The following is a 117087-nucleotide window of genomic DNA, read 5'->3' on the forward strand; positions in this document are numbered from 1 at the left end:
GAATCAATTTGGAACCAGTTTAATTTGAATTGGTTCATCAATAATTCAACTTTGAGAGTTATAAATGATTTCAATTTGAGAGGATACTCTTCGATTTAGTTAATCGATTCGAATCGATTTTAATTTAAAAATACTAACTTAACCCAAAGACTCTCAAAGCCCTAAAATCTATTTCAAAACTGTATGAGTTTATGGCTCCTTTGTTTAGGTGACTCTTCTTCCTTTTCTTATTCTTTTATTTTCTTATAATTTCTATTCATTAATAATTCCTTTGTTGACTTGCATCATTACATATCCTCATAAAAAAATTATTACATGTGAAGTCGATTTTTCTCTATTGTATCTTTTAATAAAAAAATATAAAATCACTTATATAAGTTTAATTATTTAAAATATTTAGAATTACATTTGTGGTTATATATATATATATATATATATATATATGATGGGAAATTAAAGGCTTTAACACTAACTTTGTAACCATTTTTAAAATTTTTTAGAATAAAAATCAAATAAATGAAGAAATTAAATTTAATGAGTTTATTTGTTACATAATTTTGTTTTATTTTTCTATTTAAATTGGTGTCAATAAAATGTTAAATAATTTTCTTTTTTTTTGTTATTTATTACTCTCTTCTTTTGTCGATATGTCAAAAATTTTCATTCGATATTTGTCACGAGCGATCGAAGAGTAGTCGAGTAGTCAATAAAATTTTCTTACAAAACTATTTCTAGGGTGTGCCTCATGTTTGATGTTTATATTAGGATTAGTAAAAGGATTAAGAGAATTGAGAATAATATTTATTTACATAGCTTTAGATGTGATCACGTGAACTCTCAAATCCACAAGTAATCAAATTTGATTGGAACATAATCTTTTTCTGTTAATCGTTTAGAATTTCACTTCTATCTTCATTTTCTAATTTCTTTTTATTTTAAAATTTGATTTGATTTTATTTTTTTATAAAAAATAATTGATAAAAAAATATGATTATTGATGTTCAAATCAATCAAACTTGAATCAAACTTAAACGAATTAATATGGAACCGATTTAATTTGAACCGGTTCATTAATAATTCAACTTTGAGAGTTATAAATGATTTTGAGTGGATACTTTACTTCGATTTAGTTAATCGATCCGGATCGTTTTTAATTTAAAAATACTAACTTAACCCAAAGACTCTGAAAGCCCTAAAATCTATTCCAAAACTTCATGAGTTTATTGCTCCTCATGTGACTCTTCCTCCTTTTCTTATTCTTTTATTTTCTTATAATTTCTCTTCATTAATAATTCCTTTGTTGACTTGCATCATTACATATCCTCATGAAAAAAATAATTACATGTGAAATCGATTTTTCTCTATTTTATCTTTTAATAAAAAATATAAAATCACTTGTATAAGTTCAATTATTTAAAATATCTAGAATTACATTTGTGGTTATATATATATATATATATATATATATATATATATATATATATATATATATATATATATATATGATGGGAAATCAAAGGCTTTAACACTAACTTTGTAACCATTTTTAAATTTTTTAAGAATAAAAATCAAATAAACAAAGAAATTAAATGTAATGAGTCTTTTTGTTACATTGTTTTGTTTTATTTTTCTATTTAAATTGGTGTCACTAAAATGTTAAATAATTTTCTTTTTCTTTGGTTATTTATTACTCTCTTTTTTTGTTTATATGTCAAAATTTTCATTTGATATTTGTCACGAGCGATCGAAGAGTAGTCGAGTAGTCAATAAATTTTTCTTGTAAAACTATTTCTAGAGTGTGCCTCATGTTTGATGTTTATATTAGAATTAGTAAAAGAATTAAGAGAATTTTGAATAATATTAGAGTAATTTTCGGAGTGCGATCATACAGATTCTAGTTCAGGTAAAATGTTAAAGCTACTATAATTAACGATACATTAAATATCAATTATAACTTTAACCCTTTTAAGACATATAGAACATATCTAATGATTAATGGATACCTTTAAATCCAGTTTTATTACTTAGAAAACTATGAACGTTCTTTTATTTCTCCAAGATTTCAGTAATGACCACCCCACATATTCTTAAAATAGATGCTTATGTCGTTGACATAGTAAAAAAGAATAAAATTATTAAATAAAATTTAAATATATGGATATGAATATTTTAGTCTTAGAGCTGAGAATTTAAAACCTCATCCCATATCAATATTAACTTTAATTTAACTAGTAAAGGTATTAACAGAAATATTGCATAATAACTAAAACATAAAAAAAAATAGTTTAATATTTTTTTATATAATTAAACATTTGATGCAATAGAAGTATGTTTATTTTTAAAAAAAAATTATATTTCTTCGAAAGCTAAATACAAGGTAAAATGTGTTAATCAATTAGTATATTTTTTATAAAATATGTTAAACAATTAGTATTATGATATCCCTCTCTAAAAATATGACAAAAATGTAATATTGAAAATAGATTACAGGATTAAGATAGATCTATAAAATTTATAGAGTGCTAGGGAGGAGGATTATCCTCTTTGTTGAGGAGTTTAATAACAAATTCTACATAAATATTATTATAAATATTGATTCATCAAAATTAATTAGATTATATGGTCCTATCTAATTAGATAAGATATATTATGGATATGATTGGATTCTAATTATGATTATCGATTAATAAAAAAATCTAATTATGACAGAATTTTTTAGAATATAATATTAATACGAGGGACTCTCATAATTACTTATCTTAAACCTTTTGCTTTCGTCTATAAATGGATATAACTTCATAGGGACTCAATATGGATAATTAGATATACAAATATGGAGATAAGAGGAGATGCAGATATGTGATATTATTGAGAGATTATAAATATTTTTTCATCTCCCCTTAGTCACATAAATCAATCATTAAGATATTATATATATTCTCTCATCTCTTCTTTATCTTTAATCCATTAGTTCTCCTTACATATCAATAGAAAGGAAGTTCAAGTATGATAGGATTTCTTATGATAAAACATTGATAGAAAGAATTCTTCTAATTATTCATCTTAGACTCTTTGTTCTCCTCTATAAAAAGATAAGACATCATAAAGATTCAAAACAGATAATTAAATGTGTCGATATACAGATAAAAGGGGACATAGATGCGTAATATTATTAAGATATTATATATCTTCTCTTATCTCTCTTTAGTCACATGAACCAATCATTAGGATATTATAAATATTCATTTTATTCATAATCTTATAGTGATCCTGTGAAAGATAGATAGAAAGAAAAGAGAAAGTCTAATTATCCTTACATATCAACATTGCTAGTCTGCCCACAGATAAAATAAAAGCTTTTTGAATGATATCAAAAGACACACCTCATAAATTTGATTTATTGATTAATTTTATTTTAGATTTTAATATTAAAATTTTTTGTATAATTGAAACATAAGGATAATTGTAAACAATTGACCATAAGAATTTATTGTATCAACATGAACCAATAAGAAGTAATTAGAGGATACAAGGAACTTCCTGTTTCTTCGTTGTTACACCAGGGGACATGATAAACCAACCACGATGCTTATTTAGCAACTACAACTACTAAAGAGGTCCCCTTATAAATATTGAATGGGCTACAATTTGAGAGCTGGCATAACTATAACAGTGAACATACATCATCTTTTATGCTTTTATTTTTTTTGATTTTACAATGAGACCATCATCATTGCTACAGTTGATCCTTTTCCTTGAAGTGAAACCTTCATTCCTTGATGCCTGCAAACTCTTTGAGCTTCCTGGCCTATCTTGCTCGCTGGATTTGATTGGAGTGCCTGTTCTTAGCTGTTGCTGTCTCTTTTGCTTTCTCTCATATGCCTTCTTTGCTCTTTCAGGAGATAGCAAACCATGTTCCATCATCCTATACGCAAAGGCGATGAATGCAAGTAATAAATTAAACGATAACTTTAGATTTGTAGGGATCACAACTCATATTCTTAAATTGAAGACACGAACTGAAGCTGACTGCCATGATTTCAGAAGCATTTACACACTATGATTGTCGGAAAAACAAACAAGCTAAAGGAGTCTGAGAATCAGTTGATTTGTTTTTAGCATTTTATGCACTATAAAAGCAACACAGAGTGTTATGAAAATCAGAAGCCTTCTTAACCAAAGTCATATTAGTTCGATGAATAAATAAACAGAACTTTTCATTTACTTTTGCACAGGAAGTGTATTTTTGTGGCAATATCCAATTTATCAACTATTTCAAATTTTTAGAGTTGGTGACATATGCCATTTCATCCACAAGGAAACAAAAAATGAAAAATATTCAATAGTCCTTTCAAATGACCGATTGATGCCTTTCTCATATAAGATCAATGAAATATTTAAAAAACTAACCAAACTTTTACAAATTTTACTTGTAATGACAGTTGGAACATCCAAATTACTTTATCCAATGTAATAAACAAAGATCTGCTACTTCATCAATTACTAGTGTGATACTTTCAAATCTGTCTTAAATGGAGGAGGACTATCTAAAGGCATTATTTGCAATATCCTGTAAGTCCTACTTCAAGAGTAAATAAAAAGTATCATGGATTTTTATAACATCCAGCAAATTAACAAAATCAATCCTTCAAAACGTTGTCAAAAACCAAGAACAGAAAAGCAAAGAAAATTAACCCAACTATAGTTAACGTTCTTCTAACTGAAAAAAAAAAAAAGTGACTGTAGTATGGAATTGGAAAAGAACTCACCAAAATTCTGCCATTTCGCTTGACCGAATTTGCTTTGATAAGGATTCATAGAATATCCTCAGAGGTTCCCTCTGACAAAGAACAAACAACCACAGGATGTGAAACCATCTAATGACCTCCACCACACTACAACAAGTTGGTCTAATATGAGCATCTTTTCACTAGTTAGATACCTCTTCGGGGATGTCATACTTCTGACCAGGCAAAGCATAGACTTTCTTCTCAGCTTTCCGTCTGGTTGTCTTCGTGACAGTTTTCGATGAACTTGTTACTTTTTTCCCCTTCACAAGTATCCCAAAATCAATTTCACAAGAACAATTAAATAACATGGTTTACAAAAAGAATCAAATTACAACTCGAAGACATGGATCGAAGGAAGTCATTCATATGTCCATGCTCTAACTGTAAGAGGAAACCAAATCTAGGAAAATGATTGAGACCCTCCAAAAACCAATCTAATCCGCCCATAACGAACATGCAATCCCATAAACCAAAGTTATCCATTTTAGATTGGATTGTCGAAAGGAAAAGGGGATAAAGGCCACAAAAAAATGAAAAGAAAAGCTCGTTATAAATCAAGCTTTTGTCACCTCCTAAATTCTGCAGGTGAGTAAGAGAAAGAAAAGCAACAAATCAAAGATCACGTTTTGAAGCCGCAAATCGGCTTTGATTGAAACGAAGGGACCGGCAGACCAAAAACTCGTGTGTTGATTACCATCTCAATCTAACAAGAAACCATAAATCGTGCTAATTCTCCGAACAAATTGGAATCTCCTTACCTCCAGCTTAGAAACAACGTTGACGGGTTTCTGCTTGACGACCGAGATCGATTTACCAGGTCCATCCACCTTCTTCTTCACGTCCGGCACGGCGGCCCCTTTCTCCTTCCCGCCTCTCCCCTTTATCGCCCCCGACGAAGACATAGCGACCAATCCGACGCCCGCTCTTCAAAGAACTAAAATTGTTGTATTACCAGAGAAGTAGACGAGAGATTGCAGACAGAAGAGATAGAAAGAGCCACCCCTTCTCTTTCTCCCTTGGCTTTTTGGGACAGTTGTGAATGGGGAATGATCAACCCAACTTATAGTCCTAATTTGACTCAAACTTCTAATATCCAATCCTAATCAATTTTAAAATTACAATTCTAACAGAAAAAACACAGGATCTTGCGGTCGGAGCGCTCTACTTGCCGCCGCCTCGGAGGAGAAGGCAAGTCGAGCAGCCAAAGGAGATGGGGCGGGCCGTGGTTGATTGCGCCATGGGTGGTGACGGGAGCTTTGCCAGCCCCAATTGTACTACCGGAGGGCACTTTGGCCATTTTGCGCTTCTTTCACTGACTCTAAATACGTTCCGCATAGAAATTAGTATGAGGAAGTCAGATCCGCCGTCCATTAGCTCACTGAGGCATACGAACGGCCGGATGAGAACAGAGTGGTTAGGCCCGCTTGTTTGGGCTTAAGCCCAAGTAATGAACGGGCCACAACAGAGATTCACATGGCGGAGATTTTGACGTCGTCATCCCTATTACTAAATACGGATCTCTCATCTTGTTTTGATTGGACGGAGGCGAATGTTTCGATTGCTTTTGTTTGAGGACATGTAACATGGTGTTGTCTAATCTCAACGTTGCATGGTTAGGTTTGGGTCCACGCTGCTCCCACGTCGAGATGACAAAGCTCGTAGTTTAGCAGGCAGGAATGAATCTACAGCACGCATGCAGTCTAAATTCCAATTATATTGACATGATAACTCTTTACATGAAGAAGGATCCTAGAATGCGAGAACTGCGGTAACTATAATATTATAATAAGCTCTCCTTCCCATGGGGCTCCGGCTTTTTTTGACACAGTCACTGACACAACCACCCTCCCTCCCGTCATATCTCTGTCAACCCGCGTACGTCCCTCTCCCTGCTCTCTCTGTCACCCCACGCCATCGGCTCTCTGACACGCTGCCTGTGAAGGCCTACTTTTGCACCCACCAATCGGTATCCGAGAAAGCACCGGCCCCGCTCCGGGGAGCAGTCCTCTTCATGGGCGTCCGATGGCTGTGTCAGTCGGGAGGTCGAGACGGCCGCTCTCCTGCAGCGCGCGCAGCAGTTGCGCCCCCTTCCGTCTACCCCGCGCGCTGCACTCACCCTGCATCGCCGCCACCACCGCCCTCCCCACCTCCGGCGGTGCCTCCCCCGCCGCCGCCCCGCCGTAGATCGCAGCCATCACACCGATGGCGCACTCCCTCCCCCTCCCCGCCATCCCCTCCACCGCCCCCGCCAGCGCCGCCGCGGCCGCGGCGTGTGCCCGCACCCCCGCCGCCCCATCCGCCACAGTGCACAGCAGCTCCAGCGCCGCCAGCGCCCGCTCCGCTGTCGCGCCCGCAGGCCCAGACGCCGCCACCGCCTCCAGCGCCGCAGACGCTGCCCCGGCCTCCACTGCGGCCCGCCGGTTGTGCTCCGCGAGGAGTAGCGCGAGGAGCACTTTGGCCGCCGGCCGCGCCGAGGCTGGCTCCCGCAGGGCGGCCACCACGCCGGCCATCACCGGCGGAGGACAGGGTATCGGCGTGGGAGAGGAGTCCGGTGCGAGGGACCTCTCTAACAGGCGCAGGGCCGGGAGGCTGGCGCCGGAGGCGAACTGGAGCTCTGCGGCACGGAACGCCTCCGCGAGGTTAAAGGAGGCGGCGTGGGAAGGGTCAAGGGCCTGCGGCCCCCGCTCCGGCTCAGGCGTCGGTTGCTGTTGGTGGTGGTGCTGCAGGGGGAATCTCCACTGGGTGAAGCTCTGGGAAGTAGACGAGGAGGAGGAGGAGGAGGAGGAGGTGGACGGAGGAGGGCGTTCGGGCTCGGTCGGCCGGGGTGGGTCGGGGGCTGCGGACGGCTGGGGCGGAGGAGGGGGCGGAGGCGAGGCGGAGGGCGGCGGGGGCGTAGCCGAAGGAGGCGGCGGGGAAGCGGAGGCCAAGAAGGTGGCGGCGGAGGGGGGAGGAGTGGTGGGGCTGAGGGCGGACTGGGTGCAGTTGCGGAAGATGCCGCAGGAGAAGAGGGGCCGCGGTGGTGTCTTCAGCTTCGCATGGGGGCTCTGGTGGCTGCTCCGGCTCATGGCGGCGGCGAGTGGCACAACCGTGAAAGGGAGCGCACTCCGACAGCGGAGAAGAGCTTAGAGAAGCTACCGAAACAAGAGCGATGGGAGAAGCTTATATCCTCTCCGCGACACGGATGGAGGGCGTTGATGGTGGGTACTTGCGGTGCGAGTCCCATACACCATCGTTGCTCTGTGGGTAAAAGAACCGTCAGAGTGGGCCAGCCCAGTATCTAGCGCGGGACTGGATGAGATAGCGGGGCCCTTCCCACCGAGAGCCGGCACGTGTTGGTGGGGCAGCGGAGAACGTGGATGAGTCGGGGTGCCCCTGAGATCGATGATTGGTGGTGCACGTGGGGATGGGGCCGACGTCCGTGACGTGGCTATCGGTGGTTGGGCGGGTTCGGTACCGCGCCCGCGATGTGGGCTTGCGTGTCAGGATAAAGCACGCCATCGAGACCGTTCGGCGCGCCGAAAGTTCGTCCAGATTCGCGCTTTGATGGGCCGAACTAAATGGGTTTGGGCTTATTACACGATTCGTAATGGGCAAAAAGAGATTTCATCCTAAAAATAAAGAGTACGATGGGATGGTCATCGATCGTGATCCATCAAATTAATGCATTTCTCGTGACAAAGTATCATCACATATCCATGCTGTTAGAACCATAATTAAATGTAATTAAGCATCTAATTAAGTTGATCATACATGCCAAAAGATAAAACTGCCCTCTCTGAGTAACAAATGATGTGACAGTCAGATGATAACAATGTGATAAATAAATACATCATGTTGATGTGACAATCAATGATAATGATGCAATGCTGGACCAATAATTACTCATACGATGCTGCATCATGGTCATGTCAGCATGATGTGACAGCCACAATAATTTATTAACCTGGACGTGGAAGGTAAACACTCAGTGAAGAACTGGGAGAGAGCAAGGCAAAAGCCTGACACTTTTAGGTAATTGCCCAAGCTTTCATCAGAGTGCACTGAGCAGGAATCCAAAGAACACGTACATGGGTCCATCTTGTTCGCTACATTTGCTGGTCTCACGACACCGAAGCTTTTCTCCTAGTAGCAAACTCACCAAAGAGGCCATTGTTAATGGATCAGAAAGAAAATTCATTGTAAAAAATAAATAAATTTAGCCCCTTAGAATGACTAAATAAAATTTCTCACATGCGATACATCTCATGCTGATCAGCTTGCAGTTTTTAGGAAGACATAGATGCTGTAGTCATATAAAAATGATGGAGAACAACATAATGAGATGATGACCGCTAGTGGAGAAGGGAACAATGCAATATTTTGAATGCATGCTGTATATTATCTTTCACACTGTATAATGCTATTGACATGACTTCTCTGTTTCGGAAACATTGCATGTTAGCTCATAATTAACAATGGTACTTACTACACATGGACAAATATAATATTATAATTTGAACATTAGATCAAGGACAGGATATTAAAAGTTGCCACCATGCTGGATAGGCACACAAAATGTTATGGTAGCAGTAAATATCAGAGATCATATCGAGGAAACCATCAAGAAACCCTGGATAGATGAACATCAAAGACAAGCACAACATCATATCACATGTTTAATCCAGTCTATTTTGTTTCATCTGAGGAAGACTAATGATGGATGAATAGACAGCCCCAAACTTGAGGTCTGTTCTACAACAGTTTGGTGTTTCAGATAGCTGGTAGTTGTCATTGATGTACCACATGTCAGGTATGCCTTGCAATTGATGCTTTCTTATATGAAAAGGAAAAAGGATGGAGACTGACTCAATTGAAAGGTTTACTATCGGAAAGATACAGGTAAAGTGCCAATGATAGCACCATGCCATTGAACAAGAACTATGTTGCAAGAATTTCAGTCCACATGCAATAGAATGTGTCATATAGATAAAATCCATCTCAAAAGAACACTTTTTTATTTCAGGAAGTACCATGCGGCCATAAGGTTATAATGCACCAAGCTGATCTTCCAAGATGTTGCTAGTTCCAGCCAGCTCTGACACTTCATCGTGGCCCTTGGTGCTGGGAATGGGATCAATCATGCATGAAAATAAGATCATACTAGCAGAAATTGCAAGAGATCACCCTGTAGTTTTTTGACTAGAGATCTAAAATTCAATGAATTTATGTCTATAGATGCAAATAAAAGCTTCAATGAATCTAAAGTTCTTAATATATATAGCACATGGTCATAAGAACATGGAGATCAATGTTATTTCATAGTATCTATGACCAGCTGATGGGTTATGATAATTTTGAGTTGAATCTATAATATTCAAGCAGCTAGGATACAACAATATCCAAGATCAGAAAAGTAATTAGTTCACTGGTGATGCATATACTATAAAAGCGTAGATTGTTCTCAATTCTTGGTAAAAGTTAAACTATGCTTTCTTCAAGTACATGAAAGGAGAGAACTCATCTGCAGTTTGTGTGTATCAGACGATGGATTTCAATACCTGACCATATATTTGTCAAAAACAAATTCATGATAACAACGTGCATCAAGAAAGGAGAATAAAGGACCTACTACTAATCAGTACCAAGGACAAATACCATACTTAAGCTGAGAGATGGAATTATAATTGACATGCTTGTTAATTACTCATCTGAGGATCAAGGCTGAAGTGAATAGGATTACTAGTCATATTAAAACATACCAAATTCCAGATCTGAAATCTTCATGATCCTCGGCCATCTGCAATGATTATTAAACATTCTGCAAAGGCATAAAACATATAAACACAGTGATCAAATTAGGGTTTACTAACTCTATTATGGATGATTAGTACATCAGAGGTCATGCTGTGGCATGGTTGATGTGTAAAGAGTAAGATCTACAACATAATGCTACCGTTCATCCATACAGGAAATGGTCCCATCCATCAATGTAAACACTCAAGTCCTTGGTTGGCAAAAAGGAACTCATTTCCTACTATCAGAAAATGTAATAATGAAGAAAATAAAGAAATGATGATCATCTTCGTTTAATAACTTAATGGTGATTAATGCCTGCCTTCACAAGGGCTTATATTTTTATTAGGTACACCAAGGCTGACAATTTTAACATTCACCATCTCACTCACTAATTATGGTACTCAAACTGCGAAAAGAAGGGAAAAGGGGACAAACATAACACATAAAAGTAATTTTTGTGATCACTCCATCTTGATCATAACTAGGGGAGTTTGTAGATTTGCATAATGTCATACTCACTCTGAAGGTATATTGATGATGAGCATCCAATACCCATCTCTTGTCTTCATAAGTACATACTCAGACCCTTGATAAAGATCCATCATCCAACCCTAGCTTCGCCCTTCTCTGTAGTCTCTATGTTGTTCCAACTGAAATTCATTGGCCTGACAGCAAGAAATACAGACACAAGCAAATCTCTCGTTGTACAACAATAATCCAAGAAGCTTAGATGGTAATGAATCATTCAACTGGGAACTCTTGTGAGGTAAGAACTTTGGCACTCATGATTATACCATGAATTCCCGTGCATCTATATAATTGCACAAGTTTACATTCTGAATGTCTGATTGTGCTGGAAGGCATGTTGTACAGTAGACTATAAAAGGCTACTTTGTCTTTTCTTCCTAATGTCTGTTATGATTTTCTTTTTCCTTTTACTATGCATGCTTATGTCGTTGTGCATGCATTGGCACATCACATGCTGATAGAAAATACTATTCCAAGAACTAATTGCCACTGGGGGCATGACATGGTAAAATAATACGTGGGTCAGAATAGCTTAATATTTGATAACGGACACCTAAAATCAAGAATATACAATATTACTTGAGTAGACACAATATGGATCTGATAACAATGAGAACTTATTTAGGTTTGCCATCAACAGAATTAAATGTAAAGAGAAACATAATGAAAAGATTGTCCATCTCTGTTGCAAAACTACATATATAAGAAGTTGTATATGACGGCAAGGCTCCAAAAGAAGAAAAATACCCAAACTATTCAGTCAGCTCAACATCAATACATTAAAGTATCCCATAAAACCCACTAGAACAGAAACAAAGAAACAAAGTTATGTGAAAAGCACCTTAACTAACTTTGGTATAATAAAATAACGAACACAGTAACGATATCTGCAACAGTATTAGGCACTTGTAATCATGACTTATCATAAAGCGCCCGCTATAGCACTTTAATTAAAATTGCTAATATCTCCCTTCTAATCCAAGAGATCAGTTTCTAAGGCTTCACAACTCTAGAGCACATACCAGTTATATAGCATGTACCACTGATCTCAAATTCTTTAAAGCAAACAAAGAATTGAAGCTACCAAGTCATGTAATTATTTGCAAGCAATAGAGAAGACCGAAAAAGTTGTTTCAATGCATTGGAAAATGACATAGCTCACCCATAGTAAATCAGGTAAACATCTTCTCGGGTACTGAAGAATGCTCCTTAATGCTGGAACAGTTTTTAGATAACTTTTCTAAGGTATGGCTCTCCATCCATGCTAAGCTTAACAACAAGGCATTTGATAGTACACCCCGATCGTCGAATTATGCCAAAAACTAAAGACCATGAGATAAATCCTGATATAATATAGAAACACGAAACATGAAAATGCTCAAAGTCTTAAATGCTAACTTTTAACTGATCTGCAGTCTTATAAACTTCATTTGTCTTTGTTACCTTGGAACCAAATTCCTGTCGACACCAAATGAGCAATAAGCAATTCCACGGTTAGCATTGATATGTAGTTCATCCACAAATTTCAAGAGCTTCCTGGAGAATCAACCACAGGGCGATCAAACACTTATACGAATTAAGACTTAAGTCATGACCTAAAGCGAAAATGAAAATTTCGGTTTCCCAAGCCTCATCGAGTACAGCAGGCAAATCACTAAAATCAGAATCTTTAGCAGCTTCAGCGTGTGCCCTTGTGCCGAGAACAAAACCCTACCTTTGCCTAATTCCACCTCAGATCACGGTCCCTCTAGCGGAGTCCCACTTCGGGGTCTCATTAACGGCGTCGGAGAACCCGCTCCTCGGTCTCCTCGGGATTGAGGGGCTTCGTCGGCGGAGGAGAGCTTCCGGGAGTCGTCCGAAGAGATCCGATCGCTTCGCAGAGGAACCGCGATCGTCGCAAGTACTTTTGCCTCGCCATTGAGCAAACTTATCGATCGATGACAGATTAGTTCATCATTGTTTGCATGTTGCCACGTGGACAAAAATATTGTCGCAAGTTTGATCGGATCAGACACCATCTTCTTTAGTTCTATAGTTTGAACACAAGCGTTGCTATCGGAAGCATCACTATCGGTATATCCACGAGTTCCAATTATGTTGAGAAGATAGCAAATATGCCGGTCCAGCAGCGGCACTAACATCCGTCGGATCAAGATCGGAAGGGCCAGATCGACTCCAGCAACAGTCTCCAATCGTCTCGGCCCGGCCCGGCCCGGCCCGGCCCCACCCGTCCCTCGTCAGGTCAACTGCACGAACTTATCCACTTCAACAGTATCCCCCGCGGGGGCTTTCATTATCCGTCAGATCTCCATCGGACGGTGGATTGGAGCAATCCTGATATGTCACGCTCCCCGCCCCTCATACCTGCTCTCGGTCCCGCGACGAGGCCGTCGTTTCGCAGGAGCGGACCGCGCCTCCACCTCCTCCCTTTGGCTCGTCCCGTGCCTCGACTCCCGCGGAAACGCCGTCATCACCCCACCGGGAGGGTGTCGTGTAGCGAGATATCTTGCGTTCGAAGAGGATTGAAGCACAGCATCTCGTCTCCCTTCGAAACCCGATCCGGTGATCTCCGGAACCTTCTTTCGTGGCGTTCTCTTGCTTCTGGGGTTTTGGATTCCGAGGTGGTTTCTTGTTGTTGTGGTATTGTGGTGGATCTCAGCCCGAGCAGAAAAGTTCCCGTTTTGGAGCGTCCCTGGTGTGATCCGATGGGTTTTTTTCCCTTACCGATATCTTTCGACTTTGAAGTGATGGGTTTCGGTAGCTTCTGTTGCAAATCTCATCTCTTTGTCCTCGATGTGGAAGATGTGGTTGTCTTTGTCCTTGAAAGCTGAGATATTGGAGCATATGAATTCTTTTAGAGATTCCATTTCGTTAGTTTTTTCTTGCTTTGGGTTGAAAAAGAAATAAAGAAGGAACAAAAGGTAATCGACTTTTAGTTTTGGTTTGATGGGAAGTTCTTGAATCGAAGTGAAGCTGATTAGTCCTGGTTGACGAGAATAAACAAGGCTTTTTGGTTTGCTATTCGTTGCTTTTTCATACACTCAAGTTGATTGTTCAATGGAGTTGCAATTTGATCGGGTGATTCGTTAACATTACTTGGTCGACATTGTAAATGGCATCATTCAGAAGAAATGTACCTGGGGTGCGGCGGGGTGGAGCTGTGCATATTGGCGAAGAATCAATAGATGCCGATGCCTTCACCAAATTATCTCATTCTGAGACCTATTTGGCTACAAGAAGATTGCTAAAGTCATTCTTGAATTCACTGGTGAACAGGATTCAGGATGGTTTCGCTGGTCTTTTGCTGCGACCATCTTCTCGGTTTGTGGACAGGTCCAAGGCAAAGGGGTTACGCTGGAAGAAAGTTCTTTTGCATATCTTCATCTTTTTCATGATTGGGATATTCATCGGTTTCACCCCGTTTCAGTCTGTGGATGTTTCCAAGAATTTTTCTTCTCGACATCAATTGTTCTCCTTTAAAGACGATCTAGCAGCTTTAGATACTCATAGGAAAATCTATATGATGCAAAAGGAGGTTCAGAAAACTGCTAAGGCAGACAGAAAAAAGAATGAGTCGCATGATACAATGGATGCATTACCTGCAGCTCTGAGTGTGGAGTTAGAATCCCACAAGCTTCTAATTATTGTTACTCCAACTTATGTTCGGCCATTTCAACCCTATCATCTAAACCGCCTGGCGCACACATTAAGTAATGTACCACCTCCTCTGCTCTGGTTAGTCGTGGAGACATTCACAAGGTCTAGTGAAACTGCTAAGATCTTGAGAGGATCTGGGGTCATGTACAGACATCTTGTGTGCAAACAGAATGTCACATATATAAAGGATACTAGTCTGAATATAGCTCTTTCTCACATCGAAGAACACCGTCTTGATGGTATTGTACACTTTGCAGATGATAATGGGATATATTCCATCCATCTCTTTGATCAAATGAGACAAATCAGGTACTTGCTCTTAAATTGCTTATAAATCTGCATCCTTTAATGCTAGTAGACATGATGAGTTTCTCAAGTTACCAATTAATATTTTCTGCAGCAAGATCATATTATATATATATATATATATATATATATATATATATATATATACTGTGTCTATTTAAGAATTATCAAATTTGAATGACAGCATATCCATTTTGTATGACCGTCACAAGTTTGCAATTCTGATTAAATATTCAATTTGTTTCTGTGTTGATGCCTTTCTTGTTCAATGCTTTGTTTTTCTTGCTGTTGAAAGGAACAAATCATTAAAAAAATGTTGGATCGTTCACAATTTCAGTTTTACAACAGACACACTACTTGGTTACTTGCAATGGTAATTTGCTTGGATGCATAAGGCAGAGAGCCAAGCTGATATACGACCATGCAGAAACCGAGACAGAGTGAGAGATGAGAGACTATGAATAAGCCCTATACAGTGAGAATTATTTAGAAAAATAAGGTTATAGTGATCCAAAATCATCACGCCTACTAGTAATATTGTTCAGAATATCTTAACCATCTTCCATGATCTAAGCTTTCATTGTAGCTTCTACCTCTGGTTTATATCATCGTTGGTGTGATCCTTAATTTGTGACCTGCAGGCGATTTGGCACATGGCCTGTTGCCATTGTCACTGGTACTGGCAAGCAAGTTTCAATAGAAGGACCAGTTTGCAATGGCAGCCAAGTCATTGGATGGCACAGGAATCTGAGCAAGATATCTCAAAGACTCCACACTACCATGGCAACCTTTGCATTTAACAGTACTGTACTATGGGAACCCAATAGATGGCTCCGCTTGAATCCTGAACCTAGACGAAAACATGATCTAATAGAGGAAGATTCCGAGGTTGGTTCGCTAACTTTTTTTTTCTAGACATTATATGTATTCGTGGAACAAGTTTCCATGTATTTTCTTCTGTACGAAACTCTATACTTTGACATTAGAAGTACTGCACACAACTTGTAGCCATAGTTACTTGTATGGAAAATGATAAATTGATATCATTCGCTTGGCACATCTCTTTATCTTTGTTTAGTTTGTCACAAGCATAGATGATCATAGAAAGAGACCAATGTGCATTTATGTTTTCAGGAGACTGCATTCATTGAAGAACTGTTTGAAGATGAAAGCCAAATGGAAGGTTTAGCAAATAATTGCTCTTTGATCATGGTTTGGCACCTTCGAGTAGAAGCTTCTGAAACGAGATATCCCAAGGGCTGGCTGATGCAGAAGAACTTAGATGTTGTCATTCCTCTTGCATGACAGATGGTTGAATCACCCCATCAAATGTAAAAAAACTTCTTTTCTTTCTTTATTGGATGCTTCATATCTTCTCTTTAAATCAAAATCTTCATTTCTGCTTCATATTTTTGTCATGTAAATGGATGCTTAGACTTCTCTGAGATGGTTACTGAATAGAACTTGTTTCATATCCTGGGAAATCCAAATTTAGCTGCAGCGGCTGCTTCTGCTGACATAACCAAGTTTTGATTGCTTCAACCATGAAACAAGGCTCGGTCTCTTTGATGTGGATGTTTCTTATCATACTTGGTTGTGTCAACATTGTGTCATCACCAATGCTACTTTACAGCTTAGCAATTCTCTAATTTTCATGGAGATGCTGAATTATGTAAAATTATGAATTCATAGAACCAACAACAAATACTGAATGCAAGGTGATTTGGCACTACTTGTTTGCATCCACAAAGAAAAATAATTTTTTCTCTCTATACAAATATTCTTATACGCATCTCATGTAAATTTGAAAAAAGAAATAATTTATTTTTTTCATTCTCTCTAGTAATCTACATTTACTCTGCTACAAGTGTGTCAAACAGTTTCACTAAATCATAATTTACAAGATTTTTTTTTGAAGTTTTATTATTCTTTAAATTTCTTGTCCTCCTAACACACCACATGGAAAAAAAAAAAAAAAACTTGCAGCTACAATAAAAATATAAAACTATATATTTTCTTTTCCTAATGATGTCATTTATTTGATTAGAAGTTGAAGAGCCAAATCTACTATTCTTCGGAGAAATATTATAATAATCCATAAGTTATCTTCATGATAATTGGGTTGATTTATAGGGGTAAATGGATATAAAATTTTCAAACAAACTTAAAACATCTTAAATCAATGATTCGCTCAAGTTAATAATTTAATATTTTAATAAAAATTCAACACATTTATTTTCGTATTTGAATCTGATGACCCCTATGTAAGATCGATGGCCTCAAATGGACGATCGACATGCTCTCTTATTAACGACAACTGAAAAATCTCTAAGACTAATCGTATCCAAAATCCGAACCGTTTATCACCTACCAAAATCTTATTTCAGATAAATCCATCCCGACACATATTGAACAGCCAAGATTAGTCTCCATAAACCATATCCAGACCTGCGGGCCGTCCGATCTCCAAATCGGGTCCATCCTACGGTGGAGATGAGGTTTAACGTCGCCAAGCACGAACTGCGACGCACACGTCTTATTTAAACGTCACCGAATCCCCGAGATCACGACGCCTATGAATTTTAGCCGTCGGATCAGTTAACGAGTTGTAAACCGTCAGATGTGATCATTTTTCTCTTTTAATAAATTAGTATTCTTTTATCTTTTCGGAAGATTTCTTTCTTAGTTTTAGATGCATAGTTTTGAGACAGGTCTCTTCTTTGTCCCCAGCAAGCAAAGGTCACCGAAGAAAAAGACACGACCAATATACGAAACTAAAGATGCAACGCTTAGAAAGAAGCATTGCAACTGCAAGCACTCAAGATGTTAGAAGCTGTAGGCCAAATGGCATTACAGCTCACCTGTCATAGTTAATGATATTTGTTGTTATTATTCACATAACAACAAATAGCAGAACAATGGGTGCTACCAAATACATAGAATTGGAAAGACTCATCTTTGTTCGATCCCATAATAAAAATTCTTAGAATTAATAATCTCAAGCTGCACCTGATCTCAAGAGACTCTTGAATTTCTCATTTGTAGCGACTAACGCGGCCGCAATTCCAGGTTCATTAGCAGAATGACCGGCATCTGGAATTACCTGTTTTGGCGAAAAGAAAACAAACAAAAAGAGAGACAATAGCATCTTTAGTCCATGCTTATTCAAGACCAAGGGGTGTAAGCATTACTGTATCATCATCAAATAATGGAGTTAAAAAAAGAGGCCATTAACAGTACAAACTAGTTATAAAGATGCCAGAGGGATTTGATCTGAAATTTCAGCTTTTGCTAAAACTTATGTCAAATTTATGCAGTGCACATATGAAAGAGCTAGTTTATGTCCAATTTATGCCGAGTTTCAAACCTAAACAAGGCATGGCGTCGAACGTCACTGTGCTTGCAGCAGAGCAGCATGAGTTGAATTACCCAAACAGAGAGGGAGGGGTACATAAGCATGAGTAGGAAAGAGGTGTTTTTCCATAAAAGTGCTTTTGAAGCCAAAGCAATGAGGAACTTATTGAAAGGCATGAGGAATAACTAATCAGACAATTATGGGACACAAAACGACCATTTTAATAGGAGTTGGTGCAGATAGATGGACAATGAACTTGTGATCAAGAGCCACTACGTTCTCGAAAGTTAAAAGGTTGCCCAAGAATTCTGTATACGATAGAAGTTGGTAAAGGTACAACAGCATTCAACTTAGAAATGTTACCATGTACGCAATCAAACTCCCAACCGAAACTTCAACAGGATTTCCTCGACCATGAATCTATATTCTCTACCATCTCACAGAGTTGAGTTATCGCTTGTAAGCCACAGATCTAGACATCTTTCAATTAATTCTGTTGTCGCAGCTAACATGCAAATGCTATAGCCTTATATCTTGTAGAAAATGATATCATAAAAAGACACCAGAAGAATCATAAGCTTGCCGATGAACAAGGATATTCTTAACATTTACTGAAAAGACTAGACATAACACAGAAAAAAATGCTTAAACAACTCAAAAAAGTCAATGAATATAAAAAAACTGATATAATTAAAATACTCTACATCCTCAAACCTGAAGCCATCTCATTCTTGTCATAAATTTATATTGTAAAATTGGAGGGAAAAAGAATATCATCAATAAGAATATTGAAAAAGAGTTTTGTCTGACCTTGAATTCTGCTTCAGGCCATGCTTTATGAAGATCCCAAGCTGACATCATTGGGCAGCAAACATCATACCTTCCCTGTACAAAGTTATTGACATATTAAACTTGTCTCAATGTAGCAAAGCACTAAATCTCCTGGCAAAATAAAGCTATAGCAATCTTATGAATTTTATCGGCTAGTACATGAAGGAATATAATTTCAGAACATGGCCTACTTGTATTGGCTGGCATATTCACCAATTTATAGGAGTTTCACTATAAACCCAATAAATAGCAAAACATATGCCCCTATGAAGTTTTATTCAGTTTAAATAAACAAAACTGCCCAAGGTTTAGCTTATGTTAACTTGAGGCCCAGATTTTAAATTAAATCCACCATTCAGATTAGATTTCTTCCTTCCATGTAGCCTGACGACGGTGCTCTACTGCTCAAACCCTTGCTGCCGGAGGATAGTAGACCACAGCATCGAGATAAAAGCATTCTGGATACTACATACTTTATCCTAGTTCTCATCTCACTTATTTTCTTTTTGGTTACTCAAATGCCACTAGCGCATGCAATTACAAAGGTCATCCAGATTGGTAATGAACTATCCTTGTATGTTGGTAAAATATGAGAAGAAAGAGATAGAGAGAGATATATTAGAAAATCCAATGCCATGAGATTGCAGGTGAGTACCAAACACACCATGCATTCAACACCAAAGCACCTATGACAAGAAAAAGTAACACAAAAATAATGCAAGTTGATACTGACAAAAAAATAATGAGCGAGTTTTAGGAAACTCATATATGTGCTTCATTACATTTTACTTTAAAGGAAGTAATACTTTTGAAGTACAAAGATTAGAACACTGAAACTGAAATTTCTACTTTAAAAAGTGTGAGATAGTAAACTGACACTGCCTAACAAGTACATAGCCATTTGTAAATCCAAAAGTATTCAAACATAGAGGTTAATTAACAAGATAAATTTGCAACTACCAATGAGGACCGACTTTTCTTTTCAAGGCAAATGAGCAATAACTTCTTTAAACTCATAAATTGATTAACACAATCTAACAATAGTGTATGCGGCAAAAAGAGGTTAGTGTGCTTCCTCATTTTAGCTGGTTAAAGAGGCAGCAACATACCTGTACAATGACTGTCTTTATATGCCGGATCTTATCCACGTTATCTAATAATTGTGAACTAGAGGGCAAAAATCCCTTGTTTACAAAGTAGTGGTTCTCAATTCGTGCAAATGCCTGCAGAAAACAGAAAAAAAGAAAAATATATCCCCTCATGTCAAACTGACAAAAGTGTTGGTACTAAAAGAACTATGATGGAAACTTGTGCAAACTAAATAATACATGTTGAAAACCAATGCTCAATCAAACACTACACAGATACAAAATTTTCAGTGTGGCTCAAAACTTGGCGTATGACCTATCTGTTATTACATTATACAAAGATCATCAGCAAGCAAGAAACTGCATCAGCACAATAATTCATTGGACCAAGAATAGGGCAAAGAATATTAAAAAAAAACTAATTTATTGTTTGCTTAGCAGATATCTGCTAGAGAAAAAAAAGGAGAAAAATTTAGGTGTTTACAAGCACATCATGGTGGCTTGGCTTCACTATGATTGGATTTCTCTGACATGATAAAATAAATAAAAGGCTTTCCCGTGGAATACTTTAATTGTTGATCAATTCAATTAAAAGGTCATTCTGTGCACTATTACATAGATCTTAAACCTTTCTGATAAATTGGCAATCAAGCTATGAATAGATTGTATGAACCTCAACAGACCACAATATTTGGTCAAAGTACCAAGACTGAACCAAATGATATGGGTTTAGCTCCCACCTTTGTAATATGGTTACCCATTTTGGAACTAAATTTCCAATGATTTAGAAGTTTAGATTGATTTATGCCAGAAGAAACATGCTGGTACATAATACTATATTAGACATGATAACCATGTAGTAGTGATTATTTTAAGTGTAGTAAGAAATAAAGACATGACTTGCCAATGAAAAATTATCGTCTTCGCCTCTTTTGATATGCTCTTCATTTTGCATAAGATGAGCAGTCATCAATTCCCATGTAGTCCAAATTTTGGCAGCGCTATTCTGAAAAGAAATACATCAACCGGTCCATGTGACAAGCATATAATACGCATAACCAACAGTTACAGAGTCAAGCACATCACCTCTTCCCATCTGAATAGAGATTATAGCAAATATGCAGGATCAAAAGCACAGAATCATTTATTTACAACTATGTGGCTCAAATTGCAAATAGAATTAAGATGCTCAAGAGACATCAAAGAAATTTCAAGATAGAAGTATCTAGAAATGTCTTATAAAGGATCAATTTATTTATTGAGATCTAAAAGGCCAACTGGAAGATCATGAGTATCAAAAACCTGTATACATTCACTGAATCATCAAGTTTTCCAGAAAAAGATTTAATCATTTGCTGTCAGAAAAATTTTGTTGGTCAAAAAACAGATATATTTATGTTGTGCTTTGTGCAGATTAACAGGAAGATGCTAAATCAGGTCCTGCAACAACAACAAAGCCGTAAATCAGGTACTGCACCTCCCCGTTTTAAACTCATAAGTTGTAACCGCTGGTATCAGTCAACTACAGCTTATTTCACATAAAATGCAAGGTTATCTACTAGTTCACCGCTCAATTTTCAGTTAGTTGTAAGATCAGAATAGCAAAAGTCAAGTGTCAGCTCTAGCATATATCGTCTGTGGCTCCTGCCCACTGCCAAGCCCTCGGAATAGTGTAGTCCATGTTTCCAGCCTACTACTAACTAGTTGTCTTGATCATCATAATTTAATTAGATGAACCATTTCAGTTTTACAAATATTAAAATATTAAGTATTTTTATTTTATAATGTCTTTTGATTTGAAAGTAAGATTTGAATGTAGACTTTTTACCTAAGGTTGCAACTTGAGTAACTTGAATCAGAGGCTAGAGACAGTTGAACTATAGCCTGACCAGTTTAGATGAGGTTGAAAAACTCTAGCAGAAACCTAGTTGGTATGTATGTCTGATACAAATTGCACACCTGTGTTCTCCGTCAATTGGTTCACAAAAGGATCATAATGTAAAATATATACCTATATCATATATGCAAATATGCTTCAAAAATTTCATTGATAACCATGTCAAATTAAATAGTTTTGTGACTTTTATTCTAAGTTAATGTGCATAAATTTTATTAGTTTCATGTATTCAATAATCACAAGATACATGAGCAGGCATAAGCAACCCCCTGATATTAAAAATAGGCTCATACACTTGTCTGCAATTATTAAAGTACAACCCAAAAAAGAACAATTATCTGCCACAAATCATGGGCACGCAAGAAGTCATAAAAACAACAGTAACGGATCGAATGAGCAGATAGTGGTGCTGAAAGCTACTAAAAAAAAAAAAAACTCTACCTGTACATCAATGTCATCAGAGTTCAGCCTCTTGTTATAAGCAACAATGAAATTGTCCCTTTCATTTTCTGGGATGAAATCCCTAAATGGCTCCCATGCTGAAAATCCAGATGCACAATATCAGCATGATTTCATGCAATGTAGTTATATATGCTTGTAGATCAACAATTATGAAGCTTCAGGTTCCTGTTAATGATGCTAACTAGACAAAAGCTATTTCTGCAATAAAATTGTATTCTTAGTGAAGAATGCAGAAGGCTTGAAGCAATTCCCAGATGTTTCCATCGTAATAAGTGATAAAGTGATGCACCATGGAAGCCCAAGTTCAAACATAAAACCACAATGTTACACTTCGATAGCAGGTATGTAACTCTCTTGGGCTTTAATTAGCGTTGAATCACTGGAAAATTACTGATACATCTCTCCTACAATTGAATTTGTAGGTATAGAGGAGGACTTGCAAGATATAGATTGGATCAGTTTCTCATCTAATCTGACTTCACCTGGCTGGATGTGAATAATAGACACAAGCTTTGAAATTCAGTGAGTTCAGTTTGTTGACATTCTCGGTTTAAAATCCAGCTTCAACCAAAACAGTGTCCATATAGCAATTGGGCTAGAACCTTGTAACCACTGGGCTGGCCTTTGTTATGCAACAAATAATCTTCAACCCATACAGCAAGATAAGGCAAGCAATGCACACGGTGAAAATGAGCAAATGTCAAGCCAGAATTTATCAGGGGCCAAAGAATTTTTTGTCAGGCATATCCAGATTGCACAGCATCAGGCTCAAGCTAGATCATTTCAAGTGAGTTAACTCCACATTGACTGACAAATGCCAATGTGATTGTGCTTTTCAGCTCATTACTTGGCACACAAATATGAAAGTCAAGAAATAGTCTAAAGTTAAGTTATTTGTCCTAAGGAAGGCCTACTTTCAAAGACATTTGTCAGAGAGGTGCAAACACAGGCATCAAAGATTTCTATGGTAGTAAATTTCATGAGATGCAAAAAAAACTGTAGGTAACATTTTGCCATATCAAACATCTGAATAGTCGAACTATCTGATCAGGTAAGCATCTCATTCGACAAAAATTCCTAGATATTTATCAAAGATAACCAAAGATCGAAAGAGGGTTATTGCATATGAGTAACAGCCCTACATCCATAAAAACAACTTAAGTGTCATAGGGTGTTATAGTAGAAAACAAGGGAGATGTTACACTATCAATATAGTAGCAAGAAGTTCAATCCCTTAGAATCATTATCAGCAATTTATTCTTTTTGGTTCAGAAGAGATCGCAAAGTCAGGGGGCATGTTAATTGAAAATTTTAATATAAGGTATAATCAAAGAAAACAGTTGGAAAAATAAAGCAAAAGATTAGCAACAACAGTGTCATGAACTCACGATATTAAAAATTAAAATACAATTAATTCAAATTTTCCAGTGAAATAAATATTTCTGATAGCTCAGGAGTAGTCAAACAATAATATACATATATATATAAAGTGAATCATCATACCATCTGGGAATATGGCAGCTGCACCACCTTCATAAAACCAATCAAGCTCCTTCTTCCTTAGTAAAAAGATGCCTCTAAGAATGATACCGGTAACCTTAGCCACCAAAGACAGAATGTCAGCATGTGTAAGCAAAGAACTCTTCCAAGACAACAATTATTCAATAATCCACCTTGTCAGGATGAGATTGACTGTATGCAAGGGCCAATGTGCTTCCCCATGACCCACCAAAAACCTGAACTCAGATCAAAAAGAAAGGTTGAAGTGTTATACCACAATAACGAAAAAGAAAACTCAACTAAAAACTTCACCTGCCATTCTGGTATCTCTAGATGTTCCCTTAGTTTCTCAATGTCATCAACCAAATCCCATGTTGTGTTCTCCTCTAAGCAGGCATGAGGTGTACTTTTGCCTGCACCTCGCTGAAAAGTAATGTAGTTTAAGAATAAATGAACTTCTGAAAATGTATAGATAAAAGATGCCAAAACTATTAGATGAGAAATTACACCTGGTCAAACAAAATGATCCTATAAAATTCTGGGTCAAAGAAACATCTATTGCTGGCTGATGTACCAGCACCTGGTCCCCCATGAAGAAATACGACAGGCTGTGAAAAATTACGAAAATGGTTAAGAATATTAAAAAGATATCATGGGTTTACAGGAGTAGCTTTGTTCTTTGAACTTCATATAATTTCTACTAATAGCTGTGAAGTCAATAAATCTGAAATAAATCCACTCTTGCCTAAAGATATGTGTAGCAAAAAGAAAAATCGCACATCAAAATAAGAGTCACCTAGAGTTCACCATAAGCACATGTTCCAAAAGCATTCTCTTTGAACATCGAAAGGGGAAACAGCAAATCTCTCATAATACATATAAATGACTACTTGTCTAGCATGATTATCAAATTTACATGATGATAATGCTAAGTGCTATTGACTGAATTTCATTCATTAAAAAAGGTGGCACAGTGCATGGGTCATGACTGCATTTCACTTATTACATATGAAAAATAATTGCAGAGATAGGAACTTACATGCCCATTTGGATTTCCTGACTGCTCCCAGTACAATGTATGAATATCTGAGACCTTCAAGAACCCTGAACTATATGGTTCTATATGAGGGTAAAGATTACTATTATACTCCTGTGATTCTTTCAGAGATTCCATATATGAATATTGTTGAAGAGTAGAAGAAGAATTATTTTCAGCACAACTAAGCGACCTGTAAGTTCCTGCATTCCATCATCAATGTTCCATAGATCATGAGAAGAAGGCAGTTTGATGATTACTTATATAATGGCCGGCGGCCGCTTATTCATATAATGAGTTTGAACATTTGGAAACAAATAATTGGATGCACAATTTGTATACCACCAAGTTTTATACTTTAGCTACTTCACATATCAATATTCATGACATGCAATTAAAAAAGTCAAGAACAGTTAAGTACAACAAAATGGATATGCAAAATGTTGATCACTTAACACTACAGAAGTTGAGAACTAGTAGTTCATTGATGCCTCATTCAGTAAGATAAAATCGTTGCTTCCGTTTAAACAACTGAGGGTGAAAACCGAACAGGAAACAGAAGAAATTCTGCATAAGAATAAATTACTTCTGCTCTCATTGGTTTTTTTCTTTTGTTTCCACGTTTTTTTATTCAAGTTCGCAACTGTTAACTTATTGAACTGAAAAGACTACACAAGATCATGGCAACGATATGTGAAGAAAACTCCATTAAAGAATACAGTAACACATAATTTCCACTTTATTATCCAAAAATAAAAAAAGAGATCAAATCGTTAATAACGTCATCTTCCACTTCATCTCCAAAATGAACACATAATCATCATTGTTGAAAATACTTTTCATGACAAGAGATAATAAAACGCAACCCTAGTTCTCCTAAGAATTTCCACTTTGTTGTCCCTCAAATTCAAGTGCGCTACTGCCAGGTGAACCATCTTTGTTCTTCCGAGAAGCATCCTCAGATAATACATCTGACAACTACTTCACTCGATCCCTTTATGTCGTCGCACAACCCAACATCGCACGAGAATAACACAAAACCCACCCTAGACTAAGGAATCTAGCGTTAGACGACGCGATCGAGAGGGTACCTGCTAGATCGGGCAAGTATAGATCTCCGAAAGAAGAACAAAGGGGACGGCGTACCTGGTGGCCGGTGGTTACCGCGAAGGGGAAGGTGGAGACGAGGAGGGAGGGGAGGAACGAAGGAACGTGAGTTGGTGGCGAGGAATTTAGTGATGGAACCGGAGAATGGAATTGGAAGGGTCGTAAACATCAAGCCCGGACTGACGATAGGATTTTGTTAGACGAGGAATCTGCTGCCAGCCAGGCTTTTGGGTTGGAGTAAACGGAAACCAATAACGCGCACAAGTCTCTCTCTATCCTCTACGGGGCGAATTCTCGGAAAAGGTTGCTCCATTGTCTTTTATTTTTGGATAAATATCTCACATTTCAAAAATTTTATAGCAGCCTTACTTTTTTTTTTACTTAATACTCGAAAAATCGTGACTTAGACAGTAAGGCACCTATTTTTAATATTTTTAATAATATTTTATCCATAAGATTCAATTATAATATTTTTTTTATAATATTAAAAAATATTATAATATATTATTATATATATAAATCTTATAAATATATTATGTTTATAATATGAACATAGTGATAAGGTATATTTTGGATTCAGACTATGTTACGATTGATGTCATGTCACGTTATAATCAAGTCAGCAAGAGGAGCACCCTCACGTGTCGAGCCGAATGGTACGTCCAGGGATGGTGGCTGCACAAAGGTACTATCTCACCTCTCGAGAATTAGTCGTCACATCAAACCCGATCGACTATCGTACAATAGTACAAAAACCCATGACCAACATCTGCCCTAGGGAGAGGCATAAACAAATCAACCCACCACTGATTTGCTCGTCAAAGATGTCAAAGTCGACAATCACCCAAGGCCATCCTTGCAGGAAAGTTATCACCTTCGAGTCACGAGCATTCCGACCTTGGAATCGTCAATCGGCATCCCGACGACGAGCCGCTAACCGAAATTCATTATATATATAAATTTCTCAATCCCAACGGCGAGCCGCTAACCCGGAAGATAGATATCGATCCAATAAAAAATAACATGAATTGTCTATATTAATTTCTCAATATAAATCATATGTCTATATATATATATATATATAATGTGCGCCAGTCTTATCGTTTCTCCAACGACAAGGCCCAGTTCGATCCGTGCCATAAGATGCGCCCGCAATTCCACTATCTTGTCGTCCCTGGTTGACGTGCCTTCTTCAACCATCGGGCTCGAGTTTTACGCCGCCACGCGTCGTTCCCTCGGCGCGGAAGTGTGGTCATTCGACCTACCAGCGTCGCGTCGGAACCGCCCCCTCTGGCTCCCCGCTGTATATAAATTCACGGGCGCCGCTCGCGGAGTTGCGTGACGCGCGGAGTAGGCGCACAGTAACGCTGCGAAGGAATGGGGGACGCTAACATGCGCGCGGAGCTTGTCTCCCCGGGCCGGAGATTAGGTACACTCGCAAGGCACCTGGGCGTCGACTACTCGCCTGCTTCATCCTCTCTCATGGCGTCCCACAACGCTAGCGAGATCGTCACCCCCTCGCCGACCGCCGGATCCTACGACGGATCGGTCTTCGCCAACGTCGTCCAGGCGCCGGAGGACCCGATCCTTGGGGTATTTCGCTCTTTCCCTCTTGTATATTGGTGATCGGAAGGAATTGATTGGTTCGTGATTCTATTTGGGATCGGACGCTTTCGGATCGGTTTGTTTTGGTTTTAGATGTTGTAATCGACATTTCATTGTTTGTAGGTTTCGTATCGGTTGATGTAACGATATAGTTATGCTTCTCTTCCGTTTGACTTCTTTGTTGATGAATTTTGGAGACTTTGGTGGTTTTCAGATGATTTTTGGTTAACCGATCATCATGTAGTTTTCGGTATTTAATTTGGGAGTGGATGAATAGGTGACAGTTGCATACAACAAGGATCCGAGTCCCGTAAAGGTGAATCTGGGAGTTGGGGCCTATCGAACCGAGGTACAATTGATGGAACTGTTTGATCTGTTCTTCTCGTTGCCTTGTTGATCGGTATTGTCTTAAATTAGTGTTTCTGCTGTATCAGGATGGAAAGCCCCTTGTACTTAATGTGGTGAGGCGAGCAGAGCAACTGCTAGTGAATGATCCGTATGATTACTTAAACTTAATATCGTGCTTAACTGTTAGATTGTAAATCTGCTGAAAATATAATATGTATAGGACATGTGTGTGTCAGATAGGAGTAGCCGCATACATCTAGAATTTGCATGGTTGTAGCAAGGGAATAATTCTGCTAGATTGAAGAGCCTCTCCAACTGTTTTCAAGATCCTGCCTTGCCTGGCACACAACCTGGGCCTAGCTTCCCTTCAGCTTTTTCCTGGTTGGTGCTTTTATAATTGTTTTGTCATTAAACCGACTTCTCTTACTGCTGAGATGGTAAGTTCTTTTCACTGGCTTAACAATGATTGTTATAAATCGTTGTTCTGGTCTACTACGTTTATGATTAATTTCATTGCGGTTTTAGTATGTACCATTTTTATAAATCCACCTAGGTGATTTTCTAAATCGACCTTTGCCTGTTGTTCTAAGGTTCATTGGTCTTCCATAGCATGTCTACTCGGCATTTCTTTTAATGCACTTGTCATCTTGTCCCAGAAATAAGAAACTAGATGTTTCGGAACTGCAAGTTGTTTGCATATTCTTTTACTTTTCTACTTGATACTCGCTACATGCTTCAGAATTACTAGATGTGCTGCATCTTTATATGACTTTTCTACTTGCTACTCTTCAGATCTCGTGTGAAGGAGTACCTCCCTATTACTGGATTGGCAGATTTCAACAAACTGAGTGCTAAACTAATCTTTGGAGCTGACAGGTGTATATCTCTTATCAATTTTTTAATTATCACTGTAACAATATTGTGACGATTATGTTCTATTGTTTAGATCTTTATTTATTCTGCTTTCTGGTTGATGATGTGGGTGATTTGCATATCAGATCACCATCCTGATAATATAAAAGCATCTTTATTTCTTGAAGGAAGCTCCACATGATTGTTGTTTTATCACTTCTACAAAGTGCTAAACCTTTAGGGACAATACATAAAGCACTTTTAGTGCTTTCAGATGATATTTTGTTCTGTGGAAATAACGGCAGGGGAAAAGGTGCACTCCTAAGGTATCAAGAGCAATATTCTTGCAGAAATATTGGAGCTGCTCTCCCTGCTGGTAGCCATGATTTGATGATTTGAAAATCTAGCCTTTCAGATACAAATAGCTACTCTAAGAAACATGGATAGCGACATCGATAAGGATAGAACTTGGAATTTTCTCATCTGTACAACAAAAATTTTGAAATAAATGATTATGACGAAAAGAAAGTTAATATACTATGTACCTTTCAGTTTTCTTAGGATATCAAATATGTAATTTTAAAATTTAAGAAGTTATCAAGTATGTGATAGAGAAGAACTTGTTATTTTACAAGATAATGGATAGAACTTAAGATGAAGTCATCAGTTAAGTCTATTGAGCATAAACTGAATCTCAACACCAGATACAGTAGCTTCTAAATATAATTGATTATTTGCCTTTATAATCATCAAAAACTTCAGTATCTATCAATGAGATACCTCTGAATTTTTCCATTTATATTAACTATAAATATAATTGAATATGTACTTAATATTATTAAGTCCATATTCTGTTAGTTATCACTCAGAAGTTGAATATTCGAAAGAGGCATCCAATATGTGTAGTTATGCATTTTGAAGCAGCCATTTTCTGTAGCTTCGTAATATTTATGTCAGTGACGAAGTTGCTTGCCTTAGTGTTATGTTTGCTACCATGTATGCCATTGCTAACATGTCAGTTCATCATGGTTTGAGACACATTGTGATGAAGTCACTTTTGATTAAAAATATATACATAAAGTGTGATTGGTTGAACATGACCAAAGTGCATCTAGTATTAGCAGAGAATTGTACTTGAACCATTTATATCAGTAGTATTTTGTAGTTGTCCATGCATATTTCCACGTGATAAAGGTTGTGATGATTGAACTATGAGGGCAATTATGGAGATACAACATCGACAAAAACTTAAAACTGTGTGGTTATCATCATGTTGGTTATTGAAATAGTCAATAATCTATATGTTAGCAAAATTAAGATGGTTCCAATGTTCCATTGTGGATAACCCCCAGAACTGTTAAAGTTTCACTTTTTTTGCTAATGCCTATATATTATTCTTTCTTTTTGACAGTCCTGCCATTCAGGAAAATAGGGTGGCCACTGTCCAATGTTTGTCTGGTACTGGCTCGCTGAGGGTTGGAGGCGAGTTTCTGGCAAGGCATCACCATGAAGTATGGTGTCATATCTTAGTTCATGTTTTATATGTTATGGTAATCTAAGCGACTAGTTTTGAGTTTTAAGTCGTTGCTTGTTCCCCAGCATACAATTTACATTCCACAGCTGACATGGGGAAACCATCCAAAAGTTTTTACATTAGCTGGCCTATCTGTCAAGACTTACCGCTATTATGATCCGACAACAAGAGGACTGAACTTTCAAGGTGGGGATCATATCACTTCTGCCATATGCCAAATTCAATTATACTTTTAATTGCTTAATATTTTTTACTTGTTTAGGTCTTATTGTTAATATTGACCATGTAGTTCTTAACTATTCTTTTCTGTTGCTTGGGAAAAATTTTTGTGGTGCAGGTTTGCTAGAAGATCTAAATATGGCTCCCTGTGGAGCAATCGTGCTTCTTCATGCATGTGCACATAATCCTACTGGTGTGGATCCAACTCTTGATCAGTGGGAGCAGATTCGATTGCTGATTAGATCAAAGGGCTTGCTACCTTTCTTTGACAGTGCTTACCAGGTAACATTTGCTTTGCTGCAACTTAAAATTTATCACATAGAATGTATGCTTCTTGTCATGCTTCCTTTCCAAGGCAATCTAAACCAGTTATGCATGAAAAATGACCATTATATGTATTGATCCACATAGTTAGACATGAATTATTTTATAAATTCTTGTAGTTAATCATTTTGCTTCAGTGTGCTTGTGTGTGTTCTCCTACATCTGAATGTATTATGTACCTTTTAAGAGCAAATGTTCTAGGGATTTGCAAGTGGAAACCTAGAGGCTGATGCACAATCAATTAGGATGTTTGTTGCTGATGGTGGTGAATGCCTCACTGCTCAAAGCTATGCCAAGAACATGGGCCTCTATGGGGAGCGTGTCGGTGCACTAAGCATTGTAAGAGACTTCTATTATCTTGAGAATTTCTTCTATCCTTGTTAGCTAATCTTTTGAGTAAGTTACCCTGTAGTCTTGGCAATCTTATGTGATGAAACAATTTTCTTCTTAGTCAATGAGATCAAGACTCTCATACACAGAATCAAGTTCTTAATTAATTGCAAATCAGGCCCAATATTGTCATTGAAAATCTATGTTACAAGTGTTGTAAATACTATACAAATATGTTTTTGTGACCATAGTGAACGATTCGCAGGTGCTAAGAATTAAATCATCTTCATCCAAAAAGTAATGTTTCAGGTTTATTATGATCATTCAAGATACATTAAAATTTGAGTAAGCCTACATATGACATGATTTTGAATGCTCGCTTCTGACAATGGATTGCACAACATACAAGGTCCATAAGTCCAAAAAATGTTATTAATGACAATAGTAAATTGTTTAATATATAGAGTTCACCTGTTTATATTTTTGACTGGTCATAGATTGTTTTTGTTACTGAAAATTGCCATTATAGCTAAATATCTAGAGCCTCATTAAGCTCAATTGATGAGTAGCTTAAATCTATTTTAGTCATAGTCAGCTACTGATATGTGCCATCAATGCTATTCACTTATTTAAGTACTTAATAGTTTTCGGTTTTTGTCCTCTCCTAATTTTGTTCCCTTGAGTGTCACTTCAACCTTGTAGGTCTGCAAGAGTGCGGATGTGGCAGTTAGGGTGGAAAGTCAGCTGAAGCTTGTGATTAGGCCTATGTACTCTAATCCTCCTATTCATGGTGCTTCTATTGTGGCTACTATTCTAAAAGACAGGTATTGCATTATGCTTAGTATGTTAATAATGTTGGCCCGTAAAATTAGGATGCAGTTATTACAGAACTTGATCTGTTGCATTATGCTATGTTTTTCATGTTTCAAAACATGTTCCTTCCTCTTTTTCTATTTTCTCATTGGGCATACTTGCTAACTGGTATTTCAACTTAATCTGCTTAGAGAAATGTACCACGAATGGACTATTGAGTTGAAAGCTATGGCTGATCGAATAATCAGGATGCGCCAACAGCTCTTTGATGCTTTACGTACTAGAGGTATGTGAATTTGCCAATGTTGGTCTCAGATTAATCTTTTTTTTCTCTGTTTAATCATGTATCATTTTACCTACTTATGATATACAGTAACAGATCACTAACCTGAGGTCTCTCACCACCAGCTATTACAGAGCTCATATAGTTTCATTTAGCTATCAGAACTCGCATACACTGATAGTATGTAGTCTTTGGTTGCCGCCAACTACTTGGTGGCTCTGCATGTGCTATATTTACTAAATTTAACTGTATGAGGTTATAATGACAACATTTATGGTATTTTTGTTAGGAAAATGATATTTATGATTTTTAGCTGCTCAAATGGTAAATGTAGATTATATTAGCCAAGGAATTAAGAGGCTTCTTCTATGGTCATGCAGGGACGCCTGGTGACTGGAGTCACATCATCAAACAAATTGGAATGTTTACTTTCACAGGGCTTAATAGAGAGCAAGTGACCTTCATGACCAAAGAGTATCATATTTACATGACTTCTGATGGGTAATCTTCTTTAGTCTTTCTCTTGCCTCAAATTCCACTTACCTAGTTCAAGTTGTCTAAATACGAATATGTGTATATCTGTCAATAGTGGTTCTGAGAAGCAAATGCTTGTTGCAGGAGGATCAGCATGGCTGGTTTGAGCTCCAAAACTGTCCCTCATCTTGCTGATGCCATTCATGCAGCAGTTGCTCGCATCAAGTGACAAATGGAGACCCTGGTATAGATTTTGCCTTCTTCAAGCATCTTTTGCATGTATCCATCTGTTAGGGTTGGCCAATTTTGTCATCTTCCGTTCCTAATTCCGTAATAAATGTGCAATAAGACGTGGAAACAATATCTCCAGATTTATGCTTGCTGTTTCTGGCAGCAATAGTTTTATGAGTTCTGCCTGTAAGACTAATGGAATTTTATGGAGCGTGGATGTTTGTGATGCTTCAGATTGCTACAAGTACTCTGATCTACTATCAGTTCAACCAGTTGTAAATTGATTACATGTTGGTTATCTGTGAGCTGCATTAGACCATGGTCCATCATATCAGAATCAGTTCCTAATGGAGATTGTTGTGTTATCTTAATCTTGTATAAGTCCTCTCTGATCACAATTCATTTAACCTTATATTCTCCCCGTCCTCTTAATCAATCTTAAGATTGTAGTCAACTGATCTAGTTGTGCTCTTTATTCAGTGCAGACAAAAGAAAAACATGGTCAATATATACTTGGTCCAGTTAGTGAATATATACTTTTGCCTCTTGGAAGTATTGGGTCTCCAAACTCTTAAAAGTTATACTTGATCCTTAAATTTTTAAAAAATATATTCAAATTCTTTATAACCTATTTTATTTTTAACATCGTCAAATTATCATTTCACCCGTTGAGGCATCGGTACATATGGGCTATTCACTTTCAATGTCCCCTTCGTCGCCTCGAACTCTGTCGTGATCTTCGACGTTATAATCCCTGTTGCCACCACGTGCATGCAGTGCACCACCATCGTGCCCACTACCTCGTCGTGATTTTATGATAGTGGGATGTGTAGCTCCTACTCGGCTTGAATTATGTCATGATCTCCGACATTGTAATCCTTGTTGTCACCAGGTGCATGTAGTGCACTACCGTCGTGCCCCCTATCTCATCGCGATTTTATGATGGTGGGATGTGTAGCTCCTAGTCAGCCTGGACAAAGGTCGGCAAACCAAATCAAATTCTCTGGATACATTCCTCAAAAAATTCGATTTGTGTTGATTCTTCCTCTTACTAACAAAGAGATCTTCGTGGAATTATCACATAGTATAATTTTGCAAAGAAATACCTCACTTTTTTTTCAAGAGTAAATTATAGTAATTTCAGAACCTAATATAATTTTCAAAAGTTTAGAAACCCGAATACTAGGCAAATACATAAAATAATATATAATCAACTTTGAATATATATAAAATCCTTTTAGAACTTATCACTATATAAGTCAATACATATAAATAAGAGGCAAAAAAAAAAGAGGAAAACATCACATAAACTATATATATATATATATATATATATATATATATATAAGAGGCCAATAAAATAAAACATCACATAATTCCTGATTTAATGGAATGGTGAAACTATGCTGAGGCTCCTTTAAAGATCAAGAACTGGAGAGTCTCCAAATGAAAGTAGATGAAGGTCCCTAGCGAGTGTGTAAAGAAGCAGCCGAAGCTGGAACCGACGACGCACTGCCAACCGGGCCCATATACCACGTCAAATTCCTGAGACCACGAGAACAGAGATGAACAAGACAGAAGAGGGAGCACGAGAACGGAGATCCAAGGTGGAGGCGATGGTATGGTACCTTCTTGATGTGGCCGGCTATGTTCCTGCAATCCAAGGCGTCGAAGAGGTCGAGGGCTTCGGAGGCCGACGACATCGCCTGCATCTGCATCTCCAATGGCATGTCCGTTTCTTGGATCGTTGCCTTCCCTTCCAACATGCTGACCGTGAAGCGTTTAGAGCCTGTGCTTAGGACACCCCAAAACTGGCACGAACTCGACCTTCTCTCACAGAATTAGCGAACAGTGATGTGCCAAACAATGAATGCTACCAGACACCTTTCGGATAAAGGGAGTGAGGCAGAGATTAATGGCCGTGCACACACATATCTATGTATAGGATGCACTTTACGTGGAAGAAACAAATATCAAACGGAGTCTCTTTCTGCCATGTTGGAGATATTTTTCTCCTCGTTTTGTTGCCTTGCTGAAGCCAAGTTAGAAACGGCACACCCACAAAGCTCTTTAGATGGACGGACGAATGAAGAGAGTCTGAGAAGGGTTAGTGTGGATATGGCTAAGACTGGGGAGCAAACAAAGACGATGGCTTGATGTATCATTTGCAATTCTTTTTGCATTTTACTTTCCCTTCTGTGAGACAGACACTAATATGTGAAACCCCACAGGAAATAATCTTATGGTATGAGCAGGCAAATATTGCTGACCAAAAAAGGTTTCTGAAACTGAAATAAGAAACTGAGTACTCACAAGAAGATACTTCCATTCAATTTCGGATTAGTCACATCTACAAGGAAAAAAATAGGTTACATGAGCTACAAGCAACTTAAACTTGTTATGCACTGATCTTACTAGAGGAAAAAGAAATTAAGATGAAGATGGCCAGCTTGTTTTGACTTCTCTACCGCATCTGGTGCAGGAATACAGCAGCAAAACATTACCGAAAGGACGCTTACGATCGCCCCCCTTGATCCTAAATAACTTAGGATACACAGATATCGACAGGCAGCATAGAATATAATAACGCTCCAAATAACATAGCAGCTCCACCGTTCTAGCTCTCACCAATCTGGCATTCTTGCTCGCCAGCATAAAACCCATTTAGTGCTTTGATCGCTTCTAACCAGAGTTCGTGGTACTACGTCCCAGGCATTTGCAAGAAACCGAGATTAGAGTGCCGCCTCGCATGTTCTGGAATCAGCTTGCCAATGAGCTCCGGTGATGCACCTGCTAACTGCAAAAATATTTCCAGGATTAAACCATCTGCAGAAAGAACAAAATTTTTACACAACATTTTTCAATGTGAAGTCTCGGCCTTTACTGAGTTTGCTTAGTTAAGTATGATTGTAGAAAGAAGGAACCAGATGGTCATGGAGGGTCGTCACTCCAGCAATTCCATGGACACAAGTTTTATCCTACCCTACTCTTTCCACACATCGTCTTAACCAATTCCCTTGTCAATGTCAGCATCATCCTTATTGACTAAAAGGGACATCCAGACAGACCCTGGAATGCATGGTTCACCAGAGTCCCAAGATGAGATATCACATTAAACACAACCGATAACCACTTACAATTTACAGCATCCATTGATGTAGCCTACTCATCTGCCCAACCGATTCTGATAGTAAAATCATTTCTGTCCTTATTGTCTAGATGGGCATGCAGACAAAGCCCTATAACACAAGGGTGTACAAAAAAATCCTAAGAGGAGAGATTCAGCTGAACTCATAGCCACTTGCAAGTTATGGTATCGGCTGACAAGGTGGCGATAAACAAACCTGGTGATACACCATAGGCCCATATGAAGTTTTCTTTCAACAATTTCACAACTGTTCAATCGGAATGTAAGCAATTAAGTTTTAAGAAACAATTCCCAGTTTCATTATTGATGAAATTCCAAGATAAGAGAGAATACTGATGGGTAGAAAAATTCAGTAGGTAGACTGGAGGCTTAACTTAAACTAGCGAAAACCCGCTGAGGGGTGTGGAAAAGATAGCCTTCAAGAGGCTTACTATAGCTTGTCCTTGTGTTTGAAGCCAAACAGAAACTTTGTCAAAGAAAAAGTAGTGACTATCAAATATTAACTTACAACTGATGCGGCTACCAAAGAAAAGTAGGAACTATAGAAGTGTCCAGGGAGAGAAATGTGTGTGGCAGACGGAGCTTATAGAAGCTGGTTTGCTTACTTCTTGTTTGAAGTTAAAAAGAGCAGGCAGAGGACGCCCATCTGGTAACCGTGCATTTGAATCCCGTAGCTCATCAAAAAAGGGGTGAGCACATGCTTCCAGCTGCAATAGAATACGTCAAGTTATATAAGGATTATTGATAGCAATATCAGATCTTATATTGTAACTTGACAAATGTACATAAAAGATTCAAGGATCTTATAAACCTACAGCATTTCACTATGTTTTACTGAGGCCAGATATTATATAAATTAAATTCATAAAATATTGCATAAATATTGCTGTATATGAAAGTTGCTATGCTGCCAGTCACATCAGTCCTAAAAATATATTTGGGGGGAATCTTACTGCAGTGCAGCGAAAACTTGGAGAGTATTGAAGAAGGCGTGATGTAAGATCAATTGCTTCTGGAGGCATCCGCTTATGGAATATCTGAAAAGTTACAAGTTACTGTAAAACTCCAATGAAAAAGGCTAATACTATGCATATTGTATTCACTACATATATCTAAATATGCAACCGAAGCAGTGGAATAGTATCTTGATAAATAAGCAACCAAAGAAGGCTATTTGTGGATGGAGCTTGAAGCACATTACTACATAAGACCATCACTGGGGTGGACCCCACATGCACCATTCCAAAGTGATTCTGAATTATATTTTCAAACCCAGAGAATGGAAGACTGTATCATCCTAGTTTAGTGGCACATCAGATGTGGGAGAACAATTGTGTTGGTTTATAAAGCTAAAGTGAATATACTATCATTAACTTCAGTAGTAGAAGTCCAAAGAATCAAATTTAGCATCATCCCTTGATTTGAAAAGCTTCAGTACTGAGACCATCAGAAGATTACGAATGCAGATAACATCAGCTAATCACAGATGTCACAAATCAACAACACAACCGAACCATAATGGTTCAACTTAGGGTGTCATCTGTTTATATGCATATTAGCCGTGAAAGAATCAAGCTTTATCATTGCAGCTTGCTGACACTCTTTTGCAATCATACATTATGAAATTCAAAAGGACAACTTGTACAAAAACCAAAGACAACATGAAAAAAGCTACTGTAACTAATCTTGTGCCATGGGTGAAAAAGTGGATGCAACTAACCTTGTGCCATGGATGAGCTTTTATCTGTGGAAATCTGAAATCTGTATAGTTAGGATTCATGCACCGAATTTCCTCACGTGTTGGAGTTCCAAGAACCTGCATATGGAAAGAAATTTCGTACAATGTTATGACTCCTTCAACCAATATTTACCAGCAGGGCAGCCACATAATACCTTGATTATCTGAACAAGCTGATCAACAGCACTGTCTCCAGGAAACAATGGCTGAAAAATATGTAAAAGTTGGATACGGTAGGTGAGAGTTCAAGAAACGCTTCTTAAAGGTTATTAAAGCACAAATACATGCAGGTGAGACAAAAGAGTACCTGACCGAGGAGTAACTCAGCAAGAACACAACCTGCTGACCATATATCAATGGATGTTGTATATTCTGTTGAGCCAAAAATAAGCTCTGGAGCACGATAATAGCGAGAGCAGATGTAAGAAATGTTCGGTTCACCCTTGACCTGATAGGGCAAATCCATTAGAAGAACAGAAGAGAAACATTAAATTCAAATGAAAACGAATAATGAAAAAGATCGAAATATTTTGCAGTAGCCTTCATGGAAAGAAAGCTACAGTCAGAGATCTTATATGCAGGAGATCCTACAAAATTCAAAGATATTTATGAAACAAAAACACATAATTTGACTAGGAAAAAATAATAATTTAATTATATCTGGTAACCCACTAGCTGTTCCCTTAATTCTTTATTCTCTCTTTTATCTATTTTTTCCCCCCCTTTTTCTGGTCTTTGTGGATCAATTCAAACTACAGTTGAGGAAACAAGCACTTTTTCTAGGAGGGTGATGACTATCAGAAAGTGTCATTAATTGAAACTAAAGACCTGATGAGCCATGACAAAACAAGCACTTTTTCTAAGAGGACAAATTGACTACCAGAAAGTGTCATTAATTTGCAGTAAAAATCTGATGAGCCATGGCAAAGCAAGCACTTTTCTAAGTGTACAGTGCCAACCAGAAAATGTTAAGACTCCGGCAGGCAGATGCCTAGTTTAACTTCACAAGGCTAGTCTACAGTGCCATGCATGGGAAAACATGGTAGCCAATCCTTTAATCATTACTTTGAGAAAGCAAATATGCTGTGTTTCCTGTTATAGGGTAAGCTAGTCTTAAAATCTCATCAGAACATGATTCAGCCATCACAATGCCTCACATCTGCTAAAAGTCTAAATATGACGATTACTTCTTTACTCTTTAATCTCCACATTACTGAAAACAAGTAGCAAAAGGAAGAGTGCCCCAAATTTACATAGAAAATCAGATAAATTAAACAGAATCTAAAGGATGTTTCTTCTCAATAATCTTAAATAAAAAAACAATGCACTTTTCTTTTGTGATGCAACCTCCCTCTCAGCAATTTTTTAGTTAATGCATGTTCTTTGAGAATTCTGTAAATGATCAATCCATTTAAGAGCACCAAAATAGGCACAACAAAGAAAACCAGTCCATGTTTCGTTCCAGGTGAAACATACCAAAACTTTTGCGCTTCCAAAATCACATAACTTGACTTGATGGGTAAGAGGATCTACCTGCAGAAGCTCTACTAATTGTAAAAGTCAAAGACTTTACTTGATCAAACTTGACAAAATATATAAACTTTTAAGGCCATGGGAACTCACCAAAACATTTTGTGGTTTAACATCTCTATGGCAAACACCAGGAACTGTATGCATATAAGCCAACCCTCTAAATATCTGAACAAATATCCAATTTAGTACTCTCATTCATGTGTCTGCAAAGAGTATCCACGGGCGACAAGATAAATATACCTGATATGTGTAAAGCTTCACGTAGATTAGCGGCATCCTTTGATTCACACTGCTGAAATGCCTTAGAACACGAAATAGTGTTTCCGGCACATATTCCATGACCAAGTTGAGAAAAAGCTCATCTCTGCTCGTGGTGAAGAAACAATGCTTTAGAGAGATCACATTCGGATGATCCATTGAGCGCATCAGCTGTAGCTCACGGTTTTTGTATCTCTGATCCTGCAACACCTTTTTTATAGCCACAGTCTCTCCTGTTTCCAAACATTTTGCCTGCCAAAGACAATCATGTTTGAAGCCAAGGCACTAAATGGTGCGACGGGTTTATGCAAGTCCCAGACAAAAAGTTAGCAAAAGACCTGAAAAACAATCCCAAATGAGCCAGCACCCACAACACGCTCAGCCATGTAACTAATGGTCTGCAGCACAAGCAAAACAACTCACATTACCGAGATACGATAGCAACCAATTTGCATCTCTATATAAAGCAGTTTAGTGGCTCCTAACCTGTTTGGGTTCACCATTCTTGCCTCCAATGGTGGTGGAAATGATATGACCAGTGACCCCATCACTTCCTTCCATAACAGATGCTTGCTGTGGTACGAAGATAAAAAGGAGATCAATTTAGACTAATATTTCTATCTAAGCAAAAAAATATTAAAGCACCAAGCAATAAGGTGAACTATCAGAACAGCTGAAAACAAGCATGGTCACCAAAAAGTGAACTCGATTATAAGGCACTAAACATGTAGAAGAATACAGAGCTTCCAAGGAACACTGGTGATATAAAGTTGGAGACCGAGGCAAGAACTCCACAGAACATCAAATAAGACAAGATCCCAGAAGTCCTCAAGATTGTTCGATAAAATGTGGCCACCCTTCTCCAGAAAATAGGAAATAGTTTGAAAAGTGAGCAAGTGATGTTGAAAAAACAGAATAAAAAATTGCTTAAGACCTTTTTCTGTTTTAGCCACAATTCTTGGATGCATTGAAGACGATGAAAGGAATTGCTACCTAATTACGATTAGAGCAAACGACAAGCCCAAACGGACAAGATTATAGTAGAAACCGGGTGTGTCACCGCATGAGAATAACACACACAAACTAGTACAGCAGAATAACAAATACATCAGATAGTTAAATCCATCGTTATCTTCTCTAGATTTAGAGAGAAAAAGGACGAGTTCGTACAAGAATAGATCAGAGGGGGGGGAAAGAACAAGCACACATCAGATCCACCCGCCAAACTCAAAAAAATCTACAACAAGAACAGATTTTCCTGGCTCACTATGGGTAGGCACCTATCGACACGCTCCGAAATCACAAGGGTCCAGCTCGAATCACCTCAAAGAAGCAACCTTTTTTCTTCACATTAGAAAACCGAGGAGGCAGGGAATTCGATCAAGGAAGACGAGACAAAGGAGAAGAAAAGGCTACCTTGCCTTCGGCCATCTCCGAGACGCGGGTAGGGGCGGCGGGTACAAGGGCGTCGTGCTCCAGCAGCTGCGGATGATGAGATCCCGGCGGCAGCGAGGCCGTTCGATGTGGTGGAAGAAGAAGAAGAAGAAGAAGAAGAAGAAGAAAGCGTTGCGGCGAAGACCGCACTCCCTTCAGATCGTCGTCGGCTCCATAGTTTTCCGGTGGAGGCCACTCGAGACCGTCCAATGTAATAAATGCGATGAATAAAAAACAATTCTTAAGAAAACGTTTCCAAAGGAAGTCTTTTCCTCCCTCTCCTCAGCGAACCGCGTTGTTTAACGTAACGGCCTTTCATAACCGTTACAATATTCGGACATCATGTACCGGCCGTTATTTTACGGTTTCGAACCGGGCCTATTTTAGATCCGCAACTGATGACGCCGGTTTCCTAAAATCAGAAACAAGAACCGAAATCATTCCGGTTCGGGCGGTTCCAATTAGACTGTCTTTTTTTTAATTATTTTTTAAAATAAAAATATTTTTAAAATATAAATAATTTAAAACTATAAAATTATTGATTCAAACTAATCAAATTCAATTTACAAAACGTCGAGATCGATCGGTTCAATTCGGATTTGATTCATGAACTGTGATCATGACTACTATTAGGGAGCTCTAGCGTTCGTTGTCTAAATACCGTAAAATATGTCGAATTATGATCATAATATTAAGCTTACGTTGAAACTAACTAAGATAATGTTTTTGAATGGAAAGACATAATTTTTATTCATTATAATTCTATAAATTTAAATTATCTTTGTTGATTTTGTTAATATCTCTTTATAGCTCTAAATGATGACAAGGCTGACAAAAAAAAATTAATTTTATTAAATTGAATAAGTTAAAAATAAGACAAAAGATTAGACTGAATTTGATTTTTTTAACTAAATTTATGAATCATAAATAATTTTTATTATCATGATTCAAGCTGATAGAAAATTAATAGGTATCATAATCTACGATCCGAGTCTAACGGACTAATGGACCTATAACTTCGTTTGGTCATAACCACCTATCAAAATACTTAAGTTGAAATTAAAAATAATACACTAATCAGATCCTTATAAATCAATATTAATCTTATCCATTCTCGAGATGAGACTAATAGAGTTATGTTACGATCAAACAAATAAATTTAAATACATAAACTCATATCAATAAATAATGTATTGATTTAGTCTTATAAATCAATCAACTCAAGTCATTTCACACTTATCATTTCAAATAGTTAAAGCTAACAGTCACAGCTTCCGATTAGTAGCATATGAAAGGAGGAGGATTGAGGAGTACATGGAAACCAGTGCAAATTGAGGTATATATCATCAAGTGGCAAATGATTGAGCAGAATGCTAGAGATTATTAATGGCTTTTCCACAACAGGGTGGGGCAAGAGTTGCATCTCCCTGCTGTCCGAGCTTGCTGTGGCCCGCATGACAACACATTGGCCCCGCCATGGCACAAAGGTTGTCCAAGGAGAGTGACACAGACAAAAGGATATTATGCTGCTCATGATAAGGAGATGATGCGCTTGGAAGTCTTTGTTCTACTTCATAAAGGCAAGTTGGACTAATTATCATTAACATCACTGTAATGCTTTCTGCAAACAGAAAACAGCAGCATTAATCTGTCACACAAGATTGGGAGTCAAAGCAGGTAGATTCTAGCACAGGTAATCTTCCAAATGAAAGTAGAAAGGTTACTAGATTATATTACATGAACTCAACAACTACTCCATATAAATAAACACTATATCGGAATCTAAATATACTTTTACGACTCTTACAACAGTCCAAACAAATATATGACAAAGCTGTTTCACCGGTGAAACCAAGTTTTTCAGGAGACCTAGTTATTACTACCTAATGCTAATGCAATGTAGATTGATATAAGCAATGTTGAGTGCATACTTCAGGAGGTGGTGGTACTAGTCTTGGCACAGACAGGTGTAGCTGGAGATTTCGGTGTGTGTAAGTTGGAGCCACCGCCAATCCTTGCAGTCGACTTGTGCTTCACTAGAGGGACCAGGGATTGGACTACATCTGCCATCAGAGGCCTGTAATCGGCCTCTGGCTGCACACACATGGCAGCAATCGCGGCAACTTGTACGGCTTCTTTCAAGGAGTATTGCCCTTCCATTGCTGGATCCATAATTTGTGCAACCTTCTCTCGATCTGTCAGTCGAGGTAGAGCCTAGCATCATCACAAGAGAAAATTAGCCTAATCTGTCGAAACTAATGAAAGTACAGCCAACGCCTTTCTAAGCAAGTAGTTAATCTACAAGAGATGTATCACTGTTCTTTCTCTGCAAAAACAATGGTAACAAAATCAGGATAACATATATGATAGAATCAAGATGGTAGGAATGTTTTGTCTGAGCACCTGTGCCAGAATAGATCAACATCTGTTTGCAATCAGATTAAGTTAGCATGCACTCATCTAAGTATATAGTAATTGTTCATCTGAGAAATAGCTTGTCGCTTTGAGGGCATAATACACTGTAGATTAGCGGCAATGAGAAAATAGCACACTTACCCAAGACACAAGAACACCTTCCCCAGGAGGTCTATTCATATCTACCGGAATTCTGCCTGTAAGCAACTCCAAGAGTACAACACCATAGCTGTAAACATCTGATTTTGTAGTCAAATGCCCAGTTAATGCATATCTGCAGAAGAATAAGGAATTCGATACAATAGGTTTAGAAAAACTTATTTTTTTCAAAAAATTCTTAGTCAGTTGTATCTGCTTAAATAACGCCACAATGCCATCAATCACAAGAACTTGAGATTAGTAGGTTTTCATATTTACTCTGGTGCCACATAGCCTTGGGTGCCTAGAACTCGTGTTGAAACATGGCCTCCAGCTTTTTCAGATCCAAATTTGGCCAAACCAAAATCTGAAACTTTTGCACGGAAGTTCTTATCCAAGAGGATATTGCTGCTCTTGAAATCTCGGTGAATTACTGGTGGATTGACTTCCTCATGCAAGTATTCCAGGCCTTTGGCAGCCTCAAGTGCTATTTTCATTCTCGTCTCCCAATCCAAATTTGACACACCACCATAGGAACCTGAACATCCAACTCAAGCTGTGAATATTTTTCCTAACATCAGAAGCAAATGTACATGACTGACACCAGATGTATAGATCATTCTCTGGCAAAAGCAATTACTTCGTGAGACACCTTGCAGCAGTTTATGAAAAATTTATCGTTCTGACAACCCATAGAGATATCAAGCTCCTTTAAAATTAAATATCATATAGCTAAAGATGGCGTAGGAAGGGAAATACAAAAAGAAAGCTAGCTCTCAAAATGACGTCCATGAAATATCCCTGATTTCAATAAAGCTTCTAAGGTTTTCTGATTCTTATGGTCACATCATCCTTGAAACAAGTTGCTGTGATGGATGTTACAAGTCATTAATAATGCTTTTGAGGATCCATCCAAGAAATTATTGGTGTTTATAGGCTTTTAGTACTGTTCCTACTTTCCTCTTTTGACATGAACTAGTACTACAGGACATCAATAGCATTAGCCATTGTGAACAACGACATTTTGTCTAAATCCCATTATGCAACCTCTTACAAACTCTACTAACACAGTCAGATCCAATTCAAAATTCTCAAACTTGCCCCAAATGAATTGTTTAAGATAGCAGTGTATGTGGAATCAAATCACCGGTTTTTAGTATTTTTGAAGCAGCTGATCCTGTTAATAATCCTTCAATGCTATTACAGTTGATACGTGTCACTAAAATCCAACAAATCAGAAACAAAAGACTCTAGATTGCATACCCTGTACAAATAGTTAATTTTCTTGCATGGTAATATTGGTTTTAGCGTTGTGATAGATTAACCAATTTGTCCAAATGCTCAGCAAGAATGACTTCGAAACGAACTCATTGTCATCTTAATTGCAAAACTTTTCAATTTGCAATTGATTGGTGCTCCCAAACAAACTCACCTACCATGATTTTTCACTACAAATGCACAACTGTCTTAAAATTATCATAGAGATAATGTGCCTGCTATGGTCCATATTCGTTTGTCATCAACCACAAATTTCTAACATCAATTTCATGTAGCTCCGAAGTGTCGTTCTGTTTTTCTCCTACTGCTATATGATCATACAAGATATCATTTTCAGTCATACATTTTTCGTAGCTGTCTGAAATAGCCGACCGGTTGATAACATCATCCACCTACATTCTGACTACTGACATCATAATCCACCAATCTGACACGGACTTAGCTGGTTTTGCCTAAGTCGTGCAGCACCCTTGCGCGTCCGTCCGCAAAGGTCAGCCTCCCCGAAGCCTCTCATTGTCCCTTAGGACCAACAAAAGAGAGAACGGGTTAAAGAGAACGCCTCAAACGGGATCCACAAGCAAACATGTCCGAAAAACACTTCATAGACAAAGCAAATTACAAACAGACTTTACAAGCTCTGAACAGTGGCACAACAAAGGGTAAAATGGTCCATTACAGACCGAAAAGCTCTCGCACGTGTCTACATGACACAACCTTTATTTACAAACCTAAAGAGGCCACCAACCCAACTAAAATGGGACTATTAAGCCTTCGGCCGCCCCTTTACATTCTGTACAAGGCATGAACATGCCAAACGACACGGACATACATAAGCATTACATCAAACACATTGTTTAGAAGTTTGTCCGTGACATTCTCCCCCACTTATCCCTTCGACGTCCTCGTCGAAGCCTTTGTGAACACTGCAACTCTTCGCCTTTGCTGAGTCTTCAATCTTCTGCTCCAGCTGCAATGCGCCTCCTGGCTCCCAGCCGCTCTCCGCTGCTGTTTCTGAGTAGTCGAACCTTTGATCCGCCATGCTGCTTCAACTCGCCAATGACTCTGACTCTGGTGTGGGGTTGGCTGAGTTGTGTTGATCCTCGTTGATTCCTACGGATCCACCAAAATGCAGGAAAAGACCATCCTTACTGCGTCAGTCTCTCAAAAATTCCACATGCTGCTTGAACTGGGTGGATGCTTGTTGGAGCTTTAACGAGCATCGCCTCGCAAACTTTTGAAGTTTTGGGTCCTTCCTCCACAACATCTGCTCATTGACTCTTCTTTCAGTTAGTTGTCACATCCAAGTAGGTTCGCATCACTTCCGCTTTCGATTGGCATTTCGTTGGGAAATGAAGCGGACAATCTACTCTCAGTAGCACTGATCACCGTTGGTGAGGATTTGACAACTATTGTCTTCCATTATCTTCGAAGGGTCTTTGAACTTGTGCAGAGCTCCTCTGCTGGATAGATAAGAGAATTGGGGTACTCGGTTTCACCCATTCTCCTAAGAGTTGAGAAGGCAAAGGTTACTTGACTTCGCCCGCCTCCTCGAGGTTGTACTTCATGCATCGAGCTGGTTACTGGCCTTCGCCTGCTCTTTGCTCACACTTCTGAAGCACTTGAAGTGTTTGCACTCCTTGCATTGAGTTAGCTACTGTGATTCACCTTCTCAATGCCGTTGAACTTCTGGAATGCAGGAAGTTTTCACCCCAACTTGGAGTAATTCTCTGATAGATGAGGTCGCCTCTAGGATTGTACCGTCTTCTCCATCAACCCTACCGCCTACTCCACTGAGTAGCAAAGGTACAGCACCGCGTACTGCTTCCTTCGTTCCTTGGTCGTGCACTCTTACATGACCCGAAGTCCTTCACTAACGGCTATCTTGATGAGAAACTTGTTGACACCGGTCTTACGAAGTTTCTTGGCCTCTGCCCTTCAGCCTTGTCTCGGTACTTGGAGATTGCCTCTGCATGCTCCACCTCCTCGGCCCCTTTCACGACCAAACACTCTCCCTCCATGAGAGTAAGGGATCAATGACCTTCACGGAAGTCCCGCCTCTGCGGTACCATGGCGCTGCCATGCCCATGGCACTACTATCCGTCGCCTCGCATCTCCATCCCTTTTCTTCACAATCAGTAGATATGCCTCCGTGACACTCCTCCAAGTCCACCTCCATTCTAACTGATTGCTTGATTTTGGGTAGCTAAGTCCCTCTGGACTCGTCGTCGCTTCCTCGCCCCTTTCGACCCCCTGCTTCAACACCTCTGTGTTCTCTAAGCAGTCTGTTTGGTCGATGGAAAGACAGACTGCAACTCCCATGCCTGGCCTCTGCCATCATGTTGTAGAGTTTGCACCGATTCTGTTCTCCTTAGCTTCCTTGGTAGCAACGTTCGCTTACTCGACCTTGTCCTCTGACTTGTCGGGCTCCCTTAAGCGAATATGAGCTCTGGAGCAGTCCAACTCTCCAGCTGCTTCGATCATACCTCTGCATGATCAAGTCCCTCCCATGGAACTCACTGGTACTTGCCTTCGAACTTTTCCCTTAGTGGAACACAGCCCCCATATGCTGATGACCAAGGTTTTCGTCCGATGCAAAATTCGATGCACGCACGGAAGACCCGCCTCTGCGGTACCATGGCCTTCACTCCTTGAATCCATAGCCCTTCTTGCCGTCGTGTTGTTCACCAAAGCGGAGCTCCCAGTAGCTCCCGATCATACCTCCATATGATCTCATCCCTCAAGGGACTTTGTCGTGTGTGTCGCATTGCCACGAACTGTTCCACCACGATCCGATGCACCATGTCGCCTCCTGGTGACATCTCCATTGCATTCTGATCCTTGTGGAATAAACTCGAATTGTGAACCCTCCATGTGTGGCCTCTGCCAATACATCGCAGGGTCTCCTCCACCTTCGATTTTGTTCGCTCCTTTGGCAATCGACCTTCATCCACCCACTCTTGGGTCACACCTAGATGAAGCACCGCTCTAGGACAGTCCGTCGCCTAGTAGCTCCCGAAGTCCACCGACTTCGCTGTAATTTGTGCACCATTGCCTGGATCCTGGGCCTCTGCCCCTACCAGCACAATCTCCGCTGCGCACTGCTTCCTTCATGGCAACTTAAATGGCAACACTGTGGCATATTCTTCAAGAGTATCCGCCTCTGCGTCCTCTTGCCCCGTGCTAAGGCCTTCTGAACCCAACTTCGCCTCCGCAAATTGAGTCGCCTTAGTTCCTCCATCAAATGCTCCTCCGAGATAAGGTGCATGTGCCCAAAAGCTCCCTTCGTCTTTGGCACCATGCAAGATGAGTCCACTCCGTCAGAATGGAGGACCCATGGAACAACATGATCCTGCTCTTGCCTCTACAAGAGTTCATGTCCTTGACCTCTGTCTAAGGAAAGCACTGTGCCTCTGCTCCATGTTCCAACTTCTCTGCTGGCTCCCTTCATGCGGCTTGGGTACTTCGCCAAGTTACACCCAAGTTGCTCCGCTCCTCGTTTTTGCATTGAGTCGATGGTGGCCCTCGCGCCCACCATTCCACGGGTCAGCCCTCCCTTGAGTCCAATCTCCATATCGACTCTAAGTGTGCCTTCATTTAAGTTGCTTTAGGTCGCTCCCCCACTTGATCTCGCAATGCATCCACCCATGCATTCTCTCGAGCGAGATCATGTGACAACTCCTCGCTGCTTGCTCGGTCCATTGAGCTTCGTGGAGTTGTTGTTTGTGAGGTACTCCTCCTCAACATGTGAAGTCCGTCTTACATGATTCTCCCTCTGGAGAGCCGAGACTTATCCCTCCTAGATAACTGTCCCGTTGGAGCAATATCTCTCTTCGTTTCGGAGACCACCACCCCCTTGGACTACTCCGATCTGCTGAACAAACTGTGCATTGTTCTGCCTCTTGCAAACGCACTTGCTAGATTGCGCCTTCACGTCAATACAGCCACCGCTGCACCCCTCAAGGCTTAGCAACATGCTGAACTCGTTGCACACTTCAGCCTCCTCCGGACGTATCCTTCGCATGCCGAAGAGAAAGTTTCAATGCTCCATGGCGCCGAGTCTCGACCGCCTTGGGATGGCCACGAACAATCCATCGTCCGCATACAAGCCCATGCATGAGTACCGAATTCTTCGAGTTAGCAATTCCCCTCACCTCTGTGAGCTTTGCACAACTCTTTCGGTCGCTGAGCAACTCATTCCACTTTGCATGGTCTCGTCCTTTTGCCAAGCGCCTCGCTTGCCATGAGCACCATCAAGTAAAGTTGTCAACGTTGAGCCGAAGCTCAAACTCAGCCATCCCAACCTTTGTGCGCTCCATATTCTTCCAAGCTTGCCTATTCTCGTGGTGCCTCTTGCGCGAAGGGTTGGCCATTCCTCTGAATGCCAATGTTAGATGCCCGCTCCTCTGAGCGACTCTTTTCCCTACATCTCCATGCCCGTTTTCCCTCAAACGGTCGCGCGTTGCTGACTGCCCTCAACGCAGCCCCGCTAGGTCCCCCACGTTTGCATGTCAAGTGTTTCTATGAGTGCTTGTCCCGCTCTGATACCATATGACACGGACTTAGCTGGTTTTGCCTAAGTCATGCGGCACCCTTGCGCGTCCGTCCGCAAAGGTCAGCCTCCCCGAAGCCTCCCATTGTCCCTTAGGACCAACAAAAGAGAGAACGGGTTAAAGAGAACGCCTCAAACGGGATCCACAAGCAAACATGTCCGAAAAACACTTCATAGACAAAGCAAATTACAAACAGACTTTACAAGCTCTGAACAGTGGCACAACAAAGGGTAAAATGGTCCATTACAGACCGAAAAGCTCTCGCACGTGTCTACATGACACAACCTTTATTTACAAGCCTAAAGAGGCCACCAACCCAACTAAAATGGGACTATTAAGCCTTCGGCCGCCCCTTTACATTCTGTACAAGGCATGAACATGCCAAACGACACGGACATACATAAGCATTACATCAAACACCTTGTTTAGAAGTTTGTCCGTGACAAATCGGCAACATTATCTTCAGGGTTTCCATGACCCTTATTCCACCACCCAAAAATAAAATAAAATCTCTTCTCTTCTTGCATCCTATATCTTTTGCAATTCTACATGGTTAATTGTTTCAGCAATATACCAAGAAGGTTTTTTGGGGCATCAGTTGATATTTGGAACATATCACTGGGACTCAACATGTGTGAGACCTGTTTTTTTTAGACAATTTGAATATCTTAAACCATTTCACCTTTCACTTTCATATGTCTTTGTTTACCTATGCCAATTAAAATGAAACAAACACAAGATAATTGCAGGCATGGAGGTTGAGATATAGGAATAAGATAATGATGTAAAGTGCCTTTGATCCTGTTGATTAAATAGCTGTACAACCTACTCCTGAATGTCTTTTTAATGACACCGAGAATTAGGTGATACAAACAGAGATACTTTATGATGCCAGGTTTTCTATGGGACAAACACTATAAAGTGGGGAACCATGATGAATTCACCCACCACGAAGACATGGTTCGGATTGACAAAGTTGATACATGACATCTAAATTGATAGCTAATGTTCCCAAAACCACATTTTTCTGGTTCCTATCCTCTTTGTTTTCTCTTTTTCTCCTCGTGAATTCTTGATCTACTTGGAACGTTAGAACCCTGAGCTATACAACAACAACAACAACAAAACCGTAAGTCCTAATTGATTGCGCTGTGGCCTATGAGCTACAAAACATAGGCACATGCAACACCATAAATCATTTGAATGCAGCAATAATCTTGCCATACTAAGTGCTACCAACAACCAAAATCTAACTGTTTATCCCCCTACAATTCAATGTCATAACATTATTCGATTTACGAACAACCAGAAGTAATCATCGAATGCATCTTCACAGAAACAATGGCTTACGTACCGCCGCCGGTTGGATACAGATGTTCCTGGAGGCTGCCGCTGGCCATGTACTCATAAACCAACAGCCTGTGACCACCTTCCGAACAGTAGCCGATTAGTCCAAGCAAATACGCCGACCGGAGTCGCGTCAGTAACTCCACCTGCATTCGATCCCAATTAGCTTCATTCTGAACAGTATAGATGCTGAGAGTAGAAGACATCAAGAAAAGATGATCCCGAGGAAGAGATCACCTCCATCTTGAACTCCTCCTCCCCCTGCTTCCCGCCGCTGTCCATCAGCTTGACGGCCACCTTCCTCCCGTCGGGGAGGGCGCCCCTGTACACTGACCCGAAGCTCCCGTGCCCGACCACGTTCCCCTTCCCGAACCCGCCTGTGGCGGCGTGCAGCTGCTTGTAGGCGAACAGCTGCACTCCTCCCCCACCTTTCCCCGCGGCCACCACAACCTCCACCTCTCCGCCGCCGGCTGCGGCCGCCTCCTCGTGATCCGCCTCTTCCCGGGCCTCGTTCTTGAAGGCCTTTCGACGCTGGGACACCTTGCTGCGTATGTAGCAGTAGTAGCCGAGGGCGACGACTAGGGAGGCGAGGGCGAGCACCGCGAGGACCACGATCACCACCAGCGCCACGCTCTCCTCCCTCCTCTCCTCCGCGTCCATTGGCGAAGCACTGACACAGTGACACTGATCCCTGCTCGAAGTTAGCAGGAGAAGAGCGATGTACACTACATTGATGAGACCGGAAGGAGGATGGTGAGAGGCATAACTACAAGATTGAAAAGACGACACAAAAGCTAGAGAGAGAGAGAGAAGGAGACAAAAGATTTAAACATGAAAAGCTTCGTGCATGGGACCTGTGAGTAGACAATGGCCCTTTGCCGAAGGCTGCAAAGGTCGAGTGTTTGCTAGCTACGGAGACTTCGCGTGTGGGCTTCAGCTCAGGGAAGATGACACGAAGCAATCGAAACATGACATTTCGTCGATCTGGTCGTTCGTGATTAGAGGATAAGCGTGTTCGATGCTCCGCTCATCGCGAGATCACAACGGGCCATCCCGTTTCGAAATCAACGAGAGGGTTCATTTGCGCGGGACACTGTGCAGGTGCGGACACGCAGCAGGAAACCAGGGTAAGTTTACACGTTGTGAATCGTGCTTCATCATGCTTCTTCTGCTTTGACCCTTCTCACAACATGGCATTCACTCCCGATTAATAATATCAAAGATCTCGGGGATGATCATAAATTATCTCATTTAAGTAGCTAAAGATCATCTCAACTGGGAAAAGGAAGGAAGGAAAGAGAGGAGCATTAGCAGAAAAAAGATTAGATGGTATTATTAACCATCAAATCCAAAATAAATGTACATGAAATGACTACAAGCTGGATTCAGCTAATGCCTACATTTTCCTGTACTCTTTCTCTGCTCAATGATCCGAGTCTCGCCATTCTCCTCCTTCATCGGCCTCATCGAGGGGGAAAGAAGCGGTTCAGGTTGAAGGGGAGCGTGTAGAACTCCTCGTTCCTGCCATCTCCTTTGAACTTTCGAAACCTCGCCCACCACGGCATCCCTCGGTCACCGGCGGTGTCCTTGAAGTCAAGCGTGTTGTCCAGGAACACCGCGACGATCAATGCCACCGTTGGCGGAGAGGAGAAGATCGTGTTGATGTAGTCATTGAACTGCAGCAGCACAATGAACACACATATGAATCCAGATTATCGACATGTTAATAATCTTGCTCCGAGGCTGGTGAGATGCAAACGAGCGCAAGTGATACGCACCCATTCTGCCTTGGTGTGGGCTGGACCGTGCTGTGCGCTCGCAGTGTAGCGAAAGAAGTACTGAGGAATGGATAGGCCGAGGAAGATGGAGACGCCCGTGATGAAGAGGTTGCGCATGGAGTTCATGTTGGTGAACTGCAACAAGGAGAGCCCCACCGCAGCTGGAACAGATACATCAATCATGATCTAAACACTGGTGTTTATCCGAAACCGGAGGAGAAGCAACGGGAGAACCTACCCACGATACCAAACAGAACACAGTAAACAGCAGCGAAGATGGTGAAGGGAATGGAGGCGAACAAAGCTCCAAATTTCCCTGTGCCAGACAGAGGAGGAGTAGCTTCAACATTACACCGTGATGCTGAAACCTAATTGACGGGTTCAGAATGGTTTGCTTGCTCATCACTCACCCAAGATGGAGAAGAAGATCATGAAGCCAGCAGAGATCTGAATGACCCTCCGACTTCCCACCCTTGTTGATCCGAGAAGCCCCACATTCTCCCTGTTTGCTTGTGCTCGCAGTTAGTAATCTTCGTAATATTTATACTCATGATTCAGTGAATGTGCATTAGAACATCGTGAAATCTTACACTGACACAGTTGAACCGGTCGCAGTTCCGAAGAGTCCATCAAGAAGAACTCCAATTCCCTGTTAGTTCATGCGGCATGGCAGATATCAACACACAACTCGCTCGATAGATAGCTCATGATTAACCTGAACAGACATCTACCTGCCATCCGATGCCTCGGCTGAGAACGTAAGCTGGAGGCGGTGTCGCACTAGCGAGGCGGGCTGCAGCGTTGTAAGCCCCTGTTGACTTCAGCGAAACAAGAGACCATTTAGGTTAACGAGAACAAACGACGGGGATGGTGGTGTTCGACGTCGCTGATGCTTACCTCGATCATCGATACAAGAACAGCAGCCATCATCCCGAAAGAATGGCCAGCATCAAAAGTTGGTGCACCCCATTGCAACGGGTACGGAATCTTTATCCTGAAAGCCTCCTCCATGTGTTACCCCAAAGCAAATGCAAGGCGTTACAGAGGGACCAAGGAAACAAGATGAGCTGGGTGAGTACCAGGGAGCAGAGGAGATGAGGTCGGCACGGTCAGTGCGGCAGTTGATTTGGGTGCGCTCGGGGCGGTGTTTGTAGGCGCCGCCGACTGTGAGCAAGTGAGCATAAACCCAGATGATGGTGATGGTCAACAGAAGAGAGAACCTCTCCAATACGGGCAGCCGTCTAACGTGCAGATGCTTCAGATACTGATCGAGTTCTCAGGTTTGGATCCCAAAGAGAAGTTGGAGGAAGACAGAAAAGGAAACGAATTGAAGTCAGTTGCATGATCTTCCATGGAGTTGCATCACCAAAGCATGCAAGATGCATCTGTACCTGAGAGGCCGCAATGAATAGGATGAGCATCGGAACGCCAATCTCCACACATCTCCCAACCTGATGCATTCATTATCCAGCTTAGGCTTCAGGATCGAATCCAATCTGAATTCATGTCTTTTATTTTCAGAGTAATTATGTGGAGAAACATGCAAGACATGTACCAGAATGCACAGTTAGGATCTAAACGATTGACCTATCGAAGCTACAACAGCATCATGTCATGCAAAGCTCACTAATCTCTTCACGTCACAGATCTTACTGATGATATCCAAGAAAAAGAGAAGCAAAAGGAGGAGTACCACAGGGAATCCTCTGTCGAATAAACCGAATCCTACCAGCGAGACCACCGGAACCATACCCAGAGGACTGAAAAATCTGAAACAAAAGCTTATGGTTAGCTCATGTTTCTGTGCATGTTTACAGATTCCACAAGATCCATTTGATGGAGAGTTCGATGCTGCTAAACTGCCAACTTGTTCTTCGTCGAGTGGCAACTGAGTTGGCTGATCCAAGCGATGATTACTTGAGAATTCATGGCTCACATATGCTGGATCACGCTGCCGGGCAATCTACCAAGAGACAAAGATACATCTAATGATCAAAGAGAAGCAGATGTACCTGGAGAAGATACCCCACAACTGGCTGTAACCCAGAACGATCTGAATGCAGGAAGACACGATTAAAGCTCCTTGTATTGCTCTCATGGTTTGGAGAAACCTCTGCAACACAATCAAACCAATCCACAGAAGAATCTGACTGCAGATTTTTCTGCAACTAAAAGAGAGGGCTATATTGACCAAACAACTTGTCGACTTACTTCGTGGTCATCAGTTATCCTTGCCAGGGATGAGTCGTGAATTATGGATATGATCGGAACCACAAATGCGTATGAACCACCGACGATAGTTGGAAGGCGAGTCCCGAACAGGGTTTGAAGCAATGTGTTTATGCCGGTCACGAACAGCAATGTCTGGACCACCCTGACCTTGTCATCCTGCAGCAAGGACTTCACCATTAACCTCAACAACAAGAACAAATCTTTTGTGTCTCTCTCATAAGGTTCGTCATCAAGGTGCTCCCATGTCCATTCCCTCGCATTCTCCTATTTCACTTCTTAAAGATTCTTTCTTTCTTTTATGGGAAGGAAATTTTCAATAATTAGAAGGAAAGGGATTGTTCAATCATCAGAATCCAACGAAGTAGATGACTTGGAGGAGAAAACCAAAAAGGGGATACGGAGGAAACGAAATGGATGGGTTTTGATACACGAGTATGCAAGTCTTACGTCACTTCCTCCCATCAATGGTACCAGCAAGGTTGGGATCATCACCGCTGCGCCCAACGCCAATATGTAATTCTGAAAGCCCAAAGAAATGGCCTCTCCTGTAATCCAGTATGCGATCAGAATGCAAACATGTCAATACATACCATTCAAACCGGAAAAGGAAGTCGAGAAGCTCAGTAGCAATCGGACGCACCCCAAGATGGATTGGAGTCGATGCAGTACTCGAATCCCTGAAGCTGATCCATGGGCGGATGCGTGACGATCTCCTCCGGCTTGACTTCCGCCATCTCCAAGACCTACAGAGCTCCCGAACACCCAAACAGGCTTCCAAGAAAAATCCGACCTTTCAGAGATCTTCCAAATAGCACACCAAGAAGGAATTTTTCCGACTGCGCAGCGGATGAGGAATCCAGCAACAAAAGAAAAGGTTGGTCTTGAGAGGCAAAAAAAGCCGAAGAATTATTTGGTGAAAGCTGCGAGGAGAAAAGGAGTAGGCGTTGGAAAAGGACGCGCAGAGGATGAGGACGAACGAAAAGGAAGAGAGAGTGTGTCGTCGCTGGCAAGAGAAAAAGGGAAGAGGAGGCTGCGTCCGGGACAAAAACCACTATGCCACCCACCCACTCTGTTCCCCTTTTTATGTTTTCTCTCTCTCCCTGCTTTATAGCTATCTCCATGGGAATTCTCCCGTTGGCCTTGCTGTGTGTCGTGCGCAGTAGTTTCCAGCCATGAGAGCAGCTCTTCAGCATTTATGGCGACTGCTGACGATTCAAAAGAGGCAGGGAGAAAGGGACGAAAGTTTCATCATCGTCGATGAGAACAACTTTTGCGTGGTCGCAATTGTGGCCTGACATAATCTATTGAAAAGCTGGAACGATTACGTCCAACAATTACAAATTGGAGTTAATCTGGTGATCGCAGCTAAGAGAGATTAGGGAGTTCCACGGACAGGGGAGGTGGGTGTGAGATCAGCGTTTGGGCTGCGGATTAAGTAGTCGAAAAGAAAAGGATGTAGAAGGACAGAGATGAGTCAGATGTGAAGAGACGGTCGGAGTGAGGGTGTGGTTCTGAGTCAGCCTCGACGCGATCAGCGGTGGCGAATCTCCTGACGCCTTCATTTCTCCTGTAAAATATTTGCTCAGCTCGCCAAAGCTGCCGGTAGATTCGCCTCCGGCAGCCATCCCAGTAAATGCATCCTAAAACCAAGAGTCCGAGACATGCAAAATCCGGTGATCTTATTCTTTAATGTGAAAAGAGGATCTCGATCTACCCTGGTAGACTTGATCGGGTCCTACTCATCTTATTCGTTTGTTTGTTTGTTTTATGTTCGAACTCATGACACGAAGTGAATATTTCAAAATAATAAAAAAAATTAATTTTAATTTAATTTGAAAAGATTTGATCTTTGTATCATTCTTTGGATTATTAAGTCAATAAATATCTCAAACAAATTTAAAATATTTAATAAAAGATTTAGAAGATTTTAGAGAAAGAAAAAAATTTTAAATCCTTATATATCAAATAATTAGTGAAGTTGAGAGGATTCGAAAGGCATAAATAGTATAATTATTAGGATGCAAACATATTTTGGACAATTCAATCGGATATAATTGGTATTAAAATTGGGAGCATATAACCTTTCTCAAATAAAAGTGAGAAAGATTTGAAACACAAAAAAGAAAAAACATATGGTTGGAATTACAAAATAATAATATTTAATTTCATAAAATATTTACTGACTCTCAAGTCTTCTATGCTTTGATCTACTAGGATAATTACATGTAAGCGTAGAATAATAACTTGAACTAATATCATATTATCTTATCTCTTATTTGAATTAACTAAGACTCTCTATAATCAATTTATCTAAACCTCTTATCTAATATTAAATTAATAAAATCCTACCTAACCAAAATAAAGACTTACAACTCTATCTTATCTATAAAATAAAATTCTATACATTTCTCCGAAACATAACAATTGATGAACTGTCAACTATCTATCAAACTAACTAACTAACTAACTAACTATATATATATATATATATATATATATATATATATATATATATATATATATATATATATATATATATATATATATATAATAATAATAATAATAATAATAATAATTTAAATAAAAAAATATATTTATATAATATAAAAATGTCTAGTACATGCATCTAATATTATCCCTCAATTATGGATATTGTATTTCAAAGAATGCTTTTAAGAATTTTAAAAAAATCAAGATTATTAAAATATTTAGAATTTGGTGTCAAAGTGCTATTGTAATTTTTTAAAATTATAAATTTTTTTATTTTATTCATTATTATTCTTACTACTCAGATGAAAGATTTCAAGATATATTATGTTTATCAGAGGAGCTTGACATAAAACAAAAAATCTTAATAGAGACATGCTCATATTTATACTCAATGTACCTTGAAACAATCAAAATGTACTAGAATATGAAATAACATTATTGGTCGTCAAGAATGAAGAATCATAATTTAATTTATTGAGAAGTGTCTCACATGTCAATAAATTAAAATAGACCAACAAGTACCTCGAGAACATTGTAAATACGTGAATGAAAATAGAAAGAAGTTAACATAAATTTTGTTATGTGTTTGGCTAAAACTAATAAAAGACAATGAAATTTGAGTCATCCTTGATAGATTGATTAAGATAGCCTACTTCTTACCTATTCATGCTAGGTATTCCATAGACCAATATGCTTAATTATATACCCATAAAAGAATTAGATTCCATAGTGTGTCAGTGTTCATTGTGCCAGATAGAGACTCCTAATTCAAATTAGAATTTTGGATAAGTCTACATAAGATATTATGGATAAAGTTAACTTATAGTACTACTTTTCATCATATAGATAATCAATAAAAAAAAAATCATTCAGATATCAGAGGATATGCTATGAGCTTGTCATAGACTTTAAGGGATTATGACCAACTTAGTTTGTCTCGGAAATTGAGTTGCTCTTATTTATAGTTGAGAAGAATATTCTTAAAATATTTTAAAGAATAGTCTCCTTTACTCAACCAACTTAGTATGTCTCGGGAACTAAGTTACTCTTATTTATATTTAAGGAAAATATTTTTAAGATATAAAATATTAAAGAATAATCGTATATATATATATACCATCGCGGGCAGAAGAGCAATACCTTGCCTACCCGTGTGACGTGGCTTACTCGACTAGCCGCAATGCGATTGGAGGAGATAGTGGAGCCCAGACGACCATAGATGTCGACGGGTAACAAGAGTCGGTCGGTTTTGGTACGCGAACGAAAGAGTGCCGATACCAAAATCATGGGGTAAAGTTGGTTTGCGTTTCGTGAGGTCCCACATGTGTCTCCCAGTCATCACAAAGGTTAACGAGTGGGTGGAAGAGAGTGTGTTCTGCTGCGTGAATCATGCGAATCTAAAAGTAACAGCTGGATGCGTCCCCAATTTAATAGCTCTCTCTTTGTAAACTCGGGACCCACGTACCGTTCGAAGTTTGCCTCACGACTCGGGGTACGACCAGGTGATCGCTCTGCTTATCACGCGTTTCGTGTCGCTTGAATCGCGAGTTGAGTCGTGGGAACGACTGATTTGGGAACAACATATCGCCCCCAATTTTGGTTCGGAAGGGGAACAGAATAAGGCAACTCTCCGTTATCTCCAACGGAAGACCCGACGACCTGTCCCCCGTTTCCGTCCCATCGCCGTCACGCTTCCTCCGTTTCCCATTAATAATCCCACTCCGTTCGGAAAAACCTATCGTTGTTGTAGCGAAGGGAGAGCGCGCTCTCCCGATCTGAATGCCTTTGAGGAGCAAGCAGAAGGTTGAAGGATTAGGATCCGATCTCTGATGTCAGAGGCGGCAAAGAAGACGACGAGCGAGCAGGAGAGGAGAGGGAAGAACGGCAAGGACCTCCTCCTTGGCCGCTTCGAGGTCGGGAAGCTCCTTGGCGCCGGAAGCTTCGCCAAGGTCTACGTCGCCCGCAACGTGCTCACCGATAAGCTCGTCGCCATCAAGGTCCTCGACAAGGATAAGATCGTCAAGGGCGGATACATGGGGCACATCAAGCGTGAGATCGCCGTCCTCCGCCGAGTTCGCCACCCCTACATCGTGCAACTCTTTGAAGTAATGGCCACCAAGACCAAGATCTACCTCGTGATGGAGTACGTCCGCGGCGGCGAGCTCTTCTCTCGAGTCAACAAAGGCCGCCTCCCCGAGGACAACGGCCGCCCCTACTTCCAGCAACTGATCTCCGCCGTCGCTTTCTGCCACGCTCGCGGGGTCTTCCACCGCGACCTCAAGCCCGAGAACCTCCTCGTCGACGAGCGCGGCGACCTGAAGGTCTCCGACTTCGGGCTCTCCGCCGTGGCCGAGCAGAAGCGAGCCGACGGTCTCTTCCACACCTTCTGCGGCACCCCGGCCTACCTCGCGCCCGAGGTGCTCTCCCGGAGGGGCTACGACGGTGCAAAGGTAGACGTCTGGTCCTGCGGCATCATCCTCTTTGTACTCATGGCGGGTTACCTCCCCTTCACCGACCGCAGCCTCCTGACCATGTACCGGAAGATCTACATGGGCGTGTTTCGGTGCCCCCGGTGGTTCTCCGATGACCTCGTCCACTTCCTCCACCGCCTCCTCGACGTCAATCCCCAGACCCGAATCACCATCCCCGAGATCATGGCGAATCCCTGGTTCACGAAAGGGTTCCGGCGCGTCGAATTCTACATCGAAGACAACCAACTGCACAGCCTGGGTGATCCAGAAGATGAACAGACGCAGAGCAACGATGAACCCTACGAATCGGGGTCTGAATCGGACTGCTCCGTTGCCTCCTGTCCAGCGTCGTTCTCCTACGAGCAGCGTGAGCCGCGAGGGCCGCAGAGCCTTACAGCGTTCGACATCATATCCTTCTCCAAGAGCTTCAACCTGTCGGGGCTGTTCGAGGAAACAGGGGAGACTAGGTTTCTGTCCAAGGAGCCGGTGTCGGAGATCGTGGCGAAACTGGAGGATATTGCGAAGGCTATGAGTTTCAAGGTGAGAAGGAAGGCCTGTCGGATCAGCTTGGAAGGAACGAGGGAGGGAGAGAAGGGCCCGCTGACCATCGGCGTGGAGATATACGAGCTAACGCCGTCAATTGTGGTGGTGGAGGTGAAGAAGAGGGCCGGGGACGGACAGGAGTACGAAGAATTCTGCAGCAAGGAGCTGAAGCCCGGGATGCAACACCTCATCTACGAGTCGCCTCCCGTCGCCAAAACCACTTTGAGCTCATAGTAAGGCGAGAAGAAACATAACCGATTAGGACATATCTTATTAGATACACTGTTTGTGCAGCAGTTGCTTGCATCGTTTTCTTTCATATTTGATGATTTGGATGTATTCATTGAAAGATTCCAATCTGTAAATATACCTTCTGCAAGAAGTTGGCTACACTTTGCAGGCACCAAAACAGCAGTCATACGCATTCCACCTTCTTGCAATAAGTTTTTGAGTAAACGGAGCAGGCAAACAAAACAGCAGTCATCATCACCTCCGCTTCCTCACTGGACTTCAGTTAGCCACGAGAGAGCAAAGCTCAAGTACAACAGAGAAATATTAAGGAATTTACACTCTGGTCATATAATCTTGGTCCCCAATGCACCAAGTTGCGGTAATCGAACATACAATGATTATACATATTCAAGTTCGTAGTAGATCTGTATCGACACACCCTGGTCTCTCGCAAAGCCTATAGATTGCGGAAGACCCCTGGTTCACAATTGATCACTATGGCTAAAGAAAGAGGATGATGGATCTCCGATGGTTCAACCGTACAACAAAGAGCAGGAAGATGAGCACATTGAGGTTCACATGACGATGGACGACCAATATACAAGAAAGTTGCCGCGTAGTTCTACAAAGAGGTCCGGGTTTGGATGGAGCAACACGAAATTTCAGGGGGATCAGCTCGCTTCGACCGACAGGATCTCGAGTTCTGCCCACCAAAGTGGAGAGAGTCTTGGTGTGGCTGCTTCGGGTGAAATCGCAATCACTGCCCTCAACTTAGAAGTAACTTCCTTCATGGTCGGCCTCTTGCTCGGCTCGGGATTGATGCAAGCTTGGATGATCTCGCAAATGATCTTTAGTTCCTCTTCCTTATGGGTCTTCAAACTGGGATCAACCAAGGAGCCAACACCACCATTACCATTGAGGTACTCCACAACCTGTTGTTTCAGCGGAGCAGGTATCTTAGAGCCGCTACCACATCATCTAGTCCTCTTAAGAAACAAAAGATTTATGCTAGCACTTTTTGGACAATTCAAGAGGAAAAGAAAGAAATAAGAAACTAAAAGGCTCTCGCTACTAGTAACCAGGACTGTGATATGTGCCAGCTTACCGAGTTCAGAAGGGAGTCTTGTTCTTCAGAATATGGAACCTTTCCAGAAACTATTTCTAACAACAGGATTCCAAAACTATAAACATTGCCTGCAGGATCTGCAGAAAGGGATTCAGAGGGATCAAGGTCATCGTCTCCATTTGTCTTTCCCTCGCTGACAATTTCTTTCCAAACACTGACATCCGCAATCTGCATGGGATTAATCAGCTTATAATCATATATAACAAGAAGAATAAGTCATAGATCCATCTATTCCTAGCATCTAATAGAGCCACCATATTGTAGACACTGTTGGTTCACCTTGGCAGCAAAATCCTCTGATACGAGGATCGAGCTCGACTGCAGGTTGGGATGGGGCACGGATGGGTTCAGCTCATGCATGTGCTGGATACAGTAGGCCATCCCCATAATTATCCTCATTCTAGCACTCCAATCAAGTTGCTCAAATTCTTCTACTGCACAACAGTTAGATTTGTTATTAGTTTGGTCTGTCATTAACTGCTTCGATGCCAAGCTTTCATCAAATGCATTATTCTTTTCTCACCATGAAGATGCTCATAGAGTGTGCCATTAGGTGCATATTCAAGGACCATCATTCTCATAAATGGCTCATCCTCCTCACAGTAACCGAGGAGGTTGACAAAGTTCTTGTGATTCATACGAGACAGCGTGTCTATCTGTATGTCCAAGAGGACGAAAATATGTCAATGCACTGGCCATGCATCAATTTAACATGTGGAGTATAGGCAGAGAAGATAAACTGCAACAAAAATACCAAGAATGAAAAACCTTTTTACTGAAAAGAAATTCTGAATGCCTTGACCAATCATCGGTAGATGTGATGGTGGTCGATACCACTGCTATCTCGACCCCACTTGATAATGTTCCCTTGTAGATTGTGAAATCTGGATAGCTGACAACAATATTGCTGAAATCCTCACAAGCAGCTTCAAGCTCTGGGCGCTTTAATTTTGGTACCCCTTTAAGTATGAGAGAGAAGATATTAAGTTGGGTGTATTGGCATGCATGAGAACAAACATTTAGTTCAATGAAAACATTTCCCTGTGTAAACTAATTAGAAGCACAGTCTCCCTTGCTACCAGTGCATCAGGAAAGATGAAGCATTCAATAACCCAGTGAATAGAACATATTGCTGGTAGTAGATCAGGTGGCATTTAAGTCGCACCAAAACTAAGTAGCAAAAAATAAGCCTTCTTCAATAAGCTATTTTTTGTGCTTAAATCTGCCTTGAAGCATGCCCATTACCTACAACCTAAATAATTTTCCTGATGGGAGAAGGCTTCTCTGTAAAGATTCTGATAACGAACTTAAAGATCACTTCATACAAATTCTGTTTTCATACATCCATTTTACTCTAGGTGAACAGATCACATGAAATGTAGCACCAGTAAACTAAGTCAACTTCACTGCACATCCCCATGTTTTGAGCTGGAATCAATTAATTATAAATGATAATCTAAACATGAGAAGAGCCTAACTAGACAAAATGTTGAAACTAAATAGCTCACCCTGATCAAATAGTTATTATATCCTGACATGTCAAAACAAGTATCATATTATTAACGACCAAACATAGTAAGTAGAAAGGGATTCACCTGTTACAAATGCCTTCTGTAACTGACCACTTAGGCCAGTTTTCCAAGGACCTATAGTAGATGAATTCTTGCTGCGGCAAACCAAAAACATGCATGTCACCAGGGTAAGAAGCAAAGCAGCCGCCGGAAGAACAAGAACGTATAACCATGTTGCTGATTTTTTGTTCAACGGAATATCATTCCCAGCAGAATCCGTAGCCTTTGTCGGTGTTGATTCAGGAGGAGTTTTCGAAGGAGAAACAGGTGCTGGAGTTTGAGGAGGTATAGGAGCTGGGGCTGGCTTTAGTTTAGATTTATCTCTTATTGCAGGAAATGAGCCACTTGCAATAGGTGGAACAGTGACCGCTTGAAGTACAGGACCATTGCTTCCAGGAGCAGCAGGGAGGTTTCTGGTTTCTTCAACCAGCCTACGGCGTGCAGTTGGTACATGTACATTTGACGTTATATATGGCTCACCAAAACCAGCTGCAGTCAGTAAATATTATAATTGCTGTTGAGTTAAAACTCTTCTAGTGGTCAACGATATTGAATCAACAGTATATATTTTTTTCACTTACTGGCTAAATAATTGTTTCTTTCCTTTTGTCCATCTGCAAGACTTCCTTCAGATCTAAGGCTTGGAAGCAAAACTCTTCTGCATTTGAGAGACATTTATAAAAAATTGTCATCAGCTATCAGAAAAGTTATTGCCGAGATAAAAACATACAAAAAGGTAGAAGAAAAATTCTTACAGGGGTGAAATGTCAAGGATCTGTATAATTCTTCCTTCAAATGGGATCAGAAAGGAGTTAAATTTCTTCAGCGTTTGCCAACCAGTCTCCCAGAAGCTGATATTTAATAATAATAGCAATAATGTGAATATCAAAATCCGTTCCTTCAACTTATACAGATTACTTGTAGAGTATGAAAAAAAAAAAAAGAACTAGTCAAAATGCAAATACAAGTATCTGGACAATAGAAGCTAATGATGAATCTTAATAGAGAAATTAGTTTGAGTCCCTTGGCCTGCCCAATTTCTAGTGAGAAGCTATTGTCGACAACAGCTTTGCTTCCCAATAATTTAATTCGGATTTACTTAATTTCTAGTCATATCCATAATACATTTTAAAACTCTTCTAGCCAGATTAAAGAAAAAAATTAAAATTGCACATAACTCCTGTGGGTGACTAGTTCATTATTTGATCTTTTACATGTATTTGCAGAATACTATCATGCTTTCATGATAATGATAGAGCAGTCATGATTAAGTATACAAAGCTACATATGCATTTTTGCCCTCTTTGACGTCAGACTATTTCCATTTCTTAAGAACATTAGTTTGCAGTATTTCAGAATGTCAAGAACATAGGTTTATACATACCCCAATTCCACATTTTGGCTGATATGACCAGAACAATCTGACAATTTCACCATTTAAATAAACAGTAACGCAAGTAGAAATGTCGAAGGATATGAAAGGTCAAAATAAATACAGAAATTACACAAAAGAAGCATAAATCATTGGCTTGGCAGCATGGATCTTTCCCACTATTGAACCAAACATACATACAGAAAAGGTCCTTTAGAATTTAATCAGGGATAAGCTTTTCCCAGTATCTACTATATTATTGTTTATTAATTGTTGACTATTTTAATTCTTTTATTCCTTACTTTGACATCATCAACAGAACAAGCAAGTTCATTTGGGAAAAGATAATCATTGCTTCATTGGTTCAGCCTATATGAGATATAAACTTGCGTGAAAACAGCCTGGCTACATTGAAGCATGAATCTTACATGAAATACTTCACACTGCCTATTACACATTGAATCTCATGGCTTCTTTTCATAATTTAAATTCTTAGTATAAAGTTAACAGAAAGAGGATCACCTATGGTGCAATTCAATTATAGTGCAATTCACCTTTAACCTTAAAGTTATTTACTCGAAGAAAGAGAATCAGAATTACCTACATGCTTGTCAACATGAATAGGTTCCAGAAACATGTAGAAAAAGGAAATGTGACTTACCAATTCTTAACTTTCCTGTTAACATGACCCAGATTATTAGCCATATCACAAGAAAGGTTCTGATCATGCATCAGATCAAAGTGCATGTTAGGATTTTGGATCAGAAGTGTGTTGCCTTGCAACTTGTTATGGCAAAGCAGACTGCAAAAGGAAAACAGCAACATTTCCTCATAAGTTACTTTCCTCAGCTGATGAAGCAAAATTGTAAATCTGTAACAAGAGACTCACAGATGCTTGAGAGAGAGAATTTCTCCAATCTCCTTGGGAATTGTACCATTTAGCATGTTGTTCCTCAAGTCTAAGAGCTCCAACATGGTTAGTCCTCCAATCTCCTTAGGGATGACACCATAAAAATTGTTTCTGTAAAGTACACTGTTGACAGAAAACTAGTTATTATGACAATGGAAATAATGATAACATTAGAGATCCTAGTGCATCAAACTAAGTTTAACCAAGCTATTGATGACCTGAACATATTAAAATTGACAGCCAACAATTAGCCTAGTGGACTGTGCCCTTCTAATATTAGGAAGAAGTTCCATTTGCTAAGATTGTGAAGGTGCAAGGAGTTGCCTAGTTGTAATGTGTTAGCAGCTTGTGTGATTCTTTTTTCATGTCTTTCTTTTCTTTTTCACTTATTCTCCTGCCGCCATACTTGTGCCGATACAACAGTGTGCTAGGCCATCTTGACACAGACGTCAAACACTTGTAATGGATATGACAATCCTTGCTTGAGAATGTGCTACCCTCAAAATAATAGGAAAACATGTAAGATGCTTAATAGGTGTTTACAAGGAAGAATTTTCTGAAAGAAGCATCAGAAAGATGGAGCACTGGCAAGTTGATATGGATGGGAATAAAAACAGATGGCACAGACATTTTACTGGAACAGAAATAGGTAGAGAGAAATAGTTTCTTATGAATATTTCCTTCATTCCCTGTATGTTCATAAGATATTTGATCAACTCAAGCTGATGCTAACAGGTTTTTATTTTACACATCTTATCAAATCATGGTTCCTTCTATTCAACATTGGCTATATTCAGATGAAAGGAAAGATTCTCCACCCACATATTATGCAAATATTATTTTAAATATGAAATTAATAAAACTTACAGAGCTCTCAGGTGACTGAGATTCCCAAGCTCAGGTGCCAAAATTCCTCGTAGAGAAAATTCTTTAAGGTTCCTACAAATGTGCAACATTGTTAGACCTTGAACCCATCATAAGATACCATCACATGAATGTGCAACACTTTTACAGAATGTAAGATGTGAGTTTAAAGCAAAAGACACTAATCGAGGTTGAATATTTTAGAAGTCAACAATGCTTCATATTAAGACAATTCTTGTGCGCAATTGGTTCATGTCGATCGTCGATAATCATTTAAGCATCCATTCTAACGCTACATCCTACTTCAATACTTCCACGAAGAACAAAATGCACAAGACCACAACATCGAGAGAAACACAGCATAAAGAGGGAGATGATCTTACAACGTGACTACTTTACCATCGGCGCAATGAACACCGGTCCAATTGCAGGGGTCGTCGTCGCTGGGATTCCAATTCTGCAATGCCCCGTAAGGATCAGACTCCACTCTCGAACGGAATTCCAACAGCGATAACCCTTCATAAAAAAAAACCAACCTTTTTTGAGATACCACCATCATCTTCGACACCACGGTGACAAATGCATCGACAAATTAATATGCACGAGTACCTTCGAGGTTGATCGACAAGCACTCATCGCTGAGGAGGTGGATCATCAGGACCACGCATAACACCTTGTGTAAATGGAAACGGAACAGATTCCATCGACCCCCCATTCTTCTCAAACTCGTTCGGCGAATTCTCTTCCACGAAAACCTATCTACAACAGCTCCCCCTCTTCGACTTCTTGAGATCGAAATCGACGAGGGAATGTCCTCATACACAAAAAGACAAAAAAGGAGCAAACTTTACCCCAATCACCACCTACCAGCGGCGCCTTCAAGCAAGCCAAGAGCTTGAATCTTCAAATGGGGCCCCTCATCTTTCAACACCTGCATCAGCAATCCAACCCAACTGAGAACGAGCACCCGGAAGACCAAAAAGAATTCTCCCACTTTTGGGAGGTATCCAGGGATGCTTCGATCTCAAGAAATCCGAGGAGCAAAAGATGGTGCACAAGGAAAAGAAAGAAAAAGGGGGCAAAAAAGGAGGTGCTCACATGGTGCGACGACGATCAAAAGGAGAGGAAGAGGAGGAGGGGAGGTTGCATTGTAGGCTGGGGGAGGGAGGACGACGCATGTCGAGCTCCGAATCCGGTGGATGTGGAGTTTGTTATTATTTTCGTCGGAAATTAATTGTTAACCATAATAATAATAATAATAATAACAAGAAAAGTATCGTAGCATGAGAAACGACGATGGAGAATACCAAACAGTCACCACATTTCACGAACCCGTCTTCGCCACCTCTACTTGGATTATTCCCCGGTGGGTCCCGCATGTTCGTCTGATACGAGAAGGGGAGGACAAACGGGTAGAAAGTGTGTCGGTTTCATCGGTGACAGCTGAGTCTTCCCATTTGGGTTCCGGGTCGAACACGTTCGCTTCTCTGACCACAACTGCTGCAATTTCTTTCTACCCGAATCTTTATTTCATCCAAAAATAATAAAATATTTCTTTTTCCTTTTTTTGATTAAAAAATGGGAAATATATTTATTTATTATTTTTATTCGGCGAGAGCGTGTGGGTGGAGGGGGACGAGAGGGCGGGATGCGGGCCCGCCGCGGGCGTCGGGAGCGGACGCGCAAAACTCCCTCGGCCCCCACCGCCACCACTCCTCGTCGTGCCTCCGCCTCTCCCTCTCTGTCTCCCTCGCACGATTTCCTCCGCACGCCCACTAATAATCCACAGCTGTCCGGTGACATGGCAGCTACAGTTGGCTTAGTGGCTCGCCTGTCACCATGTCATCTCTCTCTCTCTCTCTTCTTATTCTGTCAGTTGGATTTGATTTAAATGGATTTTATTTCCTATGCGATCAATATTGTGAACGCAAATTGTGACTTTGATATATGGTTTGACTTCGACTAATCCGATATGAAGGATGAGTTGTCACACGATCGGGACAGTCACAGTAATCAATACGTGGAGTGCATGTCAGCTTGACTCGTTCTCGATCTGCCGCCTTACCACTGCAGCGCTCATTGGAAGGAAATTTACGTGCAAGTCTTCTTCTTCTTCTCCACATGTCGTTGTTGTGGATGCCCCTTGGTGGATTCTGAACCATTACGTTGGGTGATGTTCTCGAGTGGTCGACTCCCTCGAGAGTTGATGAGGCCACATCATTGGCATGTGCATGTCCATGTCCATTTTAATGCTCCAGCAGTGGATGAATTCCTATCATGATCATTCGCTTTAGCAGACATGATAGATGTTCTATCATGTTTGCTAATTATCTATAAGTCTACCCTTCTTATTTATTTTAGATGTCTATTATTTTTTAATTAATATCTCTTATTAAATTTATTTCGGAGGTGAGTAAAATTAAGATTGACATATAAGAATCTGATGACTTTGCATGTGGAAGTTTCCCATCGTCGTGTCGGTGTGTCTCACGTGATGAAGGAGAATACATGTCCAGTGTCAATAGAAATAGAAAGCTACCGGTGCACCCAACAGCGGCAGACCACGGAGAGGGACTACTCGAGAGGCAAAACATGCAAGCGTGCGTCCATGTCTGCCTCCATGTTCCTCTGGAGATGAGGGTGTGGGTGTCAACATGTCCATCTTTATAGCATATGCATCTGACCATGACCAGTTGTAAGGAAGGGTACGAGACGATCGATCATGTCGACATTTGACTCGGTTCGGTTCCATTCCGGTTCACATCCAGGCTTGGACGTCGAGCCTAACATTGGAGGCACAAATCTGTCATTTGGAGTTTGATCGGGGGGCGGAAATGTAATGTAGCCGATCAGTTTCGGATGTAACAGTCCGACAGCGAAACCCAACCCGCTCGGGGAAATGGCACACCGTACCAGTCAAAGCTTGGCTGGTCCATCAACGTTTGTCGGGGTGGCAGCATCACAAGGATGGTAAGTTGAAGGGGAAGTTTCAATGCGTGGAGAAAGTGTTCGGAGGCCAACTCAAAGGACAGTGGGGACAACGGCCACGGCCGGTGGGCCCAGTTGGGGGGGGTCTTCAAGTCCAATGGAGGTCCGGTACAGGAGCGACGAAGGCGCCCCACGGCCACTGCTCCAGTCTCATCCGCGTACCCATGCCTCATCCTGCTTTCCCGATTCTCGATCCATCCTATTATGGAAACCAAATCAAATCGTAAACAATATTAGGACGAAGCCCCTCCCTCTGCTTGGGCGGAAGGGCGAAGAAGGTCACCCCATCGCCCTTCTCGCGCTCGCGCTCGCCTTCCTTGGACATCTCGAAGGAAGGAAGGAGGAGAGATGTCGCAGCAAAGGGCCTTCTTATCAAGGGTCTCGTCATCGTCCCTTGGTCTCTTCAGGGAGTCCAGAAACTGGGCGCGGCGGGAGCGGGGCGAGGTGGAAGAGGAGGAGGAGATAGATGGGGGAGGTAGGGATGGGGCGTTGGAGGTTCCAGGGGAGGAGGAGGAGGAGGGCGGGAGGTGGGAGCGGATGCCGCCGGAGCTGATCGGGGAGATCGTGCAGCGGGTGGAGGCCGGGGGGGAGCGGTGGCCGCTGCGGAAGGACGTCGTGTCCTGTGCCTGTCTCTGCCGAAGGTGGAGGGAAGTGACCAGAGGGATCGTCCGCCCCCCGCTCGAGACCGGCAAGATCACCTTCCCCTCTTCCCTCAAGGAGGTAACTCGGTGCCCCTCTTCCCAATTGAGAATGGATCTCGTAGAAAAAAAAATCTCTGATTTTTTTCTTTGTTTGTCGTATTACTGAGGCACCAAGAATTTGGGATTTTGATAACTGTTTGGTGACCTTGAATTTATTTTCTTGATTTCTCTTTAATCTTTGCCCTTTTTTGGCTGCTTGTTCTCGATTGTTCTGTTCTAACAATTGTTTATAGAATGTGACAGTTGATTGATTGTGAATATCGTGGTAATTGCAGCCAGGGCCAGCGGATATTCCGATCCAGTGCTTTATTAAAAGGAACAAGAAGAACTCGACCTTCTATTTGTATCTCGGCTTGACACAAAGTAAGTAAATGATAAGTATGATGCTTTTGTTGGTATTATATTTTTGTGTAAGAATTTTTGCTTGCTTTGGTGTAGGATTCTTGGGTATTTGATTTTATAATATACCCTAACTATTAGGGAATATGAACTCCAACTGAATCAAGATAAAAAGATGCAAAAGAACACAGGAAATGGTTAGTGATTTATTTGTTGGACATAATGTACCATTTTTCTGACTGAAAATGACTAAATTAGCTGAAAGAGTTGGTCAATCAAGTCCTTTTGGTTACCTAGTGTTGTGTGGATATTATGGTCCAGGACAAACTCTCTTGCAGTGTAAGCCTTCACTTGGTTTTTTAATTCCTACAGGTGCAATAGAAATTACATCTAGTTCTTTTCAAAATTTCTGATCTTGACCTTGAGTTCATTTTCATGTTGATTTATCTTATGCAGCCTAGAAAATGTTCGTAGTTGGAAACTTTAAATGGCCTGAAAAAAATTTACAACCTGAAAGATAAAATTATGGCATTGATGTACTAAAAGTATAAATAAATGCCAAATAAACATTGCTACCTCAAAGAACAGTATAGGAAAAAAAATCAAAATTCTAGAAACTTCTTTTTTTGCATATTTTCCATGAATTGAACATATTGACTTTGACAACATCCAAGAGAAGAGAACTTCAATCAATAGACAAGAATCATAATTGGTAGAACTCCTTAGAGTGACAAGTTATCTTTCCACTGTGGACTTTTAAGTTCTTTGGATATCCAAATTGTGAACACAAATTTTCATATACAGAACATAGAATAGAAGGAGTTCATTACAGAACAAGTTAGCTCCTCCTTTACTTATTATTGTAAAATAAAAAGACTTTCTTTCTCTCCGTTTTCTTCTGTTCTTTTGGCGCTCCTATATTTTAGTGTTTGATGTCTTAACCATTGCACATAATTGGTGGGTGGTGTGTGATGAATTGTATATCATAAGAAATTTTTTTAAGTTTAAGTCTTGTTATATAGTAGTTGTATGGTTTTTTTTTTCTGTGTCTGCTTATTTCATATAATGGATCACTAAGTCGAGTTATTGATAGGCAAAATGGGTTTTCCACCTTGCCAGAAATCGCTTTAGTTTGTTATATTATTTCTGCCTAAGCCTTACCATTGCTTTCATTTTCCAGCTTCTTTCCCTCTATTAGAGGACACATGGAATATCATTTGTATTTGGAGAAATCAATATAACTGAAGATCTATTTAAATATCTTCCATGTAACACTCAACAAAATAGTTCATGTTGCTTACCTCTTGGTCATACCATTTGTGTTAATGGCAGTTGCCCTGTAGCTACGATGCTTAAGATATGCTTAAGGACTCGGATTCTGATGTCCAAAACCCATAGGCATTGGCATGAGGATAGAAATTTATATTTCAGCCTCCAGGATCATTTGATGAACAAAAATTGATGAACAATCAGACATTGTCTGGTTGCTTATGTGTTTTAATCCTCAAAGACATGTATGTAATGAGCTGCATGAGAGTTGTAACTAAAACATTATAGGTTGTTGTTGTTGTTGTTGTAATGATAATAAAGGATGGTCATGAAGGGAAACATGATGCGGTCTTGTGACAGAGCGTAACACTAACAAAATCCGGTATTTACTCAAGTAGGAGTCCACCTATATTGAACTCTCAGTTCTTTTGGCTTGATGTTTCATGTTGTAACTATACTGAACACTAACGAGTGATTGTTCTTTGTCAAATTTGTGATGGTCATTGCAACTACTGTACCTGCTCGTATATTGCTTTCTTGGAGATAATATAGTAATCACTATGTGGAATGATGTATATATTTGATATTTATACCAAGCAAGCTTTCATACGATATGCAAAAGATTATTTTGTTAGCATGTTGAATTTGATGATATTTTTGTTCCTGTAACTGACAAATTTTAATGTGCAGGGGAGCAGTATGTAAAGCCATATGTTTTGATGCTTAATTGTACACATCTATTTGTTTTAGAATGTTCTCTATTTTGGTATCTACAGTGCTGGCACATTTTGGTTTTGTTGTTGTAGCATTTATGGATAAGGGAAAGTTCCTTCTGGCAGCTCGTCGGTTTAGGCATGGTGCTCGCACTGAGTACATCATCTCTCTTGATGTTGATGGCCTGTCTCAAGGAAGTAATGCATATGTGGGAAAGTTGAGGTTAGTCTTTCTTTTCTGCTGCATTTAGTTTACTTGCATGGTCTTGCATAGTCCACAGTCTAACTTCTGCAGTTCTCTGTTCTGTTTTGAGTACATTTACTTTTGCATGTTCCTGAAATTTCAGATGGAGTTGCCCTTCTGACGTTCTATTCTATACTGAATTAAAAGCATTTTATATGGCTCGCATGCATTTGTGCACTTCATAGTGTCATATGCCTAATGAACTTGAATAATCAGATTTCACAAGTAGGTTCTTAAATTTATTAGCACAGGTAGATCGACAGTAATCTTATAATTATTCTGTGTTATGTTTCTAAAACTTATATTACCTTGCTGCTCTATTATGAACTGTGTAGTTTTCTCCTCAGCGCCCAGTGTTCTATTGTGTTACCCTTGAATGCTTTGTCAATCTAAATTGAAGAGAAATTATCGCATGTGGGGATGGAAAAGGAGTATGCATCTTTACTTTGATGATAGGATAGGACCTAGGACCATTCTTACATGGATGATACTTATCCCATAGGATCTAGGACCATTCTTACATGGATATTCCATATTCCACAGCTTTCCTGCTTTACTAAAGTGAAGAAGTGCACTAGTTTTTAAACCAAGTTTTGCAGCAAGTATATTTGTTCCTTCAAAACAAGTGCATGCATATGCAGACTTGCCCCATCATTTCGAGTTCATAGCAGCAAAGCATGAATTTCGTGAATCTGAACACATTGCCCAAAAATTCTTTGCAGATCCAACTTCTTGGGTACAAATTTTAGAATCTATGACAGCCAGCCACCACACAGTGGTGCAAAAGCATCAAGCAGTCGAGCAAGCCGGCGATTCGCAAGCAAGCAAATTAGCCCACAGGTTCCTGCTGGTAATTTTGAGGTCGGACAGGTGTCGTATAAGTTTAACCTTCTTAAATCAAGAGGGCCAAGAAGGATGCATTGCACTCTAGAATGTCCCGTGGGCAACTCGGAGGAAGACTCACCAAAGCCGAAGGCACATAGTGGTGGGGTACCCCTAGTTCTCAGGAACAAAGCTCCTCGGTGGCACGAGCACCTGCAGTGCTGGTGCTTGAACTTTCATGGTCGGGTCACAGTGGCCTCAGTGAAGAACTTTCAGCTGGTGGCAACTGCAGATGCCAGCCAACCGCCAGGTGTCGGGGATGAAGAGACGGTGCTGCTGCAGTTTGGTAAGTTCGGGGACGACCTGTTTACCATGGATTACCGGCAGCCACTCTCGGCCTTCCAGGCATTTGCAATCTGCCTCACCAGCTTTGGTACAAAATTTGCCTGTGAATAACAACCTTCCCGGATGCTCTTTCCCTGCCATATGCTGTCCTGCAGTTGTAGTAACACCATATCCTTTGCTTCTTCCTTGTCTCGCTGGGGCCGAGGAGATGTTGTTTGTATCGTCAGCTGCCCAGCTGCCTCTCTTCAGTGACTTCTGAACAAGATGACTGTGTTGTTGTGACTTTTTAGCAACTGTATTAACGATCAAATCTTCAAGTATATATATTTTGCAATCTGAAGTTTATTATTATTGGTCAATGTGCTTACTACCGCATAAGCAATGCGAAAACCTTCCAACAAACGTGCATTAAGATTCGCGTGCCACAGCCAAAGACACCATGTCTTGATTTTGGGACGCGAGCCGATTGATTGTAGGTTGAACCGGGGTTAGACGCCCGGTTCAAGAAACTGATTTGAATCTGAACCGGGAACCACCCAAGAAACACCCTCCCTCTACTCGAAGGGGGAAGAGAGCAGAATGGCGAGGCGATCACATCTGACGGAGATCGGGTGCATCGCCTGCAACGAGCTGGCGGAGCTCGGAGCCGGCGAGAGGGAGTGAGGGATGACTCAACGATCCCTCCGTCCTGGCGGCCCTTCACCCACTCTCCCTCGCCCTCGCGTCCGCAGCCCGTCCCTTCGTCGTCTGCTCCCCCCAAGATATGCCTCTCCCTCTCTCTGCCGGATAACTGCCCTCGATTTCTTCCCCTTCGGCGGCCTCCTCGCTCTCGCCCTCGGTACCTCCACGGGTCTCATCGTCGTCTACTCCCTATGCCGCGAACTGATCAGGTGAGTCACCCTTCCTCTGTTCGTCATTCTCACGTCGCCTTGTGTTGATTTCTTTCTTGCTATGAATGTTGACATCGATCTAATTTTGCTAGGAAACCGCAAGCAAACGCGGCCTCGTACAAGATTACATTTCTGAGGAGCTCTGTGTGGTCTTGCCTGGGGTCGTTGCCCTTTTTGATGGCTCGGATTTCTTTCTTAGTCCTAAAGAGTAAAACAAGATGCTTTTACATTTTGATTGATTTCCTAATGCAAACTACCAGCTTGCCGTTCTTCTTCCTCCTCATTTCTCACTGCTCTAGCATTGTATTGGTAGAAGAGAAAAAAGATCAAGGATTTGACTTGAGACTTCCTCTGAAAATATTGTTTTTATTATTTTATATGGCCAAAAAGATAAGGATCTTGACATGTTTGTGATCCAACTTTCAATGCGAAGGGTTTGCTTCGGAGATGGTTTCAAGAGGCTGAATCATGAATGTGGGAGAATAGGTTTCACAAATCGGAGTCAGAGGATGAAACTTCCTACCGGAGGATACCCTTTGAGCTCTGGAACGTTGGCAAGTTTGCAACTCGTGCTGATGCAGCTATCGCAGGGATAATGCCACCGCCACTCTTGGAGCTCCAGGTGATTTAATCTTTGAGCCTTTTATGCTTCCATGAAGTACTCATACTATGTGCTTCGACCGTGATGGATGTGCTCTGAGTTGATTCTGGTATTGAATTCAGCTCCTTTTATTACTGGGCGGTCAAGTCAGCTCTACTATGGTGTGATTACAATCGGAAATGCTTCCGTGACATCTGCTTACAGGTATGTTCAGCTTAGCCTTGCCTTTTACCTGTATTATTCCTGCAATGCAGTTTGCTTTACTTTGATCAATTACTAGCAGTCTCCTGTCCGTAGAATAGTTTGGACTATGATCCAACTGGAGACTGAGTTGGTTCACAAGTAGGATGAGGTGCTCATCCTTTTCTGTCCAAAGAACTTGACACCATGTTGAACTACTTCACGTTCCCCTACGTGAGGCTCGTTCGGAAGTACAACAAACACATATAGATCAATCTTTTGTAGCTTGATTGGAAGTAGAACAAACATACAGACCAGACGATGATGGAAGCAATAGATGTTTCTTTCATGTTTTCCATGAACAAACAAACAAGCACTTCTCCTCTCTTCTTGGTCTCGTTTCCTCTGACTTCTCATTCCCCTGTTCTCCGTTTCTATAACCTCAACTCCATCTTGCATCAAAAGCTTGTACTGATGATGATGTGTTGGAAGCCAAAGTCCATGGCTTCATGATCTATTATATCTTACGTGACATGCATAGCTACAAGTAATCAACAACAAGGAGATTCCGGAAGCTTTTGCAGTGGGCCAGTTTTTTAGCCTATTACTCTTCAGAATTATTTGTCTTCTTTGTCTCTTCTTCTTCAATTAACTACGTCCCAAATCATACTCATTCTTGGTGTCCTAAAGCACAGTTTAGAAACATATAAACTAACACACAGGAGAGGAGGAAGGGAAGACTTCAAACCTGGAGTTGTTTGTTGCAGGTAGCTTTTCTCCTTCTACATGGGCATGGGTTGAAGTGATCAATCAATAGCCACCAGTAGGTCTCTACAAACATCATCAGAAGCCACAAGTCTCCCTTTTTCTCTGTCCCAACGTTCATGATCAAGATTTCTACCGAGTTGTCATGAAGATTAGAGCAATGATATTTCCATGAAAGGACAGACGTACACAGGAAGGTTAGTGGAATTTGTTGCGTAAAGAGAATGGAGACCAGTGGATAAGCCTCGTTTCAGTGAGCACAGAAAGAATAAACATACTTTTGCTTTTAGATATGCTAATTTACATGAGAAATCGAATCTGGTGGTTTATGAGAATAATGTGTCCTTCGTTTCTTGTTCCTGTTTCCTCCTAATCTCTACTAGGATTGATGGTTATGGGTGACACAAAAGAATCAAAATTCTCCAAGTTAAAATGACTTGTGATGGGAATCGAAACAGTTCCATAAAGTTGTAATGTCGTCCATGTCGAGGATCAATTTTCTTCTACTTGTTAGATTGATTATGACAGGATTTGGAAGAGTCGTGTTTTAGCTTTTGTCTAAGAAAGCTCAAAAGAACTTATTCATCTATATCATATCATGAAGACAAAGAGGCTTAACTCACAATCTTTCAACCAAAAATTCCTTGGTAATTCTCCATCTTACATGGTTGTATATAATATAGCATTGAATAGTACATCCATTATGGTTTGCCAAGAGATATAGTCTTAATGGATGGATAATTAAGCTATTATTGGCTTAATCGAATCACTTAATAACACTAAAGTTAATTCCACTATGGTTCAACATAATATATATATAGTCTAACACAAGTATTCATGAAGGAAGAAAACACCAGGAAATAATACTTTGATTCTTCTATAAATGTGTCATATATGTAGTGATTTTAATTAAAAATAATAATATATAAAGAATACTTAGAGTGCTCATGGATTTCTCATTAGGTTATCTAGAGATGATACTCCCTTAAGGTTTCTAAGAAAGGTGAGATGATATATAAGATAATTCCAGAGTCTTTTAATTAATCTTAAGAAGAATTTGATTCTCGCGAATGATGTTAAATATTACATCAACTTTCTAATAAAATTTTAATTATTAATCTTTGAATATTCTTTTGGTTTCAATTTTTCTTCCCTCCCCATTACTAATTTGAATATCATCTTTTAAAACATAAATTTAAGAAATTATAAGTCAAATAAATGATAAATTAGTGCTAACAAAAGTTTTAATAAAATAGTTAGGATAACTCAAGAGTCTTATAATTGATCTCAAATAATTTTATTTTTTTTATGATTAAATCTTACGTTGAGTTTTCAAAATATTTTTTAATAAATAATCTCTAAATATTCCTTTGGTTCCATTTTTTTCTTCCCTCTCCATCATATCCTTATAAAATTGCTAATTTCAATATGATCCTTTAAAATATAAGTCAAATAATCAAGGAACTAATGCTAATGAAAGCTTTAATATACGAAGAAATATATACTATATATGTCAAACCCCCTCCATTAGAAAAAGAAAAAGGTTTTAAATTAGTTAATCTATGAGCCCAAAACATCATCACCAAGAAAAGTCAACAAAAAAATCATCCGGAACATATCCCCTCAAGCAAAAAATTCAACCATGAAGAAGTGTGCCCAACAAGATGTTTTAATCGAAGGAATAATAGTTCGTACCTTATACATACATATGCCATCATTCCCCGGAAAGAAGAAGACATACAAATTGCAGTACACTAATAGTTCGTCCATTGCCCACTAGCGTTTGTCTCGTAATCCCTACCTCTAACTTGTCCGCTCTTGTAAAGATGTCCTACGCTTTGTTTATCGGCGAGCGATGAGGGGAAACGTGCCATTAAATGGTACCAAAGAAGGTTCTATAACTTTCTTACATAAGACATTTTCTTCGTGTAGAACTAAATTCTCACTCCTTGTAACTTTCTCACCATCAATTTTACCTATTTATAGGGTTCAAGATGTATCTCATAAATGTTATTCAAAGATTTAATACAATCTTTATTGACACCTTTTTATCGTGTTTTTCCTTATACTATGTGTATTACTATTCGAATTAAAGATATTTTTCTAGACTCTTTTTCTCCTCTCTCTCGGTTAGGTTTTCTATTAAAATCTTATGAAAATTAAAAAAGAGACGTAAAGTAAAATGATAATAAGTTAATATTTCAATTCGATATAAGCGAATAAGGATACAAATGTTAATTTTGTTATATTTCAATATTTGGCATGAATATTTTTATATTATAGAGATTTTCTAATTGATGCATATTTTCCTATCCAATACAATTTTTTTTTAAATGAAAAAATTATTATATTAAATAAATAAATATAATTTAGATAATAATATACCAACCAATCAAAAGTCTCAATACATACTGCCCAATATAGTCATTCATTGCACATTTTCACCATATTTATTTTTCCAGCAATATATAAAACAAATAAATCAAGTTCTTCTTCTTCTTCTTCTTCTTCTTCTTCTTCTTCTTCTTCTTCTTGGTGGCATGATTGCCGTTGGTGAAGGAGTTTACAGCTTCGATTCTCATGCTTCAATTGACATCTGTTGTGATAATATACCACCAATCTTCGGACTGTCACATTCTCTAAAGAATATATGCTAGCTTGTGGGGATTGAGGTGCGGACGGAGTGTGATGGAGGCACAACTGAACTGAAGAAAGCTGAAAGGCTGGATGCAATAATTGAAGCCATGGGTTCCAGCCATGGGAAGGAGCAACTTTTATCCCGGTCATCTGGCAGTCACACTCACTCCATTCCTCACCAAAAGCCATCGAGGAAAGGTATCATCATGCCATCATGTCTCACCCCCTCCATTTCTAATACCTGCAAAAGTAGCAAGCGGTAGATATGGAGGGCGTGCGTGCGTGTGTGATTCATCTCCCTTCCCCCCCCTCCGTGCTTTACTTATACCCTTCCCACATCCTTTCGTCTCCTCGTCGCCTCCTTTTTATAAAGCCCATCGATAGATTTGGAGGTAGAAGAAAGCTGTGAGGAAGAGAGAGAGAGAGAGAGAGAGAGAGAGAGAGAGAGAGATGAGCGTCATGAAGGCTCCCATCAGGTGTTGCATCTCCTGCATCTCCTGCATCCTGCCATGCGGGGCGCTCGACTTGATCCGCATCGTGCACGCGAGCGGGCATGTCGAGGAGATCAGCGGCACCGTCACCGCCGGGGACATCATGAGAGCCTACCCTAAGCATGTCCTGCGAAGGCCACTCTCACCGTCGTCGACGAACGGAGTCGTCGTGCCGGAGGCCGTGATACTGCCACCCAGCGCTGAATTGCGGAAAGGGAAGATATACTTTCTGATCCCGGTGGCGCCCCCGGCGCCGGGCAAGGCCCGATCGGGGATGAAGGGAACGACGAGGAGGAGTTGGAAGAAAGAAGCGGACAGCGAAGGTGGTCAGGCCACCGAAAAGACGCGGCTGCTTCACAGTGAGCCGTACTCATCGGACACCCTATCGAAGAAGGCGTCGACGCAGACGTGTAGGCGGCGAGGGAGGATCGCGGTGTGGCGGCCGCGTTTGGAGAGCATCTCCGAGATCTCCGACGACCTCTGTGTGAACTTCTGATTCCCCTGTCATTTGTCCTTCGTAGATTTCCCTGTCGAAGCCATTTCCTCAGCAACCGTCTTCACGAGACGGTGACGTGATCTCTGTAAAGATACATATAGCATATCTTTATTGGATTTCTCCTCTCTCTAAGTTTCAACTCGGTATTGGATTTTTGGCGTCGAAAGGAGTGATGAGAGAGAAGTCGCCAACAGTAAATGACCAAACGAATGGATCATCGGTGAAAGCGGGGATGGCGAAAGGTGTCCCAGTGCAAAGGATACAGGGAAGACCATCACTCGTCGATCCATACAAAGCATTGTGAAGAACGTAGGAGTTCGTTTTGATTTGATGCGTCGTGTGGGCTTCGACCTCCCAGGAAGTCCCTGTGAGTAGCTTTCTGGTGACCATTAACGTCTGCGTAGCGAAGATGAGGCGAGCGAACAGATGGGAACTGACGCTGTGGGAGATGATAAGAACCTTACACGCCATGAACGGAGGGCGCAGGGGAGTTGAAGCCCCCTTCCTTGCCATGAAATGACCCCCCTCGGCAGCGTAGACTCTCTCCGAACACGAATGATAAAGCCACTGCGTCCGCCGTCGAATGAGCTCTCGTCCTCGGCCCGGCCCACATCACTCAAACACGAAAATTAAAGAGAAAAATAAGAAGAAAGAACCGGTCGTTCAATGGATCAAAGCAAATTCCTGCGTCTTCTACAGAAGATTTCCGATCACGAGGAAGAGGTGAGCTTTCCCTTCCCCGACGTGCGAATTGTTCTCTCTCTTCTTTTATCATGGAAACCACCAAAAGCGGACGTTCATCGAGCTTTCAGAAATCGGTCTTCCAATGAATCCTAACTTTAGGCTACGAATCATTTCATTATCTTCATAGATGGGAAGGTGGAGGAAGGCAAAAGGTTAAGCTGTAAAGACCTGTTAATTGACGAATTACGAGGCCACCTTTCCAACCAAAACAGTTCCATCTTTCAGCAATGGAGGGACCTTTTTCTGACAAAGAAAGATTCAGCGATGCTTCATGGATTGACTCGGTCATCACTGTTGTTAGACTTATTGCTTGGCATCGATGTGATGTTTGCCTCTAAAACAAGTATGTGTGAATCGGTCATTGTGTTATTCTTTCCTTTCAGTGCACATTATTTACATACTAACCTATTCATTATAATTGGCAATATTCATAATTCAATTTAATGCATTTGACTTAATTTTATTTCTTTATATAAATGTATATATGAATTCAATCATCATTCCGTTGTAGTCTAGTTGGTTAGGATACTCGGCTCTCACCCGAGAGACCCGGGTTCGAGTCCCGGCAACGGAAGTGTTTTTTATTCTTTTTTTTGGTTAATTAAACATGGTCACTTTATACGTATATGTATGTGTATATGTATGTGTATGTGTATCTGTATCTGTGTGGTTTTGGGTGGTTCTGGAACCTTCTGGTCTTTGCCGCAGTCACAGCCAAAACCCTCGCTTGCCGACCATTCGTGGTTGCGTCCTCTGCGCGACTTATTGCTTTGTCGTTCAGGAAGAGAGAGAGAGAGAGAGGCGGTGGACATGGCGGATGAGGAGCAACTCCGGCTGGATTTGGAAGAGCTGCAGCACCTGGAGAGCGTTGCCAAGAGGCCTCGCGTCGCCTCCCTCCTCGCCTCCGAGATCCGTAACATCGAAGCCAAGGTAATCTGATTCGGCTTTCGTCCCTTCGTCATCGGATGGCGCCCTAGCGTTAGGGTTTCGATATATTTCCCTGTTTTTTCGTTGATTCTCTGTTGTTCTTGGCGTTCTTGCTGAATAATTATTACCTTTGCTTTTCTTTCCCCGTTCTTTCGTCATTGGATAACCCCCTTACGGTTTCAGTCTATTCCCCTGTCGATCGTTGTTATTCCTAGCGTCCCGCGGAGCGTCTATTCACGTTGTTATTGGCGTTCTTGCCGAATGATCTTTACCTTTGCTTTTCTTTCCCCACTTTCCCCCATCCTTTCGTCGTTGAATAACCTGTTAGCGTTACGGTTTCGATCTATTTTCCTGTCGATCGTTGTTGTTCCTGGCGTTCCGCGGAACAATTCGTAGCACGCCGATTTTGTCGTTTTAGATTCTTTATTTTCTGACCCCCCCCCCATTCATTTCTTTTCGACATATCTTACGGTGCTGTTTTGTTGTTTCCCATCGATCTTTTCTGGCTAATAATAAGATGAGTTGATCACATTGGTGATCCTTGTGCAAGGTTTATTTCCTAATCCATTTGATTTATTACTGATTGATTTTTGTCCAACTTTTTTGTTTAATAATTGATTGATATGCAGTTGTCTGTGGCAACTGCGGCGGTAGCACAGGCTGGGGTTTCTGCTGAAAAGCCGTCGGTGGCAGTGACTGCCTCTAGGAGTTATGTCACGCTTGGATCATTCAGCTGGGATCAAGACAACGACAAGATCAAGGTATGGTGTTTTGTTCTGTCTTCTAGGGCTTCCTTCTTGAAATCGAGTAGACAAAGATATAAAGTCTTGGACAATACTAAACTATATGAAGAGTCCCTGAAAAATAAGGCATCGAATCGATACATTTCGAACCTAACCTAAGGCATGTATTAAAGCCTAGTTGCCCCATGGACCATGTCAATTATCACGCTCTCGTCCATGATAAATTCTAGTTTAATACTATTTAAGATCTATACGAACAACTGCACGACCATCTTTTTTAAAGTGTAGCTATTTCCTACGATCATATGTAAAGAGAGGAATAGATTTTGTCTTTTTATGAGGAAGTTCCTTAATGATCAACTAGAGCTTTGTCTTCTTCAACCATGTGCCAACTTGATCCTTGAACCAGTTCACTGGTGCTTAGCCCAAAAGCAAACCCAATTTTCCTTGCGTAGCCTTATCCGGAACTACATGTGTTACAGGATTGTCTACTGTTAAAATAAAACAATTTCCTAAAAATTGTCTCTGACTTCTTATAAAACATAATAAACAACAAATACTCTGTACATACCTCCTGCTAATGACTGAATAATGATATTGTGATCTTAACTAATAGAATATAACCTGTTCATATCTGAAGTCTTACATTACATATTCAGTACATCCAAAACGATCTTGATCAACAAACACAATCCTATGTGTATATCCTCTTATGCTTGCAGAACCTATGGTGAATAAGACAATTCCAAAAGAGTTGCTAAAACCCATACAGCCTTTTTCATGATGAAAAACCGCAACAGTTCTGTTATTTCAATGGAAAGATTGAATATATTCTTTACTGATACAGAAACAGGGAAAGATAGAGGGTTTAGACTTGAGAAATAGAAGAGGAAGAGAATGAAAAAACTAATGACCGTAAATTGCAACCCTATTTTGCACTTGGCCAACATATTTTCTTTCTGTTCTTAAATCCTAGTTGGTTAATAACGTATGATGGCCTATGGATATGATCTTTTCTTTTTTCAAGTGACCTACCATCATTTTTGTGTGTTAAACCGAATTTATGTCAAGTATATTATCATGACGATTAGAAATAAACACAGCAGTAGAATACCAAATGACCACTACTATATAGCAAGTCTTATTCTTTAACTAAGGCAGAAATTTTAACTAATTAAATTGATTTGGATCTGAACTATACTGCACTAAAATGATGGACTCTAGCTAATATTATTATTCTTGAATTACAGTAAGATTTAAATATTAGTAGCCTTCTTTAGCAGCATACAGATCTATGCCTGTGAAGTATTTGACCTAATAAGACCTTCAGAGATGCATCAAAATAGACATATCATTAGAATTCACCCTCTTACGAATTTTTAGTTTTTTGTATTTTCCTCTATTTGTCGAGATACTTATCTATGCTTTACAAAATGTCAGCCTCAAACACTTTGTGAACATTCTCACTGCATCTTGTTTATTATTTTCTCATGCGTTCTTATTGATTTTGCTTCAGCCACCAAATAATTGGAATGATCAGTGACTTTGACTTCTATTTGTGTCATCATGTGTTTTAGTCAAGAAGCCATGTCTGACTTCATTTGTCATTACTTTTCCTTCTTTAGAATGCTGCTTTGGTTCCATATCATGTATACTTGAGAGTATGGTGATTCTGCATGGATGTCTTTCTTTCAGATATATGTGTTCCTTGAAGGTGTGGATGAAGAGAAGATGGAGACCTTTTTCAAGCCAATGTCCGTGGACATCAAATTTCATGATATTCAGGGAAAGAATTATCGATGTGCCATATCAAAGTTAAACAAGGAAATAGTCCCTGAGAAATGTAAAGTGGCAATTAAGCCCACTAAAGTCATTATTACACTCTTCAAAGCTTCAAAAGGAAACTGGCTAGATCTATACTTCAAGGAAGACAAGGTAATCCAGTTATGTTTGTTTTTACGTTTACTATCAGCTTTACTTGTTTAACTCCAAATGGGCCTTGGTTTTGAACTATTTTGATGTTGGAAAGCCAAAAGGATGCTAGGACTCGAAGGATTAGGATTAGAGTTGGTGGAGTAGCGAAAAGAAGGAATAAAACATAGATGAGAGGCTTGACATGCCTTTAGTAGAGAGAGAAAAGAAGGGATAAAACCAAATTGAAATAATGAAAGCAAAAGCAATGCAATTTCAAGAGTATACCTACCTCTTTTTAGGAGAGAGAGAGAGGACATTGATGTGCCTTTCTTGACTATCTTTATATTTGATCATGTGGTTGTTCCATTAGTTTCCGTTGTTGGGTCGCTCCAATTTATATCAGGTACTTGGTAGTTTGGGGTTTGATGGATCAGGGTTTTGGGGGGCTTTTATATATAATGGAGAAATTGAAATGATAGGATAATTAGGTAAAAGACCAAAGGAAAATAGGAGATATATAAATTGAAATGATATAAAGGAATTGCAAACCTGTTAGTTGAACCTTGCTGCTGGTATCTAGATCCTTGATGCCATTTCGCTATTGTGCTACCAAGCCATCTTTTTTTGTTTTGCAGCTGAAGCCAAGTCTCGACAAAGACAGAGACCCCATGGCAGGGATCATGGATCTGATGAAGGTGTGAGGTCTTTCTTCCCCGAAATGGATTTATATTTGTTTTGTGCTCTTTGGGTGCTGAGGATGAGAGATTAACGTGGTACACATGTTGTTGCAGAATATGTACGAAGAGGGCGATGATGACATGAAAAGAACAATTGCAAAGGCGTGGACTGATGCAAGATCTGGTAAAACTGTTGATCCATTGAGTCGAAGTCTTTGATCTTTCGATCATTTTCAGCTCCCATTTGGGGGTGCCAAATTTTCTGGTCGTCTTTGTTTCATGCTCCGTTAGGCACGATTTCGGGGTGTTGTGTGATTTCCGTTAATTGCTGGAACGATTTGTGTTATTTGGTCCTTCGAATGCATATCCATGTAGCAACGTTTGATGCGAATTTTTTGAGTCCATTGACTGGAAAGTGCCACTAACCAAACCGTAGCAAACAGGAAGATAATAAGATACTAATTTTGTTGCTTTTCAGAAACTATCACTTATAAAACCTATGTATTATAAAAATATTAATAATTTTTATATAATAAATAAGATTAAATAATATGATTAAATATGATGAAAGATTGATATATGTTTTGTTAGATTATATTCGTATTATGATTGGATTAATAATATGAACCATAGTTCTACCGATTATGATTGGATTAATAATATGAACCATAGTTTGGTCGATGCACCAGTATGGATTGGATTAATAATATGAACCATAGTTCTACCGATGAAAATTATTTATAACTTCATACGAAAATTATTAACATAAATAAAATAATAAAAATTATTTATACCACTTAATTATGTTAAAAAAATATTGACATATGACACGTACAGATCACAAACGCAAGTTTGAAACAAACTTCCTAAGATAATGGAAGACAGCCGATGATCATCGTCGCGTAATTTAGATTCAGTACACTGACACGTACAGATTAGCCAGCCGTGTTTTCTGCAATTGCACGCTGGTTTTACGTGGCCATAGAGGGAAACTGAATTTGAGTAAAGAATACGTTTGGATCAATAAACAGAAAAAAAAAAAAAAAACTTAATGAAGAATTTGGCTGCCATAATCCTGATTGAACTTTTCATAACGGTGGGCATGGAGATGGGCGGACGGTCTTGTGTTTTTCAAAGCCAGCTCGATGTCTCCAGGTGTCACCGGACCAACCTCCGGCAACTCTGCCACCAACAACAATCATCAAAATCATCAAATCTATATTACACTATAGATTCATAGTAACAACCACAATGGAAATCCTGCAAATTAAAATACCTTGTAGCAAGCCGAACACGTTCTTTACGGTATGTTTTTCTTATGATATGATGAAAAATGGCACGAAGATGCTCACCAAAAGAGTAGGTTTTATATTGTCATCTTACCTTGGGAGTTTGGTAATCGACATTAAGCTTAAGTTGGATTTCAACTCAAGCACAAGTTGACAGTGTGGCGTCTAAGCTCAAAGACATGGACATGCAAATGACAAACAGAACAGCGAAGAATACTAACCTTCCTCAGGCACATTATCTTGTCTGCCTTCGAGGACCATCATTAAACGTCTCAATGGCTGCATTGCTGCCTCTTTGCATACCAAACGGATATCTGAGCCTGAATAACCTTCTGTTCTCTCAACCAGGAAATCATATGGAATGCCTGCTTCACCAGGCGCTGATGGCAACAGCTCCTCAAACATGGCACACCTTGCTTCTGGTTCTGGAAGAGGTACCAGAATCTGATCAATCAGTCATGGAAACCTGTCTGCAGAAATTCTGTTTAAAAAAAATGATTAACACCAGCCGCTGTATTCTTTTGTTATCAAATGAATTAAATGGCTGTACATTTTTGGTTATTATTCCATTGCTTGGTTACAATCCAGTGTATCCGAAACTAGATGAGATTCTTATGGCTAAAATCTAGCAATCTTGGCTAATCATAACGGATCATATCAATACATGCATGCATGGTTCTTTTTCTAATTTTTACACATTGTTAATCTTGAAAGTTATAATTCTTTAGATATACTGCAAGGATACTCTCTTCTCGAGACGCCGCAGCATAGCTGCATCCAGTTCCCAAGGTAAATTTGTTGCTGCTAGAACAAATACGAGATCATCTGTCTTTGTCAAACCATCCATCTGCAATGAAGTCACAAAAGAATTGTGATCACGTTATGCACTCCATCAATAAAACTTTCTCAGCAAAGCTACAAAATGTAACTTCCTTTTAACTGTGACAAGCATTCCCTTTTTTTAATAAAATTTATTTCTTTAAAGAAATACAATTTATTTCTTTAAACCATAATAAAAAAATTTTAATAAAATTTATTCCTTTTTTATATGTCCTAAAGACTTAAAAAGGCAAATTTTATCATGACATGTAAAAGAAACTCTGCTCACAAACTATATTCAATCAGCAACCACAGCTCAAAAATGTTGACATGGAAATAGCCTCAAAATATATGGTTTATAGATACTTACAGAAACCATATCTGTACCTGTATAAGTAATTCGGTCTTCAAACGTCTACTTGCTTCATGCTCGCTTCGTGCCTCACCACGTTGACTAATAATTGCATCAAGCTCATCCAGAAAAATGGTAGATGGTGCATGGTGCCTTGCAAGCTCAAACAAGACTCTCACGAGTTTCTCTGAATCACCTGCATTCTTAGGCAGACATGTAACACTGTAGCACTTTTACAACACTAAATTGAATGACCACAAGAAAAGTAAAATTTATTTTTACATCATTGCCTAATGTGTATTCTAATTTGTACTTCACAAGGTTCAAAAGTGGCAATTAACAGAAAATATTTCAATTATGAAAAATGAAATAACTCAAAGGCCAAAGTTAAGAGCAAAACATCAAATGAAGCAATCAACAAAACAATGTCAATTTCGTAATAAATTAGTTGAACAAAATGATTGAAATTTAAATCATAGTAGTTGATACAGACTGGTTTTTACTTACAAGTCTAATGACTGATATTCCAATGTGAATCTCTTTTGCTCTCTGCTTCTAGTAGTACAACTACCAACCCGTATAGACATTCAATATAATGTATGGTACCATTACCAACCCGTAGTACAACTACCAACCCATATGCTGACTAGTATCTGTGCCGCATTGAGATTTCAAACCTTGGTTTTGCAGTCAGAAGGAACACAAGGTTCACAAGAATACAAACCAAAATTGAGATGATGTTCAAATAGCACACAATTCTTTCACTAACAAAACACAAAGGTATGTGAAATCCAGCATTAAAATGGCAGTCATCAGAACAAAATGAATTAAAAAGACGAACAAAATGAATTAAAAAGACAAAACGTGACGAGCAATCTCAATGACTTTACTCATTCAACTGAGAAAATCAAGTAATGTCCCAGAAAACAAGCGCTGAACAGAAAACAGAACTAGAGCGATCATGGAAATTATAGAGGGAAACGGTACATGTCTTTCCGCATGAACATACCACGCCATTTGCTGACAATTGATGATGCTGAAATATTGAAAAAAGTAGTTTTGCACTCAGTAGCAACAGCTTTAGCAAGCATCGTCTGGAAAAAAAAAAGGAGTTAAAAATTTGGTTGCATTTAAATGAATATAGCATAAATTTGAATGGACAATATCCTACAGGTAATCTTAAGTATAATAAGAAGGCTGAAAACATTATCATACTTCATATATACGTATCACGTTAAGACCATATGCAGTAGATGCTACCAACAGGATCAAAGTGCCAGGAAAATGTAAGCATAGTCAAGAGATCAGGACTTTGAAGTTTGCATGGTTTTAGACGTAATAAATATACAAGGAGTAAAAAAAAAAAAAAAATCACACGTGAGGGTCAACTTATGATGCTCATCTTAAATGGTAAATTGAAAACAAAATACTATGAGGCTGATAAATGAACTTCTATATAACAAACATTGTGCAATTAGAAACATGAAAAAATTCACTGCAAACAAAGAAATTCTGATCCTTTCTATCTCATATAAAGTTAATATGGGTTTGCAATACGATAAAAGAAATGTTAATCAAATTTCCAGGTAAAATAAATGACAAGAAATGAACAACTTTCAAGTTCAGAATGAAAGGTAGTCATGGAAAATTTATGGTTGTTTACTGAATGAATAATCAATTGATAAACTGTGGTGAATTTTGAATAGTTGATCTTTGTATACAGAATTATGCTTATGCCACATATTTTGCAACATAGGTGTTAGGACTCTAGCTTGGAGAGTCCTAATTGAGAGAGACATTCATGTAAAACTGTTAGGACTCTAGCTAGGAGAGTCCTAATTGAGAGGGACATTCTGTTAGGACTCTAGCTAGGAGAGTCCTAATTGAGAGAGGCATTCATGTAGGAGGTGTTTTCTTAGAGAAGAATTAGGAGTTGTAAGGGAATAGGAGTCTTGACTAGGAGTCCTATTAGGAGTTGGTTAGAAGTAAGAGTCTTAAGTAGGAGTCCTATTAGGAGTTAGGGTTTAGAAGCCCTATAAATAGCCATGTATTCCTTCTCTTTTCATAAGCAATAGATGAATCTTTTCTGCAGCCTTTGAGCAGCAACTTGGAGGGAGGAACCCCTATAGAGTTCCAAGGAGGCTGATCCCCTAAAGAGATCAATCCCAAGTTTAGAATCTACAAGGGTTCTAACACCTGGTATCAAAGCAGCGTTCTTGGCGTCTCGCTGCCCTTCCACAGCCATCCATCAACCCTCTACAACCATCCAAAGCAATTCCCACAATTGCTTAAAAGATCATCACCGAATTTCGCCATCATCTCCACCACCGCGGATCATCCTTTGATCTCCTCGTGAATTGCAACAGGTTCAGGTTTCCTACCTTACTGCTGCTGCAATTTAGTTATCCTTATTCGAAAATCCAAAAAAAAAAAAAAATCGTTCCTATATTGCTGCATAAACTTTTCGTCACAAAGTCTTCATCTCTACGACGAAAGATACATTGCAGAATTCCAGCCGCATAGCACCATCTATTTGATCTTGCTACTATGCTTTTTCTATCCAAATTTCTACGAAATTTTTATGACATCTTTGACACTTCTTAATAGTGGATTTCCCTTTGGTTTCATCGAAAAATTCTCAATATAAACTACTGATCTTTTATGTCCAATCTGCTGCACTTGAATTGCAGAATTCAAGCCGCATAGCACCATCTGTTTGATCTTGCTACTGTGCTTTTTCTATCTAAATTTCTACGAAATTTTTATGACATCTTTGACACTTCCTAACAGTAGATTTCCCTTTGGTTTCATCGAAAAATTCTCAATATAAACTACTGATCTTTTTTGTCCAATCTGCTTCACTTGAAAATCTATGCTGCAGAAAATTTCAGCTGCATATCGTTGCCTTAACCCATCTATTTGCAATCTTTTTTGAATGAAATTTCTTATACACTTCATAGATCATCTTGACTTCCATCTAAGATTGATCTATTAAGAAATTCATCTCTAAAAACGATTTTATGTTGCTGCAAATTTTCATCGTAACCCGCTGAAATTTTTCGACGATAATTCTGCAATTGCAACTTGCACCAATTTCCTTGCTGTTATACTGCCGAAATTTTCTTGATTAAATTCGATATCCTTACTGTCATATAAACTGTGATTTTTCTATCAATTCCCTCCTCAATTCTCTCAAGTTTTTGGTGGAAATTACGTCGAGAAACCGTTGTTTCTTCGACGACAATTCTACTCTTACAAGACAGCACATACTTGCTGCAACTTCCACGGATTTCTATCAAACCTTTGCTACCATCTATCACAGATCCAAAACTTTCATCCACAGCCCTAAAACTCTACCAAACCACACCCTCAAACTGCACCCAAAACAGCCACAAAATAAGCCTAAACCGCAGCCTACATCCACCAATCCACCAACACTTTCGACCATCACTTCTCTCAACCTATACATGCCTTTAACCCAATAGCAAAAGAGAGATCTTAACATCATTGATTTGGGGCCATATACTATGGCATCTAAGGAGGCAATCAATGCTAAATTCGAAGCCTTGGAGGCGCGAATGGAGGATAAGATTCGGACGCTCTTTGCCGAACTCAGATTGGGCCGACCACTAAGCCCGAAGAAATCATATCAAGGAGAGAGCTTTGCCCAATCACACCAAGCCCGAAGAGATGACTTCCAAGGGAGGGTAGGCTCTATGACCAACCCCAACTATCCATGCATGAGAGTGGACTTCCCTAGATGGGAAGAAGGAGACCCGATTGGTTGGATCTCGCGCGCGGAGCGATATTTTCGGTACCACAAAACCGCGGATGTATTTATGGTGAAAATTGCAGCTATACATCTTGAAGGGGATGCTATACAGTGGTTTAAACAGTTTGAACATACTTATGGAGTCCTTTCATGGCAACAATTCAAAGAAGGACTGCTGATCCGCTTCAGACCAACCGATTACGAGAATATTGACGAACAACTAGCAAAGATCCGACAAACCTCCACCATTCAGGAGTACCAAATCAGGTTTGAAAGGTTATCTAATCAAAATCATGATTGGTCTCAAAAACAACTATTGAGGACCTTCATTGAGGGCTTGAAGCCGGAGATCCGAGGAGAAGTTAAAGCGCGACAACCGTACACGCTTATGGCAGCCATCTCTTTCGCACGACATCAAGAGGAGCAATTGAACCATGAAGCTCGGAGGACTAGGGTCGCTCCTCAACCACTAATATTGAAGCCCTCAGCCCCCCCTACTGTCGACCAAGTCCCTGTACCAAAGAGGTTAACAGGTGAAGAGCTTCGGGAGCGATATGCGAAGGGGTTATGTTGGCATTGTGACGAGCCGTGGAGCCGTGAGCATCGCTGTAGTAAAGGAGGACTTCTTATGATTGAACCGATAGAAGAAGAGGTCATTGAACATTCAGAAGAGAGCCTTGAACATGAAGAAAAAGATGCAGAAGAAGAGCCACAACCGACCGAAGTTACGGTACAAACACTAGCTGGCTACTCAAACCCGCAAACGATGAAAGTTGGAGGCCTTCTCAAACAACAACCGATCACTGTTCTCATCGAGATGGGCAGCACTAATAACTTCCTAAACAGTAAGGTTGCTGTCCATATGAACTTACCTATTGAGAATTGCAGCAAGTTTGTCGTTACGGTCGCCAACGGACGGATTTTGAAGTGTGATCATAGGTGCCCGCAGGTGAAACTATTGCTGCAGGATCAAGAGATAATTGCAGATTTCTTCCTCCTCCCTCCTGATGATTATGAGGCCATACTCAGAATTAAATGGTTGATGACATTAGGTGATATTTCTTGGAATTTTATGCAACTATTTATAAAATTTTACAGTAAGGAGAAACAGGTGATACTGCATGGGAAACGTGAGGGCGACGTAACGATGATTTGCACACAACAAATGGAGAAGGTTTTGCATAAAGCATGCAGCAGTTTTTTAGTACAACTTGAGCAGCAAACTAAGGGAGAGCCAACAAAATTTGAAGATCCAAATCTACTTCCTATGCTTGCTGAATTTTCAGATATATTTGACGAACCGCGCAACCTTCCTCTTAACCGTCGGCATGATCATTGTATAACGATTCTTCCAAGCAAATCTCCAGCAAATGCTCAGCCATATCAGTATCCACATCTCCAGAAGGATGAAATAGAAAGGATTGTAAAAGAGATGCTCAAAACAGGAGTTATTCGGCCATGTTGCAGCCCCTACTCTTCATCGGTTCTCCTTATACGAAAGAAGGATGGAATATGGCGATTATGTGTTGATTACCGAGCTCTCAATGGCATAACCATCAAGGATAAATACCCTATTCTAGTAGTAGATGAGTTGCTAAGGGAGCACAAATCTTCACAAAGTTGGACCTTCGATCCGGGTATCATCAAATACGAGTATGCGAAGAAGACATACCGAAAACCATCTTTTGAACACACAACAACCACTATGAATTTTTGCTTTCTTCAAAAGAAGGTAGAATATCTTGGGCATATCATATCAGAGGAAGGTGTGACAGTAGACCCCTTCAAAATTGGAGCAATGCAAAACTGGCTGACCCCGAGGAACATAAAATTGCTACATGGCTTTCTGGGTTTAACAGGCTACTACTGCAAGTTCATGAAAAACTATGGAGAGATTAGTGCACCAGTTACTTCCCTACTGAAAAAAGATGTCTTCCAATGGTCGGATAGAGCCTCCGCTGCCATCAACAAACTTAAAACAGCCATGACGACGACGCCGGTGCTAACACTACCAGATTTCAACCGACCCTTCATTATTGAGGCCGACGCATCTGGAGTCGGAATTGGAGCCATTCTCATGCAAGATGGTCAACCACTCACATACACTAGCAAGGCATTATCTCCCTCCCATCAAAATAAGTCAACATATGATAAGGAGATGCTTGCCATTGTGCGCGCAGCAACGAGGTGGAGACCCTACTTGATTGGTCGACGATTTCAAATTAAAACCGACCATAAAAGCCTCGAGTACTTTTTGGAGCGAAAGATATCATCCCCTGAGCAGCAAAAATGGGTAACAAAACTTCTTAGATTTGATTATGAAATAACTTACAAAAAGGGGAAAGAGAATGTTCTTGCAGATGCGCTTTCGCAGCTACCCGAGCAAGCTGAAGTTTCGGCTATTTCACTTCCGACCAGCAACTTTCTTAAGGATATTAAGATGGAATGGCAGGAAGATTCAGAGACTAGTAAGATTATAAAAAAATTGGAGGAAGCACCAAGCTCCGTGGCTCATTACAATTGGGACTCAAAAGAATTACACTATAAGGGACGCATTGTGTTTATGATAAATTCTACTTGCATCTTCACGAGTAGATTTTGGACCAAGTTATTCTATATGCAGGGTACTAAATTGAAAAGGAGTATGACATATCACCCACAAATCGACGGCGAGACAGTTGTAAATAGGTGCTTGGAGACAGCCCAAAGCTACCCACCAAATATGACTACCCAAAGAGAACTCCAGACCCAGCGAAGTGTCATTATTGATCGATGGATCGTGACTCGACGACGACGACCCATTAATGAAGTTCTAATACAGTGGGCGAACCTACCAATAGAAGATGCCACTTGGGAGAACTTTGACGACTTGAAGATCAAATTCCCAGAATTCATGAATCATCAGCCTCGAGGACAAGGCTGATTTAAAGAGGGCGGGTCTGTTAGGACTCTAGCTTGGAGAGTCCTAATTGAGAGAGACATTCATGTAAAACTGTTAGGACTCTAGCTAGGAGAGTCCTAATTGAGAGGGACATTCTGTTAGGACTCTAGCTAGGAGAGTCCTAATTGAGAGGGGCATTCATGTAGGAGGTGTTTTCTTAGAGAAGAATTAGGAGTTGTAAGGGAATAGGAGTCTTGACTAGGAGTCCTATTAGGAGTTGGTTAGAAGTAAGAGTCTTAAGTAGGAGTCCTATTAGGAGTTAGGATTTAGAAGCCCTATAAATAGCCATGTATTCCTTCTCTTTTCATAAGCAATAGATGAATCTTTTCTGCAGCCTTTGAGCAGCAACTTGAAGGGAGGAACCCCTATAGAGTTCCAAGGAGGCTGATCCCCTAAAGAGATCAATCCCAAGTTTAGAATCTACAAGGGTTCTAACAATAGGGAACCAAGTAGCACACTAATAAATACAAAAAAAAAAAAAGATAAATGATGGCGACAGAGAGATTGTCATGATAATATTAAGCATACTATACCAGAACTAACATGGTGAAGCAGGCATTTGCTGTCAAAAAAATGGACAAAAGGGCTAGAGACGGTGCAGGTGAAAACTGGAAAATTGGGGCACTCACGTGCTGTGTAACGATACATGCGTTGAAGGTGCAGGAGACTCATCATGGAAATTCTATCTTAAAGTGGGATTCACATATTACCAGGGTTCTATTGTAGTAGTTGTACAATTGACAAGGGTAATGAAAATTGAAATGGAATCCGGGGAAAAAATTTTCTCTAGAATCACAATGTAAAAGGATGTTAGAAAGAATGAAATATATATGGATTCTTTTGAATGAATAATGGACTTGGATTTGGTTTCAATTAAGCATTTTTAATTTTATTCTAGCTGTTTTTTCTTTTTCTATGGAATCATTTTAGCACTTGATAGGGGGTATTACAAGAAAATACAAGTTGCCATATGGCAACATCTCCTATGTTTCCATTCTATTTTTCTAGATTGCTCAAGGAAATGGAGAAGAAAAGCAAATAAAGAACAAAATTTAAAGAAAGCAAACTTTGAGTTTGATTGAAGATTACAGATCTTAATTAAAGAAACTGACTCTTGAAAATCTACAAATGAGAAAAGTCTATCAATAAAATATCTTATCAACAAAGAAGATTATCTTGCCAATATAAACCTGAAAATTAACTCTGTAAAGGAAATTATAAATGACTAATTTTGCCTTGATGTAATTTTCTTAATTTTATGACGTTCTTATATTTATATTTTCTTCTGCATCTTATACTTGGGAGTCTATAGAAATAAGGAAGAGATGATAATTGAGGAACTAATGACTGATAACATTTTACGTTATGATGTGTGGATGTTGTGAGGCTATAATCATCCCCTGAAGTGAATTAGAAGGACTTATAATGAATCTAAGAAATTCATTTATTTCTTATATTCCTAACCCCTCTCCCTGTATATTTTCACTTTTAACTCCAGCATTACATAATCCTAAAATCCCTGCTGTCTTAAACATTTGACTATTCATGATCTATCAAATACCAAATTGTTGAGAGCTTGATATTATTGAAGCTTCCCAGCATTGAAAATTAGTGCTACACTCTCATGATCAAGTAAAGCTAGACAAGAAAGTGACATCAATGCCTTTCTCCACAAGACTGGCATGCATTTAAATTTCACTACTTGTAATTTCATTCTCTTGAATTGGTTTTTCAGTGAATTGAGTGTGTTCAATCAAATCCTTCCCTGACAGTTGTTTTTTCTTTTTTCTTTTTCACCAAGTCTATTCCCAATCCCTTGAATTTTTGTATCCTTTTGTTTGCCCTATATCAATATGTACTGCAGAAATTATCTTAAGGAAGATGGTGATCAAAATAAAAGCCAACAGATTTATTACTAAGTGAATATAAGGGAAAAACAAATTTCTGCCAAATATTCCATAGAGAATAATATCTGGAAAAACCAATTACTTCCATTCCAAACTTTTTAGCAAAAGCAATCAAATGATATAAAATTCATAACTTAGGTGCTGGAAAACTGTACACATAACAGAAAAGCAACAACCTCTAAATAAAATGTTCCTGTATCCACTTGAATTATTGTCAATAGTATAAAGAGGAGAATACAACTGTATATATGGCTTGACGAACCTTTCCTGTTCCTGGAGGGCCAAAAAGCAAAATACCTTTCCAAGGTGACAGAAGACCAGTAAAGTACCTGAAAGTAGCAGAGTATCATTGTTTTGTAAACTGTAATCGTTAAATTTCAGCTATGACCTGAACTTTTGTGGATATCAATGGAGGATTAGCATTTTGTAATACAGGATGACAATACCTTTTTGTCACGATACATTCTGTGTTGTGAAGTTCAACACAACCACTTCTTGGTCAACAAAGATTAAAATTTTTGACAGACAATGCATTAACCAACCAATTCAGCATGGCATGTCAAAGTAGATTAACTTGTAGCTGAACTGAACTTGGAAGTAGTTCAACATAAAAGTTAGTACGATGAGAAAGTGTCTAGCTATTAAGGATGTCTTAACATAGTTAGCTCTATATGATCCTAGCAGATTTGGGTAACCTTGTCTGAGTAATTTTATGCAAGTATTCTGTAGAACTGCATGTGTTTGAACAGGGTATGCTTCCCTGTGCACTTGGAATTGGATGGACAACACATTGTTGTACACCTGCTTGAACAGAGTGAAGATTTTCATATTAGGATCATCTCATATGGTACCAAATTAAGCTCATTTGTCTTTCATTATTCTTTCATCTTTTACTTCAACAGTTCCACTTTTTCTCACTGCACCTAATACCTTCAGCTTTAATCTACTAGTATATAGCAACGCTACAATTACACGTCTCTCTAAAGTTGAACTGTGATTCCATTTTCTTCATGGACAAGTTTATCCTTGGTCCATCAAATATTCTTATGCCTCATATAATTGACATTGTGCTGTTGTTTTCCCTAATCAAATGGAGTTGCTCCTATTTACACAATTCTTATTTTCTTAACTTCATGAAATTGTGCAAACTAAACAACATAAACCATAATGTTGGAGATCTAATAATATTGTCACTAGAAAAATATGAAAGAAACTACTTCAGTTATAGAACGAAACACTATTTACAGAAATGACTGTGAATGCACATCAAACCTCATAGAAAATGGGAAAAGGTGATCATGATCTTACGGAACTAGAAGCAAGATAAAAGAATCTCTAAAATATAAAAGCAATGAAATGTTGTTCCGATTCAGCTTAGCACCAAGATCTACTTTAAATGCTATATTATAATTTGACAATATTATGGCTTTCTTTTACAAATTGAATAGTAAATTTAATGCCCTTTGCAAAACTAATACCAAACTTGAACCTACTTAGGATATTTTATGGGCATGACAACTGCTTCTTTCAGAAGTCGTTTTGCATTCTCTAATCCTTTGATACTTTCCCATTTCACATCTGGACTCCCACGAACAATGTCTCTGTAGACAACAACATCTGATTATACAAGTATCAACTGAAGTATTCCTTCGAAATTTAATAATAGGCCTACAAAGGTGTCAGCTCTACGGTGCTTTACAAGTTGCTATGCAGAATCTAGATTTACCTGCATAGTGTCTCTGCTAGGGTGCGCATTTCTGCAGATTCGAAAGGTGGAAGCAAGGACCTCTGGCTGCAAAAATAAAAATCAAGAATATCGAAGGTCCAGTTACAGCGTTTAGCATATCATCTTATGTATGGGCATGAATAGACACCCAGTTACTAGGTTTCAAGCTACAAGCACTACAAATATGAAAAGAAGTACGGAACATAAACATTTTGATCTTCATAAAATTATATTAATTTAAACATCCCATAGAAGGTAATACCTAATTGGTTAGCAAGAAACAAGTTTCCTAAGAATAAGTCTCCTCGATTTAAGATGATAGTGCTCCAATATATGAGTTCTCTAGATTAATTCCACATCAGGTATGCAGTTTAAATCAAGAATAATTATACATTCAACTTGAACCCGCTAATTGATGTCTGTTACAAATATGGTCTTCTAGTTTAATCAAGAACGCTCACCCTTACTAGTCTGTTACCTCTTAGAACTCAAAAAATGAAGTGGCTATCAAAAGGTGGTGATTTTTTTTTCCTGCCTTGCAAAATGAAATCAGATTAGGAAGATCTAATCTGCAACTGAATATGTAACTATTTAGTCATCTAGAAGAAATTATATATTTCAGAGAAAAAAATATAAAACTATTATAATTGTCGCCATCCAAAATTGCTAAATGGTTATTTGCAAGTCATAAAGAACATTAACAATAATAAGTGAAGATCAGTTTTGTTTCTTTTAAGTCGTTCATTAAGCAATTCCTAGTATTACCTTAGTAAGAGATTCAGCAAATTATAGATTACCCCCTATAGATAGACCACTTTAGCATCCCGGTCCCTAGACTTAAAAAATTTACATTGGAATTCCTATAATTATAAAAGTGAAACATTTAACTCCAACCATCGATTTTACGGACATAATATACAACACGTGCAGAAATAACACGAAAATGATGGGCAAAAAAGTAATTTCAATGTCCCAATTATGTTTCGGTGGTGGTGGACGGCGACGCCACTAGAGGCCGCGGGTGGTTGTGGTCGGTGAGAATGTTAGGGACTTCTGCGGCTTCTTGCGGGGGGAGGAGAATAAGGAAGGAGAGCGACGACGAAAGATAAGGCAAAAGGAGAGGAGGAAGAGGACAACGCAGATGCCGACGCTCTACATCTACGTCGGTGCCACTCGGCAACTGCGTTGGTGCTAACGTAGACGTAGAGCGGTGCTGCTCTGCATCTGCGTCGGCGCCGCTTTGCATCTACGTCGACGTCGACAACGATGCCCTCCTTCCTCGATCCCTCATCCTTCTTCTCCCTTTCGCTGCTCGGCATGTGCAAGTGGGGAAGAAGGAATGAGCGATGCAGAACGTTATCGGTGTCGACGCAAATACAGAGCGATTGCGTCAGCACCGATGCAGATGCCGAGTGGCTCTCTGCATCTGTATCTACACCAACGCCGATGTAAATGTCGAACAGCCCTTTCGCCGTTCTATATATGCGTCTGCATCGACACAATTGCCAAGCAGCGCCGACGCATTTGCTGAGCGACGCCGACGCAGATGCAGAGTGTCGACATATACGTCGTCCTCTCCCTTTGATTCATCTCTCATTGTTGCTCTCCCTCCTCATCCTCTTCCTCCCCCCACAATAAGCCGCAGAAGTCCTTAACATTCTTGTTGACCACTTCGTCGTTCTCGTTGACCACAACCACGCACAACCGCCAACATCGCTGCTATCCACCACCATCGCCGCTATCCACCACCATTGAAAACGTAATTGGGACGTTAAAATTATCTTTTTACCTATCATTTTTGTGTCATTTTTACAAGTTAAAATTATCATTTTGCCTATTGCTTTTGTCGGTTTTTGGTAAAACCAATGACGTTAGGGTAAATAGAGTTAAATGTTTCACTTTCATAACTATAGAGATTTCTGTTGGTGAACTGATGCGCCGTGGTTGATGAGTCAGTGCGGCCTGGTCCACGGGTCGATGTCGGGAGTCTTCGGTCGGCTGAGCTGGTCGCCAAGGTCGGTCAAGCCCTCGGAATCAGGGTGTTGGCGCCGGAATGTTGATCGACGTCTCTCGGCCCGGACGTCGATTGGCGGCTCGCCAGAGGGATGCTGGTTGACGACTCCCAGGTCGGGATGCTCGTGGCTCGAGGGTGGTCGCTTTCCTGCAAGGATGGCCCTCGTCGGGTGATTGCCGACTTTGACCCCTCCGATGAGCAAGTCAGTGGTGGGTTGATTTGTTTTTGCCTCCCCCTGGGTCGGATGCCGGTCAGGGGCTTTTATACTATTGTACGAGGGCCGATCGTACGTGGGTTTAGCATGGCGATCGATCCTCGAGAGGTGAGATGGTACCTTTGTGCGGCCGCCGTCCCGGGACGCGCGGAACGACGCCATGTGGCGCCGTCCCGAGCTTTCTGGGATGAGACGAAGCGAGCACGCCTTGGTACGGATTTTGGCTCGGCGCGTGGGGGTGCTCCTCTTGCTGACTTGGCTGTAGCGTGGCGTGGCATTGATCGTGACGTGGTCAATATACTTTATCAATTTCAATATAATTTTTTTAAGTCTATGTACCGGGATGCTAAAGAGTTCTAACTATAACATGTAATTAGCCATTAGAGATTACACGATGAATCATATAACACAAAGTTCTAGAACATGCCAGAATTTTACACTGACCAACCCTTCTAGAAAGTGAAGATGGTCATAATAGTGACCTCAAGATCGGAAAAAACACGTGAAGATCTATTCAAAGAAGCTGCTTAAACTAACGCATTGCGCCACTTTTTGATTCTACACGGATGCAATATCCAAAATCAAAATAAAGAAAAACTCGAAACAAGCTAGTGAACCTAGTGCTTAGTGATCGGTGTGTTCCTTACGGTGTTGTTTCTTGACCCCTGTCTGAAATAGCTCCTGCCCGTGGCTCAATCTTCCGCTCCTTCAGACATCAACAGAAGAAGGAAAGAGAAGGTAAGATCAAATGCGGAGACCGCCGGTCCACTAAATGCATCAGAGAACGACAACAAATCAAAACGCACACAAGACGAGAAGCGCGGGGTGAGACCCACCGACCTGCCGCTCGAACTGCTCATAAACAGCCAAGTCGGATGAGGGCTTGATGCTCCCGTTGGCGGTGACCGTGCCGTTCGCGCGAATCCCACCATATCTCGATCCAGAACTCGCTTCCTCCTCGGCCTCCCCCTTCGACAGCCTCTTTCTCCCGAGCCGCACATCGTAGAACAGCTTGAAATCCTAGAACAATCAAGATTGTTCCAAGAAAGAATCAAGAAGCCGTCACGGAAATCGAGAGGGCTTACGGTATCCAAGAAACAGAGGGGAGGTGAAAATACCAAACAAGAGCTAAATAAACGATCAACAAAAACCCTACAGATCAAGAGAAGGCGATCGGGACCAAAGCTTGGAAACAAGACAACAAGTCAAAACCGAGTCAAGATCGCAGCAGGGGTTGGGAGGGTCAAGATGGGGAACGGGCTTCCTCACCTCGAATGACCATCGAGTGAGCGAGGGCCGGTCTTCCATCCTTTCGCTTTCGCGACAACCCTCCCCCGAGCGAGCGAGAGCGGAGGGGATCGAGTCGCTCGCCTCACCGAGGGAGAGTCCAGAATGCGAGGGCAGAGACTTCGTGGTCGAATATTATTTATCGATCATCTGTTGGCCAAATTGCGCAGAGATATTAAAGAAATGCCGGCACTTTATTCACCTGCGATCGCAGTAGGAGTGCATGCCAGCCAGCTGTCGAGTTTCCTGGACCCACCAGAACAGAAAAAAGACAACCGAGATCGAATTATCGGTTAAACAGACAAACCAAACAAACAAATTATGATAGGATTAGAAAAGAATAATAATATGGAAAGAGAATAGTCGTCACCAACAGACATGAGTTGGTGGCAATAATGTCGTGGATTGAATTATGATTTGCCAGCAAGTGGGTCCGTGCCATGTGGGATCCAATCCGAATCGAATTTATTAGTTGCGCACACTTCGGACGGCATTTGAATTTGTGACATGTCACATGTTTGTACATGTTGATGCGGACGATTAGATAATGGAACCGTGCGAGCACATGCGCCAGCGGTTGCAGTCGATCTAACAAATCTCACGTGATCGAGCTGGATGATAAAGAAACATCATGAAATCTGATTCTTTGGAAGCTATTCGAGACTACGTGTAAGCAATTACCTCTAACACGCTGCTTACGCAGCTAAAGGCCACATTCTGAGGAACAACCACCGCACTTGAAGGCGCCGCAACCATGGCGACGGCCACGACCAGACTTAGAAGAGACGCAGCCCAGCTGGACTTCACCGCGACCGACGTCCCTGAGACCTCCCACTCCTGCGCTTCCTCCACCACCGGCAAGCAGAGCCAGCTCCGGTCGTCGCTCCTCGTGTTGTGGTGCACGCTGTAGAAGGCGACGCGCGTTGCCCGTTGACCGTGAACGTGAGGTCGTACTGCTTCTCAGCGGTGGGTTCCGCCATCCGGGAGATGACGAAGTGGTAAGTCTCCTCGTCAAGATTGGCGGACTCCAATACGGAGGTCAACCAAGGCTCAATAGTCCACTCAAGTGGCCGCTTGGACGATGAACTGTTGTTCTACTTGGACTGTGAAACAGAGCTGCAGCCAAAAGATCAATATATTACGCTCTAGTTTGGGTGTGTGTCAGAGTATGTGCCTGAAGCTAAGCATAACTTAGGATGTCAATTAATCACGATAAGCTTCTTATATTGGTTGAGTTCTTTAGGCCTTTGCAGTAAATTACTGCACAGGGATGACAGTGGGGGTGAGGTGCATGTGGGTGGTGAGTTCATGCCTAGGGCCAGCCGGTGTCAAGGACACGGGAAGGGAACACAGATCTACCCACCCACCTAACATCACCATGTGCTCGACCAAATGTCTTTGGTCGAAGACAGGCAACTAGAACACATCCATCCAACCAAAAGGAAACTTTCTTTATCGTCTCAGTGGTTGGATCATCCCACCTTTGGTAAATAGTAGTCTCGGAATTAATGGTATCTTGTTTTCTCCTTTATTCTGGTGAATCTTCAATCAAAGCTTCAGCAAGACAAAGTTTTCCTCGCTAAGAGCTTGTGGTTTGTCACTGAGTTGTTGTACCTTCCCGTTAAATCTCTGTTGTCTGTTTCCCTTGCTGCAAATTGGATTAGATCGAGCCTCGCCGTCTTGATGACGCCACCTCCTTGTTTCTGTCCCCGCTCTCCGCATTGGCTCCAAACCTCCCTTTGTAGGTTAGCTGGTCGATTTGATCGATGAGGCTCTGCCCGTGGTCCGAGCTATCGAAGATATGTATATATATATATATCTCTCTCTCTCTCTCTGTCTCTCTATCCGTCACTCACATGCGAGCAGTTGGTCCAGTGTGGCATCGAAACCAATTCATAACCCGCTTGTATATAATCCAAGGAGAGTCTCTTCTCAGCGATCACCGAGCACAATCTCTTCTTCTTCTTCTTCTTCTTTTGGCTTTTGCTCAAAGATGGCCGCGGATGGCTGGGAGAAGTCCTTCGAAGATGAGAACCTTGACGACACGTACGGTCCTGCGATCGACGACGCCATTCTCATGAAGTTGTTGGACGAGTCCGCGTCCGAGGAGGCCGACGGCGATCGGCTCGAATCAGCAATCCGGTCGCTGGAAGACGACATCGGCGCGGCCGGTATGGCGCCGGAGGCGGTCCACCGCGGCGAGGACTGCGAAGACTGTGGCTTGGATGACATCCTCTCGGACCTCGATGGCCATGACTGCTCGACATCGTCCACCTCGGTGGTCGAGGACTCGCTCGGCTGGACGGAGATGGGGGGTAGCGACTCCGGTGAGTGGTACGTCGACGAGTGCATGCATGAGGCAGGTGGGGACGCCAAATGTTGCGACCATTACGGGTCCTGATGGTACATCGCCTTAGGCACAAGACATATATCAAAGAGAAGCCTTGTCGTGGTCCTCTGCAGCCATCTCGTGCGCATGTGGTATCCTTCCTTCTTTTGAGTGCACTTGCATCGAGTGCCGGAGGGGAAGAGCATGTTAGGAATGAATCGGGATGTATCGGAAAGACGCATTCCACATGCAGTTGGGAGAAAAAGAAGGTGTTGGGGCGGGCATAAACAATGCATTTGTCAATGAACCAAAGAGATGCGCACATCACCGCAACGCTTGCTTTGTGTTTGGCCATCCTAACAGAGCAGGCGCAGGCGCCGACGTACGGCAAGCAACTCTTGTTGTTTTTGGGATCCCTTTTGGTCATATCGGATAAAGTTATGACAGGTTGATAATTCGATCTTGTGGTCGCGTTGAGGTAAAATTATGACTGTAGTCTTCTCCTCCACCAAAACGGTGTGTGGAGGTGACATGTAGACCATATCATTTCCCTTTGGAATGAGGAGGACATGTTCTCTGGTCCAAAATAGTTTGTTCATTTCTATTCATCCTCTTCCTAATAATAATAATATACACGAATTCGCTTTCTTGGAGACTAAATTAGGACAATTTACATCATCATCATTACTCTTTTATCAGAGAATAAGCACCCGAAAAGGTAGAATAATACATAAAAAGGCATTTGCAATACCAACGAAGCAAACGACGGCGATCTCGAATTAATGGATCGACAAATACCCCGCGCCAAACCCTGTGATAGACCTCGACACCTTACAAATACACCGCCACCCGAAGTCTTGTTTTCTTTTCTTTTTCTTTCTTCTCCTCCTCCTCTCTAAATGATGAAACTCTCTTTTTGTTTTTGAAGATTTCAGAAAAAAAGAAGCAAAAAAGAAAACGAAGATGAAAAGAATGAGCAACATAACATGCATGAACTAATAATACATCGACCTGGAACACCGAAAGCCACAGATCCTTCTCTTCAGATTCATGTGGCGTGGTCTCTGCTGTCAGCTGCGCAATTCCTTCTCCGTACGCGCAGCAGGTTCGGCGTTGGACGCCGCCATCTTGTCAAGATTCAGCTGATGGTAGACTTGCCTGAGTCTCTCGATCTCCTTCTTCAACGCTTCTTGATGTGCTGCAGTTCCACAGAAACCAGTTTATGAATTACCTCCGCGTGGTTCTTCTTCGTGCTACAACATGGCTCGATGTAACATGTATCGATCAAGTTGAATTATACGACGATTGCTTAATTACTATCTAAGAAGAGGAGGGAGGAGAAGAAGCTCCACATCAGAAATAGCGTCACCGATGTCGAGAACTCACCATCCTTAAAGATCTTGTCCTGCGCTAGTGCTGCAATCCGCTGCTTGAGATGGCTATTGCCCATCGTGAGAATGGAGCGCTGATGATCCAGGAATGCGACCCGAGGAGACAAAGCTGATACTTCGGTCTTCATTTCAACAGTCAATCGTCAGTAAAAGAAAGGCTTCAGCACGTTAATTTCTACTGCAAAGATTTAAACGTCAGGAGACATCGACGTGCCTGCAACGATGTCACGCTGCGCTCCAGCTCCGAAATGTACTGAAGCTTGCGCACTCGGGACCTCTGCGCCGACTGCCTGTTCGCTAAGATCCTGATTTTTCCATGCATGCAGGCATCGATACCACTTGGTTATGGCCGGATGGAACGGACATGAGCTACTGCAAGTCAATTGTTTGACCTCACCTCTTCACCCTCTTGGGGTCAACGAATGTCTCCGACTCCGCGGCCGGTTTGGTCGTCATCGCCGCGGTGACTGCCTCCGGCTCTGTCTTGCATACGCTTTGCGCCTCTTCCGGCCCACCCGCCGCCACCTGATCCGCAGCACCAGCCTTGTCCTCGTTGACGTCGGTGTGGTCCGACGGGGACGACGACGACGCGGGGACGCCGGACGAGGACGACGGCGGCGCCGGCACCTCGTCCGAGAACATGGACATGAGCTGGTCGTCATCGAGGCGGTCGAAGCCGCCGCCCTCGTCGACGAGCGGGGCCTCGAGGAAGGCGACGGAGTCGCTGGCGATGCGGCGGTGTTGGCTGCGCCGGGCGGCAGAGAAGTCGAGGAACTCGTCCACCCAGGAGGGCTGGGAGCCGGGGACGGGCGGCGCGGCAGCCGGGAGGAAATGGTGGGGGCCCAATGCAGCGGAGGGGGTGGCGTGGTGGCCGAAGTAAGACCAGTTACCGGACATGGTATTGGGCACCTTAGGAGGTAGCTGCGCGGTTGCTCCCACTGATCTCTGCATATGTACAGATCGAGTTGAGATGATCAGATTGGACAGCCAATGCTAGCTGATGGTACGGGAGGTGCGCTGCTGCTTCCTCATGGCCTGCATTCAAATCAAAGGATGAAGGGAGGCACTTCTCTCTGCTACAATTGGCCACTCTCTTTGCCTTCGTTTTTAGGATGGTGGTGGCACGGAAGCTTAAGTTGGGTCTGAGCCTCTGAGGGGGGAGGGGTGGGGGGAGGAGGAGGAGGAGCAGGGTCACATGACAAGGGATGAGGGAGACAGCTAGCAACAGCTGGGGGTGAGGGTAGAGAGAGAGAGAGAGAGAGAGAGAGAGGAGCTGGAGGGAGTTGGGGATCAACGGTATTACAGGAAAGCCGCAGTAGCAGTTAAATTTTAAGTGCAGGAAGGCAGCAACCACGTGCTGATGTGACCCAACGTGTTCGCCTCTCCCATTGGAAAATTGGCGTATACGCATTTGAGCATGTCTACCCACCCAATTCATCATCAAACCCTTTCATTCACCCAATTAAGGTATCAGCTTCAAGTATAATTGGCCTGTCTACTTACTTCAACTGTAACTTCAACCCTCCCTCGTGTAGGCACTGCGTGATTGACGATAGTGAATCGAACATGACAAAGACATATAGAAATGCCATCCACACCGTTCATTTGAAGTATAGGCTGATCGCTGATCACAGAAACGGATGCCAATTTGTCACCTCATACAAGCACGTGCATTAGGTAAAATGCAATGAAAGACAAGCCTATGAAGGCGAACCAAAACCAAGATAGACGGTGCAGGAAACAAGCCCGAGCCGGTAGTGTGTGTTGGCTGCGTGAGATATATTCGAATAGAAAGTGCCCGAGAAGAAGACCGGTCGGGTACGTGGTAATACTGTGGTTTACCGGCGTCGCAATGGCCGGTTGGGTTGGGTGGTGGGATTAGGGATGGGGCAGCGGATGAGCTGTTCGCAAGAAACGGAGAGAGAGAGAGAGAGAGAGAGAAGGGATATATGCATGCTAGTTGTGGATATGAATGATGCCAGCCCCATGTGCACAGTTCGCGTGCCCACCCGCCTTAGCTTTGTCGCCAAACCAATGTGCCTCTCACATGTAGGTGTTGTGTCTCCTCTCTCTCTCTCTCTCTCTCTCTCGCTCTCTTTATACCATATTCCTTCCCCCTTTTCTTCTCGGAAATCCTTCTCTCTCTTTCTCTTTACCTCAGTCTCTTGCCAGCTTCACCTCATTTTGCTGGCCATCAGCTGCTCTGATGCTTGTGGGACTGCTGCAACTTGCTAGATGAACAGTGGTGGTGGGAACTGAAGATCGTACCTCATGTTGCTAAGCCTCCTATATGGGCAGTAGTGTTCAACCCTCATGGGCTTAAAGCTCCGCTCGAGCATCATCATCCTTCAGAGATCGGCAGGCCATTAAGAACAGGCATCAAGAGAGACCACATCACCCCAGAAAAGAATCCATGTTGATCCACTCAAACCCAAACATCACCTTCCTCTGGTTTAGATCGATCGCCAACGCCGTTCTGTGGCCTTTAGATCCGTGCACGAGAAATCCTCAACCCCACGTCACAGACAAAAAGAATTTAATGGCAGAAAGTGGAGGGGCAACGTGATGGAAAGCAGCAGGTCTCGCGGGGATGGCCATGGCAAAAGGATGCTGCTCGTGGAGGACCAGACGAGCCCAAGGGGAAACATGTTTACCAGGGTGCATGCCCACCCCCACCACACTTGGCTCACGGTCTCTCCACACTTGTTCGACTGCAGCCATCTCCAATCCATCAGCCCAGCAGACCGTGAGCCTTCCTCATTGGTGGCAAGGCAGGGCCGATGGAAGATGTTAGGTTGACGCACGAACTTGACCGAAAGGTAGCGATGAAACTGAACAGAAAAACCTAATTCCGGTGTTGTATCCACCGCTACTCATCATGTCTATATGGTAAAACCCAAACCTGGTCACGGCAGGGAGGAGAGCAGCATGAACATGGAGATGCCGGAGGACACCGCCGTGGTCCCTGTGATGGTGATGTCCATCATTTTTCTCTTTCCTTTTTCTTTCGCTCATCTCGGTTGTGCTCTTCAGAATGCCATCAGCTTTTTATCGGCCAGTGGCTTTCATGTGGCTAGAGATGGATTTGGCAGAATCTTTTTACTACATCACATTACTACGATGGTGTTCTTATGACATCAAACCGGGAATTGAAGATACTTTATTGCACTGGAATTCTTCCACCGGTTGGTCCATACATCTATTTCATCTGACAGCCACAGGAAGCTACTCCCACCAGTATATTATTCCTGTACCTCTTCAGTCCAAATACAGGTTCAAGTCCAGCTGTTGAAGAAACATCTAAATGTCACATAATAGAGAGTGTTGGAATTTGAGACAGATTGGTCCACATATGGACTTCAGATCTACCTTTTAACCAAATAGGACTTCAAATTATCCATCAATATTGTATTTTTTTTTTCCATTCCTACTTAATTTTAAGTAGGGCCCTTCTTCTAGCGTTGATCATTGGTGCAGTCCGTAGATTCGCGAGGAATTGTCCGCTTTTTGCGATACGTATACCCACACGATTTTATTCTTTCGGAGCACGTGAACTCTAAAAAATACCTCTAACCATACTCCTCAACCAATATGAGACTAAATGACCTTATCACACGTATTACTTTGGTTAGCCTCGTATAATCATCAACATTAAAAATTGTGGGTGAGTAACCATTTATTGCAGAAATTTAATATTTGAAATACCAAGTAAAATACTATTAATGATGTTATTTCTTGAGTTTTGGGATCCAATGGTTTCCACTCGTTGTGTATAGGTATTAGTGGATTTCAAGAGAGCTGGGCGACTTGGTCTCCACATATTGTATGGTAGCGAAGTGTCGGTGCATTAAGCTTGTGTATTAGTAATTAAGCTTCGATCCTATCATTGGTGGAAGCTTAATTTTGGGACCGGACCGGGTTTAATGCGTCTCTTATTGAACCCAAAGTTGGAATTCTCTGGCTGGATCGGGCTGAGTTGATTCCTAGATTTTTCCTTTTTTTTAGTTATTTGAAATTACGAATTTGTCCCAATAAATCTTGATGTATACATATACTATCATTTTTATCTATTTAGTTTAATTTAAAAAATAAAAAATAAGTAAAAAATTCTAAATGATATTATTGTGAATTAGAGAAGAGATATAAATGGGAGGGGTTCGGAAGTGCTTCCCTATCGGCATTCCCATCTCATATTGCATCTTTTATTTTCATTTCATTCCGGGGAAAATTTATAGATTTTCTATATTCTCTTAGTTAATTTATTTATTTTTAAAAAAATAGTATATACTTTTAATTTAAATATATAAAAATAAATAAAATTTAGTTTTTTTTATATTTTATAATAAATAAAAATTATATTATTATGGATCGGAGTAGAGATGTCAACAGGGTAAGATTGGGAATGCTTCCCTATCTATGTTCCCATCTTATATCCTATTCTCTATCTTTTACTGTATTACAAGATAAGGGTGGAACCTACGAGTTTCTTACATTCTTCTAATAAATCCATTTGATTAAAAAAAAAATTTATAACTAATTAATAATATTAAATTTATAAATAATAATAAGAATATTGAATCTATTCCTCTAACATATAAGTCATAAGGGAGGGGATGTTATTTTATTAAATTCAATCCAACTAAATAGTTTGTAATTGACTCAATCCCGTTTGATTTGAATTAAATGACTCAAGCATCTAGGCAAAACGTCTAGGCCTACATATTGATGACGAGTATAAGAATGGGGTGAGGAGTGCTCTATCGATCCCTACTTCGTATTTTTATCGGGAATAGAAAACACCTTCATCTCGGTTCCCATCCCCATTTGTCCCCATTTTATGAGAGATGGGTCCTTGTAGGTATTTATACTCATAGATACAATTGACACCTTTAAATCAGAGTTTTAACGATTATATTCTAATTATCGATTATTAATCATATATATAATAATATTTTTTTAGATTTTTCTTGATTAAACATAAAGATATAACAAATTTAAGAGAGAGAGAGAGAGAGAGAGAGAGAGAAAGAGAGAGAGAGAGGAAAATAGAAATGTTTCGAGATTTAAAAAATATTTTTTGTGTGGTTATCTTGATTTCGTTTGTGTGAATGCATCGGTACACACATACTTACTTCATCATTTAGATTCTAGATGATAATTTTTATATAGTAGTGATTCAATTCTCGCTTGATAATAAATAAAAAAACAATGAATTTACTACTTTAATTCTAGTAAGTGTCCATATTTATCTCAAACGCAATTCAACATCTGTATTCCAACTCCATTATTAATCATTATATAAGATTCCACTCGAAGGAACCTCTTGCAAAGGAGGGACATTCCACGATGTGATAGACTCCCATCTATTCTGAGAAGGAAGAAGCGAGGGTGATGGAACGAAGGATCGGTCCATTCTTGAACCCTAATCTCCGGTGGACCGAGATCGGAACCAGCATATCTTTCTTCATCAACACGCTTTTGTGTGCGTGGCTTGCGAGGTTGACAACATCATTCGGAAGGAGAGCAGAAACAGGTGCAGCTGTCCTCCTACGGTGGTGGAGTCATCACGGCATGCATAGTGGAAGTGGAAGCCCTATCTTCAAGTGTCAACATGGCGATCTTTCCTCGCTGCAGCCACAAGTCTCGAATGGGGGCCACAAAGAAATAGACGTCGCATCCAATCGATCTGACTTTTTCTACCAATCACCACTTGAGGTTTGTGAGCATGTTTTAGTATAGAGAACAGCTGGTTTCTTGGGGTTAGGTCAAAGATATCAAGTCCATATCTCACTGCCGTAAGGTTTAGGATGTCACAGGATCAATGTTTACACATTCCTTAATTTAATGTGACGTCGAAAGATAAAGAGATTTAAATTAATTTGATGAACTGACTGTAATTAATCGGTTTGGAACAATGAATGGTACATGTTGACCGAGTTATCAGGTTGGATCGTAGTGCAGAGTGCAGGGTTTACAGGGGAAAACGAGCTGGAGTTATGGATACAGCAAAGAACATGCAAAGTGATGTGCTTCCATTACATGCCGTAAGCAATGCAACAATGTGCTGCTTGTTCTCGTGTTCTCGTGATGTTTGCTTACTGTCTCTCCAAATCTTCCGCTGCAACTCCCTGTGATCGCCTGCTCGTTGACCTCTCCTTGCTCAGCATCCTCCTCAGCGACGCGCTCAACCGCGACGACACCGAGCTGCCCTCCTTCGACCCCGACGTCTCTTCGGCCGACGTTCCCTCGGCTCTCGACGGCTGCGGTGCCGACGTCTCGCCGACGTCAATCGCCGCAGCCTCCGGTGGCTCCACCATGGCACGGCACACCGGGCACGTGACGTGGGAAGCCAGCCACATGTCGATGCAGCCCGCGTGGAACAGGTGCTTGCAGGTGGGTAGCAGCCTCACCATCTCCCCTTCCTCCACCGTGCTCAAGCAGACGGCGCACTCGGCAACGCTTCCCTCATCCTCGCCGCCGGTGGCCATCTGGTACGCGAAGGCTGGGAGGGCGGCGATCGCGGAGGGGTCGAGCCCCACGGCCTGCGGAACCGCGTCGGCGGCCATATGGAAGCGGAGGAAATCGATGGCGGCGAGACGGCGGCGGCGGCGGTCGTCACCGGGAAACCGGTTGGTGAGGACGTAGCGAACGTAAAGGCGGACGAAGACGATGACCGCCACGACCAATGCTAGCAAGACGAGAACTGTCGAGAGGATGCTGGTTCTGATGCTGTGGCCATCTTCCGATGGGTAGTCCGGTGGGCCGATGCCGTTGCCATTGCCGCCGGCCGGTGGGGCGTAGGACATGGTGTTGTTGGGTTGAGGGTGGTCGATGGTTGCCTTTGTGTGTGTGCGGGAGTCCAACTCCTCCCTTTGTACTGTTAATATTCTACTGTCAGGGAAGTCGCTGTACACCGATCCAACCGGAGTTGCATTGACTAAACTGTGAATGAATGAAACTTCAGACGCAGACGTTGATGTCATCGTCATTGACCGAAGATTTAGGGAGAGAGAGAGGAAACCAACATTGTTCTTCGATTCCGGAGCGTCTGATAACATCTGGACGGCAGATAAGTCGTCGCCCATTTGGTAACGCAACCTGTGAAAGGTCGGAGAGCGACGATGCGTCGGTATGGTGGCTATGTTTGAGTGTTTGAACGACTGTACTGCCTTTGGAATATATAAAAGAAAATATCCTGATTGAATTGGGGCATAAAATAGGTTCGATTAAACTATCGTAAGATTAAATGATCTTATCAGTACTCTCGACCAAGGTGCAGACGTCAAGCTCTCCTAGGGATTTGATTCTCATACTTTTCAATCAATGTGAGACTAAATGATCTTGTCACCTACTAACTTGTAGGAAGTCAATTCCTTGAATTTGCTTCTTCATCCAAAAAGAACATAAGCTTAATCATACTATTATACAAAATAAATTTAATATTAAAATTTAAAATTAATTAGATATGTAGGTAGATATTTTTATTTGATCCAAGAATAATACACTTTGTAGTTCCATCGGTAGAACACAATAACACTGATATAAAAAAAATTAATTTAAATTTTTTTTATTTTTTATTAGAAAATTATAAATGTTAGAATAGAGATCAAGAGAATCTTTTAAGAAATCTTAATATAACTACACAATATAAACCCATAATCTAACATGAAAAGCATCAATCAGAAAGAATAGACACAACAGCAGTGATGGATTGGCGATAAGGACATATCGATCTCTTTGTCAAAGGCTCGGCGCTGCTCTATTATTACACCCAATATATTCATCGAGGAAGGGAAAAAGATGCCGCAGTTGGGTCCTCACCCCGTCTGCGCAACACAGAAAGGATAGGAGGCAATACTCTCGCACGATAAGAATGATCGGCCTATTGGCGTCAAGATTCCTTGACAGGGTGGCACAGCAAGAATTCCAGGAAGCATCACTCAAACGCAGTAGTACCATGCTATCTCTCTTCCTTTTCCCTTTCGCTGGAAGAGAGACTCGTACTCGATCGGGATCTCGACATGGGACAGGACCTGCAATCATGGAAGACATTACTGTAATCCTTTGTGGTGGTCTGAGGAAGTTAAAGAGAGGTCCTCTGGCTACTTTATCTTTTTTTACACATCACGAGGCATGATATAGCGTCGGACGCAGGACGGAGACCACTCGGTTCCAATCATAAACTACAAGACATTTCATGCCCTGCCGTCATCAGTAGGTGCTACAGTGCCTTGCTGAATCTTTGCCTCCTCCTCCTCCGCCAAGTTTAGAGAAAGAAACCAAACAACAGTAGTAAAGGGAAGATGAAAGAAACTGTGCTCGAAACTTCAATCGAGAGAACAAGGAAAAACAAACAAACAAAAATTGAGTTGGTTTGATCAACAATTGGGGATGGATGCATGAAAAGTCCAGTGTTGCATGTGTTTACTTTTGTTGGGATGCAGCTACTTCGTGCGGATGATTGGACTCATTGATTGTTCTCTTTCCATTTCTGCCATTGGCGAGAAGCAGAGGAAGCAGCCTGTAGGTCGTTGGCAATGGCATTATGAGGCTCTTCGCCCTGAACTCGTTCTGGAATATGGAATCCGGAGAAACCGGCGTAGCTTTCGGATGTGAACACATCGGCCGCGGCTGATGCCAGTGACGGATGGAACGCTGTAGGGCTCGTCCAAGCACGAAGGGAAGGCAGATTACCGGACCCAAGGGGTTCCCTCCGAGTGCAATGCTGGACTTGGGCGTTGACCAGACGCGGCGCCGCTGACTCCGGTGGCAGTGCGCCATTGTACGAGAACTCTCCGGCGCCGCTGCCATCGGCCGCATTCCACCATCCCATTCTCTCCTTATTCACGGGACACGTCGCCCAAGTGGTGGCGTGAGCCAAGTTGGTTGTGCCAGAGCAAAAGAAGTGCTGGGTTGATTCAGGACTCGGGTGGTGGTGATCTCGAAAGGTTGGGTCGTGGAAGGACTGGAGAGAGAGACGAAGGTCTTGAGGTCGGCCGCAGGCGTGCAAGAGTAGGTCGGGTGTGTAATCGTGGTACGTCATCCCGTGGCTTGAAGGCGACGATGCAGTGGCTGTGACGGTCGGGAAAGGCTTGACGAGATCGTCGATGGCATCACCATCTAGCGAAGGAGGGATTAAGCTATCACTGCTGCTGCCGAAACCATAGCCCACGGACGCAACTGCTCCTGCGTCGGACATGGGCAGCTCGATTGAATCGTGACCGACGGGGGTGTCTTGCAGGGGAAGCTCATGGACGGTGCATCGGTCGACGGGTTGGTGGCGGCGGGAAAGGTCCGCGAGCTGGTCTATGGCGGTCTTGGCATTCTGCATGAGCCAGTCGACGGCCTTGCTGGGGCGGTCGTAGCCGAGGCGATCCTGGACGTCGTAGAACTGGATGGCGGTGTGGGCGGCGAGGCGGACGCGCCGGTCCCTCACGCCTTTGGCGGTGTACACCTTGCTGTGCCGGTCCTTCCGCCCTGTGGACCGAACAATATGGCCCCCGGGGACCTCTATCAGCTCTCCGGTGCACCGTCGCTGACAATGCTGCTTGTAGCAGTCGCGGTTGCCCTCCTCCATCAAAGACGGACGAAGGGGAAGTAGTAGCGTCGCTTTGGGGTCTGCTAACGAATCTGTCGTGGGTTATACATTCGAAGCAGTCGGTACTTTAATTTCTTCCTTCTCGGGTTCTTGAGATTGAGTCGTGCTGCTTCTGCGCCGGAGCGTCTCCTTCTTCAATTCCATGAATTGGTTTCCTTGGCTTCACACGCGCGCGCGCGCGCACGGAGGTAAGTGTTAAGAGGCCGGAAGAGGAAGAGGAGGATTGCAGTAGGTGAGCGGCTGGCGGTGGCAGACAAGAGACAGAGATGATGAAGGACGGTAGCAGCTCAGCGGCCACCTCCAAAACCTCAAGTAAATGCACAGCGCTGCATCAGACGCAGGCCATCCACCAGCTAGGGCGATAAAAAAAGAAGAGAAATTACAAACGCCTGCATCCATTCCTCCTCCTCCTCATCATCTTTCGCTTTCTGTCTCTGAATCTGGACAACGACTCCGTCCAGCTTTTTGGTTCTTTCATTCCTTTATTGCGGCTGGCTCTGCCAAAAGGAGCCATCCCATTGCAATTCCTGCTCCCCATCCCTTTCAATCTAATCACCACACACGCACCTAAACTAACCCCAAAAAGAAAATATCTTGTCAATTGAGCTTCCACTCTTCTCTATCTTCTGGTTTTACTCTCATCAAATTCATCCTCCTCCTTCTCCTCCTCCTCCTCCTCTAGTTGTAGGTGTCACGTTGGTGCACCACACCATCCACTTCATCCAGATCGTTCAACCTACAGATCTGACCATCTATAGCTGTGAGCTTTTGGGGAGTGGGAGAGAGATGCATGTGAAACAGGCTTTAGCTGTGTGATTAACCTACGGCAAAAGTAGGAGCTGGCATTGGGGAGTGCGGGGGACAATTATTGAGGAGAAAGGAGGGGGAAACAAGAGGGGAATTCTCCGAGAGGAGTCGTTATCTTCCCCGAAATCGACGTGCATGAGGTCAAGTGGGGCAACTGGACGGCTTTGGAGCGACGCCATGCCCGCCTCCATCTGACAGAGCACACACGCCACGCCACGCCACGCCACGCCACGCCCGCTACATGTCGAAGAGAAGCACTCGGGGAAGACGAGGGATCAAAGTCGATCCGCCGTTACTTAGTAACATCATCGTGTTCCTCCCGGCGATCCCCCTGAGGTACATCCGATACTCGATACAAGTCCAAACCTGCAACTTAGCTCAGCAAGCATAAATATTGATTGATAGCTTTGAATCCGCTGACACAGTCTCGATCAAATTTGGGAACAACATTACGAGATCGCCTTTAAGTGAAAGGGATCGAAAGAGAGGAAGATCTTCATCTTTGTGAGAGATATGCTTTTTCCAATATTAATCAACAATGCTACGAGGTTGCCTATAAGTGAAAGGGATCGAAAGAGAAAAATGTCTTCATCTCGGAGAGAGGTAGGTTTTCCAACTTAGCTCAGCAACCCAAAGCCTAGAAGCTTAATGCAACATCACTCGGCTCGACATAGCCGGGATTCTCTTTTCGTGGTTACAATTGATATTTTTATTTTATTTTTTATGTTTTCATATTTATTTTAGTTTCATAATATGGTGATTCAAATTTTCTTTTATGTTTTTCTAAATTAGATGTCAGTTTCCTATAGCCAATAAATTATTAAAAGGATTTCTCATATATCTTATATTTTTAAGTGATTCTACTACTTTGATCTCGAATGGATTAATAGTGATGAATAATTTAACATAGAAAAGATCCTAAAATATTTATGTGATCAGTAGATTTGCTCCACTACAAGCATTAACATTCTGTTGATAAGCACATGTAATTATTATTTAATATGCTTTAATTAATATGAATTTAAGGTTAATTATTATTATTTTTATAATATTTTAATTTTTTTTATAAAAAAAATATATATTAAAATTTAATTTAATAAGAAGCATCAAATTATGGGTATGACTTGAGTTAAATTGATTAATTAAACTAGTCCATGTGGCCAAGTTATTACATATGGTCAGACATAGCATAGCCTATGTGACATGATATAGTCAAATCCATGTGGTCAGGCATGATGGCTCGATCATAGTAACTAGGTATGACTCAATCCATATGGTCAGGTATAACTCAACTCATGTGGTTAGACATGATCTAGTCCATATGATCAGATACAATCTAACCTATATGATTGAGTACTATTTGACCCATGTAATTAGGCATGA

At 41.0% G+C, this 117087-nt stretch overlaps 19 protein-coding genes and 1 non-coding gene across 30 annotated transcripts; 7 read left to right on the plus strand and 13 right to left on the minus strand.

The window, feature by feature from the left end:
- Window positions 1-3463: 3463 nt before the first annotated feature.
- LOC135643621 (uncharacterized) lies at window positions 3464-6042 on the minus strand. Its single transcript, XM_065160805.1, has 4 exons — window positions 5549-6042; window positions 4943-5050; window positions 4770-4840; window positions 3464-3925 (listed from the first exon to the last, which is right to left on the minus strand). Exons 1-4 carry the CDS (start codon window positions 5690-5692, stop codon window positions 3691-3693), a joined length of 558 nt encoding a protein of 185 aa, XP_065016877.1. The 5' UTR covers window positions 5693-6042; the 3' UTR covers window positions 3464-3690.
- A 442-nt stretch (window positions 6043-6484) lies between these two features.
- On the minus strand, window positions 6485-8009 carry LOC135643843 (vegetative cell wall protein gp1-like). Its single transcript, XM_065161211.1, has one exon. The coding sequence runs from the start codon at window positions 7853-7855 to the stop codon at window positions 6800-6802; it is 1056 nt and encodes a 351-aa protein (XP_065017283.1). The 5' UTR covers window positions 7856-8009; the 3' UTR covers window positions 6485-6799.
- A 480-nt stretch (window positions 8010-8489) lies between these two features.
- LOC135643341 (auxin-responsive protein IAA16-like) lies at window positions 8490-13158 on the minus strand. 3 transcript variants are annotated; one of them, XM_065160172.1, is made up of 7 exons: window positions 12808-13147; window positions 12537-12629; window positions 12256-12415; window positions 11085-11230; window positions 10529-10587; window positions 9800-9890; window positions 8490-8912 (listed from the first exon to the last, which is right to left on the minus strand). In XM_065160172.1, the coding sequence occupies exons 4-7, from the start codon at window positions 11168-11170 to the stop codon at window positions 8891-8893; spliced, it is 258 nt and encodes an 85-aa protein (XP_065016244.1). In that variant the 5' UTR covers window positions 11171-11230; window positions 12256-12415; window positions 12537-12629; window positions 12808-13147; the 3' UTR covers window positions 8490-8890. The 3 variants fall into 3 exon arrangements, 2 of the variants coding, with proteins under 2 accessions (XP_065016244.1, XP_065016245.1); XR_010498216.1 differs by having other exon boundaries at window positions 11085-12436; window positions 12808-13157; XM_065160173.1 differs by having other exon boundaries at window positions 11085-12415; window positions 12808-13158.
- A 266-nt stretch (window positions 13159-13424) lies between these two features.
- On the plus strand, window positions 13425-16463 carry LOC135643339 (probable beta-1,4-xylosyltransferase IRX9L). Its single transcript, XM_065160171.1, has 3 exons — window positions 13425-15059; window positions 15698-15944; window positions 16191-16463. Exons 1-3 carry the CDS (start codon window positions 14206-14208, stop codon window positions 16359-16361), a joined length of 1272 nt encoding a protein of 423 aa, XP_065016243.1. The 5' UTR covers window positions 13425-14205; the 3' UTR covers window positions 16362-16463.
- A 1360-nt stretch (window positions 16464-17823) lies between these two features.
- Window positions 17824-26629, minus strand: LOC135585476 (proline iminopeptidase-like). 2 transcript variants are annotated; one of them, XM_065157993.1, is made up of 11 exons: window positions 26372-26629; window positions 25229-25428; window positions 24699-24797; window positions 24502-24612; window positions 24363-24425; window positions 24193-24286; window positions 22669-22766; window positions 21235-21336; window positions 20352-20465; window positions 19222-19296; window positions 17824-18159 (listed from the first exon to the last, which is right to left on the minus strand). In XM_065157993.1, exons 1-11 carry the CDS (start codon window positions 26499-26501, stop codon window positions 18055-18057), a joined length of 1191 nt encoding a protein of 396 aa, XP_065014065.1. In that variant the 5' UTR covers window positions 26502-26629; the 3' UTR covers window positions 17824-18054. The 2 variants fall into 2 exon arrangements, with proteins under 2 accessions (XP_065014065.1, XP_065014066.1); XM_065157994.1 differs by having other exon boundaries at window positions 26317-26448.
- A 912-nt stretch (window positions 26630-27541) lies between these two features.
- LOC135642115 (aspartate aminotransferase, cytoplasmic-like) lies at window positions 27542-33578 on the plus strand. Its single transcript, XM_065157983.1, has 12 exons — window positions 27542-27925; window positions 28215-28286; window positions 28372-28433; window positions 29078-29161; window positions 30549-30648; window positions 30737-30857; window positions 31009-31172; window positions 31416-31553; window positions 32247-32368; window positions 32549-32643; window positions 33021-33141; window positions 33259-33578. Exons 1-12 carry the CDS (start codon window positions 27710-27712, stop codon window positions 33341-33343), a joined length of 1380 nt encoding a protein of 459 aa, XP_065014055.1. The 5' UTR covers window positions 27542-27709; the 3' UTR covers window positions 33344-33578.
- Window positions 33579-34357: 779 nt separating this feature from the next.
- LOC135642069 (uncharacterized) lies at window positions 34358-35259 on the minus strand. The gene is made up of 2 exons (XM_065157857.1): window positions 34974-35259; window positions 34358-34890 (listed from the first exon to the last, which is right to left on the minus strand). Exons 1-2 carry the CDS (start codon window positions 35109-35111, stop codon window positions 34747-34749), a joined length of 282 nt encoding a protein of 93 aa, XP_065013929.1. The 5' UTR covers window positions 35112-35259; the 3' UTR covers window positions 34358-34746.
- Window positions 35260-35647: 388 nt separating this feature from the next.
- On the minus strand, window positions 35648-41676 carry LOC135585480 (shaggy-related protein kinase iota-like). The gene is made up of 12 exons (XM_065157856.1): window positions 41439-41676; window positions 40509-40595; window positions 40361-40420; window positions 40005-40274; window positions 39855-39929; window positions 39708-39764; window positions 38539-38679; window positions 38387-38437; window positions 38214-38309; window positions 37447-37530; window positions 37099-37200; window positions 35648-36142 (listed from the first exon to the last, which is right to left on the minus strand). The coding sequence occupies exons 1-12, from the start codon at window positions 41451-41453 to the stop codon at window positions 36047-36049; spliced, it is 1134 nt and encodes a 377-aa protein (XP_065013928.1). The 5' UTR covers window positions 41454-41676; the 3' UTR covers window positions 35648-36046.
- Window positions 41677-42937: 1261 nt separating this feature from the next.
- On the minus strand, window positions 42938-51972 carry LOC135642988 (probable serine/threonine-protein kinase PBL23). Of its 2 annotated transcripts, XM_065159472.1 has the most exons (6): window positions 51422-51972; window positions 51192-51330; window positions 44289-44547; window positions 44013-44145; window positions 43388-43670; window positions 42938-43077 (listed from the first exon to the last, which is right to left on the minus strand). In XM_065159472.1, exons 1-5 carry the CDS (start codon window positions 51842-51844, stop codon window positions 43389-43391), a joined length of 1236 nt encoding a protein of 411 aa, XP_065015544.1. In that variant the 5' UTR covers window positions 51845-51972; the 3' UTR covers window positions 42938-43077; window position 43388. The 2 variants fall into 2 exon arrangements, with proteins under 2 accessions (XP_065015544.1, XP_065015543.1); XM_065159471.1 differs by lacking the exon at window positions 42938-43077 and having other exon boundaries at window positions 43118-43670.
- A 501-nt stretch (window positions 51973-52473) lies between these two features.
- On the minus strand, window positions 52474-56602 carry LOC135642127 (nucleobase-ascorbate transporter 2-like). The gene is made up of 14 exons (XM_065158007.1): window positions 55835-56602; window positions 55642-55739; window positions 55174-55350; window positions 54975-55075; window positions 54656-54731; window positions 54354-54413; window positions 54042-54226; window positions 53860-53956; window positions 53694-53780; window positions 53553-53611; window positions 53373-53464; window positions 53201-53278; window positions 52963-53123; window positions 52474-52860 (listed from the first exon to the last, which is right to left on the minus strand). The coding sequence occupies exons 1-14, from the start codon at window positions 55926-55928 to the stop codon at window positions 52648-52650; spliced, it is 1578 nt and encodes a 525-aa protein (XP_065014079.1). The 5' UTR covers window positions 55929-56602; the 3' UTR covers window positions 52474-52647.
- A 2771-nt stretch (window positions 56603-59373) lies between these two features.
- LOC135643476 (CBL-interacting protein kinase 19-like) lies at window positions 59374-61109 on the plus strand. Its single transcript, XM_065160482.1, has one exon. The coding sequence runs from the start codon at window positions 59514-59516 to the stop codon at window positions 60930-60932; it is 1419 nt and encodes a 472-aa protein (XP_065016554.1). The 5' UTR covers window positions 59374-59513; the 3' UTR covers window positions 60933-61109.
- A 144-nt stretch (window positions 61110-61253) lies between these two features.
- LOC135643474 (protein MALE DISCOVERER 2-like) lies at window positions 61254-68008 on the minus strand. Of its 4 annotated transcripts, none has more exons than XM_065160480.1 (15): window positions 67871-68008; window positions 67640-67703; window positions 67382-67554; window positions 67156-67288; window positions 66776-66847; window positions 65888-66031; window positions 65660-65800; window positions 64382-64477; window positions 64208-64284; window positions 63651-64115; window positions 62824-63014; window positions 62579-62711; window positions 62335-62489; window positions 62035-62223; window positions 61254-61861 (listed from the first exon to the last, which is right to left on the minus strand). In XM_065160480.1, the coding sequence occupies exons 3-15, from the start codon at window positions 67485-67487 to the stop codon at window positions 61601-61603; spliced, it is 2163 nt and encodes a 720-aa protein (XP_065016552.1). In that variant the 5' UTR covers window positions 67488-67554; window positions 67640-67703; window positions 67871-68008; the 3' UTR covers window positions 61254-61600. The 4 variants fall into 4 exon arrangements, with proteins under 4 accessions (XP_065016552.1, XP_065016551.1, XP_065016550.1 ...); XM_065160479.1 differs by having other exon boundaries at window positions 67382-67557; XM_065160478.1 differs by having other exon boundaries at window positions 67382-67703.
- Window positions 68009-69869: 1861 nt separating this feature from the next.
- Window positions 69870-74544, plus strand: LOC103992804 (tubby-like F-box protein 1). 2 transcript variants are annotated; one of them, XM_065160550.1, is made up of 4 exons: window positions 69870-70480; window positions 70737-70824; window positions 72909-73005; window positions 73749-74544. In XM_065160550.1, the coding sequence occupies exons 1-4, from the start codon at window positions 70109-70111 to the stop codon at window positions 74302-74304; spliced, it is 1113 nt and encodes a 370-aa protein (XP_065016622.1). In that variant the 5' UTR covers window positions 69870-70108; the 3' UTR covers window positions 74305-74544. The 2 variants fall into 2 exon arrangements, with proteins under 2 accessions (XP_065016622.1, XP_009410931.1); XM_009412656.3 differs by having other exon boundaries at window positions 69871-70480; window positions 72876-73005.
- Window positions 74545-79538: 4994 nt separating this feature from the next.
- Window positions 79539-80392, plus strand: LOC135642085 (uncharacterized). Its single transcript, XM_065157908.1, has one exon. It carries the CDS (start codon window positions 79717-79719, stop codon window positions 80251-80253), a length of 537 nt encoding a protein of 178 aa, XP_065013980.1. The 5' UTR covers window positions 79539-79716; the 3' UTR covers window positions 80254-80392.
- A 1106-nt stretch (window positions 80393-81498) lies between these two features.
- TRNAE-CUC (transfer RNA glutamic acid (anticodon CUC)) lies at window positions 81499-81571 on the plus strand. Its single transcript has one exon. It is a non-coding gene; the product is annotated as a tRNA-Glu (tRNA).
- Window positions 81572-81720: 149 nt separating this feature from the next.
- Window positions 81721-85649, plus strand: LOC135642506 (uncharacterized). Its single transcript, XM_065158713.1, has 5 exons — window positions 81721-81927; window positions 82554-82685; window positions 84363-84602; window positions 85217-85276; window positions 85373-85649. The coding sequence occupies exons 1-5, from the start codon at window positions 81808-81810 to the stop codon at window positions 85475-85477; spliced, it is 657 nt and encodes a 218-aa protein (XP_065014785.1). The 5' UTR covers window positions 81721-81807; the 3' UTR covers window positions 85478-85649.
- Window positions 85650-86109: 460 nt separating this feature from the next.
- Window positions 86110-101720, minus strand: LOC135643647 (uncharacterized). 2 transcript variants are annotated; one of them, XM_065160872.1, is made up of 11 exons: window positions 101562-101720; window positions 101133-101312; window positions 100940-100998; window positions 98065-98130; window positions 97832-97939; window positions 96601-96667; window positions 88728-88812; window positions 87754-87914; window positions 87293-87394; window positions 86769-86991; window positions 86110-86440 (listed from the first exon to the last, which is right to left on the minus strand). In XM_065160872.1, exons 1-11 carry the CDS (start codon window positions 101598-101600, stop codon window positions 86307-86309), a joined length of 1224 nt encoding a protein of 407 aa, XP_065016944.1. In that variant the 5' UTR covers window positions 101601-101720; the 3' UTR covers window positions 86110-86306. The 2 variants fall into 2 exon arrangements, with proteins under 2 accessions (XP_065016944.1, XP_065016943.1); XM_065160871.1 differs by having other exon boundaries at window positions 87754-87940; window positions 88706-88812.
- A 2944-nt stretch (window positions 101721-104664) lies between these two features.
- On the minus strand, window positions 104665-106740 carry LOC135643018 (basic leucine zipper 61-like). Its single transcript, XM_065159521.1, has 4 exons — window positions 105697-106740; window positions 105514-105604; window positions 105295-105421; window positions 104665-105106 (listed from the first exon to the last, which is right to left on the minus strand). The coding sequence occupies exons 1-4, from the start codon at window positions 106248-106250 to the stop codon at window positions 104979-104981; spliced, it is 900 nt and encodes a 299-aa protein (XP_065015593.1). The 5' UTR covers window positions 106251-106740; the 3' UTR covers window positions 104665-104978.
- A 4414-nt stretch (window positions 106741-111154) lies between these two features.
- LOC135642190 (RING-H2 finger protein ATL40-like) lies at window positions 111155-112310 on the minus strand. Its single transcript, XM_065158119.1, has one exon. It carries the CDS (start codon window positions 112286-112288, stop codon window positions 111395-111397), a length of 894 nt encoding a protein of 297 aa, XP_065014191.1. The 5' UTR covers window positions 112289-112310; the 3' UTR covers window positions 111155-111394.
- Window positions 112311-113012: 702 nt separating this feature from the next.
- On the minus strand, window positions 113013-115270 carry LOC103992810 (transcription factor PCF5-like). Of its 2 annotated transcripts, none has more exons than XM_065159263.1 (2): window positions 113728-115270; window positions 113013-113332 (listed from the first exon to the last, which is right to left on the minus strand). In XM_065159263.1, the coding sequence occupies exon 1, from the start codon at window positions 114874-114876 to the stop codon at window positions 113767-113769; it is 1110 nt and encodes a 369-aa protein (XP_065015335.1). In that variant the 5' UTR covers window positions 114877-115270; the 3' UTR covers window positions 113013-113332; window positions 113728-113766. The 2 variants fall into 2 exon arrangements, with proteins under 2 accessions (XP_065015335.1, XP_065015334.1); XM_065159262.1 differs by lacking the exon at window positions 113013-113332 and adding an exon at window positions 113593-113624.
- Window positions 115271-117087: the final 1817 nt, after the last annotated feature.

This window comes from Musa acuminata, chromosome BXJ3-7, assembly GCF_036884655.1.
Source record: "Musa acuminata AAA Group cultivar baxijiao chromosome BXJ3-7, Cavendish_Baxijiao_AAA, whole genome shotgun sequence".
Lineage (NCBI taxonomy): Eukaryota > Viridiplantae > Streptophyta > Magnoliopsida > Zingiberales > Musaceae > Musa > Musa acuminata.

Bases quoted from the DNA above. Each gene is read 5' to 3' on its own strand.
- LOC135585476 (XM_065157993.1), bottom strand. From the start codon at position 26,501: ATGTTTACGACCCTTCCAATTCCATTCTCCGGTTCCATCACTAAATTC. The intron at 25,429-26,371 runs GTACGCCGTCCC...GATGGAATGCAG, and splicing joins CGGTAACCACCGGCCACCAG to GAACTTACAGGTCGCTTAGT. The intron at 24,798-25,228 runs GTAAGTTCCTAT...AATTTTTCACAG, and splicing joins CAGGAAATCCAAATGGGCAT to CCTGTCGTATTTCTTCATGG.
- LOC135643474 (XM_065160480.1), bottom strand. From the start codon at position 67,487: ATGGGGGGTCGATGGAATCTGTTCCGTTTCCATTTACACAAGGTGTTA. The intron at 66,848-67,155 runs GTAAGATCATCT...GCACATTTGTAG, and splicing joins GATGGTAAAGTAGTCACGTT to GAACCTTAAAGAATTTTCTC. The intron at 61,862-62,034 runs GTAAGCTGGCAC...CTGAAACAACAG, and splicing joins AAGACTCCCTTCTGAACTCG to GTTGTGGAGTACCTCAATGG.
- LOC135642127 (XM_065158007.1), bottom strand. From the start codon at position 55,928: ATGGCGGAAGTCAAGCCGGAGGAGATCGTCACGCATCCGCCCATGGAT. The intron at 55,076-55,173 runs GTAAGTCGACAA...ATTGTGTTGCAG, and splicing joins GGATAACTGATGACCACGAA to AGGTTTCTCCAAACCATGAG. The intron at 53,465-53,552 runs GTAAGATTTCAC...ACAAGCAAACAG, and splicing joins ACCGGTTCAACTGTGTCAGT to GGAGAATGTGGGGCTTCTCG.
- LOC135642069 (XM_065157857.1), bottom strand. From the start codon at position 35,111: ATGTTGGAAGGGAAGGCAACGATCCAAGAAACGGACATGCCATTGGAG. The intron at 34,891-34,973 runs GTACCATACCAT...TCGTGGTCTCAG, and splicing joins TAGCCGGCCACATCAAGAAG to GAATTTGACGTGGTATATGG.
- LOC135642988 (XM_065159472.1), bottom strand. From the start codon at position 51,844: ATGGACGCGGAGGAGAGGAGGGAGGAGAGCGTGGCGCTGGTGGTGATC. The intron at 44,548-51,191 runs GTACGTAAGCCA...TTGGATGTTCAG, and splicing joins TCTGTATCCAACCGGCGGCG to GTTCCTATGGTGGTGTGTCA. The intron at 44,146-44,288 runs GTAAATATGAAA...ATTCTTCTGCAG, and splicing joins CAAGGCTATGTGGCACCAGA to ATATGCATTAACTGGGCATT.
- LOC135642085 (XM_065157908.1), top strand. From the start codon at position 79,717: ATGAGCGTCATGAAGGCTCCCATCAGGTGTTGCATCTCCTGCATCTCC.
- LOC135642115 (XM_065157983.1), top strand. From the start codon at position 27,710: ATGGGGGACGCTAACATGCGCGCGGAGCTTGTCTCCCCGGGCCGGAGA. The intron at 30,858-31,008 runs GTGGGGATCATA...TTTGTGGTGCAG, and splicing joins AAGAGGACTGAACTTTCAAG to GTTTGCTAGAAGATCTAAAT. The intron at 31,173-31,415 runs GTAACATTTGCT...CAAATGTTCTAG, and splicing joins TCTTTGACAGTGCTTACCAG to GGATTTGCAAGTGGAAACCT.
- LOC135642506 (XM_065158713.1), top strand. From the start codon at position 81,808: ATGGCGGATGAGGAGCAACTCCGGCTGGATTTGGAAGAGCTGCAGCAC. The intron at 81,928-82,553 runs GTAATCTGATTC...ATTGATATGCAG, and splicing joins TCCGTAACATCGAAGCCAAG to TTGTCTGTGGCAACTGCGGC. The intron at 85,277-85,372 runs GTGTGAGGTCTT...ATGTTGTTGCAG, and splicing joins GGATCATGGATCTGATGAAG to AATATGTACGAAGAGGGCGA.
- LOC103992804 (XM_009412656.3), top strand. From the start codon at position 70,109: ATGTCGCAGCAAAGGGCCTTCTTATCAAGGGTCTCGTCATCGTCCCTT. The intron at 70,825-72,875 runs GTAAGTAAATGA...TTGTTGTTGTAG, and splicing joins GTATCTCGGCTTGACACAAA to CATTTATGGATAAGGGAAAG. The intron at 73,006-73,748 runs GTTAGTCTTTCT...AATTCTTTGCAG, and splicing joins GCATATGTGGGAAAGTTGAG to ATCCAACTTCTTGGGTACAA.
- LOC135643647 (XM_065160871.1), bottom strand. From the start codon at position 101,600: ATGGAAGACCGGCCCTCGCTCACTCGATGGTCATTCGAG. The intron at 100,999-101,132 runs GTCGGTGGGTCT...TGATGTCTGAAG, and splicing joins ATGAGCAGTTCGAGCGGCAG to GAGCGGAAGATTGAGCCACG. The intron at 86,992-87,292 runs GTATCCTTGCAG...CTGATTGATCAG, and splicing joins TGCGGCGTCTCGAGAAGAGA to ATTCTGGTACCTCTTCCAGA.
- LOC135585480 (XM_065157856.1), bottom strand. The intron at 40,421-40,508 runs GTTAGGAGCCAC...CTTGTGCTGCAG, and splicing joins AGAATGGTGAACCCAAACAG to ACCATTAGTTACATGGCTGA. The intron at 39,930-40,004 runs GTATATTTATCT...ATATTTGTTCAG, and splicing joins TGAAGCTTTACACATATCAG to ATATTTAGAGGGTTGGCTTA.
- LOC135643018 (XM_065159521.1), bottom strand. From the start codon at position 106,250: ATGCAGAGATCAGTGGGAGCAACCGCGCAGCTACCTCCTAAGGTGCCC. The intron at 105,605-105,696 runs GTGAGGTCAAAC...TGGAAAAATCAG, and splicing joins GACCCCAAGAGGGTGAAGAG to GATCTTAGCGAACAGGCAGT. The intron at 105,107-105,294 runs GTGAGTTCTCGA...GTGGAACTGCAG, and splicing joins GGACAAGATCTTTAAGGATG to CACATCAAGAAGCGTTGAAG.
- LOC135643341 (XM_065160173.1), bottom strand. From the start codon at position 11,170: ATGATGGATCTTTATCAAGGGTCTGAGTATGTACTTATGAAGACAAGA. The intron at 10,588-11,084 runs GTGAGTATGACA...ATGCCTTTGCAG, and splicing joins ATCATCAATATACCTTCAGA to AATGTTTAATAATCATTGCA. The intron at 9,891-10,528 runs GTATGTTTTAAT...TCCCATTCCCAG, and splicing joins GATTTCAGATCTGGAATTTG to CACCAAGGGCCACGATGAAG.
- LOC135642190 (XM_065158119.1), bottom strand. From the start codon at position 112,288: ATGACGATGACATCAACGTCTGCGTCTGAAGTTTCATTCATTCACAGT.
- LOC135643476 (XM_065160482.1), top strand. From the start codon at position 59,514: ATGTCAGAGGCGGCAAAGAAGACGACGAGCGAGCAGGAGAGGAGAGGG.
- LOC103992810 (XM_065159263.1), bottom strand. From the start codon at position 114,876: ATGGAGGAGGGCAACCGCGACTGCTACAAGCAGCATTGTCAGCGACGG.
- LOC135643621 (XM_065160805.1), bottom strand. From the start codon at position 5,692: ATGTCTTCGTCGGGGGCGATAAAGGGGAGAGGCGGGAAGGAGAAAGGG. The intron at 5,051-5,548 runs GTAAGGAGATTC...ATACTTGTGAAG, and splicing joins ACGTTGTTTCTAAGCTGGAG to GGGAAAAAAGTAACAAGTTC. The intron at 4,841-4,942 runs GTATCTAACTAG...GTTCTTTGTCAG, and splicing joins AGTATGACATCCCCGAAGAG to AGGGAACCTCTGAGGATATT.
- LOC135643843 (XM_065161211.1), bottom strand. From the start codon at position 7,855: ATGAGCCGGAGCAGCCACCAGAGCCCCCATGCGAAGCTGAAGACACCA.
- LOC135643339 (XM_065160171.1), top strand. From the start codon at position 14,206: ATGGCATCATTCAGAAGAAATGTACCTGGGGTGCGGCGGGGTGGAGCT. The intron at 15,060-15,697 runs GTACTTGCTCTT...TGTGACCTGCAG, and splicing joins GATCAAATGAGACAAATCAG to GCGATTTGGCACATGGCCTG. The intron at 15,945-16,190 runs GTTGGTTCGCTA...TTATGTTTTCAG, and splicing joins TAATAGAGGAAGATTCCGAG to GAGACTGCATTCATTGAAGA.